The sequence below is a fragment of the Metopolophium dirhodum genome, chromosome 1 (assembly GCF_019925205.1).
Source record: "Metopolophium dirhodum isolate CAU chromosome 1, ASM1992520v1, whole genome shotgun sequence".
NCBI classification, from domain to species: Eukaryota; Metazoa; Arthropoda; class Insecta; order Hemiptera; family Aphididae; genus Metopolophium; species Metopolophium dirhodum.
The window spans coordinates 110,172,107-110,316,285 of NC_083560.1; the positions used below are offsets into that span (position 1 = coordinate 110,172,107).

The 144,179-nt window shown below is 31.9% G+C and overlaps 1 protein-coding gene across 1 annotated transcript; it reads right to left on the minus strand.

Moving 5' to 3' along the window:
• Nucleotides 1–21,778: 21,778 nt before the first annotated feature.
• Nucleotides 21,779–87,700, minus strand: LOC132935871 (T-box transcription factor TBX20-like). Its single transcript, XM_061002506.1, has 6 exons — nucleotides 86,698–87,700; nucleotides 84,259–84,535; nucleotides 65,604–65,877; nucleotides 63,434–63,601; nucleotides 24,377–24,453; nucleotides 21,779–23,615 (listed from the first exon to the last, which is right to left on the minus strand). Exons 1-6 carry the CDS (start codon nucleotides 87,029–87,031, stop codon nucleotides 22,991–22,993), a joined length of 1,755 nt encoding a protein of 584 aa, XP_060858489.1. The 5' UTR covers nucleotides 87,032–87,700; the 3' UTR covers nucleotides 21,779–22,990.
• Nucleotides 87,701–144,179: the final 56,479 nt, after the last annotated feature.

A 144,179-nucleotide genomic window follows, 5' to 3' on the forward strand; every position in this document is an offset into this window, starting at 1 on the left:
GTTGGTTTTTTATCATATGATTATGTGCATCTAAATTTAACTTTGGTATCATATTATTAAATGTGTTTGGAATTTTACTGCGTAAATGACGATTAAGTAACAACTGTGCAGGTGTATAATCCAGTTTTGCTACTTTAGAATTTCTATAATTTAATAGATAGAGTTCAAGATCCTGATTATCTTCATTACTTTTTTGTATCATTTTTTTAGCGATATCAACCCCTTTCTCAGCAAGACCATTACTTTTCGGGTAATGAGGACTCGACGTTTTTATTTCAAACTCCCATTCCTTAGCAAATCTTTGAAATTCCACACTACCACATGGCATATTGTCAGCAATTACCTCCATTGGTATACCAAATTTACTGAACAGTGGTTTTAACTTAGAGATTATAGTTATGGTGTCTTTTTGCTTGATTTGTATTATTTCTAGCCATCGAGAGTAATAATCTACTACTACTAAATAGTTTAAACCTTTAAACTCGGCTATATCCAATCCTATTTTCATAAATGGTAATTTTGGAATTTCATGATTTATTAAAGTTTGTTTGATTTGACTTCTTTTAAATTTCTGGCAAATATTACAATTTTCTACCATACCTAATATATCTGAATTAATACCAGGCCAATAAAATATTGACTTGGCTAGAAATTTTTGTTTTTGAGCACTTAAGTGTGTTTCATGAAGTAATTTAAGTATGGTTTTTCTTAATCTTTTTGGAATTACTAATTTATTATTAGAATAAACTAAATTATCTTGTACTGTTATATCTAATTTGTTATTACAATAATGTTTTATTTCTCTATTTAAATTTTTAACTACTTTTTTAGGCCATCCTTCTTTATAATATTTAATAACTTTAGACAATATTTCATCGTCTTGAGTTTCTTTTTGAAATAATTTAAGCTTTTCACCTGATATTATTAATTCTGGAGATACCTGTACAGTATGGACTATTTCGGTCAATTCAGAATCATCATTAACAGGTCTATGTACTATATTTCTAGACAATAGATCTGCAATAAATAATTTAGGTCCGGGGACATATTCTAGATTGAATGTATATGGTAAAGTTTTTATTCTTAATCTTCTCAAACGGTTATTTTTAATTTTATCTATTGGTTTTCTCATTAAGGAAACTAAAGGCAAATTATCATTATTAACAATTATTTTACTGTCATATATATAATTATGAAATTTAGAAAGGGCAAACGTCACCGACAACAGTTCTTTTTCTATTTGCGCATAGTTTGACTCAGTTGATGTTAATGATCTAGACGCAAAGGCCACAGGCTTGCTATCTTGTAGCAAACAACATCCTAGAGCATTTTGTGAACTGTCACATTGTAAAACTATTTGTTTGTTTATATCAAAATTATTCAATATTGAAGCTTCTGATATTAAATTTTTAATTTTATTTAGTAATTCTGTATTTTTATCAGTCCATTGCCATATCACACTCTTTTTTAATAATTCCCTATACGGTGAACTTATTTCAGATAAGTTTGGAATAAATTTCCTAAGGTAATTAATTATTCCTAATATTTGTTGTAATTCTTTTTTATTTTTTGGTATGCCTAATTCTTTTATTGCTGTGATGCGATCATTGTCAGGTCTCATTCCTTCCTTTGAAAACAATAATCCTAAATATTTTACTTCATTTTGATAAAATTGTACTTTATTTGAATTAAACTTTATATTATATTTTTTTGCTCTAGCTACAACCTCTTTCACTGTAGTATCCATTTCTTCAACAGTATTTGTCGCACACAGTATATCATCAAAATATACAGTTACATTGTCTATATCCCCAAAGTATTTATTAGTTAATTTTTGAAAAATTTCTGGTATAGAGGCTAATCCAAATGGAGCTCTCAAAAATTTGTAGCATCCAAAAGGACTACTAAATGTGCAATACTCACTGGATTTTTTATCCAACTTTAATTGATGAAACCCATCTTTCAAATCAAAAACACAGAAAATATTTGTATTAGTTAATTTAGGTATGATTTCTTCTAAAGTAGGAATTGGATAAAATTCTCGTACTATGTACTTATTTAATTCACTTGGATCAATACATATTCTAAGTGTTTTGTTAGATTTTTCAACTATTACAATATTATTGACCCACTCTTGAGGCTCATTTACTGGTTCTATGATTTTTTTATCCGTAAGGGTTTTTAAAGTTTGCTCTAATCTCGTCCTAATCGCTAATGGTACCCTACGAGGAGGATTCGCCTTTGGAACTACTCCATCAATTATTTTAATTTTTACTATATCTGGAAAAATACCTAAACCTTCAAACACCTCTTTATTTGAACAAATAAACTTATCAAGTTTACTTGATTTGTTAACATTTAATTGATTAATTCTTTGTACTAGATTTAAACTTATACAAGTATTTAACCCTAAAATAGGAACACAGTTTGGATGATCTACTATTATGAACTGTACATTTTTGACAATTTCTTTAATTTTACATTTTAACACCACAGTGCCTATTGTACTTAATTTATAACCACCATACGACTCTATTTTAGTCTTTGTTTGTTGTATTGGTTCTTTAGTATTAATTATTTTATACCATTTATACGGTAAAACATTAGTCTCAGCTCCTGTATCCAATTGAAAGTTAATTTGTATATTATTGACATATATTACTTGAAACCATTTTCTATCATCTGTTTCACTTATTTTAACTTGATTTATTGAAAAAATTAAATCATCATCATTAAGTTCTGTTTCAGAATCAACTGTGTTTATTAAATTTTGCTTAAAACATTTTTTATTTTCTTTTTTAAAATTGCTTTTATTATTTTTATTGAATTTTGGAACTGAGTCTAATTTAGATTTACAATAACTACTAAAATGATTTAATCGTTTACATTTGTTACATACTTTTCCATAAGCTGGACATGCATTAATTAAATGTGTATTACCACACATTTTACAGTTATTGATGGTTGCTGACTTGTTTGCTGATTTGTTTGACTTTGACGATGAAAACTTCTTGTTGACTATATGATGAACTTCCGCTGATTTCTCCAACTCTTTACAATTATTTTCTGCCGCCTCCACCGATTGACAGAATGATACCACTTTTTCTAAGGTCATATCCTCTCGTAACAACCTCTCCAGCGTATCTCTGCATTGTATACCCAATATAATTTGTGTTTTGAGTAACTTATCTTCCAGCACACCAAAATTACACGGCTTGATGAGTTCTTTCAATCTTGTTAGATATACATCAAAACTACTATCATTTTGTTTAGCCGTAAAAAATTTATAATGTGCCATAATTTCATTTGTTCTTGGTGAACAATATTTTTCCATTCTATTTAGAATTACAGAAATTTCTTTATCTTTTTCTTTTTCAGACACCAAAGTATTGTATACTTTTAATGCCTCTGTACCCATCAAGTTTAACAAACGTGCCACTTGGATCTCCTTAGACTTACCATCTGTTTCTGTGGCAGTCATATATATTTCTACTTGCTGTTTGAAAAATCTGAAATTCTGCGTCATATTCCCAGTCATTTTAAGTGGTGCTGGTTTGTTGAACTCCATTTTCGTTGAAAGATTATTTATTTATTTTAAATTTTTGTACGTAGTTTTCGTTTACGACTGCGCCATGTTTATATTATATGTCGTTTATTTTATAACATATTAAATTAAAAAGAGAACATTGTTAATTACACAGTCACACATGGTTATATTATATTTTATATAATTGTGAAGATACAGTTTTTGATATTTTAAAATAAGGTTATATTATGATTATCACTGGTAATCAATTACAGTGATACCACAATTTATTTACCTATTTACGTGGAACCTTGTTTGAAATGTTCAATCTTTAGCTATAAAAATTGAAAATCTTATAAATTTTTAACTACAAAATCATTTTAGATTCTGAGCGGAGCGAGGGATTAGTGGTTTTGGAATGGTGTTTTTTTTTTTTTAACCTGTATAGAAAATTTCTACCAGAAGGAGTGCTTGGATTTCAACATAATATAGTACCTTATTTTTTAGAAAATTTGATCAAGATGGTACTTTAGGTATGTCATTTTTCGATGTTCTCGATAGTTATTTAATGCCACGGGAAAAACCACCGTCAAATTACAAAAAAACAGCTAAAAGTGGTATTTTAATTTCTAACACTTTGTTTATCACCATAGAAACGAATAAAAATAAAAATAACGATTTAGTTATTTTGTTGTAATTTATATTATTAATTTAACTTACAGGCTATAATAAAATATAATAACAATATAAAATATCTAGTCTCCGCTCTGAATCGTTTTTCGTATACAATGATACAATATCATTGAGTTCAAATTTAATACCAATACATTATACAGTGACCCACTTGTAACCTACTGTACAGCAAAGTGATACCCACTTACCCACTTTTTTTAATTTTAAATTTAATAAATTTTGTCAAAATTCGAACTTTAAATGCTTATAACAAAAATTGTAACTGTATTTTTAATATTTTTCAACTGTCATTGTAACAATATATTAGGAGCCTTATTGTATTAAATTTTCAAGTTTTTGACTCAACGAATAGTCTTATATTGACATTTATAGAAAAAAAAAACTAAAAAAATTGGAATCTGAAAATGTCCGTAAACTGCTCAAAACAAGTCAACATATTTTGAAAATGTATGTTAAGAAAATGTTAATATAAACATTTAGTGAAAATTGCATGTATCTACGGTTATTCGTTTTAGAGTTACATCAAAAACCAAAATCGATTTTGGGTAAAAATTACCGTTTGTCTAGAACTATTGAGAATTTTAAATGTTGACCTCCCGAATGCACCAACCAGATTCACTTTCCCATCGAACAAAGTGCTGTTGAAGAAAATCGAAGCAGTTTAACTGCCCCAAACGCTGATGTCACACACACAAAAAAAAGACAAACATCATTGTAAAATCAATACATTCATCGCTCCACTCTAAAATGCGGTGTAGGTAAAATACAACTCAGAAAAACTTTTAAATAATTTCATTTTTTTGATTTTTCTTACCAAATTCTGCTAAAAATACATCGCTAGCTAGCTTTCCCACACGGCCACACATGAACACATATTATTATTATTTGCTATACAGTCTTTATAGGTATACCTACATAGCATTGTAGTATATTATTATCATGTTCGGTGTTATATACGCGTTTAACATATAATGGATCTTTCGGAGGACAGATTCCTAATCCCGCGGCGTTGTCAATATAACACAGGACGTCAGCTGGATTGATTGATCGATGTTCATTGTACATAAATATATGATATATATATATATAAATTGCCGTTTTGGAGCGATCAGGACACAGTCGCGTGCACCACACACATATATATATAATATATGAACTACCGGTTTGACCTATATATAGTCTCTGTTTGTTTCATTATGTGCTGCACGGCAAATCGAATCGTTTTTCTATAAAATGAGTTATTGACACGGGTTATCATCGGGTTATCTTTGGTAATGATTTTGATTAAAAATTACTGCAACATGCCATAAAAGAATGCCGATAAAATGAATACGGTGGTTGAAGACTTGTCGCACACTGCAGTTGCTGATCGCTTCGTGATGCAAACGAATTATTTATGTTATTAATATTATAACAACGAAGCCGTAATAAAATGCCGCATCTGAAAACGTGTCGATATATAGCATTATAATATTTTTAATATTATTTTTCAATAACGATATTATTACCTATACCTAGGTATACAACGCATACCTAGATGAGTATTTATAACTATACCTATGCTTAACTATTGTAATAAAATATCTTAAAGGAAAAAAATACGTAGCAATAACAATAATGCCTGATATTATAACAATATATATTAGGAGTGATATGTCAGTACACAACAATATTATATTGTAATACAAAAACATTTATCATCGCGAGACACACGAAGATCGATTTGTTTTTGTTTCGTGTATAGAGGTACCTACCATGCTACCTATCGGTATCTGGCGATCTCGGCATGGTATTATATTATTTTATATACATAATATTACGGCCGGGTGGTTACGAAAAAAGTAATTCGGGTGCGCCAGGATTTTCGTCAAGAGTTTTATTACCATTTATAATAATAATAATAATAATAATATAATGAATTGGTGTGTGTTATTTTATTGTTGATATTAACAAATGGTCTCGTGATATATTTCTTCAAAACGTGATATTATTTAAAATTATATTTACCCGGGCGTCCAACGCATAATATTAAACATGTATACCTACACATTACAATAATGATGCTCGAGTACCTCCATATAATGTTATGTACATACTACATAGGTAGTATAGGTATGTATACATAATATATACACACACTGCACACACCCGAGTCGTATATGTACACAGCCATCTGTAGACACGTCGTATGTATAAAGTTACATAATAAATGCCACCAAGTCCTTGAGCGCCATCCCCGGGGTGTACATCGCTGTTATATCATTCGAACAGGTACCGTGTGTATGGTATACCAGATATATATTATTATATGCATACGTATGTAGGTATAAGATGATTGCCTTTTATGCGCTGTGTACATATATGACTATATTATAATATGCGTTATAATATTATTATTGTATAAGTACCTACGCGTGCAGCCCAAAGATGGACAAGTTAATGAAAAAAAAAAATTGACGCTAGTCAGTTAACATAATTGATATTAACATTCTCTATAACGTTCAGTACGTTATGTTTTAAAAGCTAATAATTTAATAGCCAAATGTATTCAACTCTAAAAGTTCAAAGTTATAAAACTTAGAAAGATATTAACTCAACTCAGTGCCGCATTAAGCCAAATTGCCGCCCCGGGGCAATATAAAATTTGCCGCCTCTATAATATATTAAAAAAATATATCATATGATTTTCACCTCTCTTTATTCGCTATCATAAACACTGTGAGTTGATCTCGTGTTGTTACATCAGGAGTCGAGTCTACTATAAGTGAAAAATATTTAAATAATTTTTAGTTTTTTTTTCTATAAATATCTTGAAAATTTAATAGAAGGCTCCTAGGTTATTGTTTCAAAGGCAGGTGAAAAAAATTAAAAATCATTAGTCACAGTTTTTATTTATAAGCATTTAAAGTTCAAATTTTGACAAAATACGGAAAAATTAAGAAAATTAGCAAATTTTTTTGAGTTGAGAATTCATAAAAATTTTTCTTTTTAAATCTAAGATTTGAAAATGTAATATAAGATTACTCATAAGTTTGTTTAAATTAAATTTTTATGAGCGTCTGAAATTTATATTTTTACAACATTTGATAATTTCTCGATTTCTCATGTAACAATTTTCTTATTTTATTGTAATTAAAAAACGAATGACTGTAGATACTTGGAAATTTCACTAAATGTTTATATTAGCATTTTCTATACACCATAAAATTTTAAAAATATTTTGACTCTTTTTGAGCTGTTTACAGACATTGTCAGTTTTCAATTTTTTAGTTTTTTTTTCTATAAATATCAATAAAATTTTATTTGTTGGGTAAAAAAGTGTGAATATTTAATATAAAGCTCCTGATATATAATAGCAGTTGAAAAATATTAAAAATACATAGGCAACATTTTTTTTATAAGCATTTAAAGTTCAAATTTTGACAACATTTATCAAATTTATAATTTATTAACTATTTTGTAGTTAAAAATATATAAAATGTTTACCTTTTATCATTTATGGCTAAGGATTGAAAATTTAAAACAAGGCTCCACGTAAATAGGTTATATATAAATTACTTTATTCACAATAATATCATCAAATCTACTTGGTAATATCATAGGCTGACTGACCGTTTCCGCTCAGAATCGATTTTCTTATACAATGATATTATATCATTGAATTCAAATTTAACACCATCCATTACAGTGACCCACTTGTAACCTACTGTACAGTAGAGCGACTTCCACTTATCCACCTTTTTATCTTTTGCTGCTTTTTGGTAAGCTGCACCACCTAATTTAAGTCGCTTACCAGACATACTATAGTACTCAATAACATAAATTTAACAAACACAACACTGTTGTCTACCGAAATTGCATCGAGACTGTGGTAGTGTGGTCGTCAACAGACGACAGTCGATGATAAGATTACTAAAATGATCCTCAAATAGGTATTTTTGCGATTATTATTAGATCATACAGCCCGCATTGCCCGCAACTGCAAACAGGCGACAGCTCTTCGATGTGATTGAGTCACTCGCCGAAAATTAAAAGCTATAAATAACACAGACACACAACTGTGATCCATTTAGTTATTATTGAATCGTTGATAGATAAAATTATTATTGGTATTAATATTTTTAATATAATAATAATTATTTTAAAAATTTAATACGAAATTCGTAACGGAGAACGTATAATATTATAATATGATATATTTTCTAAAAATCTGCTGCCCCTCAAATCACCTTAAAATTGCCGCCCCGGGGCAATTGCCCCCCCTTGCCCCCCGTTAAATGCGGCTCTGACTCAACTCAGTGTAAAATAAGTTTGTTAATTATTTTTGATTAACGTCTATATCACACTTAGTGACAGAGCAACTTAAGTACTTGTTTTTAAATACCTCATACATTTAATTTATTTTAATTATTTTACTTGATTAAATTTTCTATGTACCTGTATGTATAAAAAATAGCAATATACAGCCAATACAGATATCATCCTTCATTCACATTTAATATAATTTTTGACTTTGATTCATGAAAAATATTTACCGAAATGCTTGATTTTCAATAACCTATCAAAATATGTACTAAAAACTATTAAAATATACTCTTAAATATGTCATCAAACCCTAAAAGTCAAAATATGCAAAATGTATGCACTAAAAACTTTGAGTATTTGTTTACAAACGTTGTGAAATGTATTGTATACTTACTAAGCATACAATATATCTAACCATAAAAATATACAAATGCATGAATACTTCTTATTGCACAGAGGTTACTATATATACATAGACTGTACGCTTAATACAACACTACCTATTAGTTTTAGGCATCACGCATTTTAACTTAAAACTTATTGTGTCAGTTAAATTGTTAAGTCAACAATTATTTATAGGCTCCTTTGCACCTAAAATCAATGTACTGGTACTGCATGTGCTGGTTAAAAAAATTATTAGTGACTTACCATACCTACTTCCAACTACCCATGAAAATAAATGAATGTATTATTTCCTAAATTAACTAGAAACATATAATGGATTCATACATTAATTTAAGTTATAATTAAGTTAATTACAAAATGGATTAACTTTTTAACTATAGTTAATACTCACCTTTCTAATATGCAGAATTAACTATAATATTTACATATTATTTTTTTGTGTGACGTGCGTGTGTACTGAAATCGATATGTACTAGATTATCATTAAACTGTGTATTATCGACGGATACGTTTATTTATTCACTTATTTAATTAATTGCATCGACTGTACAATTTTTTTTCAAATAGATTATTTAAACTGAATATTATATTATATAGGTAGGTACATGTTAGTTACAATAAAATACTACATTCAAGTGCTTAAATGTAAATGGTTTATATAAAATCTTGTGAGCTCTGCTATTTCTAAAAATTTATTGATTTTAGCGTACTGTCCGATACAGAAGGCTTCTTTGGACAAGCTTATGATGATCTTTGACGCTGCGTGGAACACATTCAAGGAAGATGAGTTTCAGAGAGATTTTTCATTGACAATAGATATGAATGAGTGAGTCTTGTATGTTAAATAATAGCGATGTTCTTCTGAGATCATGATTATGGTCTCCTCGTGTCCGTTAAGTTTAATGGGTTGATCTGATAATTTCTTGGTAGAGTTTGGTCGTTTGTTTGCTTTTCCCATTGAGTTTGGAAGTTACGTTTGGTTTTTAGAGATTACAGTTTTTATAGGTGCATTATTATGTGTTGGCGTTTACGGTATAAAATATACAACGTGCCTAATTTCTGAGTTTAACAATATTACATACCCATATGATATTATACGGTACACATAATATTATAATAGTAGGGTACTACAGGGTTTGTTATATATACATGTAGAACGTAGATTATTTTAAAACAGAACGCATGTAGTTGTCATTAAAAATCCAGATTAGGTTAGGTTAAGCAAAATTTAAAAAATCTTCATCGGTTAAATATGCATTAAAGTGCATTTAAAGTTTTTAACCTTAATTTTTTATAGTAAATTGATGCAGAGGTGACAGTAAATATCTCTGTCTTAACCAATTATTCAAGCAGTATTCTGTAATACAGTAAATAAAATGATCCAATATAACTGGTTCAAATCTCAAAATTTTAGGAAGTTGTAAAGGTTCATTTATTTCTTTTTCAATTATTTTTTGAAAAACCTCTTTCATTTCAGATGTAATGAACGTTACATCACTAATATTAAAGTTGTTACTGTTATGTAAAATGTATTTAACAGTAGACTGATACGAAAGCTCAACTGCATTTTCAAAATCAAACGTTGTAATAACTATGTTATCAATACCTACATTTGTTGTCTTTATTCTCATTCGAACAATTATTCTTATTTTCATTTGGAACTTCATTAGTATATTATATTGTTTATTATGTGATAATATTATATTGTTAGAATTTTGAGTAACATGTTTTTTTAACACACGTTTTTTGAAAGAAGACAGACAAATAAAGGATCGAGAGCAGAATGCTTCACAACAAGACGTATAGGTGCGATCCGGTTTTAATATATGAATTATCTTAAAGTGAGTTACCAAAGCGTGCAAACTATTAACCACTGCTTTACAAATAAAACAAATCATTTTATTGCTTGCCTGTTATAATAAGCGAATAGACAGGAAAACTGGAATGAAAAACTTGCTAGGTAAGACACTAGCTGCAGAAAACGATGACATGTATTAACGTTTAACGAAGAACAACACAGACAAATACGTGTAGCCGGTTGCCGGTGCTCTAAAGTAACAATATGTCTAACTTATAGGTCTGACGGTGAGTCGTGCAGTAAATTATCACATTGACAATATTTTTATCCTACTGATTACATTATTGTAGAATCAACAGTGCTAAATTATCAACTTAACAAATTGTACTGTCAATGAAATAACAGTTTATTTTTCGAAATATTATAATTAACAATACACCATATTCATATCAATAAAACAATATTATTATCCCCAACATTTAGCTTGTAGAATAAACAAAAAAGTTTCTTAGTGAAAAACTTTATATTGTTAATCATCGACAATTGTGTATTGTCAAAATACCAGTCGTACTTCTTTGAGTGATAGACGAACAAATGATTTCAGAACTGACATAATAAATTGATAATTATTGTATTGACGTTAATTGATCACAGTAGAAGATAGGCAAGTATATTTTGATGACTAAGGTATTTTGATACCTCCAAAAACTGTAAATACCTAAAACGAATTTGTTAACAATAATACATTGTTGATGTATACATTCGCACCTACTTAGCGACGACTATTGTGTAATTATTATTATTAGCTTTATAAAAAAAGCTGTATAAATAGTATAAGTATAGTAATAGTTTCATATTTTTGCTTGAAAAAAAAACAACAAAAATCAGATATTTTGAGCAGACCAATCACTCTCATGACTTGTCAAAATCTCATATAACAATTATTTACTCGGGTGGCTGAAGAAGTTATATTGCTATTCACACAATGTATATTGTTACCCAATTGTTCAAGACGTTGTTTGCCGTTGTTGGCCGAGAATAAACATATAATAATATACACCTTTAATAATAATGATGTACCTACCAAGGTACACGCGCTGCTTATACGTGTGCACAGTATGTGAATATTAAATTATTAATAATACATAAAAATGTTTACCTGTCAAAAGGAATGACTAATCGCACGATGAATTTATTTTTCATTTCACCTTCGTCCGCGGAGTATTTGCTTAAGTCTTCAACATCATCGTGATCATTCGAAATAACAAAGCGATGTGAATTGCTGACAAAAACCGATACGGCCGAATGCGCATTAATAATAATGTTTTTATCATAATGAACAAAAGACAGTGGTAAATAATATACCACATAGTCCAAACACTCAAGTCGAAATGTCTTTTTGAATAAGATTTGGTCGTCAGGGTTAGATAAAAAATCGCGTAGGTATTTAAAATAAATGATTTTTTTTGACAGTTCAATGTTGTTACAAACACTACAGGTAGGTAAAGTTATACAGATCGCTTCAGTCAAAAAAATTACGTTCGAGGGTGTAAAATATAATTGACACCTTTGAGTTTTGGGTGATGAACAAATACTTACATTGTTCTGAGCAGCATGATATATTGATCCATTCGGAGGGAAGTACCCCAGCGACTCAGTAAATTAATTCGCCTGGGTTAAGTGAAGCAGAGACGATAATCAAAAAAAAAGTTAATATGTTTAAAATATTATAAATAACAACTTACTAATAACTTTTTATATATTATATATAAATGTTGAAAAAAGTCATTTTAGATGTACCTACCTATTATACTATAATAAAAATGAGCAAATTTAAAAATTCAATTTTTGAATATGGGTGACTGTCTTGCGAATTTCCTGTGAAGAAAAACATATTTTTTAACCATTCAAAATCATTGTTTAACATATTTTTTTATAAGCCTTACTGCAGTAGAGTTAGGTTAGGTTAGGACAAGGTATACTATACCTATTACAATAATCCTCTAAGCTTAATGATGAGGTATTTTTACAGGGAAAACAGGTATATTGTATTAATGTATTATATAGTTATTATTATGTAAATGTGATTACACTATAGTTACCTGCACTTGCATGAGCTTGAAAAAACAAATGTACTTTATCACGTTATTGTACGCATACAAATATATCAAGTGGTATTTGAGACCCAATGACAGGAAATAATATTCTCCGAGTCGAGCGGTCCAAGTTCACGAGTTGATATATACGCATACAGCACGCCATAATATTATAATTTCTGCATTTTTGCTAAGTCGCTTATACTATAATATTATTGGTTATGCCTTCGAATTCCAAACGAACATATTATTATTATTATTATTGTTTTAACGCATAATATATATCACTGCAGTGACCGGATGCACCAGACATCAGCTCATTTGGACGTTTTACATCTCGGATTGAAGTAGTACGATATTAATTATTTTATTAAAGTGGAAGCATAACAAATGTACTGGATTATGCGTGGTTTCAGTGTAATTTGATACAGGGGACGCCGCTCCAATGATGTCACGATAATATATACCGGTTTGGAATTTCAACGGCAGATATAATTCCAGAGGAATTCCGTAGATTATCAATAATATTATTTTTGTCTATAAAAAAAATTATTATTTTTACCGTATAATGTTCACTAAAATACTAATAATAATATGCATTTGTCTTTAATCGAACAAGCGTGGTTTAATAATGTTAGAAACACGGTGTTAACCTATTTATTTTTTTTGATAAATTATATTTCAGCGGTAATTCATATTGTTATGAAAATAATATTACAATCGTATTTTTAAGCCGGATATGGTCATGCCCTCGGTCAACAATTATATTATTATAAAAATATCTAATCACAACGTTGATGAAACTATTTTGTTTCGATACTTTGGACATTAGACGTGATGAAACGTATTCCGTGCGTTATTTTTCCGCATGTTATTATTATCAGCTATCTGTATACTAATGAGTAATGATAAAAAACTGTAGATTATCGTATGCAAGATAAATTAAAACATGATCACGCGCCTAAATAATGGTTGGACGTATGATTTACAGAAAAGAACTTGGCCTCTTTCCACCCCTATGGGATGCACTATTAGATGAGCACCCCTAAAAGCTGATTTATAGATCAATTTAATTTAGCAGGAAGATATAACCATAGTTGTTGAAAAAAAATTGGCGATCTTTCAAACAACAAAATAGTTTTAACAGCGATAAAAATATAATAGTTGTATTCCTTATCTCCAATACATAAAAATGAATTTTTGTTCGTCCTCTATAGACTCAAAAACAAGACCATTTTTAATAAAAGTTAGATTAATGGATTTCATAAGACTCGGGGAGGGTTTGTAACTTCGTTTTTCAATTAATGTAGGTCACCCTGACTTAAGCATAAATTTTGTTTTGGGTCACAAAAATCGGATATTTTTTGCTTATATCATTATGACATATGGTTACCATTGGCAATAAATAATAAAATTTGTATTGTTGCATTACTAATGTAACAAATACTTTTGATATTAATTTTTAACTTATACTTTTTGTATTGTTTAATATTTTGTCATTAAGGTTAATATATTTATTCTATAAAAATAGATAAAATTGAGTAAATGTTATTATACTAGGTGATTTTTTTAGCACGCTCAGCCCTAATTTTTTTTCTTTAATAGAACATTTATTCAAATTATGTTTTTTTAGAATTTTTTAAGTATATCTAAAGACCATATTCTCAATTGATATTTTTTGTACTACTTAAGGAGTGTCCCATGACGATACAAACATCTACTTTTCAAATGAGAACTCCCCTTTTCACTGCAAATTATTTAGAGGATGATTTTCTAGAAAATATCGATGTATCTAAAACAAAATTCTGATGAGTAGTTTCTGAGTTATCAAAATGTTTATACTTGGGATAATATTTCTTAAAAGTTGTTTTAAAAAATATAAACTATATATTATAATTTTATATGTAGTATTTATTATAATTGGACCTTTTTTTAAATTTATTTATATTTATAGATCAAATATTAATAATATTTTCAATAGTAATTAGTAATTACAAATATTTTCAAATCACTTAATCTCCCATACCTACTTATTACCATAGACATATCCTTAGTACACTAAGTTCTATTACAAAAAAATATCTGCTGAATAATTAGAAGCAAGGCTGGGCATTAACGAGTTAAAAAGTTAAAGTTAAGTTAAAAAGTTACTTTTATTATAACTTTTCAACTTAACTAGTTACTTTTGGCTTTTCATTAACTTTACTGTTATCTTACTAAATTTATTTTTTAATTTACGTGAAACCAACGAATGAATTTTTAATTTTAAGAAGTAAATTAAGTTAATGAAGCAACTTCATATACATTGTCCGGCACAGCTGGACTGCCCATCTCGGATTCATTTATCTCCGGGCAACTCCGGGTATTACAACTAGTAAATTATAATAAATATTAATCAATAACGGTTAAAATGAAATCGAAATTGTTAACGCAATATTATTATATTATTTACACCCATATAATATCAAGTTCAAATTACTTAATACTTTGATGGGCAAGCACACTGCAGCAAAATCGTTATTTATGTACGATAATTTATCGTTGTAGCTTTTCAAATTTACGATTATAATTTATAATATTAATTCACAATTAATATTCCGCGCTGAACTAGTCGAAACAAGTTGCCGTCGTCAGGTACGCTCTTATACAATGTCCAGCGTATAAATATACGGAGCGATCTCATCGTATTTGTCTCTGTAGGAATAACTTATTTTTGTAATTATTAATATATTTTTTAAGTAGGATTTCGAAAAGCCGTCGCCGCGTTTTCACAACCACTGTCCACTGTAATTCATAATAATTTTTTGTTAACTTGGATTCTGAGAACTAAATAAAAAATATTCGTTTTCGTATTATAATGCGTTACATCAATACAATTTTCAAAATTGAATTATTATTTACGTACTGATTTCCATTAAGTTTAAGTCACAGGGTAAGTCGTACAGCATTAGCCGGTTACGTGAGTTATAATATAGTAATAAGGATAATTTGGGAAAATTTCGACCGGAAAACCGAACATAAATTATATGATATAAATGTATATATTATATTATGTATGAAAGGAGATTTCTTAGTACCTTATAGAGGTCCAAAGACACCGTGTAAACTATGTTCGCGATGCGAACTTATGACATCGGACTATGTGTGTGCGTTTTAAATAATAATAATATTATATCGAAGCGGTGGAACGATAATGTTATGTAATACCAATAATACCATTATATTACTGTATACATTTTGCTTAATCCTCGTCTCCGCGGAGTCTTTTCCTCCCCAACTTATATACATGGTCAGTGTTGTAAAAATACCGTATTTTATTTTTCAATCGAATAATACGTGTATATTGTACGTGTATAATACGGTTTTTTACAAAAATCGTATGGCGTTTGGATTAATGTTAAATATGAGTATATAGCTCCTAGAGTGCAATAATAATATTGCAGTTTATTGATGAATAATGATGCAATTTGATTATTAAATTGTGTAATGGCAGTCTGGTAATAAACTAATAACTAATAGTAAGTATATGGAAATAGATTAGTTCTAAGTTTTGAATAGGTATTGAGTTTTAATATTTTCATTAATTTTAATTAGTACCTATGTAATTATTTAATTAGTAAGTGTTTATTGTGGCTACTGGCTACACAACTAGTAAGTGTAGACCCAAAACACTAAAGTTCTAATAAAAACAAAGTTTTAACAAAAAAAGAAAGCAACTTTATTGTAAAATACAGAAACATAAATTAATAACTTTTTGAAACTATTTATCAGAAAAATATTAATAATTAAATATAAAATATACCTAATTAGTAATCACCATAATTACTCTTTTGCAATTTTAGATTGTGCTTAACATACACTAGTTTAGAAGCTATCTCTGTTGTTAATCTATTCTTTTTAGCTATATTTCACTAGTCCATAAGTTGAAAATGATCTCTCTGTCGAAGCTGAAGTAGGTGGACATTGTCAAATTTCCCATGCAACTTTTGCCAAATTTGTGGATGAAAAAATTCCATTCCACCATGTTATTATGTTCATATGATTACTATCAGTTTTAGTATTTAGACAATTCCATACAAAATCTCTGGCCCATTATGTACTGCGTATATTTTATCTTTATTATTGATCTACCATTTATCACTGATTTTTTTTATACCATTTGTATTGTATTTTTTTATACATGACGTATAATACGCTAGTATAATACAATATTATACAATTTTTACTATGCAATTTACATCACTGTACATGGTACATGGTATAAACCTAGTATTCACACGTAGATAATATTATTTATCTAAATTCACAACTACGCCATGTGTATAGTGCGCCGATATATATATCGATGCCGGTCCTACTTAATTATATATAATATTATGTTCACATTTTGTTGGAAACTCTTTGCAGGACCGAGCACGAGTCGACTTCGGTACCCGCGCGATCGGTTTACCGTAATAACATTGCACACACACACAGGTATATACCAGGGTGACCTAACGGTAATCCCGTGGACTTCCCACTGCGCTTTCCGGTCGGACGACGATTATTGTGTCCCCTTTACACTTAGGCGTATTATACAATATCATTATATATGTTCGACGTGATAAGATTTGTTATAGCTTACGCTTATTATGTGTATTGTAGTGCGTATGTAGTCGATTAGGGCGGTGTATGGACAAGCTCGACATCGTGCTTGGCGGTCAAGACTGCTGTCGAAATATTTAGGGGTGGAGGAGTCGGTTTTCAAAATAAAATACAAATGAGGGTTGAAATGATCAATACCCGCATTTGATTTATTGATGGACTAAAATACTACCTCTATACAAGTGGAAAAAAATGACTAGAAAACGCCGAAAGAACAACCTATATCTATACGGCGGCCTTAATAGTGAATTAAATAAGCAGGGGTTGGTCAATTTGATTGTGTGCCCGTGACGGGGGTGCGAAAATTCTAAAAACGTCACCACGACGGCGGCGAGGTTATATACGAGTTTATTTTTATTCGCCCACCTTGATGATAATATAATACCTACAGGACCGAACCCTGAAGTGTATTCTAACGACTAAAAAATATGTATTCTATATTATAGTAATTTTGATTTAATATGATATTTATGATTTTCCAATATAACATCAGAATATTGTTTTCACCGGAGATCAAAAACAAAATAGTATACCTTATTCTTCACATCTCCTCTATACCTACATATCGTAACCAAGTACCAACCAGGTATAACCGTTGTAACAACCAGACACGTAATATTCGTTATTGTATTACGACGTTCGAGATTCATTATCGGCGGGGTCGTTCCAAGTCCTCATCTCAGAATTTTATTGCGCGCACAAAATCATGATCCAGACGTACGTGCATTGTGCAATATGATAATAATATATATAATATTATAATATGGACGTCGCCGACTCGAATAATAATATTATTATCGCATGATGAAATCGCGGTTTTCGAATTATGACTGCCGCCGAGCGGAACGAGCAGGAATCGATGACTGCAATATAATTATTATCGCGGGTGTTATACACTGGTGCTAGGTGATTTTTTTCTCACTTATATTGTTGTACACGATAAAACAATACTATACTTACATAATATGATCATTACTTCGTTATATTATAATATCATTGTATTATTTTAAAGCCACAGCCGCGGAGTCTGCAGTGTACCTATAAATATATTTATATTGCGATCGAGTTCCTCGAGAGGTTCAGTACACCACGACCAGCTATTATCCGTATCGATTGGAAAGTGCATTAATATTAAAATTATATTATTATGCGTACCTGCTGCACGGGGCATGGATGATGGCACCTGCACTGCGCACGCAGAAAGGTCAACGAATATTATTAAAAGTAGTTTTGAGAGAACATCTAAACATATATAAGTATATTATGTATATCAATAATACGTAATATTTGGAACCAGATGTCATTGCAGATGACATTTACATATTTTTTTTTAACTTCTTAGACGACGCTGATGTCCTAGCTAAAAATGTATGTACCAATAACATACCAAACTGAAGGTAAATTAATTTTAGATTCTGTGTGGAGAAAATGTATTGATTTTACAATTACGTGTTTTTTCTCTGTCATTGCCTTTTGGGGTAGTAAAAATGCATTGATTTTCTACTTCAGGGAAGAAAGTGAATTTATATGGTACTTCGGGGGGTAAAATATAAGAGTAATCGATCGCGATTTTCAAAGCATCGGGAAAAACCAACAAAAAAATTAAGGAAAACTGGGAATTTTTACGTAAAACTTTTTCGGTGACTCAAAACTTAATAATCGTAGAATACTTTTTCATTAAATTATGTAGAACAATTTACTATACATGCTGAAGTTTAAAACTGTATTGTTATACAGAATGCCTTTACAATTGCAATTTATTGGCATAAATTAATCTAACGTCTAATAGTAAAATAAAATACTCTAACAGCAAAAATAATATAATAAAATATAGCTATACTTAGTAATCTAGGCTTATACGTATACAATTAATGACCATATGATTTTATATCATTGAATTGAATTTTAACACATCCATTACAGTTACCACTAACACGACACATAATGTACATCAATGCGGTACCCACTTGGCACTTTTTTTCGGAATGACCTTAATATTTGTATAACTCTACTGCAGGTTGGATTCAAAAGCTTAATTATTATCCTATTATTGTATTTTCTGTAATCAGTGGGGTATAAACATAGAACAGTAAATAATGAAATAACACGAAATTGGCAAGCAAATATATTGCAAAAATTCCGGGAGTAGGATACACTGCAGATGACCAGATTTATAATATGATATACACGTTACAGACTTTTTTTTCGTATTATTTTATAGTTTGAAGTTCGAATTTCGTGCGTAAGTTCTCAAAAACATAAACCTATTCTGCTTTGGATCAAATATTGAAAAATTCCATTATAAAAAGGTAAACATATTTTTAATTCTAAATCGTTGTATTGTAATGACTTGAATCATTCAAAAAAATATATATTTCCAAAAACGTTAATACTCTTCGATTAAACGAATTTGTGTGTTTGCCTCTAAAAGAATCGCTCTGTATAATAACGCAATATATTATTGTTGTCCAAATACTACATGTTATTACCATACAGGTGCACACTGTGTTATAGCCTTATATATGTTACCTATATAATATTACCACCACTACCACTACCACTACTACCACCTCCACAACAACTACTACCACCATCACTACTAACTACTACATACGTTATATATGCGTATCCTGGTATACATATGTAGGGACGTGATCCCTCGAGGCAAGTCGTAAATATCGCACACACAAGCCCAAGCCGAACCCGTCGCGTCGGTCGAGATGAGTTTGGCTTTTAAAGTGAGTGTATACCTACGCGCGCGGCGTTTTAATTTATTGATATTTTCGTATATTATGTTTAATTAACTCATGAAAGAGGAGGTGTTTCGGCGATCTCTATGTGACGGACGTGGTGTTATTTTTATTATTTTTACTATCGTATCAATATAATCAAATTGCGGCGTGTTTAATAGTGTACGATATTTTTGTAACATATTATATTTTGTTATAACCTAACACTGTGGAAATATTTTACAATGACGTTCGAGGGACCAAGGACCACAAATAGGTCATAATAACCGACAGTCATAATGTATTAGCTGTAACTAATTAACTACTGGTTCGAATTTCGATTTTTATTCATTGAAATCATCTGGGATATATTCTGCTATGGGTTGCAAAATTAAAAATGTCCGGAAAATGTAGAACGTGACTTAAAAAACAGTTAAAACGTGGATTTATAATGTCATTTCTGGTTGTCGCTGCTCCAAGTCGGGTGGTCTTTCCGCGTGGTGGTATATTTTGTACCTATACGCCATTTGTCGCATTTATAAGTAAGTGGGTGTTTCGCTGAAACAGAACCATGGTTTGGAGCCACTGGTTCGGTGTCGTGCCGTGTCATGATTTATTAATCTTCTTCAACTGCACACACACACGACGTAAAAGTCCGACCGCAGTAACGTTTCGTTTATCGCGGTGACCCGTAACACCACACGTGGTATATAGGTATACTGGTCGGCGGCATTTATTGATGAGATTGGTAATATCGTTTGCCGACCGATACAAATTGAATTGTATCTCTCCGATGCACGCACGCCGATGCGGTTCGATTCTATTAGTCGTAAGTTCCCTCCTCGCCGGGGAGGGATATAGCGCGCAAAATCTCCGACACGAATTATGGCGGCCGACGGTAATTTGATTTTTCTCCGCTCTTTCCATCACCGGAATTACTGTCACCGTCTCCTCGTGTCTCCGTAAGTCTCGCCGCGAATGACGCACGATCGAATGACAATGAAAACGAATATTAACGTCCGAAGCGAATAGTAGGTATCTATGTCTATAATATCGTGCAGGGTATACTGCAGTACGGGTAGGCGGTCAAGTATAAGTTACAACAATATTATTTACCGTCGAGTTAGTAAGCTAGTAAAGTCGAGCTTGCAACGTTCATGACGTTAAGTTATATAAGTTATCAGCTGGGAAACAATATTATATTCGACTATACATTTATAATATGGAGAAAAATACTGACTTGCTACTTTAGTTGAAAAAAGTTCATGCCTACTTTTTTTATTTTTTCATTATCTTTTATCAAAACAATCTGTCAACTAAATGTTATTAAATCGATAAATATGTTCTATTTGAAATCATTGTTTGCAATATATGTGAACGAATCGAATATATATTTAATTGTCTTTCAATATTCACCACAGATATGGATGTGTTCAACATATTGTTTTAACAGTTCATATGCATTCATATTATTATTTTGATATAATATTAGATGCCACTGTAAAAATGACCGACATATGCCGTTTATAGGTAGGTACTATAATACGAAAAATGATTATAATATTTTTTTCTATCATAATAATATAAAGTGTGCAAGTGCACAATACATCGTTTAATCATTAATACAATTGCGTCGCTTTATTTGTAAACATATTACATAAAATATATTATATGGATTTATTATACAGATAATATTATTGTAGTTATGTGTTATATAATATGACGTACTTACATGATAATAGGTATAGACAGACACAAGCACATAATATTTTAATATTCTGGCGGTGGAAACGCGAAACGCTGGTGCGAGTAAAACATAATAATAATTATAATGATGATAATAACATAGTAATAATAATAATAATAATAATAATAATAATAATAATAATATTCAATAATAATGTATAATATAGGTAGGTAAAATTGTTGAACGTTATGCGACGTACGACAATAATAATAATAATAATAATATTATCTCAAGCACGACATCACGGTATGTGTATACTGTTTAGGTCATCGTTTAAAATACCGGCGGCGGCGGCGAACATTCGAAATGTAATAATAATAATAATAATGATGATAATAATAATAATTATAATAAAACGAATAATACGCAACGACATATCGAGTCTCACACATGCGGGAAATCATCCATCGACGAGGTGATGTATATAATATATATATATATAATAGTAATAATAATAATGACGTTAAAAATGAAATTAAAAATTGAAAAGAAAAAAAGAAACTTGAAACGTTTTCCGTCATCAGCACCGGAATCGCATAATCTCGCCATACCCAAGTACCGATGTACTTACATCGGTGAAACGCCATCTGTCTTGCCATCGGTGATCGATTGACTGTTAACGACTCCACTCGACCCGTCTCCGGCGAGTTTCGGCTATGGGAAACCGGAAATCCGGGACGGCGATCGAGCGTCGTCGCAAAAACCTAATCACACGGAAAACGCTGTACACACAATATTGAATATTGCATTGTTTTATATTACACATTGCAGACACGATTCTAAGGTCCGACATTTTACATGATAAAAGGTAACAAATTCCCTGGAGAAAAAGTCCAAAAACAGAACATTGAATGAACATAATTCGAAAAAATCTTATATAATAAAATAAACGTTAAAGTCATTTTTTTATCGGACTTTTTTCCCCGGACTTTTTTACAGTTTACCATTTTACAGATACATAATCATCATAAAGGTAAATACAAATATAATACACGAATCGTTTCCGGTCTATAACGCACATATTATATAAATAGATGCTTCCGGTTGTTAATGCGGCGTCGTCCGGTGGCCGCCGCCGTGAGGTGAACGGTCCGACGAACATGCTGTGTCCGGCGAGGACGGCGACGGTGATCTGGCCGCGGCCGCTACCATTGACATCTGCGGCGGCGTCACCAAGTACGGCGAAAATCTGAATCCGTTCGCGGCAGCCGCCGCCGCCTGGTGTTGTTGGTACAAACTCTGGTGGTGTTGTTGTTGTTGTTGTTGTTGTTGGTGATGGTGGTGGTGCTGTTGTTGTTGCTGTTGATGGTGGTGGTGCTGTTGCTGCTGTTGGTGAGCTGCGGCAGCTGCAGCGGCGGCCGCCGCCATGGCCGTGGGACCTCCGCCACCGGCCGCGGCCAACTGCTGGTAAAGGCCGGCCGGGCCCTGCATCGACGCCCACTGGTTCCACAGGTGTTGGCCGCCGGCCGCAGCGGCCGCGTTGTATATGCCGCACAGCGGACCGTAAGGGCCACTTACGGCGGCCGCGGCCGCTGCCGCTCGCAGGAACAGCTGAGACCTGGCTGCCAGCACAGCCCGTTCCTCGGCCGTCAGCTGGCTGAGACCGCCGCCCGGGTCCAACAACGGTGTTCTGAGCATGTGGTGCTCGCTCAACATCGACTCCATCGTTTCCCTGCAACATTCAACGGGCGTCCCGAGGTGTAAGTCGGGAATAATCGCGATTTGGTGTGGGTGATGGGTGGATGGTTGTGGGTTAAGGGTATCCCTAACTCTATGTATCCCTCTAATAATTATTCGTTTATAAAGCGGGTGAAAAATAAATGCTTGTACAGTATGTACCATTACACCGTTATGAACAGTGCCGTCTCGAACTTATATTTTTTTATGAATATTTATTTTATATTTAAAAAAAATTATACATGAGCCGGTTTTAATTTAATGTGTGGGTACCTTGAATATTTGTCCTAGTGTGTACAATGTTCGGCAGTGCGTATGAGTGCAAGTTAAACTATTGGTGACCAAATTTTTAGTAGTGTTGTGTGAAAAAGAAATTTTGTTCGATGGCAGTTATACAATTGTCATAATATTATAATAACATTATGCGAGTGCTTCGAAGCTAGTCATCGAATTTTGTCGATTAAATTGGTTGGTTGCGAAGCTGTGAGGTAGATTCATTGGATATAATATTATATTTGAATGGACCTGCCACATTATTAATTTTTTTTTTCATTCTCGGGACACGACGATAACGGGCTTACACGATGAAAACTACGAAAGTTACAAGATCCTCTCTGATACGAAAAATATTTTATTCCTAAATTGTATTCACGAGCCTTATCGTTTACACGGTCTCACAGTACCTCGCAAATGTATTCTGTCCATTCAAATCTCTACATTATATTGGTGATTTAGTAGCATTTAAGTTCAATTTACCTTTCAAATTCGGTCAGTCTCGACGAATCCCGGAAACCTTTGGCAAACGGATTACTGTCGATTTTCAATTTAGTTATCTGTAAAACAATAAATATAAAACATTAATATATTATAATATTAGAAGATTGACGGTCACAGAACTCAGTGTTACAATAATATATTACATTGCTACTGGATAGCATTTACGTTGCACCAGACAATAATATATTTTGAATCATTAAAATGGAAAAAGTTGTCCACATTCTTTCGTATCGATACGTCATCGATATCCATTATTATAATATAAACCATCCATCATAGTATCTATATTTAACTATGTTAATACATAATTTATTCACTATAAATGCGCGATATGATAATAATTAATGTGTATAGCTAACCAATGATTGTGTTAACATTATCACTCGACAAACTTTGAAATGTCTACGAGTACTCGTTTATTTATTTGATTATAAAATTATGCCTTCTTGGTATGCTTCTACGAATACTGCTTGTCTAGTAGGGTATATATCATTGATTATAAATATATATATATATACATATAATATTATATACTTATTACATAGATTATTTATAATCAATGGTAACATGTTCCAGTGGTTATTGGCCTAATGCAATTTAGAGCCACCGCCCTATGAGAAAATCGCTACTTCTTATTATATACGATGGTATATTAAAGTTATAATATGCAGTGCACCTCCGTGGTGGCGTAGTAGCATATTTGCGGGGGCAGATGACGCCTATACATATGCCCCCATAGCCAAGGACCCTTTCTTATTTTTTCGTCTTACTTCCAGAAACACTTTTAATAATTTGTATTATATTGTTCCATTAAGTACATAAGGTGCATTGCGAATAGCGTTTGAAATTTGGATAAAAATTTAGTTCAGACCTCATAAAAGCAACAATTGCTTAAAACCAAAGACTGACAAATAACAATAAACAAAAAATGTTATCATAATATTATATAGGTAAACCGAAATACTGTATCATATTATTTTATCATTCAGTTACTCCCATCAATTTTTTTTCTAAAATATGTTTAGAGTGGATTAAAATATTAAATCAAGCCTCTAAGTTCTATACTTCTATATACCCCCTCCCTATTTTCGCTTATGGTTATATTCTGATATAACCTACCTATATGTTTCTATGACTCGATTCTTATTATAATAATCACTTTGTAATACTTTGAAATTTGTATAGATTATTCGTTTTTCAAGAATTCAAGTATTCTTCCAGACGTAATTTTAGCTCATTGAAACACGGTATTTTCGGCAACTACAGTGTTTCCTAAATCACGGTATTCCGGTATAAGTTAAAAGTACCAGATACCAGCAGTCCTATAGTTTAAACATTTTGTAACAGCGGTAGCAGGCCGACGAATATGAGCAAGGTAACCGCATAATATATAAATATTTTTTATTATTATTATCGTCGACACTGTTGTCGTTGTGGCCGGGACTTCTTATGTCAAAGGCTTCGGACGTGTGGGCCGCGCACTATGGGTAAATACCAGTATACCACATATCATCATAATATATTATACAGCACGGGATGCCCCGGCAACGGGCGTCTAGCAACTGGTGTACCCATATGTACCTGGTATTTACCACGCACCTAACAATATTATGTAATACGTACACATATATTATGCTCGCCCGACGACTACCTGTCCCGCTTATTTGTAGTTGTCACCACGGGGAAGATGCGACGGGTAATGGATATCGATTTGTTTCGGTGAGGTCTCGAACAAACGGCCGTCATTTATATACATATACATACGCATTGTTATAATAATAATAATATTATATATTATCGTGTATATATACATATATATAGGTAAGATACCCGCGGTGTGTATTTATCACGGCGCGAAAAAAAAAACACCGACCTGAACGAGACTTTGATAAGTGGCTCGACTACCCCCCCCCCTACTACTCGACGAGACTATATTATAGACGAGGAGCGGTTAAAAAATAATGGCCGCCCATAACCGCATGTATACGCGTAGGTATACCTATACACATATTATTGTATATATGCGTATAACATTAATATATATATATACATAATATACCGCGGTTACCGCACTCGGGTGACGTATGAGCGTTTCCGACGAGGTGTCGGTGCTGCGCTCAGGGTGGCCTAATTATATATGCGACGTAGACGGACGACGACGACGACGTGAGAGCCGTGGCTGTGGGTGTGGCATTTCGGCGGGCCGGTCGAGCGCGGCGGGGGAGGCTTCGCACTTCCGGTAACCGTATTACACATACCGCGCTAATGCATGTGTGTGTGTATATATATATATATGTAGGTACATAATAATATCAATATAATATATATAATGGTAAGTGTGTGTGTGTGTTTGTGGCACGTCTCAGGGTCGTCACGTACGACGGTCATCAAACCGCTTTTTTACCGCCCCTCTCCCCACCCACTCGCCCACTCAACGGCCATCGTCTCTGCTGCAGCCGGTGGTCCCCGCGTATATTATATTGTACATAATAATATTTAATAATAATAATAATAATAATAATACACATTATCACACCGTATATTATTTAAATGTATATTATAAACAAAATCATATCGCTCGTCGTTAAAATTTGGCGCGCCCCAATACGAGAATTTCGATTACGAAGGCCGCGCGCGAATAAGACGCGATGACGATTTTGGATTTTACAACGTTATTTATCATTATAATAAATTGCCATACGAATATTATTATATCTTGGACGGGTATTGAGCGACGATCATCGTAGCGAGAAAATATGATGGACGAGTGTCCGTTTGTCTGTGCTATTATGTCTATAGCAGAAAACGTTAACATTAATAACGTAAATATATTATAAATATAATACGAAAAATTCAAAAACTAAGTAACACATATCCATCGTCTAGTATAATTTAATATAATATTTACATACATACGAATTACACAAATTATACGCGTAAGTACAATCAAAACTGTTTCCTAAATGATGTGTGTACAATAATAGAATATTGTGGGGGAGTTACACTGTATAATATACGTTTGACGCCAATTAAAATGTTTCTCCAAGTGTGGATTACGTTTTATTGAATTATTGTTGTCTAAATCGTCGACGATTCTTCATCGGCGGAGTGAAAATGTCGCTGAGGAAAATATATTATCATTTCCCTTTGACAACGTGCCGCACAATACGTTTCTATTTGTACCTACGCTGAAAATAAAACTCATCTTATTTGTCGGTCTAAAAATAAGACTGAAGATGGTTAAAATACCGAAATACGAAACTGAAATATAAAATATGTTCTCGACACCACTCAGTATGTTTGCAGCAGGATGATGTGTATGTTTTTAAAATATAACAACGACATTTGAACAAAATATACTGTTGTAGAGCCTTCTTGATTTTTTTTTTTGTTCGTAACAGAATTAAAAAAGAAACTATTTTTTTGCGATTATTTTGAGTTTTTTTTATTTACAATAACGATGCCGCAATGGATCTCATTACCAAACATATTATGCTCCATTTATGTATTAAGGATGAGGACTTTGTTTTGACGAATTTTAATTTTGGAAACCAAAATCTGACAAAACATTTATAACTCAGAATGATTAAGGTAGGTATGGATTAATTAGTTTTATATATTACACATATTTACTAAAAAAAAAAAATATAAAAATGGTTTTATGACATTATGGACCAGTTCCTAAATTTCTATCAAAACAATGTAATACATATACATTACAATGCATCAGAAATAATAAACTATAAAAATGGTATTTTTAAAAATTTCACGTATTGGCGTCTATAATTTTCTGTTTAAATCATTTATAAATTGATCCAAACAGGTTCGTACATTTTGCAGCAACACATAAAAATATAGTCTAATGGGAATCTCCCAAAAATACAACTAGGAAGAGAAACCTCCCAAGGTCCAAGACCATAGATAATAATAATATACACTTAGTGTGATATTATTTCTCGCTCCTCCGTCAAAAAAAAAAAACCACGACCATAATTTTATTGTGTTGATATAGCCATGGGATAACATTAATTTTACTATCCATGATATTTTATAATTTAAGTTTTCTACAATAAATATCACATTATATTGTTTTCCAAATATATATTTAAATATTGAGATTTGACGCCACTGAATTATCACTCTGTACTGACTTAATATTTTTCGTGTTAGTTTAGGTATCTTATATTGGATAATATACATAATAATATAATTGTTTTTTTTTTTTTTTTTTAATTTCATCGTATGGCAAAAAATATAAAGTTAACAGCAATAACAACATGACTTGTACCCATTTTCCCAAAAAAAATCTGAGTGGGCTTCAGTCACCCCCTCTCCCCCCCCCTCCAACAACAACAACCACTAGTAACGCCTATGACAACGATGATAGACGTCGCTCGTGGCACGAAGCCGCACGAGAGTCCGCGCGACCGTAATTTATAACCTATAGGTATATACCAACCTACCTGTACGTAACATAGCAACATGTCTATGCACGCGCACGCCGAGCGGTATTATCGTGTCGGTACGAAAATTACAGGGCAAACGACCTATCGATAGGTCATTAATACTGTATTACAACAAATCGGAATTAAACGGCCGTATTGAATTCCTCACTCTCCCTCTCTCATCGGTGCGCGCGGTCTCTTTTTATTATTTTCTATACGCACGTATAGGTATATACATATTTTTTTCGTAATAATAATATCTTTTCATGTTTGCCGCCGCACACGTAAATTACAACGGTAATAATAATAATAATAATAATAATGTATTTTTTTTTTTATACAAATTATTATCTCTCTACATATCTCGCGCGTTCGCGCAACACCGTCGTATTGGTAAAAAGTGTGCAATAACATGGCGCGACGGGCAATATTATATTATGGGTACCATATTACAATATATAATATGAATAATGCGTTTCATTTCGTTATCGATCGCGGTCCTCGTGCGACGCAAAGATCGCGTCGGCCGACCGCGATTTATCGGCTTTTAATTATTATAATATATAGGTCCGACGGCGGTCCCGCACACCGGCAAATCGAATCCGTCGCCGCGGTAGACCCGTCGTATAATCCGCCACGTATATTTTCAAGACAACCTATGGATTCCGCCAGTACCTACCAAATTTTACACGAGGTCATCCTGCCATCCTGGTTACGCCTTAACTGTACTGATTAATTATTTGAAAAAAATTTTTTATATTTCTACTTGAATGATTTAACACGAAACATTTTCTTTTTTCAGATACGGTTAATAAGACTGTGTTATAAGTAACGCTGTTCATTCCTATACACGTTGGAGGAAAATTATAATGGAATATCAAACGTGGGTTTCAATTTTTGGTAGCTACACATAAAATAAACATAACCGAAATTACCGAAATTACCGAAATTACCATAATAAACCGGAATTACCGAAATATAATAATTATTATATTTTACACGTAAGTAAGTATATTGTATAATACTTGAAAAATAATGTATTACTAATCTACAAAATAATATTATCTGCAGGTACCGATCATTTTAATAGTAAAGTGAAATTTAATAATTAATATAACCTTATATAAAATTAAGATTTGTCATATTTGATTGAGAAGTTTATATTTTACCTATAATTTCCTGGTTCGACTATAGTTGGCAATATTTTTGAAATGAAAATGCTACTGTAGTAAGTTTACTCTCGATTTACTTAAACTTACAACTTCAAATTAGCGGAATCTATGTGTTAATTAACCATTAAACTTTGTGGCGGAATAGATATACTCTTTCCTCATAATAAGATATATTTCATGGGTTACAAAATAGCATCTCGAGGACAAACTTAATTACCTGGCCAGCGGACAAGACATTTTTTTTAAAAATCATTTTTCTGATGCTCATTAATTGTCATTAATTTTGATTTGATTTTTTGATTTTGACTTTACTTTATTTTAGTAAACATGAAAATTATATTTTTATGGCCTCCAAAAACTTTCTGAATTCCTGAAGAAGCCCTCCTAAACATTAATTGGTGATCCAATAAATTGATAAAATATAAACCAGTGCATACTACTCAAAAGTTGGTGTTCTTGCGTCCAAAATTATAATCAATAGGTAAGTTATGTCCGAAAAAAAACGGTTTGAAAAAGGACATGAAGATAATTTGCAACCCGACGTCCCAATGTGCGTTTTATATTGGGTCCCTTCATCGATATGACAATTAATCAGTTAATAATATATTTAGTATACAATAATTGTAAAATATTTTCCAAAAAGGCAAAAAAAAATTATATTTTTGAATAATATTAATCATAGCTTGCTTTTACAAAAATAACCATATATGAATGTTATGAATGTTTGGAAAAATGCATATGTCAATTACTCAATTCATAGTTATTATAGTAACATAATGCAGGTTATATATTTTAAATGTTTAAATGTATTTTTGCAGTATCCAATTAAGACATAAATATAATTATAACACGGGTTAAAATTTAAAAAAAATAATTTAGATAAAAACTAAGACTGAAATACTATTTTTACTAAAAATATGTTACATACATATTTCCATAAAATTTATTTATTTTTTTTAATGTATTTATGTTACGATTATTAAATGTATAGCCTACACAAAAATACTTTTTTTTATAGATTTTATACAGTCTTATAAGATTAATGTTTTTTGATGATAATTCAATGTCTATAATTTTTATTTAGTAAACATCTGTTTAATATTCTTTTTTTTGTGTTGACGCAAATAGTATGCAATACGAAAGAACGAACTGTGGCCTGTGGGTAGGTACCTATACATAATATTATTACGACGACAACATTTTAAAATTTGACAGTCGCTGCCACCGAGTTCCTCATCATGCTCCCAACAGTTTAAAACGTTAAATCTGCTAAAATCAAAGCGTATTATATAGGTATAAAAAAAATAATACCTACAATTCCACGCATATAATATAACATAATATTGTATTGCCACGAGACACGACGACGTCGCAGTATTAGGTAAGTACCTACAAGTTTATGTTTTTTAACGGATATAATATCATAACGTACGTCATTATAGTGTATCTGTATAACTGTATAAGGTATACACTTTTACGATGTTTTACGTTTCGAAACATTACGAAAATAACATTAGCTGATATTATAACAGTGAAGTGATTTTTTATTCTTATTCTGTTTGGCGTGGTAGGTAAAGAATTTCCAGGTGTATAAAAGTGTTAGTAACGATATTTATATTTTAATGCCAAGTACTATACTGTGCATTAAGTGCGTGTGACATTTATAAATGTTCTTTGAGTACTACAATAATTTTAAACTTTTTTTTAAAAATAAAAATAGTTATTACCTATATTGTAAGAAAACCAATATATTTTTAGAAAATTGCTCAGTATTTGTAACTAAATTACTACAGACGGTGTATTTTTTTTATGATACCAAAAGTTGGCATATGATGTGGCGATTTTCGAGAATTTATTTCGTATAAATCCCGTTCTAATCTTTCGAGCGCACCATCAATGTACAGACAGCAGCACAGTAACCAATTCGACACATCTGTCAACTGTAGCTTATGTGACACTGGAATCCGATAGAGAAGTTCAAGAATTTCATTGCGTTTAGAAATTCACTAATTGCCTATAAGATAAAAATTGCGTCTGAAATGAATTCTTTCTTAGTCGTAGTTTTCCTGCCTATTAATTCGAAATTATAATATTCTAATAGTCCTATCGCGTCATCAAAAGCATTTTAAATTAGGAGTTGCGACTGTGAAATCACCGTGTGACGTTAAGACGTTTGTCGAATGTTTAAAATTGTTGACGTGATGCCAACTGTTTGATACTCGTTTTTGTTGATCATCAGTGTCATTTAATATACGTTGCAATCATTGTATTTTCGGTGACCAAGGAATCCGTTACGGCGACCTACAACATCATCCATCATGGACTATGACTGATTAGATGAATACCTACCTGTTTTGTGTTTTGAAATTTGCACCGGAACGCACTTGCAGTAGTATTATTATCAAAGGTTTTATATAAAATAACTGCAGCCAACTCGTTCAATCTTTTTTTTATGCGATTTTAATGCATATTGCAATCTACGTGTATCAGGGACGAGCATAGTTTGACGCAATAATATGAAGCTTGGAATACCTACAAGTATTATGTGCATAACAATAGCCGAGTAAGCGATACTCGTCCGTGGGAATAATAACGAATTAACGAATTTGAAATATATTATCTCATCATAATATAAAATATCATTATTCGCGATCCTAGTATTACGACGAACTACTATACTATGAGGTGCGATCGCAAAGTGTGAGTCGATTGCAATAATAATAATAATAATATAATGACACGAACACTCGTGAAAACGACTTGGGTATCTATATATGACCTATCTATACAGGTATCCGGTAAACGCTGAATTGGATTCACGTCCGAAATTGATCGTTGGTCTACATATTATTATTACCATAATCATAAATATCAATAGTATGCGAGCAGAGAGGATTGGGCGACGATCACGGTGGTGCGCCGATGAGCGGTGTGTTACAACGAAACCGTTGCCTAAACGGCGACGAGCCAATAATGATGATAATAATATTATAAACACAGATGTACGTTATAAAATTTAATAAACACAGATGTACGTTATAAAATTTAGAACATATAGGCAGTCGCATTAGGTCGTATAGGTACGTTATTATTTTAATATACTCGACGTGTATTATAACAATATTCCAACTGCTATGCTATTATTATTACGATCGCGGCGTGTTTAATAATAATAATACGTAGGCACGTCGTCCCGAGTCTGTATATTATTATTATTATTATTATTATTATTATTAGCCATACGATTTCGGTCGATTGGGTTTGAAAAACGTATAACAGAAGCTCGCGGTGTCTGTCGAGTCGGTAGTCGTTCTCGCTGGGGCAACGGCGGCGGCGTTCATCATCACGTCGCCCAAACGGGCTGTCACTATAATAATATTATATATTATTATAGGTGTACACCGCCATATAACGTTATTATAATGCCGAAATCGATAATTAAACGGGTTCGGCACTCATTACGCTCGTAATATATATATAATATAATCATAATGTTATTATTATTATTATAATAATAAATCGGCCCGATCGACTGTAGGCTATTATAACGTTTATGTCGGAGGAGCGCGTGTAATAAATTTTGGATGTGAGAAAAAAAAATTAAAAAGAAAATTCGTAAGCTCAGACCCGAATAATGATATACGATAATAATAATTCATCATCGGTCAGCCCTACAGAGGTGTGTGTGTGTGTAATATTATTTATAATTTGGCTACTTACTACATATAATATTATAATATTATTATATTATCACGTAGGTATATATTATTATTAATATATGCAAAGATAGCCGCCTTAACGTTTTCGAACAATTATTATTTATCGTAACGATTGTATATTATATTATTATAATATTATTGCTATCGACAGATAGACTTTGGCGGTTCGGACTCATTTCGCGTAACATATTTCATTTAAACGGTTTATTTTATTATTACCTATTATAATAGTGAGAAATACGCGCGCGGACGGACGAGCGCACGTAAAATAGCTGCCGGACTGCGCGCTACAACTATTAATAATAATAAAGCCGACCTGGTGCCAATCCAAATGAAATACTGTCAAGTCCCACAATTCTACCGATAACTATTAAACACTTATGATTATCATTTGTATTGTATTGCAGTACAGTTCGTATTATATTGTATATTATAATAACTATATGTTACTATGTTAGTATTATAGTATGATACAAAGCTGGGAAAGTTAATGCATTTTTTTAACTCAGTTCAGTTAAGTTAATATGCACCAATAACAAAAAGTTAAAAATTAATTTAACTATAGGTGAACTCAGTTAAGTTAAAAGTTAATACACACTTTTTGCTAACTCAGTTAAATTAAAAGTTAATACACACTTTTTGTTAACTGTTTATTGAGTTAAAAAAAAATTAATTTGATTATACAATGCTAGCGTACTTAATTTTTTTCCAACCCAAAACTAAATTAGACTATACTGTATACTTTATACAGTATTTCCATACAAGTTATATTTGAATGGTATAGATTTTTTACTTTAAACGATTCATGGTAAATATTTTTTGAGTTAAGTGAAAAGCCAAAAGTAACTAGTTAAGTTAAAAAGTGTAAATTAAATTAACTTTTTAACTTAACTTTAACTCGTTAATGTCTAGCCTTGGTATAATATAGGTATAGAGTGATTATCTTAAAGGTAAACACTAAACACTGCTTTTTCGAAAATTATTTACTTTTTTGGAAACATTGTGTTTTTTTACAGCTTTGAGTAATTACAAGACTATACAGTTTTTTAGTATAGCTAATTAGTAGGTATAAGTTATCCAGTAGTTTATTAATTATTAGTATCTTATAGATACCTAATTGGTAGTTTGATAGTTATAACTTACAAGTATTTATAAATTTTAAATGAGCAGTAACAGCTCTTTTTGCAGTGTCAGGGGTAGACATAATAGTACTATAGTAGGTACCTACATGTGACTTTACTCCACTCGTGAAACTTAAAAGAAAAAGTAACAATTAAAAATAGTATTGTAAACAAGTAAGTTATTCAAAAACTATGCTATTTTGTTATTACTTGAAATTATGCAACGATACATAATAATATTCTTTTGTACCTACGTAAATGTTTGCGATGTAATTATATTGCGTTATAACATAATATATAAGACGAGCCGGCGTGGACGTGTTGTACCATAGTAACCGCTTTATGTTACCGAGGTGTTAATATTATTATCTGTATTCGCCAACCGACGATTTCGCACAATTCACTCAACGCGTGTATAATTGCGGGAAAAACGTTGGATTCGCTTCAACTATCACGTCGTCGTGTCCCGTTAACCTATTATTATTATCATCATCTATACTATTATTACGTCATCGTTTTAAATTTAATAATCCACCTTAGCCACCGCCAGTGGTGTTTTTTTATATTGTAATATAAATTATTGATATGCATATTTATGTCCTTTAGGTATTTTCCTTCTCGTCGCGGCCTGAACAATATCATATTACTATGTATACATTTTATAGAAACCAATAACACAACGGCCAGCTACAGACCCTTTAGTATCGTTTCGGTTAACTTAAGTTCAGATTTATGCATTACCTACCCATACAGCTATACGTATTGATCGACATGCATAAGGCGATCCATTTAAATACCTGCTGATTGGCGACCCTATTGAACGCAACATTCATTTTAAATTTCATATTCCAAAGCAGAATATTTTTTGAAATAATTCGATACGTAACAATTGAACTTCGAACGAGTAGTTCATTGATTGCTATAAATAGAGCTGAGATTTATATGTAAATATATTATAATATATACCTACTTATGTAATTAAAATTACCAAACTATGAAATAATACATTTTTAAATATGGAATAAAAAATGAAAAACTTTGAATCATTGGAAAGTTTAGCGATGGACCGTTGAATGCAATCGTCGTTGTTAAAACCATATAGCCATATAGGTAGTTAGTGTTTTAGACTTTCAAAATTAAAACCAAGACGATTTAGTCTTAAAATTGGCTTATATGACTACTAAATAAACATTCTACATCACAATATGTTATCGGTGTATATACTTTATGGTTGTATTATTCCACTAAGCGAAAATTCGATCTCCATCGTGTCTTCATTCTCATCACCACAAATCTAATCTAATAATATAATATAAACGTCGTTAAGCTAAGTTGTCGAACAGATATATAATACAGATAATCTAAAGCGTTAAGATAAATTTGTTGAATATCAATAAATACTGCTGCTAGGTACACACTTACAATTTTTTTACGAATATACTAGTATCAAAGTATAATACTACTAAACCACCAATTTATTTTGATGATATAAATTGACAAACTATTTTACTTCTCAGTATTCATTTTAAATTTTACAATATTTATGTAAAAATATGTATTTATGACGAAATATGTAAAATAAAATATGTCCTACTGTATTGTAAATCACATAAAACGAATTTATCATTTACCTTGATTAATGTATCATGCTTTAGTAAAAATATGTATTTACATATAAATTCCAGCCCTAGTTATAAATATTCAAAGCTTATTTAAGCGGAGTTAGTGGGTCAACATATTGCGGTGTACCTATACTACTGTTGTAGGTGCTCCGCTCATCTAAACTTTAAATAGGTACTTAAAACTTATCAACTAATCGTTCGAAATTCAATATTTTATATATACCTATATGTGCCAAAATGCATCGAAAAATAATCTGCTTCAGAATATGAAGTTAAAAAACAAAACTTTTTTGATACACGACAGCTACAAGTTATAAGTAGGGTTAATATTAATATATAATATAAAAAAGTGAAATATGCATTTGGATTGGCTTAAATAATAATGTGTTAAATTACACAATGCAAATATTATGAAATATACAATGAAATTATTACCAGTAATACTAATTATCCATAATATATCATCAAGTGAAAGTGAAGCATCTTCTAGTACTAAAACAGATTTGGTGAGAAAGCCGATGCTACATTTTGTATAAGCTAAATAATCCTAACTTTACTATAGTCAATCATATTATCAAATAAATCCATAGCATTTTCAATTGATTTAAAATTGTTTCGCCAATGACAAAATCAGCTATTTTATGGAATTATCAGCTTAACATTACGCACCTTTACATTACTTTACTTTAAAACATATTATAACGGAATACCTGAATACATGAATTTTTCGTTAAGATATGCACACAAAATGCATTAGTTTAATCAAAATTTGGGAAGATTTTTGCAAGTTGAAACTAACCAAATCTGTAAAAGGACGCTGCAAAGAAAACACTGGCAATATATATAAATCCTAGTCCTAAAAGACTATTGTACTTTTATGGTCTTGTGATTTACATATATAAATTGTCACTTGAACAATATTAGTGTCTCCACCTCCATATTGCCTATAGGTACTGCAAATATTATTTATTATTAATTTTACCAATGATCTATGTATATGCCAAATTTTAGTATATACAACTTTTAATTTCTTCCAATTTAAAAATGTCTAATCCCAATTTTATTGTTAGGTCATTTCATATATTATTTTATATTGTGCTTTATGGTGATTTTAGTCCAAATTTTATCTAACGTTTTTTGGATTTATTATCTTTGATTATCTAAAAACTAAAAACTATAATATAAATTGATCTGTTTTTTGCAAGATATAACAAGTTAATTTGTAATTACTTGATATCCGTGTAATTAGTTGTATTATAATATAATATATATGATTTTGACAATCTAATCACAGGGAATACAATTTACCAACACTGCAGGCACACAATTTTGTTTTTGAACGTGACATTTTTTAATTCCAACTCATATACATTCACTATAATATTATATTATACTATTTTCCCGAAACAAATACTTCTTTGAGTTCGAAAAAAAACATAAAAACCACACACACTTGAGCAAAATTGTTACTTTGCCGTCTTCGAGCAAAGATTAGTTAACTACTCTTATTATATGTGTAGGTACTATCGTATAACCCACACGGATAGCAATAAAAAGTATAATATTACAACAGTGCACGAACGAGAATTCTAAGGCGAGCGCTCTGAAATAAATGGTCCGCGACGACGGCGGAGCATATATTATATGGAGTCGGTTATTATTTTATTTATGTTATATCGTTAAATAAGGAAAAAATCGACCGTAAATTTCGTACCTACGAAAAATATATTATGTTCTATTTCCGTCCTAATATAATATCTTATTCGTTGGGTCATTATTTTTTCAAAATTTTAAATTTAAATTTAATGTTAGTCGTCTTCGCGAAATTTGAATCTAATATACCTAATATGAACCGTATACATATATTTTATACGCGTTAGGGATCGGTGGAATTGTAGGTAGGCACAACTCCGATCTATAGCGAGTCTGCCACGACGGTTCTTTTGTTAAACCGTTAAACGTATATTAACGACGGTATTTAGGGCCATTGCCAGTCTCATTTTCGTTGCAAAAATAATGAATGCACAATATATGCTATGGCGATGACCTGTGCAGTTTAAATTCGTCAAAAATCACGTGACAAGGTCGGTTTGGGCGCCGATTCAACTTAGAGTTTATGAACTTTCAAACGAACGATGATGCCATAAGTGCACATGCGTGAGCTCCTGAAGAACTGCTATAACATGTCGCATATCGGCATACAGAACAGTATCAAGTTATTTTATAAGTTCCATACATATGCCACCGAATCGCTTTATAGATACCCTTCAAATTTGTATGAACGTGTTTAAATTCGTGTGTCCTGTTAGCGAGAATTTGGGCTCAAAACATCGGTCTCTGACGGAAATCGATAGAATAATGAAAACAGCGACCGGACGCGAAGATAAAAATACGATAAAATCGGTCGATCGGCTGACGGTCGTGGTGGAGGTAAGAACCATATTATAATATATTATTCACGTGACGTGCGGAGAGCGGAAAACCGTCGAAAATCTATATACGATAATAACATAATATAATATCGTGTTTGGCGGGAGGCGGGAAATCAGCAAACGCGTTACCCCGCGAGCGCCCCGAAACAAAAACAGTCGAGGATACGATATATTATTATTATAATAATATTATGTATAGGACGGAAATTGAATTAATAAAACCATTCGGGCGGAGACCACGATACCAGATTAATAAATAATCGCTGTCGTGCAGTGCAGGGTTATATTAGTGTATTATAATAGGTACCGCGAGGGGCGGGTCGCGTGTGAGACAAAGGAAATATAGGTACTATAACTGTGAATTGAAAAATTAAAAGTCCTAATATCCAATTCAGGAACCATAATATACTTTGAGGCGGTCCGTCCAGCGATTTCTGGGCTATAAGGGTTACTCCTCTTATTAAGCCCCCGATGGCTTATAAAATCTGGAAGTGAGATATATTATACAGAATACAAATTCAGTTCACATCCTATCGGAAATTTCAGATCGAATTTTGAAGACAGCAATTTACTACAGCGTTCAACAATATTAAAATGAATAATAATAAAATCTATTAACGGCAGGTATAGGTACTATAAATTATAATATAGGTAGGTAGTTAAATTACGTTTCTGCTGCGAATGGTTTATCGTCTTTTTAACAGAAAATTTGGAAAAATAAATGATGGAAGGCATGAAATTTAAGGTACGATAACAACCAACGGTATATAAGTTACGTTTTGTAAAGTGTACATTTTGTGTTTTTCAAGTGTTGTCTTGGAAAGTGACTTAAATATAATTTTTTTTTAAAAACTAAAAACTTTTTGCTGTAATTGTAAGTGTCAATAGAATCACCCTACTTTATAAGCCATATATATACAAAATTGGTTATATTAATGGCAGTGAAGAGTTGCTTGTAAGACATCGTCACGTGTAATATAATCGAGTTATCGAAAAATAACAATTTTTATCAAACAATATAAGTTAATTTGTTGTACCTAATTGAAAGTATATCAGTAATGGATACTTCGAACTTTTCACCATCACTTATATATTATTTTAATAAACATTTTCTGGTTTATTTAGTTTTTTTTCCTTTATTATGTCTTGGAAATGTGATACAAAGTTCCTCATAAGTTGTCCCTGCAGTAATTTGTTATACATATTTTTATATCGAAAAGACAGGCACACAGTTTTATTGATTGACGTTTAAAGCTCAAATTGTCCACCCCTTTCTTAAAGAAAATTGATTTTTCGTAGGTATATAATGATTTATCATTGAATTCAAACCTTTTTATATTATGGAACAGTTTTTGCTTTCCGTTTTTTCATAAATTATATTCAAAATAATGGCAGGTGGCTACCGTTCGCACAAGCACTTCATGAAAAATAAGGAATTTTCTTTTTCCTGTCAAAATATTTAAGTACTTGCTACCTACTTTTATTGAGAAATTATTCTATAATATACTTTTCTACGGACGTTCCTTATAAAATATTAATTTATAAAGGAAAGTATTACAACCATTATTTTTCATTCGATTTTAAGGGCGAGTGAAGGGGGGGAGGGGGGTCGAAATACATTTGACTAAGCCCCCCCCCCCCCCCGTTACAGATTATCTATACCACGGCACAATCGTCCCCGCGACGACACTGTGAACGTGTTACGATTACGACAGTTGATATAATTGTTATCGTAATATTATTATTGTAGGTACGCGGATGTGTAATGTAGAGGCTTCGCGGTTTTCGCGGCGGCGGCGAGCAATAACAATAATAATCATAATAATAATCGTGGCGGAGAAGAAGGCGGCGGCGGCGTTTTAAATTACAGGGCGAGGTGCCGCACACCATTGATTGGTTATTAATAGCGACGTTGCACACAATAATAGCTACCTATAATAATATTATTCAACCCGCGCACACACTCACACACGTGTACACATTCACCGACACTCACACACGTGTACACGTACACGGACACTCACACACGTACACACAGACTTAAACGTACATAGATTATACACCATAGTACAACCGAAGGTGTTTTCCCGCGTCCACTCCCCGACCACTCTCGTGAATAATAATAATATCTTCCTGCACACACACACACACACACACACACACACACACACGATATAGCCGGTATAATAATAGTAATATTATAATGCGAGTGTTTTTTCGTCTCCTGCGGCCGTCCCGGTCGGGTCTTTTCCTTTTCAAATCTTCACGCTGCTGCACGCGGACGAGCGGGCGGGCGTGCGCGCGTAATAAATGTAAAACGAATCTGGGCGCGCGCGAGCACACACACCACGCACATGCGATGTCCGACCGGCCGCCGACAAACGCGCGAGAAATAAATATATTATTACCCAGAATGTTATTATTATTATTATTATACGCGTGTTGTAGATATTAACAACGATATTTTATATAGTGAAGAAATTTAGTGAACACGACTTTTTATCGGCTCTGTTAATCGACGCGTTATCGGCGCTGTTAAATCTTAATTATATCGTCGTCTCTATATGATGTTAGGCATAATATTATTATTATACACATTATTACGATGGTCGTCGAGTCCACCGCCGCCGCCGCCGCCTCCGTCACCGGTCCGAGAGCCGAACCGCACACAGTCTATACATATTATTTTACTATAATATCCCTATGGACCTCGAGTGTTTCCGGTGGTGTGTGTTCGCGAACACGACAAACCGTTTTGGCGAGCGCACCCATCCGCGCGATTAGGTGACGTGTATCTTAAAAAAAATTGGTGTTGGGCAAAAAAAAATTAGGTGGCCTATCCCTCATAATATTGTTAAACCGACCTATACAATTTCCCATTTTTCGTCTATCAATACCCACCCACCCATATTTAAAGTGTTGCCCGAGCGACACTCGGACCCCATGGTTACATGCAGCCACTGCATCCGCGTCTGAGTTCCGAATCGTATATGGACAAAACTCAAACGGCGATTCAGCAAACAATCGTTGTCTTCTCAAAAAGTAAATTTAATTATTAATTTAAAGATTCCTTTTTATGTTGCATAGGGCCACGGAGATAGTGTAGTCTGTAATAGATCACGAATGTGGGATAGCATTATACAAAGTATCATTATATTATAGATACTTATTTGTAATACCTACTATAAATACATAATAATTAGTAGTGCAAATATTATGAGACATACACTAATGAGTAACTAATGATAAATGATGATACTATATATAAAACTATATGTAAGAGATACGTTGATGTTAGGTACCTACTACAATAATTTAATTAAAATAAATCTTAAAAATATTGTCGACGTAAAATTAAAAAAAAAAAATTGAGATTACCCATGAAAAATTACATATAAAGTTATTGAAAAAATTAAAATTATTAAAAAGTTTTCACTTGTTTTAAGCTCTCAATATATACTATTATAATTATTACTTTTTTTTTTTAAGGCATCAACTGCGTGGTTATTAGCCGGTATTACATTATTTACATTGAAAATAGGTTGAATTTACATTTAATTTCTTTACATTAAATGAAATTACATTCAATGCAATTAAAACTCGTACGCACCATTAGACAGTTTTATACAAACAACATGGCTACTTATTTTTAAAGAAATTAAATAACAATATTATTATTTTAATTGTCGGACAACTACGTAACTAAGCTGTTACATTAACAATTTAAGCATCGCCCTTAAACGACGTTACAGTTCCGCTTGTGTAGGTATCACGCGAGACATTTCTCGTGTGTTTTAATAACTCGGCTATTAAAAATACGATTTCGTGTGTGGTGTATACATGTAAATATATAGAGAGAGAGATGAGTCTGCACGAATGAAATGAAGTTAAATAATCGGTTTCGTCGTGGTCGTTTTTCGTTTTGCCAACGTGTAAATCGTGTACTGCGCACTTCCCATACATACATGTCTGCACACGAACATATACATAACACTATATATATATATACACGGCGTGGCGGTGGTATGACGCGTTAGATGGCCTGTGAAAAGCCTTCCGAATTAGTGAACTATATTCATCGGCAGTTCTTGGCGACATCGATATAATTAGCGGGGCGATAGACGAACGCCACGGGCGGGCGCGCCCGTGATTTATCGCCCCCCGCGGGAGCGGACGGACGTGCGTTTTGGTACGTTGCCTAAAAAAATACGCCTTCGTACGCCGCCGCGCCACCGCACTTACTCCCGAAAACACTAAATTAACCGGCCGAAACAAATGTTCCGGACGACACGGCGTTATTGGACCAAAGTGTTTCTATATAATATGATCCGAAATCTCTCTTACGTAAAACGCCTGTACACGATATTATTATAATACTATATCATATATTATGCCGTCCCTCCCCATCCAATAATTATATAAATCCGTCTACCCGTGTCGGTCCTTTATACTCGGTCAACCCCCAGGCCCGAAAAAAAAATAACCCCACTGCAGCTATACAATGCGGCGTGGCTTATTAAACGGACTTTGCGTTTCGACTACTATTGCTACAGGTTCTGTGTAGGCCACGGCGGTATAACAGACACATCATTTCGTCCTAAATCGCTACTGATTTGCGTTCGAGGGACTACTATACGCCTGCAGCGTCAGATTTAGTTGGTGATGCGGTGGGTGGGGTGGGGGGGGGCGCTACAAGGCGGGTGCCTCGAATAAACGAACAGGAAATATCTATATATACATCTTTTTTTTTCTCACGAAATATTATTACTGTTGTCTTATTGCTTACCTGCCTACCTATATAACGAAAATGGCAGTATATTATCGATCATTGAAAAAAATTAATACAATTTCTAAACATATGCACTATATATGTTAAGAAAAGTAAATTTCTTACACACTTCCAATATAAAAATTAAGTTTTTGATACAACTTTGCTGTAAGAATACATTTTTATGAGATTATTTAAAAAATTATAATTTATTATTAAAATTAGATTTTTTTGATTACACAAAACCATCGATCTGCAATTAATTTTGAATCAAGTTTTCTAGAAAAATAAAACTGAACTCGTTCTTACTTTTGATTTAGTCGATTTGTTATCATATTTTAATCATAAGTCAATTACCAAGATCTATTACAAAACTAAGAAAAAAAAATCATACAGTTTTATATGATATTCTGTTAATCTATCAATCAAAATTCAACTAAGCAAAATCAAAATTGAGGTATGTAGGTAAATTATAGTATTGTAAACACATGTTATCAAAATTAAAGAAAATAATATTTTTGGGATAGTATCAAAAACTTTTTAAAAAATATTGTCCAACTGAAAAGTTACAAAAATATATTATATAAGCCATAAGGAATAATAAAAATTATTATAATATATTAGGTATAGTATAAAAAAAACGTAAAATGCTGTAACTCTTACATTATACGAGTAGACAATATAAAGGATATTAGAAAAAATTCTATTCTTAAATGTTGGTAGGTACCTACTACGTGTTTAAACTAATCTATAGTTGCAAAAATGTTTGAATATGCTTAGTACAGAATTTTGATATATTAGACGCAGACAGAGTTGAAAACATGCTTTGATAAATACTCTGAGTATACATCATCGCAACAATTATCAAGATTCCCAATTTAATTGTTTTAATTACATTTTTCGTGATTGTTTATCGTTGAATAATTACAAATTTGTGGGGGGGGGAGGCTACCATTATAAGTCCTTCCAACCTTTTTATCGCGGCCTATATTTTCTGTTATTATATGATTTATTACTTACGAGTAAGTGTGCCAAAGGCGTGTACCCTACGTTTATAATACTGCATTATAATAGTTTGTAAAACGCCCGGGAATCAGTGGCGCGCGGTGTTTATTTTTAATAGCGCACAAGTATAATTTGCTGCTGCAACGACATTGAAAAGCTCTCGCTGAGACGCGATAAATAATAAAATGAAACCTCGTCGACCGTTGTGAGTAAAATACGGCGGGTTTGCCGTGTGTGCGTTTTTCTTGGAATCTTTCCCGAGAATCGGTCGGACGCGTAATAAAATCTAAACTCTCCCGTCAATCCGTGATGATATATTATAAATTATAATAATACATAATAATAATATAAAATCGCCTCAACTAAGTATAATATATAATATTATGGTCGAACGTATCACAATGTAATATACGCGGTGTATGAAAACGACGATCTATATATGATATTATTTTGGATTCATAATAACTGCATTATTCTAAATTATGATTTAATAACTTATACGAGCAAAACCATTAACCAAGCACAATGATGATGCCCGATTATAGAGGTCAGTGTATGAATAATTTACATAATCCGTGCACAAATTAGATCGATTATTATATCAATGAACGCATATGCAAGTATCACGAAACGTCAAGATATTCTACACAAAAAAAAAACATTTTAATATATGGTTATTGTAAACAAATATTACTTAATTTCAAACCGATTAAAATTCCATATTAATAACAATTTAACACCTTTTTATTTCGACTTACACACGTGACTATTATATTGTTGTACAATAAGTCAAATTTGAGGATCTCAGCGCACTATTTATCTCTCTCTCTCTCACTATCTCTCTCTCTCTCTCTCTCTCCCTCTCTCATTCCCTCTTCAATCTTGTGCTGTTATACATGTTTAATATTAATTAAGGGTATATTATGACAATTAATATGATTATTGTAAGCGTAAAAATGATTTTATCATTCTATAGTTCGATACTTTGCGTTATAGCAGGTTCAGCGATTTCGGCGACAAACACGACGTGACTACTCGTACAGTTTATTAGTTGTAATAATTGCACAGTAAAATTCACACTTTTTCAAATGGATTTTGAGCTTGCCCGAGTTACGCGTTACACATAGAGATATTTGCGTTTTGTACGACCATTTGTATTGGCCAAATTCGAAACATTGCGCGTTGGAAACAAAACGCCGCAGCGGTTGACGATTTTGTCGGTAAATAAAAAAATGATTATACTATAAAAGTATACGGTATAATAATAATTATACTTATTATTTTAGAAGGCCCGTCGCAGAGCCGCACGAACGCGTCGTCGTGGTGGTCAGAGATAATATTATAATGATGATAATAATAATAATTTAATATAATATTTAAGAGGCGGGCCGAGGCGAGAACGCAGATTATAATAGTTTATGTACAGTAATAATATCATATAGGCGACGAAGGGGCTGGGCCTCGACGAGGTGATGGGTCATTACTATAGATAATATACTGCAGGTGTACATTGTATTCAAATTGCGTGTTCTTGTCGATCGGCGGATCACCGAAAAATACGTAATTTATCGAGCCTCGGGAATCGACCGTACAGTATTATCATAATAACATACGAATCTCATATTATAATAAATCTTATATATTATTATTATACACGTGCCAGTGGCGCGTGATGGTTGTAGTTGGAAAAGGCGGCATTTCAGCATTTGCCATTTCCCTGCTGGCATTTGACTGTGAAGGGGCAAAGTTATCATTGTCCCCCTCTCCCCATTTCAAGTCTTGGGGTGGGAAGAGGGAGGGAGCGAACTTAAATAAACCGTTAAAATGAAATGATATAATATATTTTTAAGGAATGATAATACATGATATTATTATAGCACCGTTGACACAAAAACTTTTGATGTACCTAATTTTGAGATTTTAATTTTTTTGGTGTCCTTGGATTTTGAAAAAAATAAGTTATTATTTAATAATTTTTCCTATATCATATAATATGTGCTGTCACCTATAGACTTAATGAAAAATAATAAATAAATTATATTATAATGTGTTACAAATATATCTGTTATCTATTATAAAATACCTTCTAATGTTGTGATCAAAACTTTATAATTTGACACAGTGCCTTTATCGTTAAAAAGAAAACTCTACGTTAGTTTTGATAAAACATAAACTATAAAATAAAACATTCAATGTGACAATTTATACAATATTTCCAAAATTATGAAATCTGTACTCAAATTGTTTGTAATATATGATTTGATGTAGCTTTATACAATTTTAAAATTTGTTTCTGTGAACCATTGACAATTTGTTTTTCCAAACTTTATTGTATGTCCTGAATAACCCGTTTTTAGTATATGGGAGGTTTTTTCGTATCAACTACATTAGTGTAACATGCGAAGGATCACGATATTATGAGAAAGGCCATGGTTCTTGGTGTCCGACGATCGAGAAAAAGCGTTTTGTGGTTATGTATATAAAAGCAATTACGTTTTTGTTCAAATCGTTTGTGCAGTTAATTTCACCGTTTTGGTCCACGGAAGTTATGCGTCGAAGTGATACTCTTATACACATCGCTTAAACGCGTGCGGCAGCCTGGAACGCTTTCGAGAAATTAAATTTAACGTGACGACAGCGTCACCGTAGATGAGCTAAACAAATGATATTAGTGTTAGAAGTGCAGTGGCGTATTTATGGTGGGAGGGGGAGGAGTGATATGGGTGGATGGATACCCCGTTAACCTTTTTTTATGATGCAGAAAAAACAGAGTTGGGGATATTTAGTTGACGAATATCTAATAACAATAATAATGTTTAACACTATGTTGTGATTTTGAGAAAACACAACTTTGGTATTCTAAATATTTACACTTTATATATTATAAACAATTATAGGTAAAGTATAGATGTATAATGGGCCCAACTAGCCGAACGATAAAGAAAAGTTGATATACACTAAATGGGTTTGCTTATTATATTGATATACCTATCACAGGCAAAAATCAAAATTATGCTAAATTAAGCTATTTATGAGTAAAATCCGAAAATTTGAACGTTGGATCTTGTGATATAGATGTTAATGATCATGCATAAAATCAAATAAATAATATCTAATAAAATAAAACAACAATGTTTAAGTGCGTCATATAATTGTAATAAGTAATATATTTTAGCAATATTATTTAGTAAAAAAAAATGTTAATCTTTATAATATGCAGGTTAAAAAATACGTGCGCTTATATTGTAATTTTGTTATAGCAAGTATCGTGTCTTTTTAATAAGGGGCAATATTTAGGCAATATTCAATCTCGTTGCCGCCTGTTAGTCGTAAATGATGAATAGTATTACATACTAACTGAACAGGGACGGCTTCAAAGATACGGTTGGGGGGGGGGGTCATAATTTTCAGACAATTTCGATTATATTTTTTTGTAATTTTGTTTTTAACAGTATAATGATTTTTTAAAATACAACTTGGGGGGGGGGGCGGCCCCTAGCCCCTCCCCCGAAACTGTCACTTCCACTGATGACAAAATTGTTGATGTCTTTACTTTACGTCCTATTAATTGTGAGATCAACTTGACTTAGATTAGCTAAAACGCAGTATAACTATTAATTTGACATAGTACCTATATTATTTAAATTTTATATTAGTGCCACACCAAAATTAATATTTTGAAGAGTACAAGGACGGGGGGAAAATTTTCAAGTAAAAACGAAAATTAACTTTTAGAGAACTTTGTTTTAGAACGTAAGGGGGCCCACCGTAAGGTTTAAGTAATTTTATATAGTGATGCGACACATGCAATACGAAGGAAATGACGAAAACCTATGTTTGGCAAGTATGTTTAATGTTTATATAAAAGCACCTAATATTTTAATTACAGACTTGTACTCGGTACCTCTCTACTTCCACCGCTCGCATAACCACAACGCCAACTTTTAGAAACGCGTCATGTGTTTACCTATAGGAAACATTGCATAATATTTTAATCACAATCATATTTTTATATGTCGTCGGCGAGGTAAAAGAGGGAATTGGTCATTTTTTGATCATTATACGCCATCTATAATACCAAAGAATAAAATATGTTCTATACGTAGTGTTAGTTATCAAAATATTCAATTTTTGTCAGATAATCTGTTGCAGTCTGTATATCATAGAAATGGAACGTTTTTCTCGTTTCTTGAAAAGTATTACAGTGACTTCGAATGTTTTTTCTGTGTCCCGTCCACAATGTTGTGACGCATGTGACTCCGTAAAAAAATAATAAATCATAAATCGTATATAGGCCTTCTTTTTTTCAGTTGAGGGCTAGAGTGAGGAGGGGTCGAGGACGGGATTGCTCGCGTGCGCGCTCGTTACCGGTAGCCGGACGGCGCGGCGTCGACTTGACGCGTCCGTCTTTTAACAGTTTTTAACGCTCTCTCACTCTCTCTCTCTCTCTCTCTCTCTCGCTGCATTGGCCGTCGCGTCGTCGGCGGTGGCGGTGGTGTTGGAATGTGGTGGCCCGGGGGCAATAAATTACCCCGAGTTGGCACCCCTGGCGCGGTGTGTGGCCGCTGCCGATCTCGCGCCCACCGCGAGCGCGCACGCACACACACACACAAACACCTATAATATATGATACATATAAACACTTACAAACACATACGCGCGTTATGCGAACGTCACACAAAAACGACATTATTAATATTACGTATAAGTACCCGTCCGGGGGGCCGGAAGTCAATATTCTCCGAAAAACCTCGGAAAACGCGCGTTGCATATAATGACAATTAGTTGTATATTATTATAATAATATAACGACTCGGAGACGCGCGAAAAATTCAAGAAAACCAATTTTACCCTAACGCCCCGCTGTCATATTACATTTGTACCGATAACAAATCGCCCACACTGCATATATGGGCTACGACCACTTTGCGCACATTCGCCTACCTATATATAATATATATACCTATAAAATATAATAACTCATTTGCTCCCTGCAATTTTACGACTCGTTTGTGAAAAAACCTTGTGCACAGTTGGTTTGTATATTACGAACAATAGTTACCCTTTTTTTAAAAACAGTTTGGGCACATTTCCAGGTACTTACATTAAAATATAATAACAAACAATAATAATGGTCGATAATACAGAGTGTATTTACTTTTGAGTTTCTGTACCGAATTCCAAATACTTGTACAAAAAATTGAAAATATCGATTTAGAAATTGAATGCATTAAATAAGTAAGTATTACATTTTTAATTATTAAAAAATTAATAATAATTAACTCTAATAACATATTTTCCCTTCGCCATTTATAGGACTTTTATATCGAATCACATTTTATAACATTTTCAGGCGGGTCTAGACAAATCGATCGCAATTACTGATATCAATGGGTGATACATATTTGTATTATATTATACAGTTAAGGTATAGAAAGTTCCAGACACAGATTCAAATACATGTTGTAATTGAGGCATCCAAACCCTAATTATGTCTATAATTATTAATACAGACTAGACACATTACACACGATGTAGTCACGCAAATAATATGGTGTAGGTCGATAGTAAAGTTATAGAATATTATGAAAACCTATTTGAGATTTAGATATGAGCTACTGCAGAAGTGCGTTAATCGATACGTTATTCAGCGGTGTATACCTATGATCGGCAGTTATAAATATGAATGTACATCGGAAGATTATCTGATGGCTAATACCTATTATAGCCTACCTCATTTCACATTTCCACTTGTATTATGCCACCTAGCTATCAAGCGACGAATGAGATAAGTTTCCGATCCGTTAGTTTGGGTAAAATACACTTCGCAAACAATTTTTACGGAAAACAATAAAAAAAAAATTAAATAAAACATCGCAAGTAGGTATGTTGTATGAAGCAAGCAATATGATTTCCTCGCAGAATCCGAGTACACGATCCACGCATGAACCGGTTGTGCGAGCACATATTTTATTATTTTATAAACGGCCGACGATATAAAATGAACTATTTTCACCGCGTCTCTCTCCTCCCACCGGGAGGGAATCCTTTAACGGTTTTCCCTCGCCCCCACCGATTGAGCCAACAACCACTCCACATCACGACAAGTCGTCCGGGCGCGACGAGGCGGACAAAATTTAGTTTGCCGCCGCCATACGACGATGACCGGTTTTGAGTGCATCACGCGCGACGACGACATTTTTGGACTGCATTTTATGTACAGGGTGTGTCTAGTGTAATGGATTTTACAACTGCTCATTATATTTGTTATTTACATTTTCAATGACTCCAGATGTACACGAGAGACACCCTGTATTATTGCATATAGGCGGAGATTGGCCGATCCCATTTCAAGGGGTCTCGTTTTTATTTCCTCTGAATGAAACTTATAATACATCTATATCTATGTATACATTTCGATAGTTCGCAATATTTTATTTGGGGGGTGTTTGGAAACACGCGAGGGCATGAGTCTCGACCATCACGAAAGCCTGCAACCATAATATATTGTATAATGTATATCCTGTAGGATTATTTACAATATTATGTTAGTAGGTACTTATTACTTAAATATATGTATAGGTACTCCGGTGTTTCAACCATGTTGACAAAAAATAAACATTTAATGTATTATCTTTCTGTGGAAGTACAATAGACATGATTGGTGAAAACTTCAGGGGGGGGGGGGGGGGCATACACCAAGTACAATATTATTATACAACCTAATTATCTGTATATGTTATAATTATTTATATCATAATTATTAATTACTAATTATAGTTATTATATTGGGTTACAGATGATGGATCGGCTGCAGGCGTATCGTTGGGAAATTGACCGATACGCACATGTTATTAGATGACATATGTACCCATAATGCTGTATAAAGTTGCGAATAATTGTAAAAGGTAGGTTATATATAGCCACTTAACTTCCAATGAAAGGGCCTTGTGGTAACATTTTTTTCAAGATTTCTACATAATATAATATAGACTTCTGCGTATAAGTATAATACTTTTTTGAAAGTTCAGCTCAGTGAGCAGGAATGAATATTTTTTACTAAGGCGGTGGTACTGGAAAATATTGACATATATTTAAAAACATGTTATAGAATTGCTCGTTCTTATAATCTTATCTTATGTAACTGCAAGTTATAATTATAATATTATACTATGAATTACAATTTGCAGTAATTATCGTAAAAATTATAACTATAAATGAAACTATGGCGTGTCCAAGATTATGAAATGGAGAGTTACTATCAGAACTGAACACGTCATAACTGACAATATAATATGTCTTATGACGATGTAATAGAAATACTAATGGTTTTATTACACAATGGTATCAAATAGATTAAGTTTTTGTTTTCATCAAAGTTATGTATGATTAGGATGTGCGTTTGGGCGAGTCCAATATAATTGGAAACTGCTGAATCAATTGAAACAAAATTCTGCACACATCTATTCCTTGATATTCTCATAAGGGTTTATAAGTTCATTTTTCAACACCTTTCGGTTGGCTAACACATACATTTCGTTTTGGCTCACGATAATCGAACATTTTTTTTGTGTAAATTGTATATAATAGAGATTAGACATAGTTCAGAAATACAATTTAAAAAAAAATCGTCTGGAACGATTGTAGCCTATAGATTCAAATATTATTCGATTGATTTGGCGAAAATGTCAGAGATTTTTCTTAGAGATATCAGAAAAATGTAGAGAATTACGTTCGAAAATATACCAAGTGCGATATCCAATCTGCCTTAGGCGGATAGCCTATATCTCAGTTGAATTAATTCACAAAGCAAGATAAGTCGACGCCGATTTGTTCGTAAACTGAATTGACGTGAACACTAAAACTGAAATACACCAATATAGCGCCAGGTTTTTAACTTTTTAATTTTTTTCCGGGCGAAGTCAGGTTATACAACTAGTAAAATATAAATTGTGTTTGGTTGTGAAAATAGAAAATAATAACAAAATCCTAAACACTCCGTGGTTCTTTAATAGATTATGATTGATGACAATTATTGACGACATAGGACCTATTTTTATATATCTGATGGCATTTAAAAGTCGGTTCTGAAAGTAATCGGAGCGAGAACCCTACACAGCTACCGTTTCGTTGACTAAAAAATATTAATATAATAGGTAGTGGGGAATATTTGGGGACATTACTACACGACGATATGGTGTGGGGACGACCATATTTTCGTGTTCACCCCCTCATTGACCATTTTTATTTTATGCGTTTCCCCCTGAAAATAAATTTATGGCCTGTCGCTATGGCGTCGTGTCTTCCAGACTGTTAATTATATATGAAATTTCCATAGAAATAACACCACGTTGACGGCGTGTTGTGTAACACATTTCCTCCTGTTAGTCATGTATATATATATTATATTCATATATCACGCGTCTATATTACCTATTAGGTCCAACTTATTATAGTTTTTACTTATGACAAGTAGGGCTGAACTAATTTAGTTTTTTAATATTTGTCTAGATATAGGTCGCTATACAATGTGAGTGATTTATAAATATGTTTCATAAATCATAAACGAAGAATAAGCCATCATATTTAACATTTTTACTTTACATATTTTTTCATTATAGGTACGGCATATTTTTTATTTCAAATAATCAAAATTTAATACATTTTTGAGATTTTTAAGTACTAGAAGCTCTCGACCCAAGTAGAATAACACAATCATCTATACTATGTATACCTTGTATATAATATATAGTCATTTAGTGGCAGACGTCATAATTTACGATTTTTTAACGGCCAGAGAACAATTATTAAATTCTAAAACGTTTTAGAAAGTAATAAAAAAAAATTTTAAACACTTTTTACGCGTTGAGTATAATATAGTAGTGCGCCTTTCAACGTTGTTCGTCCCATAGGTATATAATAGTCTGTAGTAGGTAGGTACTCTGTACCTACATATTATATTATACATAATATTACACATAATATTATTATGTACCTACATAATATAATCTAATATAATGATTTAATTATTATGTCGCCACTCGCCAGTATGAGCGGCCGCACACCATAATAATAAAATTATTACGTTCATCGTATATTACATATTTTATACCAGTAAATTCATTCTCGTCCTATATATTACAATATATTATGTTTGTTAGCAATTATAAAATAGATTATAATAGGTACTTCAGTGGCGGTGCAGACACGCCATAATATATTGTAATATACTTTGTACTTGTAAGAGGCATCATCTGCGGCTCCGCAGGCTTACTTAAAAATTATAATTAGGGGGAGATGCCATTTTTTTTTTCAAATGCCCTCACATGATGCAATTTTTTCAATAAATGCTTACTCTTAATTTCCATATTAAAATGTGTAGTACCCACCTGTATAAAGATTATACTTTATCATACTCAATTTGTGTGCGTGGTCGATCGTATATTATACATTTGATAGACAACGCGACGACGACCGAATAGTGATGATGTACGAGCGCCTACCTGTACATAGCACACACGAATGTTATTTATACACACGCATGTTATTTATTATTAAGTTATATAGTTAGCCTGTCGCGGTCTACAGTTGAAATTATGTAAAAATATGGTATTTTTATTTTTATTTTTTTTGTATTTTATACTATTTGATACATGATGTGAATTACACAAATTCACATCACTATTTATTTTTATATAAAAACTATATTTAACTTTATTTATAAAGCAAAACTTATTAAGTGCTTCAACTTGGGTTTACGTTGGGTTTACTCACAAACAAATAAATTGTATATATTATAATTAGTTATAATTGTCAGGAAATTAATTTGTTTGTGAGTAGAGCAAAACCCAAGTTGAAGTAATAAGTTTTGCTTCATATTTAAATAAATATAAATCTCGTCTTTCGCCAATGTGCACACTCCAGTTACATATTAATAAATTAGTGTTATAGCATTGATTAACAAAAGAATTTAATATTTATATTATAAAAAAATATTTATGTAGCTTTAGTACATTTTTCAAAATTACGCAATAACCCCAAATCTTCTGTTTTTTTTTCAAAAATCTATCAATTACTTCATCAAGTTTTTCATACACATGAATACACTAACTTTTTTATGCGCATTCTTAAAACAAAAGTCTTTTGCCTGATAATGGGCAAATTTTCGGTTTCTACTCTGATGATAATGGTATCATCGCAGTCCATCGTAGTTAGTCATTATATAATTAGGGATGTAAATAATGCACTATAAAACATTAAATATGCATTTAAAATCCACAAAAAATAACCGAAAAAATTATCTAAAACAGCAAAAATATGAGTTAAAAGAGACAAATATTTATGCAACACAAAATAAAATTTTAAAAATTGAATTTGTTCATATATGACATCAATACATTATAACCTAAACTTTCTGTGACAAGATCTTAGTTTTTAAATGGTCTAAAAATATTTATTTTGCTACAAATGTATAGTCCCATATGTAGGTATAGCAATATATATATATAAAAATATATTATATACCTAGTCGAGCCGTCAATATACTATACTCCCTGTGTATAATCAATAATCATGGTAGCTCCAAGGTAGGTAGGTTCTGTAGGTATAGTATAGGTATGTGCACGTGGTTACAGAATCATTACTTTTTATAATATATATAGATACCTACATTATACATTTATACATTATACCATGCCAAAAACCTGACTAATTTAAAGTATTTTATTTCTCAGTCAAGTGATGTGGCAATTTATTTAGATAAAAATTCAAAATGATCGTTGTCATTATGTTATATAATATGATACATCGACGATTTTATACTTCATTGTTTTACTATATAATATAGTCAATATAATTAGTCAAACACATACTCATTCAAAATAACTTAAACAATAACCGGCCACACACGCATTAATACACATAATTTTACTTTGTAATGCAACAACCTGGACTTACAACCAAAATTTAAATAATATTAAATTGTTGTTTTGTTTTGCATAAGCATTTTAATTTGTTTTAGAAAATAAAGTTTTGAAAGTAATAAATATTTTACAGCAATAATATGCTAAAATAATTTAATTAACGATTTAAAAGTTTATACCGTTTTAATTTTTTGGATACAGTTTAGGTTTGGTTTTTTTTTTTTTATTTCTTGTTAAACTTAAAATATGTATCCCTGCACTATCTAAAATATTATTCACATCTTTTACACTACCCGTTCCCCATCACCCCGATGGAAAATTAGGTATCTTATATATATATTATATATTATTATAAGTGGCTTTATTAGGTGGGTTCATAATTATAGAGTTTGGATATTAACGACAAACCATTCGTTAAAATATGCATTAAAAAATTAATTGTATATTATGGCCAAAAAAATCTCTTTAATAGTATAGTACATTTTTGTTATACAGTATTAATTATTATACTATGCAAAAAAACAAGGAAAATATATATATTTTTAATTGATTTTACCTGCTATGATAATGATATGTCTCGTGATATATTATATATATATAGATTTAGATACCTACGTAAATACAAAATTCCTCATTTTGGATGTAAAATAAATGTTGTAGATATAATGCTGTCTACCAACATAAACCAAATTAAATTAAATTCGTTTTATATAACTTCTCCGATACCATAATATAATTCCGACGAAAACAATTTGAGTTATACTATATCAAAATATTATGTAAAATCTAATCTTCTATTTTATTTACCTTTAGGTTTGTTTCTGCTGTATGTTTCAGTATTGTTTATAATACTATACACTTTTTATTTAAGCAAACAATATAAAGTTGTGATCGTCTCCGGTTTGTAACAAGTTACGCATTGTTGCAGAGCTGTAAATTGAATGCTCTAGAAATTCCAAAATTTGCGAAAATGTGCAAAATAAATTCACAATATTATAATTATATTATTATGGCTTAAAAAGTGCCAATAAACCATATGCGTAAAATAACAGAAATTAATTTGAACATATTTGTAAAATAAAAAAAATATAAATAGACAGGTTTATATTGAATTAAAAAAATTATTTTTTGAAAGAATTTATGAAAAATAATCATAATTGATAAGCATTTTATATCAGGATAACACATATTCGCTCTGCAAATATTCTTAACGTTGGTATAAAACTCCATATCCATTATTTTTTCCCAATAATACATAGTAAAAACATTTGAAAATAACGGTTATTATGGGTATGTTATTACCTATACATATATGATGTACGTTAGAAATATGCAAACTCAATTTCGTCTTGAATCAAATACGTACTTCTAAATAATCCTAAATTCTTAATCAAGGTCATCGGTTCGCGAAATCGTTGAATTCGCATAGCCCTGCAGCAGCAGGACGTGTCCAGAACGAGAGTGGGACCAGAGCGAACGCTCAGCCATCAAATGGGTAATGATCGGAAAACCGAACAGGAAATCATTTCGACGACATGATAACACAATAATGCGTTTATTTTCGCTTTTCCGCGCTCGCCCTGTATAATGACGAATACACGCGCGTTTAATACACATACCCAACGTATATATTACGAGCGCGCGTCGCGTTTTTTGACCTTTCGTCTTTTCCCTCGCACACCATTAGTCACGTCCTCGCCACGCAAATTGTCAAACGTTTTTTTCTATTTCTTTTTCTCTCTGCGCGTATACACTTCTTTCGCTCTCTCCGCGTCGGAACACACGCATAGTCGTATTACTGTACACACACATATATATATATATTTAGGTATGCCGCGCGTATATATCATACACGTACGATTGATGGGTTGGCGCGGCGTGTGCGTGTGTGCGGTTTTTTGCCCCCCCCCCCCCCCCCACTGCCATCCGCCGCCGCTCCCGCGTATATATACCTATTACGACTACATAATATTATTATATTATTATATCCTCAACGCCCGCCGCCGCCGCGCTCGAGCACATAATAATATATATAACGCTCGCAACACACACGCACACATTACACTACGTTGACGTCGGAAGTTTTGCACGTCGTCAACGCGACGAAACCGCCGAGAGACGTTTATATAAATATAATAATAATAATAATAATAATAATATAAAACGAACGGCGCGACGACTGCTGCTGCTGCTGCTGTTGCGGCGGCCTCGGTGTTGGCGAGCTCGTCCAATTAGGAGGTGTCGCGATCGCCGCCAATTATTAACGACGACGACGACGCACCGCGTGTACACACAATAATAATAATATATTATCGTCATTATGCCCGAGCCGTCTCGAGCACGGTATTTGTGTATGTTTGTGTGTGTCTGTGTGCGTGTGAGTGTGTGTGTGTGTGTGTGTGTGTGTGTGTGTGATATACGCTCGAGTTTTATTTTCACTTCGAAAGTTTTCGGTCACGAAATAATAATAGAACAATATAATTATAATATTTCATTGTACGGAGACACCGATCTACCAGACCACCGAGGTGTTTGCTGATTTTTTTTTTTTTGTTGCCATTATATATTATTACACGAGTCTAACGCGGTGGTAATAGTACATGGCGGCTCGACACACTTATTGTATGGTACCTACCGCAATGTGGGCGCGAATACGTGCTAAGCTGGGAGTGAGGGTGTCAAAAGCAGTTGTGGTTTCAATAAAACTTCGAGAGTGGAGGGAGGGAGGGAGTGAATATGATTAGCATCATGGGACGAAAAAATATGTGAACAAAATGTTCTTCATCTCTTTCTGAAGATTGTCTAGCAAGCGTATTTTTAACTACGTTTTTTTCTTGTTATATTTTAAAACTTAAATAATATTATCATACTGTTACTAATATTGTTGCCATACATAACTAATTTTAATATTAAGATATATTATACTGCAGACCCAAGTGGGCGGGGAGATCACTCTACTGGTCGAAAGGGGCAAGTTTTAAATTTTAGGGACGTTAAATTAAAAAAGATTTATAGTTTTTTTCTGGTAAAGCCGTAGAGGTTTAAATGGATGTAAAACCTTAGCCTCCCTTGTATCAGATTTCTACTCATATGTTGAATAAGGGTGCCATTGCGCTAATGATGGACAAATGCACGGCACTGTTTTGCACGGAGGTCGAATGAATACATCGAAATTATTTCTTCCTCGCAAATTTTGCTTGGTAATGTTCCAGAAATTTCACTTTTGAAATGTTGATAAGTACAATGCGTAAAGTACGATAAGAAAAAATTAACAAGCTTCTCCAAAAATCTGTCATCATAAATCGACCTCAAAATACTCATGTCAGTCAATTTATTTGTGATTCTAGAAAAACGTTTTAAAAACTCACGAAACGTCGACAATAATGAAGAAACCAAAATATAGTTGATTTTTCGACGAGACGTTTAAGAATATAATATCTAAGCCAATTTCAGTTTTTTTTAATTTACACAATATTCACGCAGGTGTTTTTAAATACAATAGTGATACCAACCGTTAAGCATTATTTTCCAAATAAATTAAAGGTACTCTAATTGTCAATTGAGTATATAAATTTAAAATTACAGCAGGCAACGAATACATTTTTGCTATTTTTAGTCGTTATACGCTTAATGACGTATATATTACTCATTGTTTTTCATTATTTGCCTTTCACCATGGTGACGATAGCAATTTAGATACTGAAATTATTACAGGTCACGTTAAATGACGAGTTATTATCTTGTGATTTGGCGACCCCCAATTTCTATTATACAGATTCGAAAATTTAAAGTAAAAAGCAACCAAAAAAATAGCACTTTGAATTTGTGCAATGCACCTGAAATTAATGGTATAGGTAACACGAATTATAATATTGGAATAAAATATTAGGGAAAAAGAAGAAAAAAACGAGCAACGAAGCCCGGAGACTAATTATAACCGTACGACGTCATTATTACGACAACGAGAGCGTTTATGTTTGGCCTGCCGGTACAACTTAAAACGCGGGAAATGGACTTGCACGACGTCGCCAGAACTTTTAATCCCGCCGCCGCAGCTGTCGGTCCGACCTTTGGCCGATCGTCACGAGGGCAGCTACGATTTTATCGAATTTTTTTTTTTATTCGCAGTCGATTTTTACATGAGCTTGACCCCGTGAACGACATTCCGTTATATACGGATAGACGTTTTCGTTTTATAGACGCTGTTCGAACGTTTTTTATGATAATTTATAGTGTCTGTTAGTCCGGTGTAAGCGTATAGTCGTCCACATTTTGCATAAAAAAAGTCGGTGGGGATTCAATCGAGTTGTTCATACGGAATACCCGTCGCATTTGCTATACGCGACATTTGGATGACCTTGAGGTACTTGTATATATACCGATGAAAATCATTCTTGAATATAATATTGTATATTACACATAGAAAACAACGGTTATGAGTTATGACTATAACGAGCCCACCTATCCCACGCAGCATTTGGGATTAATAATATTTTGTAAATATTTTGAAGTGCTTGAATAATGAATATTTGACTGATAATATTGTATTAATATTATCTTCTCATGATAACATAATATATTGTACTGTGTGATTGCGTTAAAATGTTGACTAAATATTTTTATAATAAATGAATAATAAATGAAATGTTGATGACTTACTTAACAAATTTGCAAAGTGCGTTTTCGATTAAATGGGTGTACATATCGTGGTAAGTAAAAACTGATAATTTATACCACTAGATTGTTTTTTAAAAAGTGATAGATGACTAAGTGACTAAGACAACCATTTAAAAAAAATTTCATTGATATAATATTAGATAATATAAAATTGGTAATGCACCGTCCGCTCTAAACATATCGATTTTTCTGGACATTATTATATTTTAACCCAGTATAATTAGTTTCAGGGAAGTAAGTAGGTAACTACCTAATTATAATCCAGTCGCAGTATATTAATTGCTCTACTCACTAGTTACATAATATTATATAGGTATAGTTAGTAGGTTGGTACTTTTTTTATGTAACATTCACTGCAGTAGTTAAATTTATTCAATAAAGTATTTTTATAATACAAACTATATTAAACAATTATGTTAATTGGATTTTATATAATTTTATATTATTTTTATATATTATTTTATAGAGTTCCAAACAAAAGTCAATTTTTATGAGTTGTTCTTGTGCTTTGTGGTAAAAATATTATGTTTCTATATTTTAGGAGGAACACACTCGCCCACTCAACGACGTGATACAAAAGGTATCGGGTCTACGAACGAAACGAAAATCACTGTTATTAATAATTCACATAAAAAATAAATCCAAAAAGTTTTGACGACACGCATAATAAATAGCTAATAATATTAGGTGGTATACCTACCTAGCTATTATTTAGTATAATAATAAAAAATAAATTAGCGTTCGTTGAACCGTTTCTAAAGTCATTTGCATAACATATTATAATACATCAGAACGAACTGAATGAAATGTTATAGCAATGTATTATATATTTTATATTATTTATCAATCGTGAACTTCTCGGACTTTGGCACGGTGGTAACCAAGTACTAACACGCAATTGGAAATTTAATATTTAAAACTGTCATTCGTCAGTCATTTCCACAGAGTTGTTTACCTCGTCAAAAACATTCCTCCTTCAAACGATTCACCAACTACAAAATATATGAACCACATTTCCAGGTATAATAATAATACATAGTGGCTGATGTTATTTGAAACGACATAGTTAAATTCACACGAACTGTGTTCAACACACACACGCGCGCGACTCGCATGACATTCTCAATATTTTAACTTTTTAAAAGCGTTCCAAAAACGTCAGAAAATATTTCCAATTCATGTACTATTTATGCACGATATTTTATATTTAAATATAGACGCTATTATATAGCTGATGGCTTCTTCAATACGCAATTTGCTAATTTTCGTAAAATATAAATAATTTGCACGGTAAGACTCGCGCACGCCTAAACCATATTGAATTTCAGCCAATTAATTTACTATTTGCTTTTATTTATGCTTGTATAGTTTATATGTTGTATAGGTTGAATACGTGGTGTCGATTACGAGGATGTCGCAGTGCGTGCGTTCGCCCGAGCGGAATGACTATCACACAGCACACTTTATATTATAATTGTGACGCGCCGGGCAAGACCGAATAACGTACATAATATTATAATACGTACAATAATTGACATCGTATATAGCTCACGTCCTAGAAGCGAATTAACGCCGCCGTATACCGTATTACGGGTTTTACATAATTTTTGTTTCTATGGTTTATTTTTCCACCGCGTAAACGACTCGCGTCCGTTGTTGCACACGTGAATGCACCGGCGGTCTAATTGGACTAAATCGGTCCTGACGATTTGGAAGAAGAAAAAAATGCCATTTCCCGCTAGCCCGTCGGCGTTCAAGCACACGGACGAACGCAATTATATACATACACACATTACGAGTACAACGGCTAGACTACAGCAGTGACCGGAGAAACGAAAATATAACGAACGCGATATATTATTATATACAGGGTGTCTCGACGATTTTATATCTTGCGAAGAGCCGCTCAGTGCAGTCTGTACAGTGGCTTATGATTTATATATATTATGTGCATTTTTTACATCGTGTCAAACTAACTGAAATGTTTGTTTTCTTGCGAAACTTAAAAACGGTGGTTTTCAAATAGTATAGTCTGCGCAGGCCCAGATGAGTACTCGTGGACATATATAGGGACCCTAAACATTTTAAATATTACACTTTTTTTTTTAATACGTAGGTAATACTTTTTGTACTGAGCTATAATATTATTTTGATATTTTAAAATCAATGTCTTTAATCGACTAACAGGCTATAATGATTATTTTATCGTCTCTGTATATTCATATACAATCTATGTGCCCGTGCCGGTTAAAAATAAATAATATTGACATAACATATTGATCACATTCTTAGTCAAAAACGATTTCTTTATTATGATTGTTTCATTTTGCAGATATGCGTTTACGATAATGATTGTACTGGTGGTAGGTACGGACTACGGAGGGTAATTTGTCAAGTGGGTATAATTATATTACGAGAACGAACACCCCGATACACACTATCCTCTATAATATACACAACGTATGCTGTAGGAAGACGGATACGGCAGTGAGAGCCTTCTGTTTAGAAACGGTCCGCCACCTCCGTGATAAATCGCGAACCGTTTCTCGCTCTCCCCTTGATCCAAATCAAAATCCAAAACAGAACGCACGCGAGTCGAACGGCCGTATGCGAAGTATCACTAACTATGTATACGATATACCTACATAATATACTTATATTACCCATATTATTATTAAGAATGTGATGGTGAGTTTTTGAACTCTTGGAACTGTAATAACATATATTATCTTATGTATAGCGATAACTGACATATATAACATACAAAAAAGTTAATGTCTTAACCGTTTCCAGTTTGTATAACTATGTAAGGTAGCTATAATTCTCGAACATAAATTATAGTTTAAATATGTTTTATTATACAATGAATTATAACATTGTATAGATAGTATAACACCTAGTAAATTGCAATAATTATAATAGAAATAGGTAATAATAAATAATATTCGAACTGTATAGCCTGCGAATGCGAATCAAATACGTATTATTGTCTATGTAATCGCCAAACCGTGCTGTGACGAGTATAGTGTGACGCGCGTGTACAACGTTGTATTATATTATTAACAACTAACAAGCATTATAATTTATAATATTATATGTAATTACATCTTCAACTATACGTCTTCGTTATGCCATTAAACTGTGTTTACTTACCAATTGGTTCTGGTACGCGGTGACGGCCGTGAACGTCGTTTCCGGGTACACGAACGTCTTGTACTCTTCGGCTTCCAAGTCCACAACGGAATGTCCGGCTGTCGACTCGCTGTTTCTCTTCACCAGGTGTATGCGCGGCTGATACTTGTGCATCGAATTCAACACCAACTGTGGGCCACAAATCGTTATTTATTATGATATTATAACCATCGAAATTATCGGTAATGTTCGGTTATCATTACTATGGCGGTTAGGTAGATAAAAACTATGATTATTTTCTTGGCAAGGTAGGTCGATGAGCAAGTACTCTTCCGTTAGATCCTTAGACCGAGGGTAAAAAATAAATCGAAATCGAGTTTACGACAAAGAGTTTGTGAATTTTGAGATTCAATCAATTTATTAGGTAATTTTTGGTTCCATAAATAATAATACGTAGGTATAACGTGAAGAGACTTCAGGATCAATGCCGATCAATTGTGATGATCTATTATTAATAATAATTTAGTCCCCGATATATTATCAGTAAATATAATTCGAAATAAGCAGGTAACCTTGCTGGAAAAAAATTGTGTCTGGGTTAAGTTCTTGTCCAAATGACACCGATATATTTTATAATTGGTGACTGAAGAATGTCTTGATTCGTGACGTTATAAGGTAGAATAGATTTTAGATTGACATACAGTAAATATAGAACTATAGTAAAATTTATAAATTTAGTGTATATTGTGTATATATCTATGTTTCAACGTCACTGCAGAGACTTAAGAGTATATATAATATCATGTATATAACACTGTCATAGACATATAGGTATTTTAGTGCTATGTGAGTGGACGATTCTTGGATTTTCTCAATCACCCTCGACAGAACATGACCAAAAAACTGCGTACCAATGGACAAGGACCGTTTTCGACGATCAGTCAATCTACTCCGCCATATATGCAATATATTTTGGATTTATAACCGCGGTAATCGCATACAGAAGAAACGATAAACGGAAAACTCGTACCCCCGCGGATAAGGGTAAGTATACCTAATAAGAGCCATCAATTAGAACCGGAACTGCTGCAGAAGCACCGTCCGTATTATATAATGTAATATGCAGTTATAATCGACGCACGCGCGTTTTACAAAAAACACGATTAGAGTCGTTATTGGGACATTAATAAATAACATCATATTGTGACTCGAAAAAATAAAAACACTGCGCTTCTGTTACGCACACACGCCTCTGTTGTACACATTGTAATAATATTGTATTATTATATTATGTGCGGCGGTAGCAGCGATGTTTGTTTAACGCAACGGAGGGCGTCCGCGCGGATTAAAACCTCCCTCCGCGGCTAATTTCACGGGCTCGGTGACTAACTGCAGCTCTCCTGCTCACTTAATGGCATATGCGATTTCGTTTAGACGTCGCGGTCGTACGGATACGACAACAATAAACAATAAAATAACAATATGTCACACTAAAAACGGTCGGATTGAATAATATTAATAATAACAATAAAATAATAAAATATTATAAAGTGATATTTTAATCGCTCGGGCGAGCCGTTTATAATCGTATTATGCATAATATTAAAATATGATATATCGATGTAAATATACAAACACCGTCGAGAGGGGAACGGCGCATTATTGTTTTTGTATTGACGGCCGAGAATTGGTTTTGTCGGACCACCGCGAAACCGATATATTATATATATAATAATTGTGAATAATTAATATGGACGGGAAAAACAGGCTTACACAGCCTATAATATTGCGTTAGTGTTACTAGGTAATTACTTAAAGTTTTTTGCAATCCGTATTGTTGCGGTAGTTGGCAAATGAATCGATACGAAAATAATTGTTTTTAGTAGGTATACCTATTATTTTTACAAAGTTTATAAAAGGTATAAATAAATATAAGAATAAAATATGTAGAATATGATATCGACCTTCTAGTTTGAACCGTATATGGAAAATATGGGTTGGTATCAAAATCACCTGCATTGTTATTAATTTTTTTTTACACTTCTCTCGGCTGGATTCGAAAAATTTACACATGCACGTCAAACCATTACATTTTGACATTGACGGTTTTATAATATCATAATTAGCAATAGGTAATAATAATAATTATTATTAAATTGCTATTGTATATGTATAGGTAATAGGTACTCACATGTCCGTGCTTGTCCATCTCGTTATTGGTGAGCTTGACCTTCTCGAAGGACACGACCTGCTTGCGCAGCTGATCGCCCGTGAACGGTGAGTCGGGGTGCGTGTACAGCCTGTGTGGGGCAGGCGGGTCCGCCTTGCCGGCCACCAGCCACGAAGACCGGTGGTACGCGTAACGGTACCGCTTGTTGTCCACCGGCACGATGTCCATGAGCACCGCGTACCGCTGGTCCGTCCGCAACCCCGTGAACGACACCCGGACGGTAGGGAACATCCTCCTGTGCGACAAATTGTAACTTAATTATTATGTGCCCATGGGTATGAACACAGATTTCGTAAAAAAAAGTTGAGAAGCAAGTATACAGTATGATTCACCAGACATGATCTTTACCCGCCGTGTTTTTCCTCCGAGGAGATTCAAATTCTGATTTATTGGCATTTTTAAATGTATTCATAGGTTAGGTTAGGTAACAACGAACATATTTTTAATTACTTAGGTTTAAAAAATAATACGTTAAGTGAAAATCGTTAAAGGTATTTATGCATACCATATCTACAATTAAGACTAAAGATTTATAATTTTTTTGTTAAATCACGTCCTATAATTTAAGTACAATTATTTAACAAAACATTTGAAAGTTACGCAGCAATCATTATATGTGGCAATTCAAAATTAATAAGATTTTTTTTAACTAAGTACTTAAATTTTATATTTCTTTCAATATTTTAACTTAAAACTTTTTGAGTTGAATATATATACTGACCGTTAATATTAAATTAAAACTTTACGTTTTTAAATGCTGACTTGCACATCGTATATATTTTAAAACATTTTATAATAATTTGTTATGTTTTAGTAAACAGTCACGGCCCACGGGTTATATTATATGTATAACGTAAATAGTAAATGATGGGTTAAACAAACAGTGAACATTTTTGAATATAAGTATTCTACATTGAATTCCTAATCATTATAATAATATAATCATGAATAATTTAGCGATGTGGAAAATAGAAAAATCTAGTAGCTATACCAGCTATGCGATCATTTAAATCCGTTCTAAATTTGTCAATTTCTAAGCGTTCTATAGGCACTATAGAGAGGTACTCTATAAATAAGATCTGTACAGAAATTATTTACCGAAAACCGTTGTACTTATATATTATATAGGTTTATAGTTACAACGAGGGACGTAGGTATATAATATACCGCGCACACGGCAGTTGCGGCATAACAATAGATCGTGCGGTTCGAGAGCAATGACGGAGCCACGATGAGGGGGGGGGGGGTGAGGTGAGATGGATTGGCGTGAAATGGAATGGAGTTGTCCGCACAAAGCCCGTGGTGACGAAACAGGGGACGACGATGGAAAAAGGGCGTACCTATATATAAGTCCCACAGCCAGCGTGTGTGATATATGTTGTAAGTGCGTGCGTGCGATACGTAAAATATATTATATTCGCTTACCTAGCCGAGTATACAATATAATATAACAACATATTACAACATATACAATATGTGTGTACAGAAAACCGCGAGTGGGTTGGATCGGACGAAGCAAACTACACATTATATATATATATATATATATATAACACGATATTATAATGTTATGTGTGTGTGTGATGCGACCGCAGCAGAAGTTAAATTGAATTCCAGGCCGCCCACGTTTCGTTTCCAAAACGCTGACAGGCCCCAAAGCCGGGCGCGTATAATTTGTGCGAAATCCCTAGTCTTATAATATCGTCGTATGGTATATAATAATATTATTATTATATGTAGACACGTATTGCACGCCAAGCGCCTCCGAGGACATATATAATATATATAATATTAAATAATTTCCACGAAAAACCGCTTACACAGACGAGCACGGCGGATAAAAAACGACGTATTTCCCACCCCGAATCGGACGTCGGTCCGGCGCTCATAATAATAATATTATAATATTATGTGTACGATATATTATTATGTTTTTGTATATTATTATGTAATATTATAATAGTAACAATATCATAACCGTCGCGGCCCGTTATTGTATTGTCCCTCGCCGAGAAGATGACTCCGTTTTACAGTCGTCTCCGGCACGATTCTCATAATATTGCTTAGGTACCTATATAATGTCCTCTGTGGACAATAAGAAGCCGCCGTTTGAGGCCGATGCGCATTTCAATAATAAAGGCTGTCATGCTATCTGCACGGTGCTCTGGTCTTGTTTACGGTACCGGAACGCGTGGCAGACGATTGTCCGTTATATATTTTTGTATATAATAACCTATATATTATTATTAAATCGATTACCTATAAAGAGGTACTATCGGCAGCCACGGGGACGTGTCATCGGCGTTTTTATAACTGGAAATTTCAATGAAATTTTTATGAAATTTGAGATAGGTCTGCTAACATACTGTGGTCCCTTGTACATCACGTGTGTTATTGGAGGTTTTTGAGTGAATTATTTTGGAAAGATCGTATTAGAGACGTAGATGCAGATTGACTATAATTTGTATATTAAGTTACGCTGTGCTTTTAGAGCTAACCTATTTTGTAATCAAAGATAACAACTTTTTTTAGCGCATCTCATATAGGTTTTTGCTAAGTCCATTGGTACATTTCTGCGATGTTTGGTTTATTACTAATAATTATCATTAGTTTTCTTTTAAATGATTATAACTTTTAAAATAATATTTCAAAAAAAATCACACGATAATTTATCTTTTTCAAAATGTTGTTGTCTTTCATCTTCATACCTAGTAGGTGTTTGATAAAATGTCAAAGATTTTAATTTAAAATCTTGGTGTAAGATCAAACTCAGCTAAGCCGTCAGAAAGTCTTCAAAAATATTGCGTTATTTATATATATTATATCCTGGACGTTTAACGACCAGAAAAAACACACAATGACATCGTATTACCGTATAGTATATGGTGATCGTAATTAATATTGTCTGGTTTTCATTACATTTTTTTTTCGGATTTTTATTTGTTGGACCTGTATCGGTTGGCATTAACATAATGATGACATTAAATAAATTACAGTGTCTTTAAAACAAACTACCAAACACCAAAAACTACCCAAAACGATGTTGTTGTTTTTTTTTAATCTAATTTTTTATCTGGACAAAATGTTTCTTATCTTCACCCAGTAAAAATATAATGTAATCGTCTTTATCCAAACACATTCTGGTTTCGTTATCTTAATGCTTATTCGGGGAAAAAAAAACACTTATCCGCAGTAGGGCTGAACACCGCATTAATGAGTTATGTATTTAATATTTCATCTGATGGACATCTGCAACCGAATTTCACAGACCCTCCAGAGTTTAGTACCGGTATAATACTTTTACAAAGGCCGGGCATTGACAATGTATAATGACCTAATTTTAAGTAGGCGCCGTGAATAACTTTTATATTTTTTTTAGTTTCACTTATAATCTTATCAATAATTATAACACAACAAATACAGCGAACTCTTAATAAATTATGAATATAACACTGCGGGTAACTTCTGTGCATTTTATAAAGTTAATAAAAAAATTAAATTTAGAAAAAATAACAAAAAAAAATTGTATTCCCAAAGTTATTTGTATATACTCAAAAAGCCCGGTTTTTTTTATTCAAAATCGAACATAATATAGTCCCTCTTGTACGAAAAGTGTTTAAGCTGAACGGGGTGTTCATCAACATATGATATTATGTATGAAACACATGTTAATCCCTCATATATTATCGTATAGGACATCTACAGGATATATTATAGACGTATAATAACGGAAAAGTGTGCGCTCATAAGTCGTCATTTCAAAATCCTTGGTCGGTGCCTTCCACATATAATATAAGCACGCATGTAACAATAATTATAATTATTAGTTAGCTTGCGATACGGTATAAGTATGGAATTTCGCGAGTAAAAAATAATTCCTATTTTGCACGACGCTTGAACCGCGCAACAACAAAGCAATAATAATAATGATAATATAATAACGACGAATGAAATTCTGTAATTCCGCATAGTTTTTATCGTTTATATATAGGTACTACCTATACATATTTTTGTACTATTATAATAAGCATGTGCGTGAAATGTGAATTATAAGAGGGCTTTGCGTCATCCGCATTGTACGAATCGTGAGGTGGTATCCTTTTGAAAATAAGCTCCGAGTCCAAAAGTGAATTAACTATTGGTCTGCAGTAACTCGATATTATAGGGGCTTGCACGAACTACATAGGTTAGGTACAAACAAATTAGACTGATAAATTAATCACTACCGTCCCCCAACTTTCTAACTTCTTACCATCGTGGTATAAGATAATATGAATACCTACGTGCCTACCTATTGAATAGTTACGAGACTCAACATCGGTTAATTAGACCACGTCGATTATTATTTTATTAATTTCAACTCGACAATATATATGCTAGTATGTTACAATACATAGTAAACTACTCTATATAGTATTTCGCTAAGTTCTGAAATTATGATTATCAACATAGGATAATAATGATGTAGGATATAATATTTATAAAAGTTAACTACACCTACACAATATAAAACATCATACAGTGTTTTTTTTTTGTCAATTTTGGTAAGCAAACAATTTATAAATGAAAATAATAAATCGTTAACATGAGAGAAATTCTGTCGATATTTTCAACTGAACTGACAATAAACTTCTAAATTTTAATCTAATGTGTGTTAGATGTGGAATTATGGTTACTAAAAGTAATGAAACGAATGAATTGGCTTTTTTGAGGAGTATTATTTTGAGCTTATATAATCAAGTTATTGATTTTTTATTGATTTGGATTCTTAATGAATTATAATTTATTTCGAGCAAAAGTAAAATCAAGTTGTTATAACTTTATTTTTCATCATATGACTTTCCTGGCACTCGTATAACACAATAATAACATATTATAACCATCAGGAAAAATAAGACATATGATATCCGTGGTCGGGTCGGCCAACGGCTGAGTATGACGGTCAGAAAAAATTGACTGAAACATCATTGAACGTAAGGCCAAAGTACAATCCAGAAATTTGTAGGTTCCCCGAGACAGACCCCGTCCGTTCCTTCGCCCGTTTGCGACTTGGACTATAATAATAATATATTATAATCGGTCTGACCGATTCTCGGCCGATGTTAATTTTATTTTTTCGCTCGAGTCTATCCACCGCATAATTTATGTACCTGTAGGTGGTGGTGGCGTACAGGTTATGTATACATATGGTATTAAATATATACGTGTCACACGCGGAGGAACTCTCGCGCGCGTATATTATAATAATAATATTACACATAATATGTGTATATATAGGTACAACATATTTACGTTGTTCGACGACCCACCTCGTTCCCACCCGCTGATTTTGAAAACCGAATCCACGTAAGAAATATTATGACCGTGTGGTTTGTTGTGGTTGTTATAATATTATTATTATTTCGAGTGATTCCGGACGGAACGCGACGAGGGAGCTCGCAGGAGGCGTTATTCGTGTGGCGTGTCGTAATCATAAAAACGACCGCTCCGGTTATGAATCAAACGCACCACACACGAGGTGGCTAAAAACCTGTTCTAACACATTTTTGTTTGTATCCCTCGTCTCTCTCGCCACAAATTTAGCAAACGCTCATTTACATGTTTATACACTGCACCGCGTGCGACAAAACGAAAATAATAATAATAATAATAATAATAATACGATATCCTTTCGAGCGAGATCACTATCGAATCTGATAAGAATAAATAATTGGGTAAGCACTTATAATGACCGAGATTTTGTGACCATAACGACTGATGCCGAAATAATAATAATAATTTCCGGATTCATAGCATAATTTATAGACACGAGGGGCACACGACGACGTACCGACAGATATCGTCGTCGTCGTAATATAATAACATGATAACACACAGGGCTGCTGTGGTATTCCATTGTCACTCGTAAGTTCGTACTTACGCACATTGGCCGAACGTATATATTACTCGTTATAGTCGAGTTAATACAGTTTATCACAAATTCCAATGCACGTGCGCCCAACAGGAAGCAATCAGATGTACTGTCTTGGACGGAAATCGCATTCATCTGCAGGTCGGTCAAAACATTTCCCGAAGAAGAAACCGTCACGTGGACATAGTTCCCATTTTCTGCTCAATTTCCCTAATAGACATTATAGGACCCGAGAAAGTTTGAGAAAATAATAAATAGGCATCCATTGTACATTGATCGTATATAATAGGCACGGTAGACGGCGTTGATCGTTACTTCTGACACGTCTTACAGCGAAGAGGTGCAAAGCAAAATAAGCACTTACGTTTCGTCTGCTTGCGAACACACAAAAAATATTGCGACCAAATAAGTTAATGACCCATTAATTTATAATAGAATTAAAATAGTGTTTTACGTTCTTAAATCAACGGTTTATTTACGTAGGTACGGCTATTTTTTCGGCTCCGGGCCAGCAGACAACAGCGATTATTCGACACACGAATAAGCGAGACGATAGATATCAAATCATTATGATGGGTATGTATATATTATGCTTTACATAATACATAATATTATATAATCGTTATATACGTCTACCTACGTCTCTGCTAGTCACTATATAGTCGCTGTCAAAATACGGTATAATGTTTTCCCATTTGATCGATCTACCGCCGCGCCACGACCACTTTGCGCAGGGCGTACGTCAAAATATACGCAGATGTTATGACGTCGGGTTACCGGATGGATCTCGATTATCGGGCAATCGGTGGGAACAAACTGCAGGGGTGGGAGCTAGGCCACTACGTATATTTATTACTTTTTTTTTAACGTGACTGTATTATGCAGCTATATCTTATACTTACAAAAAATGTAAACGTTGGAAATGACTATACGTTATTACAAGAGATCTCTGCATATTTTTGATCAAAAGTCGACCTGCAGTTGTACCTACGTACATATTATTTCGCCTATAATTTTAACGGTGAATGGTATTTAATGTACCTACATAATGTATTACGCCTTTCGCCTTCCACCTAATGAATTTGCAGGGGTCGTCGATATAAACTACCTATATTACCAATAATTACATAAAAACTAATGAATGCTACTATAGTCGAGTGGGCCTGGGATTCGATTCGAAATATAAACTAGGCGCAGTTTATATACGTTTTTATACGTCGATTTGTATATTATATTGAGACATTGAATTGTTAGGAGCGAATCAACTCGTCGAGGTCTGGTCGTAAAGGCGAAATCTGCTAAACCCTAACTCACCAACGCGTTAACGTCCTGCAGCTGCAGCCTTGGATATTATAAATTTTTTTCATCATGTACGATTATATAATATAGTACAGATGATGTATTATTGATATCGTTGATACTAAAAATTGTAATCCAGACGAAAATGTCAACCATCGAAAGACGGGAGGCGCATTCGTCGGTTAAACACTTTCCATGACGATATATTATTATGATAAAATATGTAAATTATATTTAAGGCACGTTAATAATAATACAATTTAGTGCGATGTAATTCTGTTCCGTACACTTTTATTACTCGTCACCACAGTTCGATTGACGAAAAAATACGTTCCCGCGACAATTATTAAATGTCTAGCGAAATAATAGTATTGGACATAATATCGTTATTATTTATTTATCATTACTATATAATAATTGTTTGGTTTGTTTCATTAGCCCTCACGTAGGACGTACCTGTTCAACTCGCCGTCCGGAAATGTAAATTATTAAAATATGTTTGAATGCGCACACCGGCGATATAAATAAATATCAAACATTTAATATTATACGAAGATCTTTAAACACCTATTGCCATTAGTTTTTTCCGCCGATTCATTGACAACATCCATAACCGGTTTTTCTCACTATTTAAGCACAGATTATCACTTCCAATATAATAATAATTGTCGGTTACGCGTGTAGACATATCGTAATGGATTTTTTTATTTTTGTTTTTTTTTCTCGGCTCTATCTCGCACGTGAAAATTCCGTCCGTTCGTTTAACTATTTTATTATTTTAACGGACCCGCGCCAATCACATCACGCCATTCGTATTAACACAATACAATTTAAATCGTGTTGTTACTACGCTAAGTGGTTTTTATTTTCTATATTTTTTTATTCTCGTAAGTTCACAGTTTGTTATGTATTTTTTTTTATACAGGTATCAAAGTAACGCGTACATCGTTATAAATCACTCGTAATATATACAATATGCGTTTATATACTTTAAAAAATTTTGCTCTGGCGGTATATGGAACGGAAACCGATGAAAACCGTAGAAAAGTAATATATAATTTATTATTAATATGATAAATAGTTGAACATTTTACTGCAATGTGTGTTTGATGTCTATTTATTATCAGGTTAAGATGATCTAGTACTGAAAGTAAAAGCTCATTGCGTAAAATTATTGAATGCACATAAAATAGACGTGGTAGATAAGTCTGTGGATAAATGTATATTTCCTACAGGGACGTCTCACGTCTGCATTATAAGGGGTTTGGTATAGGCAATTTTAATGGCATAGAATTCTAATTTTAAATATATTAAAATACTAATCCAAAATAACTTGCAATTCAACCGTCAAAAATATTGTAGACTGTTGCGTTATAACGAAATTAGATAAATTAATAATAAAGCTATAAATAAGAAATAAAAATGTCCGCACCTATAAAGTTTAGAATTTGAACTGCAGTAAACTACCTACCGTTTTTAATTTTCAAATATTATCGCACCCAGCTTTATAATTTAATAAAAACAACATATGATTATTTTATTTGTTTATTAATCAATTATATAGACATTCTTATCAATTAAACTTCAGACTTTTAGAGTGCAATAGAAAATAAAATGATACTTTCTTAAATTATTTACATTTACAAAATGCATTTGTATCGTAGGTACTATATCGTACCGTGACAACGCGAATCAATCTTTGACATGAAAAACTGTAAAATGATTACAAAAAAGTGTTTTCTGTCAGCATATGGAATAAAATATTACATTATTATTTATATGCACAGTAAAGCTTTAGGTACCCTTCTGGTATGCGGTTTTTTTAAAAATGTTCTTACATAGTTTACTGCAGACGTCGGAAACTTTGAACTCAGAATATTTGAGGACGTGATATGTGGAAAGCTACCATGAGCGAACAGTGATTGCTTTTACAAATTAAAACGATCTAGTGCAATAGGTACTAATAGTGCAAACATAATAATAAATATACGCCACCAACAATGATTTACATAATTACATGTCATTTCTACAACAGGTTTCGTCGTCAATACGTCGGCAGTAAAAGAGGACTGTTTGAAAATGAAATGATATCATGAAAATTCGATATAATATTAAAATTTTTATTACTCTTATAATCATATAATATAATCATATATCATATAAACCACACACGTGGCAGTCGATAGTTGAGCATACCAGTGGGTATACCTACCTAGTATTAGAACGAAACATAATTATTATACGCGTAGGTATCCCTATAAAACCTATATTTTATTCATTGATTTACTGATAATTATAATTGTAAATGTCATAAAGTATGTAAATTGGCACAAATCGGTCAAACTTGGATGGTGGCTTAGCCCCCCCCCCCTCAAAAGTCACTCAAGTCCACCTAAAAACGAATGAAAAATAATCTCAATATTTCTCTTGATATATATAATGATTCAAAACGTTCATAGAAAGTACTTAACGGAATATTATGTTCTTAGGTTGGTAATGAAAGTAAAAAAATTTAAATTACAACCTACTGTAACTTTTTTAAAAATAAACTTTAATAAAACTAGAGAGGTCCTGTTTCGTAGTAAGTTTGAGTTTAATAAATCCAATAAATCATTGCGTACATATTTTACGAAAAAACTATTCTGAGCGAAGAACACAGACAAACAATTTTAACTTTATACGGTTATAAAATAAAACGATGCACATGGTTTTTTCATTTTTTATTGTTGTACGAACGACTCACAAGGGTCTACATTTATCAATTTTTTAAGTCTTCGATATTTAAATTGGAAATGTTATGAACTTTCAAGTATAAAGTAATTTGAAAACTTTCGAGATTTCAAATTTTGTAATTTTGAAATATTATGTATAGTGAAATGATATTTTGAGCTCTGCGAGACAACATTTTTACTGTATTTAGGCATTTTAAATCGTTATTCTCTTACCCCCAATAGGTTAGTTAAATAGGTTACCATAACCAAGAAGTAATAACGTCATATTTCCGAACTTCCGAAGTAGATATTTATTGAAATCTTGAATTAAAAATATTTGTCAAGTTGTACTTATATTACTAACACATTTAATATTTTACTTATATTACCTATAAATCTTCTTAACCGATAAAAAGTATCAATTTTTTCATTTCGTATTCTTCCCAAAGCTGTCCCCCCCCCCCTCCGTGACACAGCCTATATACACGTTGTTTTTTTTATTCTATCGAAAACCTTACTAACGCGCACACGCCCCCGAAAGCGTAAAATGTTTAAAATTCCGTCCTCTGTGTTATGTATATGCATATAATATACATAAGCCGATACCCACCCGCACCTGCTGCACAGCCCGAGGCGGAGAGCTTTGCAGCGCGCGCGACGTGAGTTATTGTGGTAATATTCAAATTACCCCCGAGGCACAATAAAGTGGAAAAAGAAAAACTTCAACTGCCCCACCCCAACACCACCCCTCTTCTACCGGTTCCACATAATACCTCGCCCTCCCGGCCCTCGGCCATTTTTCTTTCTTTTCACTCGCCTCCTCCCCCCCTCCCACCACTCATCCGGGGGCAATAAATGTATATACACTGCTGCTGCTACTAGTCTGCTCTTGCGGCGGAGGGTTTTCGGTTACTTAGCAACGGGCCTGGTTTTTGCTGCGGTTCTCTCCTGATGGATATGACCCTAATATATATATATATATTCTCCCCTCATTCACCCATCATCCCCCCTCCGACTAGGTCCTCTTTCGCGAAGGCTGCAAACTCGCGCTCGCACTCGAACGGTCTTTTCACCACCACCGCACTACCACCCTGCAGCAATTCCTTTTCGGCCCTGAATTATTAACCTGCGGGGCGATGGTGGGCCGTTATACCAACACGCACACGGACGTACTCACGTATATGTATATTAAGCCAAGTTTGGCGGCGTGCGTGTATATATTATGGTGCCATGGCGTTGAACGGCGGATGTAGAAGAGGGGACGACGGAAGACGACGAGGCGATATATGCGTACGCGTGTGTGTACAAGGGGAGAGAAAGAATATTGCAGGGTACGGCATAAATATATATATTTAGAGGGACGAAACGGGCTGCGGGAGGAATGGCGTTCACGTGATGCCAATGCAAAACGGCATTATTATAATATATATCCCCTGCCGGACGAGCGTATGTATACACTCACGAATCGTCGTCGTCGTCCTCGTCGAATACACGACTTGAGTAAATATTTGACGACGACGACATTGCGGTCGAGGGAGACGCGCCGTTATGCAAACACACACACACACATATTTCAATATATATTATTATGTATATACAAATGATATGTAAAAATAACGCGCGTGCACGCATTGTGTTTGTGCCGCGGACGAGGGGGACGCGAAAGTATATAGGTACCTATCGATAGGGGGAGGTGGTAAAGGGTGGAAAAGCTAAAAAAAAAGTAAATAGTCGTAGCTGGCTATTTAAATAAACGGTACAGACACACACACACACACACACACACACACACACACACACATACGTGGCGAATAGTAATACGACGGGGCTGTAGCAGAGGGACGTATATACGTGCGACATATATGTATACCTATATTATAATATCTATATATATATATATGTACAAAACGTATAATACTCTATGCATATATATTATAATATACCCATGTACCTATATATGCATAGTAGGGCGAACCCTTTTGCGGCGCCACGGTCGTTATTCAAATATCGTATATTGCGCGCGTATACCTACATCTACATAATATATATAGGTATATACATACCGTTATATGTTCGCGTTCAATATGTCGCGACGTTTTTATTCATTTCGCAAATGAAAACGTTATGGACGTATTACATAATATTATACGGGGTGTCTGGCCGTGTTTGTCCTCGCGAAACACACGTACCTACCCTAAAGTGTACCGCATACCCCCCCCCCCCCCCACAGCCCGCCATGGCCCTTAAGACACGCCCAATTGCTATTTGTGAATATATAATATTATTATATTTTATATTAATTGTATAATATATATATATATTGTACAGTACCTATCTAATTCAACTTTTTTTAAATATTCACTCGAATTAGAACTTCATGTTGACCATCACGGATAATGAAAACGAATAACACATTTTTTTTTCGATTTAAGACTGCACTAGTTATATAATAAACATTGAAAGCACATTAGGATTTTAATTAGATATATCAAACTCAAATATATATAGGTAAGTACCAAATGAGATTTCACTAAATTGACGTAATAAACAAATTCGAAATAATTATGTTCGAACATTATGTGAATATCACGGACCGCAGTAAATGTATAACAATACTTACAATTCGTTAAGAGATTTGAAAAAGGTTACACCTGTTACATAAAATATTAGTACATATCGTACGAGTAGTGTTGACGTTTGGAGAGATAATTAATTAACCTTGATTTTAGTAAACACAAAATAATTGACATTTTTTTCTCGCAGGCGTTATAACGTGTTGTTGATGTGTCTACAAGTAAGACGGCAAATTACTGTATTTGACTCGTTTTGTTTTGGGACATCAGGTACAAATTACAATAATTATATTTTATAAGTATCTATGTCGATATGGGTAGGTACATTGTATATTATTATAATCAAATATCAAAACTGCAGTAGGTACGCATTACGCACAGATTTATTCGGCAAATGAGTGAAACTTGCCTACTATGTTAAAGTATAATATAATATAGAGATGTTGGCAAAAAATCTGTTTGAGTAAAACAAAAAAAATACGTTTCTAATCTCTAATTGACAGATGTTTGCGTGCAACAGCGTGTTATCGAATTTACTAAAAGCATGCTTTTCGAAATTCAATCGAATCAAGATGGATAATGATAATTGATATTATATGGCTTGCGTGGTAAAATACTATAAAAAAATAATAATAATAACACTAATATACTTTGTAAATGTCGCAATGGATTTTATGTATATATAGCAATAAATAATAGACAGTATAATATTATAATAACAATATTGAGTCTTTATGACGTTGTGTAATATTTCTCAAAGCCATAAAAAATAATAAAATTAATGCGTTTAGTAATATTCGTCTCCTGTCGACCCGTCGTCAATCTGTAGTTGAAAAATTTTAATTTAAATCGTCACAAACTTTGAGAAACACCATTTTCACAAATGCATAGAATATAAGGATCGGATTTCTTGGGTTCTTATAGGATGTCATAATGTTACCTATATTCATGAGAAACGATGTTACACGAAGTACTCACACATCGTACAAACATAATGTTGCACCGAGCATGCTTATAAAAAATAAAATGTAATTTTCACACTGTTATTCCCTTTCAGAGTTTCAACTATATAAAATATATTATTATAAAAAACAAAGTCTAAATGTTTGTATTGTTAGAAATTATAGAAAACGTCATAATCTTTCGATATTAAACTGAACAACTTTGTATGCACCTTATTAAGATGATAATAATCTGATTTATTGCGAATAATCACGCTAAATATACTATTCAGACCTTTTTAACTCCGGTAAAATGAACTTGGGAAAAAAATTCGGTGTAACTAAAATGTGTTGAGTGGACCGTTGTTGTGAACAATATACGAAACCTACGGATCCGTAGTACCTACCTACAGCACGTGTAAAGTCGCGTATCGGTCGACGTTATAAGCCGATTGGGATGTAAAAAAAAAGAAAAGACTTCCCGTCGACGAAACGTCGCACGATTGCCACGCGTGCGTGCACATAATACTGCACCTATATTATACTTACATAGGTAACGGTTAGGTTAATAATGATACCATAACACTATATATAATACCATTGCCACCTATACAACCTGTGCAATCGTTGCAGATCAGTTGAATGCACTCGCAGTGCAATTGCGTGATGCACTTTACCGAATCGTCACGTCGTCGGAAGAGCATGCGATAATTGAACAATCGTTTTACGTCGTCGTTGCAGCGTGTAATCAAACGCGCGCAACAATAATCGCTGTAAATCACAGGCGACGAGCCCAATTAAGCACTCGGCCTGAATATAATACGTTATACTTAGATGTACTCGTGCACACATGCATTATGTAGCTACCTGCAATGTATGTGTGTGCTCGGAAATCCACGGAAATCATTCGTTCCTGGTCCCAAGCGATTCTATGATTACTGCAGGACGGTATAACCTGTGTGTAAACACAATACGTCGTAACCCATATATCTAACCTGACCATAGCCGGACCACACACCGTACTCGATTGAGACGGAAAATTTCTCGACCGTATCGCGTATTATACGGGCAATGTTTAATCAGTGTAAAATGGAAATTATTTAATCGGTTTTAAGGGTGTCGGGCTGATATTTATTAAGGGGCAAAATGCACGCAATTTCTAGTTACGTAGCACGGTGGCCACATACAGACGAATCAAATTAAACCTTTTCAACGATCAATAACCGCGAATTTACAAGAAAAACGAATATGCCTCGTAGAAAAGAGAGATTTTGATTATCATTTTTTATTTGCATCATGAGGTTAATATTATTCAAGTCATATTGGACTCCAATTTTTTAATTAACTTAAAGTAGCTCTAGATAATAAAATGTGATATAATATAGACGTTTATCACAACTTCTGAATTTAAGTCCAAGTCAATCTGTTTAATAGAGTCTTCAACTTTCAACCAAAAAATAATTATTGAAACCTGCTTATTTTGCAGGACATGGAAGTTTTTCTTGTGAGGAAAGTTTTTGTACTAAGATTACGTCGACTCCGACCCCTTTAACTCAATTTAGTCGAAACAATCAAAATATGAAGACACAGCCTCTGTAGTTTTATAATATTTACCTATCGATTATTACAAAATCATAAACTATTATTGGTTTTCACAAACATTAATATGTTATTGGTTATTACCTGCCTTGGTAATGGCTGCCTTAACTTAAAACTTTTTTCTTTTAGTTATCCATTTATGTTTTTACTCCACATAGGTATAGGTAGTGTTTATTACTTATAGTTAGCGACACATATTTTATCTATTGTTTAATAACTATTAGGTAACTGTAAATAATAAATTATGCCAAAATGTAAATTGACCATCTGCGTAAACATATATAATGCAAACATACTAGTAAAAATTGTATTTAACTCAGTGATGTCTATGATCGTAGGTAATATGAAAAATATTTGATTTCAAAAATATTGTATTGATTTTAAAATATTTCGATTTTTAATTTAATGGATTGTCTAAGAAAGATAATATTATGAAATTACTCGGAGGTGTAAAAATGTAATTAAATAATTCTTTAATGCCCAGGTGTTATATTTATAAACATATTGCTGCCGACATAATATATTATAATATATTATCATGTGTTTCTGTATTGTATACCAGCAAACGGAGGTCATAGATCCGATCTATAAACATGCGTGAGAGCCGGCGAACAATAGAAGATTATACATATTATATAATATACGACACGGTTCAGTTGAATACAATAAGATATAACAATAATAACATGCATGGGCACCGAAATCATTATTACTTATAAGTTGTAATTATTAAATGGTATAAATGTGCATTTGGCACGTTGTCGAAAAACTTTTGCGTGAACACAAAGTTTTCGACGACACCGCTGTGATATGATCTCGCAATACTTTGGAATCAACAATAAACGGATATTGGACCGATAATTTTAATAGTTATGATGGCTTCTTTTTTTTTTAATTGTATTTGATTTTATATCAAAAAAGTTACAACGATGTACTGAACTAGTTGCATGCCTAATAATAACGGCGTCTGATCGTTTTTTGTTTTGTTTATTTAGCGTACACGACCGCACGATAATGATTTTAATGTCGAGACATAATCAATATTGCTACAAGAACATAAATAATGAGGAAAGGAGATCACGTGTTCAAATAATTAGAGATAATACGTATTATTATATTATACTAATTTATGCGATTTTTCCGAAAATATTATTACGCCAACACTTTATTGCCATCACATCATCATAAATTTAATATTCATATTATTTTATCACAGAATAATATTGTTTATTCAATCTATGATATTATTATTATTATGACTTTTCGTAGTATGACATTACATCGATAATAATTATTTTTACGGATATTGAGGTCGTAAAAGATAACCAAAAATTGCGCGCGTTATCTATATTATACTTTATTGATTTTATGTGAAATGTCCTCGATGGTCGTTTATGCGGTTAATTTTCATTTCATCTCGATAATAATTGATTCGGAGTATGAAGAATATTATAATATAAAACAAAACAAAATGAAATGAAATGTTCCTACGATAAAGAAACTATGGTAATTAAAAATATATTGTATTCAATTTGTATAGTATAATTGTTGAACGATTATACTATTGAATTGCGTATTCGATTTAGTTCGATATTAGTCAATTGATTTTTATCTTGTGCCTATCTAGTTTAGACTTAATTTCGGTTAACTTTTATATTTAATTGTAATTTTTGTTATTTAATATTTTATTCGGCACTTCAAATGTTTACTATCGAAAATCAAAATGTTGATATTATAATAGGTACACCAACTACAAGGCTAATATGTATTGTGTTTATTTATACAAAATATATGAATTTCTTGGTTGTTAAAAAAAAATCATGATTATATTAATATATTAATATATGATATATAATAATTAAAACAAACCACAGACATTTTAACCCTTGACAGACATATCTGTATCTGTATATGTGTATCACGTATTGGTCATACTCATACACTTGTATAAAATGAATTTGTCGTATATAGTCTATACACTTGCAAGATCAGCTACTTTACCTTTGATTTTTTTGATTTTACTCTTCAAAACATTTTAATATGACGATTTTTAATTTTTAGGTATTTTAATAAGCTTTTTTTCGGATTTAGGGTTGTAAAATCGATCTTATGTAGGTAGTTAGGTAAATTCAAATTTTTTTCTCAAAATGCTTATTTTTCACTAAATCAAAATTGAAAATAGAATACATCTACCTACATTTTATATGTTGCGCGGGATAGACAAATACATAAAATCACAGCTCCCAATCCCCTTAATCTTTGTGTCATCTATTATACCTACCTAATATATTGTATAATATTATAATAGAAATATGTATTCTATCAATACTCAATACTCACAGTTAATGGGTCATACACGCATATTTACACGAATGGTTATTAAATCCATTTGTTTTTTAAGTAAGGTAAAAATAATCGTTTCAAGCTTATTAATGAGTTAATGAAATAAAAAATAAACTTTATTGCACCTGAAAACACGAATGGTATTATAGGAACATTTCAGCGTGACAAAGCCGTTTTTAACGACTTTGAAAATTGAATACTGTAAATCTGTTTACCTATCACTCGAATAGCTAAAATAGCAATTTAGGTATATATCGATTATAAATATTTTATTTTATGGTGTATTAAAAATTATAAGACAGTTTTAACAACTATTGCGAGATGTAACGAAATTATACTAAAAAGTATACCTACAACTTATTGAATGAATAATTTTCGTTTGAATATTGTTTATTAACTTACAATTGTTATATTGTATTTAAATAATAAATATTTTTTTATAAAATATTTCAATTTTAAGGCAAAGTGCTTCAAATGTATAGGCAAACATATAAAATGGTTTTACACTTTTAAAAGCTTCAATAATTTCATAATAAATACCGTTAAAAATCAAATGAAAATCCAACTCGTGTTGTCAAATTAAAGTGTCATTAGCATTCAACTTGTGTGGTAAAACGTTTAGGATAATTCAATTCTATCTACAGAAATATTTAATGATGTTGGTACTCGTCGGACGTAATGTTTATCTCATATTTTCCCACTAGAAATAAAAAAATAAAAATGTTTTTTTGTCAAATATTTAATGTACCTAATATTTTATGTGAATTATATTATAATATATATTGATGTATACAATACGAGAATAAGACGTTTGTAATTGAATTGAATTTAAATAAATATGTTCCGATTCTAAGTAAACTCGTTTATATAGGTAGATACATTTTAAGATTTTTTACTTTTTTAAAACCGAACCACAAGAACTGCTGGGAAGTACTTAACATATAACTTATTTTTATCCGCTGCAGGCGTTGAGGTCGCTTTTATGTGAAATATACACTTTATGCCTATGTGGGTTTTCCGAGGCCCTTTACGCGTATGATTTTAATCATTAATGTTTCACCAGTAGAATGATAATCAAAAATAATAAATACAATAATTATACGCTAAATGTTTAGGTGACGTGTATGCAGCCAAGTGGTATAATACAATAATATTTATGCCTATAATATTATACTCGTTTACTGACCTGCCCGTTTGATATTATGATGTCTATAACACTATAATATATTGTTTACTGACCTGCCCGTTTTCGTGATGATCATCTCAGTACCCAGCTCGTTGAACTTGTCCCACAGGTCTTTGGTCTCCAGCCGACAGCTGACGTGCTGCAGCTCTTCCGAGTTGCACCGTTCCTCGAGTACCGGATCCGACGACGCGGTGGTCGCCGCAATCGACGGCGGCGGCGGACTGGACGTAGACGACGATATGACAATCTCGTCGGCCGGCGAGGCCCGGGACGACCGGACTGTGACCATCGTGTCGCTGCTCAGGCGCCTTTTCCTCAGCGGTTTTCCGTCTGCAAAAGCCGGCACGAGAAATGAAACAAAAAAATTAATCATTTTCATTTTCTCGTTTACCGCATACTAAGCGTACCTACACGCGTATATTATTTTATATTATATCGGTGCCCCGCCCCCCCCGGGTCCAGACCTTCCTAACCCCTAACCCCCCCCCCCCACCACCGCCTTCGTGATCGAGTAAATAGGAGTACCGAATTTACATGCAGCGATAGACGAAAAATATCGATTTAGCTGAACACAAAACGACTTGTATTAAGATCTTTTCTTATTTGAGTCCATTCAAGAAAATATTATTAGGTAGGTACATACCAATAATTAGTTAGTACTGTGACAATATTTAACTAATTATTCAACGGCTATAGCTCTATAGATAGTAAAGTAAAATATTTTCGAGTTTAAGATCGAAATTTTCAGATTGACCGATATAACAGGATTTCAAATGTTGGTTCATCGTTTAATGAAGAAAAACTTTTACAATTCTATGATAGTTCTATCTATTGACACGATTACTTTTATGAAATCATTATTTTAATGCTATCAAAAAGTGCTATTGAAGTTTGAAATACCTAATAAATGTAGTCTTACATTTTTTATATGATTGCAATTATTAGTCCACTCATCCCCTATTACATCGTGATATGTGTAGATATTCTACCGATTAAACGAATAAAAAGTTATTAACTTTATAGAACAGACTGTACCTAATTCAAAATCAATAATAATTGCTCTTCATGACTCAATATTTAGTCAATAAACTGTTATTAATAGATAGTCAGTGTAAATGTGAACGTAGACCCAGAAGAAGTAGTAACTTGTAAATATATTGGGTACTTCAAAATAGATATTTTTATTTTTCAATTGAAAACCAAGCGTGATAACTTTTATTGTTGATTTGATTAAAATTAATTTTATACAAATATAATATAATGATTATTGTACTTAATACATGGTAGTTATAATATTATATAAACTTAGTATGTTTATTATACATTAACGAGCGTGTTGGCCATTGGTTCTTTTTTTTTTTTATCAAATTGTTCAACACGTTTTCGTCAAAAATGTCAAATTATTCATACAAGCTACAGAAATAGAATAATATAAAATGCAAACTGAATATTATAATATATTAATATAATATTATGTGGTATGTACTTGTATATTAATTTGTATTTCAAACAATAGGTAGGTATGCGGTAAGGTTAGGTCGGTTGTGTGAGAGGTGTATAATTTGTGTAAATTTAAACAAAACCCATATAACATAATGTTATATTGTACGAATTGTATAAATATTTTCTTTTTTAAGTTGTTCATTATTTTTATTGATCATATTATTAATCTATATCTACAAATTTTGACGGGTTACAGTAATATATTATTCGGTTATGAAAGTGAATCGATAAAAATAATATCATACAATCGATGAGTAGTCTAAAGTCTATTGAAATATCATAAAAATCGTCATGGGTACCTCCTAATCGTTATGACACATAGTAAACAAATCAGTCAGTTAAATCATCGTCTTTATATAGCATAATATCAATAACATAAATAATGGTTTAATTACGATAGTCAATTACACTATATTATATCATACCTATGGCAAGTACCTATAAACAATATTGTTTAACTAGTACATAATATGTACTATACATAATTGATATCAAAACCAAACATAGGTACTTATATGCGTCATGACATTCGAATCAATACTGAAACTTTTTTTATCTATAACATAAGTACGAGTGGACAGCACGTAGAAATATTATAATGAAATGTTATCGACTTTGAGGAGTCATCGAGTGTATTGAGCTTTGTACTATTTGTACTATTCAAAATAGCATTTGTAAATGCAAACATGACAAGAAAAAAAACTAAAATTTAAATTTCCCGCGCTAGACTTCCTGGACGACGACCATGGTGTACGCGTGAAGCCGGCTTACCGCGACTCGTGTACTTGACGATTATTCGCCATGTAAAGTTGTACTTGTAAGTTATAGGTACGACAAATAATAATGATAAAATACGCCTATTGTTCGAATACAGCATTAATAATAATATACAATATTTACACATTAAAATATACAATATAAGACACTTTTTAGGTATATTATGTACATTATAATATTGTATTTTATACAACCGTCCGACATTTCCTCACCTTCGTCGTCGTCAGTGGCGGCGGCGGCAACGGTTTGATGGTGACGGCGGCGGTGGTGGTTGTGATGGTGGTGATGCATGTGGTGACGGCGCTGGTCCCGGTCGTCACCGTCATCCGGCGGCGATGGTGTGGACAACGAGGACGAGGACGACTGTTCGTCTGCCGTGGCCGTCGCAGTTGCTGCGGTAGGCCGTTTTCCCGCCATCGCAGCGGCCGCCGCTACGGCAGCAGCCGCGGCCACAGCACCCTGGTCGCGTCGCGCCAGAATGGCGGCCACCGAAAAGTCCGTGGCGCACGGCCGCATAGTAAAGTTCTGTTCCATTGCAGGCACCATATACCTATGCGCCCAACTCCGCGGCCGTATCGCAATGTCTGAAACGGTCCTTCCGCCTCCTACTATTATACTGTGGTTGCGGTAGTCACAAGGGGATACCGAACCGATCTGGTACGTGGTAAACGGTTTGAACACGACGATGACGACGACAACAGTGTAATATCGAATGAGTTTATCGCGTACAACGATCGAAAGCCGCGACAATGGAATAATAGAATTATTATCGTCTATGCAAAAATGACAACAACAACAACAACAACACTATTGTCTCGCGTGTGTATCATATTATTATTATTACAATAATTATTTTGTGTTGATCAATGTTAAAATAATTATTATGACGTTATCGTTTTCGCAATATCACACATAATATTACCATAGATAATGTTAAATAACATTGACGATGATGAGATGTCTACTGACTTTTGTCGCAGGCGCTTACCAACACACAATGTAAACGCATATTATAATGTTCAATAGGAATTATAATATTATTGTGTGTGCGCGCGCGGAATTTGGTGAAACGCGTGTTAATGCGGCCGACGGACGATAAAAACGGACGCACACGCGCCGCGGGTGACAATCGACGAACCGGCGACCGGTCTCGTGTATGAGTGAGCCGGCCGTCGCCGTCGTCGCAGTCGCAGTTGCAATCGTCGTCGTGGTCGGCGGCGGCGGCGGCGGCGGCGTGCGTCGTACGTTACGCTCGGTGCGTGTTCGTAAATGCGCTCGTGTGCGAGCGTGTGTGTGTGTGTGTTTGCTCGTGTCTGTGCGTATGTGTGCACTCGTATGTTTGTGTTTGTGTGCTTGTATTTGTGTGTATGTGCTTGTTTATGTGTGCGCGTGTGTGTGTGTGTGTGGTTCCCCACTCCGCCGCCGGTCGGCACAATGGGTTTTTCTGTTACGCCCCGGACCACTCCTCCGGGGACCATAGACCGCGGTGAATGGGCGGCGCGAAAACTCCACCACCTCCTCATCCTCCTCCACCTCCTCCTCCTCACACCGTACGCCGACACCTCATCCACTACCGGCGGGACGTAGTCATCCACGGAACCCGCCGACCGTTCGACACTAGCACGCCGCGCACGCCGTCGCCGCTAATAACATCGATCAAACGATTATCAAACCGCAATGAAAGCGATTATATTACTATTATTATTATTATTATTGTGTGCACCGTGTACGGGGACGCGTAGCAGTGACGATAAAAAAATAACACATCGCCGCCACTAAACACACTACCGTTTAATAGATAGGTAAACGCTGCGCGCGTATAAAATATTTTATAGGCGCTTTTCGTGAGCGCCGGCTGTGTCTACTTGACACCCACATGACGAGAGGGGGGGGGGCACCTCCAATGTCACCTTCTTGAAAATTGTTTTAAAATGTATCTTTAAATATTATAATAAAGACCGCATATAGTAATAATCGCTTAGCACCCCCGAATTTTTATTGATTATAATATTATATGTCATAGGCTTATGGTATTTGGATACATTGATTTCTAAGACTTTATCATCTCCATTATAATAATAATATATTATAGTATGGATAATTTTTTATATTAAGATTAATATGCTAGACCCTGCAGTATTACCCTGTCCGATACTAAAATTTTGTACATTTTTACAAACATTAGATATCACTTAAGACTGTGAGAAATACCAAATAGTGATTCCATAAGTGAAGAAAAGGAAAGTTTATTAAAAATGTGTTACCATTCCAGTAGTTACCTATTAGTTGAACGTTTTAAAAATTGAGTTTAATCAAAACAAAGTTACATAGTACAATGCAACAAGTAGAAGACAGATGAACCATACACAAATTTTCATTCAACACAATTTAGCTATAACAATATATAAATATTGATGATATGATTCAACAATTTAAAATATTATAACTCCCTACAAGATAAGAATGATAGGTACTATAGAATCTAGATAATAAGAATATAATACGTATATTATAATGTATGACTTTTTGTTTTTATAGTATTGACAATGTGATTAATTTTACATGTACCTATGATGTGTTAACTTTAATGATTAACAATGAGAATATAAGTACTTATAGGTAAAGCTTAAGTGTGATATTTTTATACTTATTACATTTTCTATAAGATTGTTTGATAAATATTATATAAATGACGTTAACTTATACTTGGTTCCTACTTAACACTTCTCCTAAAAAATATTTCCACAGGCACCGGTGATGTTGATAAAATAAAATTCTTGCCCTCGCTCCAGGCATTAAGATCTGTGCACACCTATGGATGTTTGGATGCATAAACAAAAGATTGCATTGGTTGGAATACTTTTTCAATTTAGCAAATTCTTGACAGAAGTAAACTGTTAAAAATATTAGATTTATGCTCCGACCAATGCAAAGTAAACTTCTTTACCAAATCAAGAATCTTCACATTATTAAAATCGAACCTATATAGAAGTACTTTTTGTCAGTTTCTAAGATCGTTTTGATAAAAAATTGATAGAGATTGCATGGATTTTAATAAGTTAGTCTAATGAAGGTGTATGATTAGAGGGAATTATGGGGGGCAAAGCCCCCATGGATCACTTTAGTCGACTTAAATCTAGCTAGCACTCCCCATAAATTTAACCCAAATTACGCCTATATGAGCCCAATAGTTATAATAATTTACTCTTCAGGGGTAAATATCTAGCTTTGCCTTTTTACACTTATATGGCTATACTCTATAGCTAACCTAGGTACCTATGTATATATAGTTATATTATATTATAATCCCAGTACATAGCTATAACAACTCATCTCTCCATTTTCAAAATGTTCAATAACTTTTCAAATAAAGAGTGCCAAATATCAAATACTCTAAATGGCATTCATACAGTTCAGATGTAGTTTTTTGTATTTTAATATGATATGAATATATGATACAGTAGCGGTATTAACTATAATATAGTTACTATATCATTGAAACCTAATATTTATCTAACATAAAATATACCATTAAAAAAAAAATATCTAATTTAAATTTGAAGTATTAAACTTATCGTTTCTGAGTATATTATCATACTTAAATAATTATATTAGGTACTTAAATTTAAGTCTAATAAAATCGAAATAATATTTATTATTCTAAGAAGAATAACTATTCTAATCACTAGAGTTTTGCCTATATTGAGATTCTGTTATCAGTTATCTCAATTATTTTTATGTATCGATCGATGCAACCTAAAACAATTCTAAAAAAACATATTATATTTCTTTATAGGTTTAGTGTATAATATTATTTCATAATAATTGGCATAACAGCTATAATAATTATAATAATTATTGATTTCTATGAATGCGTGTACTCAATTTTTTTTTTTGTCAGAAATAATTGATAAAAAAAACATATTCATAAAATTATAGAGTAAATATAGTATTGTATGTATCATCGTTCACAGTCCTTGGGCCTCTCATAACTTCCCTGAATGATGGTATAAACATACTTATTCTTATAAATTTAGGTATTTTGCCAAAATGTAGGTACCGCCTATCCATAATGTACCACGAAATACGGAATTCCGAAATAGCTGCAAGCTATATTATACGCTGGCACTCGACTATATAATATTTATAAAATCACTTTCCACTATATAGTGGGTAGTTCCTCGAGAGTGATCACCAGCACATTTAGAAATATATTGTGTAAAGTGTGAACTGTGTGTCAAACTCCAAATTCAATAATTTGAACTCATGCCAGTAATTTGGAACAATTTTTCGGAGGAAATGCATTTTGACAACATAAATCCGCATGAATCCATACTGACTTTTTTAAAAACATATAGGTACCTACCTACTTGAACCAAAGGAAACCCTAGGAATCAAGCGACCACTTGATTATTTCTAATAAGTTATACAAGTTTCGGAGTAGGTATGACAGTCGACCGTGAAATAGATGACAAAAATAATAATAGTTTTGATGTCAAAAAAATAAATAGGTACACCCACCTACGTATTAAGTAAATAAAAAAAATGATTTTATATTTATTTTATGTTATCAGCAGCGTAGACTTAATTTTTCATCAGAAAATCATTATAACCCACTAAAAATAGTTGTAAACAAAATCCAAATAAGAAAATAGAAATTACGAGATCATATTATGACCTACCTACTGAATATTTTACAAACACATACAGTCAGTATCACATACAGGGGTCAGTGCGCCTAAAACTGATTACCAATATGAACGCAACATGTTAATTAAATAATTTTTCATCATATTTGAAGTATATAGGTATAAATTATATAGGTATGAATAATTAGACAATTTATTTATTTAAAGCATCCCCTGACTTAAATACTTAAATGCCATACAAGTCTGGAAATCCTTCCCAACTATAAAAAAAAAATTTAAAAAAACGCCTCTGACCCCGTCATATACCTAAAACATATGTGTTTAGAGTTGAAAAAAACTATAATGAAAATAAAAATTGAACGTTTGCTTTATATATTTAATGAATTAATAGTGGGCCAATGTGGTCCCCTATATATAAACACGTTTTAGTGTCCGGTGGTAATTTGTTTATTTCAGTTTAATAAACCATCAAATTGATGTTTACAATTCATACATCAAATGTATGTATAAAATATATAATATAAATAACAAATAATAGGTACTGTATTTTATAATGTATGATGTAACATCTACATCTATACTTAAATGGCCAACGTTTGCTAATACTAATAGCTATAAGTTATAATACGAATTGGAGAACTTTTGAATTTTGAGTAGATTGCACAACAATAACACACAAAAGTATAGTTATTACCTAATGTATATTATTATGGATATGAGATTATACTATATATATTATCCCGTCAAAAAATGCATACATATAATATTAAACAGCATATTCAGATAATAACACATGCAGGTAGGTTGGTTTACTACTGTTTGCAATAGGTATACTCGAATTGTAAGTACTTATATTAAATAGTAAATATATTATATAATATTACATAGGTAAACATAATATATAAATAGTAAATAATGAGAAACAAATAATATCTAAACACTAAACAAAAACCGTTTTTTATAGTTAACATAATTACTATGATTTCTCACATTTGATGTTCAAATGAACAAGTGGGGAGGAAGAGCTTCATGTATTTATTTTTTGTTCTTGTTAAATTACTCGCAAAAATAATCGTTATAGCGCCAGTGACATAATGTTTTAGCCGGGGGAGTTTTAGGGTTGCTAAAACTTTTACTGCTTGTGAAATTTATTCGGTTGTGCAGTATTATACTATTGCCCATCATTAGTATATACGATACATTAAAAAATATTATAAGAAACTTAACCCATTAAAATCAAAGAACTGCATGAACGAGTCCATTTAATTATTTATTTAAAAATTAATTACTATCTACAGTGTACAGAATACAGAAATGAGACACCACACAGTGTAAAGCTACTATTATATAGTCTACAGCAAATATTATAAAAAACAACATAATAAAAAAGTATACCTATTCAAATTTTTTTTAGTTTTTAATTTGTATGTAGGTGCAAAACTACGATGTATCTACTAATGTACAATTCACTAGACAAATATGAATTTCGTTCACGTCCACACTCCATTTATAAAAAAATGAGGGTCGTTCACTGAACGTGAACGCAATGAACCGGGCGTTCACGGACCCATTTTTTCAAACACTTTTGTGTCTACATTTAATTATTTAACAACTTTAGAAATCACAATATGCAAATACGAAATATGCAATACTTAAAATTTTCGAAATTGTAATATTAAGGAAGAAAATCAATCTTGAGATACCTGGTACCTAAATAAAAATCTTTCTGATTTTAAAACAGCATTCGTAGTTGACCTAACTTATTTGGCTACGACAAATTATAGGAATTCTAAACTCCTTTATTTATGCAGTTTTAATATTTTAGAAAATGCTAGCTTTCAGTACGAGTAATCAATATGACACGTATATAAAGAATTTTCATTGAGGGTCTGTGGAAAGATTGTTGTATGGTAACCTATGCCTTCCTAATAATTTTACAAAAAATATTTATTAAATTCAAAATGTTATTGGTTAGCTATACCTAATAGGTGCCGACTCACTATAATTATAATATTATAAATTTCAGTTTTTGAATTTTCTGTAAATTCAAATAAAACAAATACCTACAATACCCCTAAAGGTACTATCATACACTTAGCTTTATTTATTAAATAGTGAAAATAAGACTATTGTTATTTGTAAATTTTAATACTAATTCCTAATATTTACTTGGTTACTTGCTATATTCCTATCATTGTTATTCGATTTACATCGGTCACACCCTTACACTAACAGAAGCTTGTAGGACTATCTAATTCTGTCATTCCAAGCGAAATTCATACAAATATTATGGATTCTTGACACTCTTCTCCAGGTTTTCGACTTGAGTGTTTCGTAACAATAAAATCCGAGGTTGGTCGTAAGAGAAATACGCTCTCATGGTATATAATGTGTATTATTATAATAATATTATATCGCCACTCGAACGAGAATCACCAAACGTAGGTACAGCCGGCACGCGTTCCTGCGGAGCTCACCCCAGCGAATATAATATAATATATAATAACACTATATAATATAATATTATTATTATACAGTTCAATATATTTCAATATAACAATGTACGTACCCTCCTATATGAGATCGCGGTGTTTTTCAGCGGGGGTGGTTTGTTGTCGTTTGTCCGGACAGCTCGCCACTTGGCCAAGTGATACACGATCTCTTTCCGCGAAAAACCGAGTCGTACGCAAACGCGTTATTGTGGATATTATAATATTATACAATAACGCACGTGTGTTGGATTATAAGTTGTCGTCGTAAAATCGCAATGGGCAAAATAAATGAACGATCGTTTTCTGGTCGACCACCACGCGGACACGGGTTAGAGAATAATAATATTCGCGTTACGTTAAAAAAAAACATATTATTATTATAATAATAATATCATATTGTATATTATATTTATAAGCTATTATAAAGGTAATGTGTCGCGTGCGTATTCATCAGTCTTGACAATAATATAGTCATAATCTTGGGGGAGGGGTAGTAGTCCCCTGACACTTTATAGTTTGAGCAAACATATTGTTTTGCTAACCTAACCTAACCTAACCTCCCCATATTTCATACTCTAATTCATTGAATATTACAACGAAATTTCTTGAGCTTGAATATAATTTGTGCAATTGATTACTACAATATTTACATTGTTATAAAAGGAAACTATTATTTACCGTGGTCGATGGGACGAAGATACCATCTTAAATAATTACGGTATAAGAGCCACTATCGTCTGACGAACACACACGCACATATATATTATATAGAATGGATAGGGGCATTGCATTATTTTAGAACGTTACGTTATGTCAGTGTCACTGACATTTTTACGCGTTTACTCCCATGATTCAAGCGCAGAGCAGAGCTTTCCAAGAGAAGTTTTCGCTTCAAAAATAATATTAATTTTTTATTGTTTGAATAAAAATATATACTAATATTATACTACTAAGTATTATGTTGTGAAAGCAATATAGCATTACATATTATTACTCGTGATATCGTTTATTATTTTCAAGTATAACAAATGATGTATATATATTATAGATAACGTTTGATAATAATATCTTAATACTATCTTAATACTACACTTCGTTGGCCGTAAAAATTACAGCTTTAAAAAAAATTGTGATTGTTCAACTTCTTTTGGGTGCAACTCAGCTGACTCCCTAGTAGGCAATCCGACTAATATCTACTAATTATTTCTCCTATATACCTATAAGTTATAACCAATAGCAGCCATTTATAAACAAAAATATCCACCGTAAATATCCAAATCCCCGTTTGAGCATCTCCGTGGGTTGGACCTAGGAGGGTGAAAAGTACTTTACGACCTATTCTCATACCTACCAAATATACAAAAAAAGTCATTAAAATCGGTTGAGCCGTTTCGGAGGAGTGCGACCATAACACCATGACACAAGAGTTTGATATATTAGAAGATATATCAAGTATATCTTATATGTAGATATAAGATTAGCACATGTATTATTTTTATTCAAGCCTGGGCATAAACGAGTTAGTAAGTTAAATTTTAGTTAATTTTAACCTTTTAAATTTAAATTTTCGTTAACTTAATTTTTATCTTAACAGATTTTTATTGATATACACTTAATAAATAACTATGTTACTTTTAATCAAATTCAAATCACGATAATTTATAAATAATTGAATAATAAATATATTACAATTATTATTGATGATACATTATGTTGCATACAAATTTACTTTATTTACTATTTTAAACCATATTACCGGCTATTTATAAATTCAAAAATAAATAAATAAATAACTTTACTTAAATTAGTAAGTTGATTGTAAGTTCCCATGTAACTTTTAATTTAACTGAGTTAAAAGACTTAACTATTAACTATACATGTTTTTAAACATTTTCTATCAACTTGACTTAACTCAATTAAAAATCATCATTAATTTGCCCAGGCTTGTTTTTATTGCTGTAATAGTGTATATTATAGAAACGATTACCTATAAGGCTTTAATAATACATACAATAATTATAAGCTACCTAGGTAATTTAACCGATATGAATTTATAATTCATCGTATATACTGTTAATAACATAATTACAAAATTATAACTTTATTCTATGGTTCTCGAATATGTGTACAGTGTGAACCTATGCTACATACCTACAATAATAGTAATTATCATACTACGTTATAGGTAGATACGCGCGTTAAATGATTTGTTTTGACGGTTAACGTAAATCGTCGGTTACAGTAAGGTCGTGATGATTTTCATAATATAAAATTCTTATGTGATATTTAGTACCTATATGTTTTTACACGTTTCTACAGTTTTATTTATAATATTATGTCATAATTCACTTTCTTCTCATTTTTATAAAATGTATTTTTTTTTATATATATAATATACCTTGGTACATACACCGCATTATATAAAAATTACAAAGTATAAAACAATATTAATTAGTAATTACTAACTAGTATGCCAATGATTACATTTTAGGCAAGAAGGGAAGTTAATGTTTTTAAAATATTTAAATTACGTTTTTTTTTTTAGAACATTTTTTTGAAAACTCTTATGAAACCTATAGTGCAGTTCGACCATTACCTGCTCTTTGTTAAGTGTTCGACTATTACTTTTTTATAACCCAAGTGCAATTCGACAATTTAAATTAGGTAAAAAGTGCAATTCGACTATTTATATTTTATATATAAAAGAAGTATTAAAGACTACTATGGATATCGTAATAATTATGACATAAAGTTTAATAACTCAAAAACCTCCATAGGTAAAATTTAAATTCAGAGTTACCTGAAATAGAGTACCTATCGTTAGTATCTAACTATAATTTAAAATGTTCATGAAAATCATATGATCAATAATATAAGTACCTATAATAAAAAAGCTAGCTTTTCATTTGAAAAAAAGAAGTTTGTTTCCTTAAATGGTATAAAAAAAATCTATTGTACGGTCACGAGACTAACGGGCCTAAGTATTTGAAAAATATGTTCCTATAAATATTAAGTATTCTTAAAAATGCCAAGAATCAGAATTTCAATAAATAAATTATTACTAGCTGATCCCGCTGGCACTTCGTTGCCCGTTAAATGTACCAATTCTATATAACTCAAACTTTGTTCAATTCGTTATTTAATATTCGGTGTATGGTGTATGGTGTTCAAAATTTATCTTAACTTTTCTGTTTCCCGGAATAAAAATTCTGATTCGCAGCAGTATTATTAGGTAGGCAATCTACTTGCGGTAGATCGCGGACCCCGTGCTGTTTGTACGTAAGTGTATGATTTAACTCTAAAGTATCAAAATTGTACCAAGTTTGTCATTTTTACTTGATTCCACCTACGGAGGATTAATATAATCAATTAATACAAAAGCCTAACGCAACCGTACTAAAATCCGATGAATAAAAAAAAAACAAATTTAACACTTTTAAACAAAAGCATACTTCTTCCCAGAAGTCTAATCTACACACAAACATTCATTTTTATCTATACTAATATATAAAATGATAGCGTTTGTTTGTATGTTGGGGATAAACTCTGAAACTATTGAACCGATTTCGAAAATTCTTTCACCAATACAAAGTCACATTCTTTGTGAGTGTCATAGGCTAATTTAAAAAGGGAAGTGATCACAATCAATATTTTTGTTTTTTAATGGTTGCTATGGGTTATATATATAGATAAAAATAATTGTATAGACGTTGTTGTTTTTGGCCATGTCGCCAGGTGTGCACTTAAGAGACCATAACTCCGGAACCACTTATCCCACAGCGTACAAACTTCACAGAAACCATCTACATATCAATTTTAATATGTCCTGAAATTTTTATCGAAATCGGTTTGGTGGATCTTGAGTTATAAAATGTATTCAAAATGTACACTTATTTTTATATATATATAGATAAAAGATAAAAGGCCGCATGCTTGTTCATTCACCTTGAATAATACTATACATAAATGAAGGTTCGCACTTATTTTGGTAACTACTACCGTTTTTTTCCTGTACCTTTCAAGTACATCATGCCTTTTTCAAAAGTGATCCGTACACCGAAAATTCCCATTACTGACTTTTTGGACACGCAATCCTGCATTTATAAATAATAAATATTATATTATATTGTATAGACACTTAGACACGGCGATTGAATAAATAATCTGCCGATTCGTATTGGCTACATTATTTTATTTTTATTAAACATTTGAATATATCATATTTATTTCCGCAAAGTAACAACATAAATAACATAATAAGATGTCCGCAATTTTGAATTTAACATTTGTCGGTATAAATCGTCTATCCGAACGACATACGCATTAACTTTTATTTGCTATTCGAATTGTTTTTATTTGCATCAGCAGCAAATCACAATACATATAAAACCATAACATTTGGTTCTCATCAATAACTAGTTTATCCAGTTTGCATAATAACTCTATGTAAATTCGTTTTACCCTATCTTTACGTCGGTCGTTCTACAATTGATTAAAAAAGAGGGGGCAAATATAAAATACACAAAACGCATATATATATTATTAAAAATATATTATGGTACATGTTCGTTTTGTCCAATCCAAAACGGAATAATCATATCGTATTAATCTTAAATACAATAAATTTTACCACGCATAATATTTATTTTCAGATTAAACTATAATATTTCCACTATGTATTATATATTTATAAATGTAGGTTATAATATAATAACCTATAATATATATATATATATATATATATATGCCTGTACAAGTTTAGGGTATGTTTGAGCAAAATGAGACTGAATGTCCGTGCACGTTCGTAAATAATAATACAATATTGTAAAAAGGTTTAAATGGCTATATATAGATACATAATAATATTAAATCAATTACGGTTTTCGTAAATTGTAATCTTTTGTAGCTCATAATATAATTTTATGTTCAATGTTCATTATTTTGATCACGACAAAATCAGTAAATTCGACCACAATCGGTTTTATTAAATGCTGTGATCTTTAGACAAAAATATTTTGACATACAAACGAGCAAGGCTGGGCATTAACGAGTTAAAAGTTAAAATTAAGTTAATTAACTCGTTACTTTTTTTCAAATTTACTTTTAACTTAATAAGTTACTTTTTTTAGAACTAACGTGTTAACTTTAAGTTAATTTTATTCAAAATTATCTACATTTTATTAAGTTAATTTTCATCTAGAGAATAATGCAAATTTTTTAATAAGGTTTTTACTTTGATGTATACTTTTAAATTTCTCCAGTTATTTTCTTGAGTGTAAAGAATAACTATCTAATAAACCATATTATGTGCAAATTATAAAATTTAAATTTTATGCTATAATATTATGTTAAGTAAATTTTTTTTAAAGTTAACTTTTAACTTAACGACTTAACGAAAAAAGTATGAGTAACTTTTAACTTAACTTTATTATTTTAAAATAACTTAGCTTAACGGGTTAAAAAAAATCGTTAACTAGCCCAGTCTAAAAAATTCTGAGGTTCTGTTAATGAACGTTAATCTGTTAATCCTCTTCACGCGATCCATGTTTGTGTATACTTTTCTATATGTTATCCTTATTACTTATTATTTTTATTTTGTAAACAGATTGAATACATTAAAAAAAAACACGCCAAGCCTTGCAAACGAGTGTGAAAAGACGGACCAAACATAATACTAAGTGAATGTGCATAGGTATCAGAAACGACACGTTCAGGAAGTGTTGTTTGAAACTGTTAAAAAAAAAATAGTTTTAAACACTTTATTAGATAATGGACATAAAATTATTATACCATTATGGCATTATGATTATCGTCACAGATCGGTAGTTGTTACTAACGAATAACGTCACGGCGATAACCGGATAACTAGTATAAAATATTTATTATAATAGATCCATTATAGAAATCGAGATAGGTAATAATACAAACATGTGTGAGAGTGTAGTAGTTGTCCTATGGGTGGTCATGATGGATTGACAACACGTGAACTTCGATAGTCGAGATAACAATAAAAGTACCCAATTTTACGATACAACGTTTTGTTTTTTACACACCGCTAAACAAATTAATCATTATTATTACGTTGAACGTAATATTATCAAATAACGTAAATTATTTTTGAAAATATTGTAGACGAGACCGCAAACGTCACGAGGACAAAAACATAATAGGTACTTTACAAATAACCGAGTTCTTATAATATTATATTATATTCGACAATAATTTACATATTTTACTGTATCCAGTATCCCTTTATAGCTTATTATATACCTACATCTTAATATTTATTATAACTACCAGTGGCGTGGCGAACGTCATTAACTTATGAGGCACAATAATTTATATTAGTAATTATAAATACTTATATATAAATAATTACTTATTTACGTAAATGGTAACTGAGAACGATTGGCTCAGTCTCACTGTCTTAGTTTGTACTTAATAAATTATTTACTATATTTGAAATGCTCCTAGTCTCCAGGACTACCCTTAAAGCTGAGGCACGTGCCTCAAATAAAATCCTTTGTCACACCACTACTGCAGCTTATACCTAATAAACATTATTGAAATATGGTAATTGGTAAAAATAGGTCCTTATAATGTATTATGTCCTTGTGTATTTTTTTTATTAATATACATCATTATACTGCATCAGTACAGAAGAGTGATTTACCAAGCATGCTATTCCCATTTATCATTTAATAATTTATTAATTCAAGTTTTATTTTTTGGAATTTTTAAGCATACTTTTGGGCTAATGTTAAATTACTCATATTGTGTATACCATTTAAGGACTAATATCTTTTGGGCTGCGGCAATACAAACTTTTTAGCCACGCTTTTTATTGTAAATTGTTAATCTGACGCATTTTTTTTTAAATGCTTACATATCTGGTAGAATAATTGATACATTTTGTGTACATTGTTTTATTTAACAATTTACAATTTACAATTTTTACATTGTGTGCATTGTAATCCTTAAAATGGTTTTACATAAAAGTCATAAAATGTAACATAATATGTATCATGTATGTAATATTTAATATAGTACTTATTACACTCAAATTAACCAACAACTTGTCAGTTACGAGAATTCCGAATCACTATACCTATTAAATAATTAAATATTATACTAAAAACATTGACGGACATCAACCATTTTTGTAAATTTCTATAACCACCTTTAGGTACGCACTTTTCTATTACTGCCATACCAATCATGAAATTATATAATATAATATATTACTACATTAGTTACTCGTGTACCTAATTTTTTATATTTGTATATTATGATCTATGCTTCATATTAGTGGTATAAGTTACCCAAATAGGTACTAAAAATATGCCAACGTAAACTTAATTGGTATTTTTTCTAGTGAAATAATATGTCAGTACTCAGTGCCCAATTAATGTCTAAAGCCAATCTAAAATACTATTGTGGCAGTCTACTTACATAATATTATTTTGATACAATTAAAACTTGAAAGAAATAATGTTATAGCTGTAATTCCAGAATATTAAAATGTCACATTACTACTATTAGCATAATATGTATGAATTATTAAGATAGTATTTAATATAATAAGAATTAAAACATTAATTTCTTTCAAATATTATTATTACACTGCCTATATTAATTATATTGCCCATACAGGCGCGCACCTAAGAGTTTTGTTTGTGTGGGGGGGGGGGGGGCTTAAAAATGTTCTTACATTCCTCACAATATTAAACAATATTTTGTATTTATTGTTTTCTGCCGAGGAGAACTGATCATATCCATCGGACGCACTAGGTACCAGGGTCGCATGAAGATTCTATTAGTCGCTTTTCCTTGTTCGGTTCGGCGGCGATGCGGTCCGAACCCTTGGACCCCCACCCACGGATACTGATGGAAACATTCCACTTTTTTTCCGCGTCGATATCCATAGGAGGACTGATCATATCCATCGGACGCACTAGATACCAGGGTCGCAGGACGGTGCTAGTCGCTTCTCCTTGTTCGGTTTTGGCGGCGACGGTACAGTGCCAGTGGTGTCGACGGTTCTCTCGGCGCTGGCAGTAGCTGCTCGTTCTATGGTCATCATTTTTTTGTCATCACGTTCACAGCATACGCTCCTAATACATTATTATCATAGTTAGCCATCAATATTTTTTACAGTGTTTGAAAAACATCGCGCGCATATTTTTCCAGAAAATTGCATTATTCATATTATATTATAGACTATTTTATTAACCACCCGTTTTAGGTACTAATAGAGATCCTAAATTACCAATTTAAATATGGCTACAATATAATTTCATCCTAAAATTCGAAACTTTTGGGCACTATTATAGTTAATATTAAATGTATATTATGTAGGATTTATATGTACATTAAGTATACTCTTTTTATTAAATTTAGAACTTTTAATATAGGCATCACTATAATACAAAATTATAAGTCATATTATATTATATTAAGAATTGAAATAAATGAATTAAAATTGAAAACTATAAAACCGTAATAATAAGTCATAATTGCGTCATTCCAAAAAAAAAATAATGGTAATTTTATATTAAGGAAATTAAATTTGATTTTACATTTTAGATTATCTGCAGAAGCGAAAAAATTAATTGATTTTACACTAATGTGTGGTATTTAGTGTGTGGCTGTACAGTACACGATGAGTATCAAAATAATTCTTCGATCTTCGACATCACTAAGTTATCTGGTGAAAAAGTTAATTTAGTAAGTGCGTCTGAAAGGCAAAAATTGAAAATGTCCATTAGTTGTCAAAAGCGTCGAGAAAAACAAAAAGTATGTCCATGCAAAACCAGTTTTTGACATAATTGATATTGTTTTTTTGGTGTAACTCAAAAACAAATAATCGAAGATACTTGACATTTTCACCAAATGTTTATTTTAGGATTTTCGGTAGGTACATGATAAAATTATGAAAAATATTTTGATTATTGTTAAACTATTTATAGGAATAAGAAATTTTCAATTTTTATTAGTTTTTTTTAAAAAAAATTACTGTCGATAAAAAATTGTACTCTTGGTAAAAAAAAATGAAAATGTAATGTAACGCTTCTCATAAGTTGTTATTAATGTAATTTTATAAAAAGAAAAACGTGTATTCACAATAATTTATATTAGCACTCGAAATTAGCATTTTAATTAATTCATCAAAATCACGAAAATTCGCAAATTATTTTGAGTTACCTACAAAAATTCATAAAAAAATTTCATTCTATATTTATAATTTGAAAATATAAACATGATTCATCAAATTTTTTTCTACCATTAACAAAAAACCATGTTACCCGGAAAATGAAATAAAAATGTTATGAACGTTTGTATTTCAAATTTTTTTGACATTGGAAATTCACTCGTAAACTAACGATTTCTCATGGAAAAATTTTTTTGTTATTAAAAAATGAATAACCGGACGGTCTCTGTGAAAAAGGGCATAAGTCAGTTTTTAAAAATTAAATATCATACTTTTGTTTTGAAAATAATTTTACACCGGATTGACTAGTGGCACTGATATTTGGTGCTATCTTACTCTCACTAATATTATCTATCGAGATAGCCAAATTTCAGTGCCACCAGTAAATCCGGCATAAAATTATTTTCAAAACAAAAGTATGATATTTAATTTTTAAAAATTGACTTGAGCCTTTTTCACAGAGACCGTCCCATAGATGGTTTCAATTTTCACAAAATATTTATTTAAAATTTCTATTTAAAATAGAATTCACCGTACAATTTTCATAATATTTTCACCCTATTTGAGCTATTTAAATGCAATTTAAAAATTCGATTTTTTTTTTTAGCTTTTTTTATAAAAACATTCTTCGCGATGTCAAACATGAACATTTAATACAGGGTTCCTCATAAGTTGTTATAAAATCAGTAAAAAATATAAAAGATACACGGTGGCCGTAAAATAAAAAAAAGGTGGATAAGAGGATGTCGCTCTGCTGTACAGAAGGTTACAAGTGGGTCACTGTAATGGATGGTGTTAAATTTGAATTTAATGATATAATATCATTGTATAAGAAAAACGATTCTGAGCGAAAACGGTCAGTCAGCCTATGGTATTACTAATATATTTGAAGATATTATTGTGAATAAAGTAATTTATATATAACCTATTTACGTGGAGCCTTGTTTTAAATGTTCAATCCTGAGCCATAAAAGATAAACATTTTATACATTTTTAACTACAAAATAATTAATAAATTATAAATTTGATAAATGTTGTCAACATTTGAACTTTAAATGCTTATAAAAAAATATTGTGCCTATGTATTTTTAATATTTTTCAACTGCTATTAGAACGATATATCAGGAGCCTTATATTTAATTTTCACGCTTTTTTACTCAACAAAAAAATTTTTATTGATATTTATAGAAAAAAAAAACTAAAAAAATTGAAAACTGACAATGTCCGTAAACAGCTCAAAAAGAGTCAAAATATTTTCAAAATTGTATGGTGTATATAAAATGCTAATATAAACATTCAGTTAAAATTTCATGTCCCTACGGTCATTTGTTTTAGAGTTACACCAAAACCAAAAACGTATTTTGCGTAAAAATTCCCGTTTTTCCTTAATTTTTCTTTTGTTTTTCGCGTCGCTTTTGAAAACTACTGGGAAATTTTTACTTTTGACCCTCAAAAGTTCCAACTAGATTCACTTTCCTATCAGAAAAGTTACTTTTGAAGAAAATCCAAGCACTTCTACTGTCCTAAAAGGTGATGACAGACACAAAAAAAAAAAAAATAAAAAAAAAAACACACATCATTGTAAAATCAATACATTCATCGCTTCGCTCAGAATCTAAAACTAGTTACTATTTTTTAAATATTCGGAAAAAAGAAGGAAAATTAAACTTTTTCCTAAAACCAGTTTTTGACAACAATAGATTATATGTTTTTATTGTAATTTAAAAATGAATAAAGTTGTATATACTATATTATATCAAAATTCGAACCAGCTAGTGGTTTCTGTATTATTTTACGTAATGTATAATACAACTTAAAAGGTATAAAATTTAAAAATACGAGGGCTCTGATGATTTGAAAACTGTAGTTGTTAATAATAATATTTGGACTATTATAATATTTATAATAAATTGTGAAAACTGACTGATAATAATAAATAATAGATTATAAATATCTATCACATCTTTTTTATATTTGATATAAAACCATTGTCCATTATTAAGGACTATATTATCCATTAACCATTGTCTATTATACATAATATGTTGGTATTATATAGCTACATAAAGTTTAAGACTCAGGAACTTCTCGTTCAAATTTTGATTCAGGTGCATCAATGTTTTCGAAAAAATCTACTGCATAGCATTTTAGAGTGAAAAACGGTGAAGTTTCTTATTAGAAACAAATAAGTTTGTATCACCACAGCTGCAGGATACTCCTTATGCGATATAAGAATCTGAATATTTGAAAATATAATGGTTCTTAAATAAAAATTCAAAAATATTAGAATTTTGAATAAAAAATGGATTAATTATGCATTAATAATGAATAAAATGGGGATGAAAAATGAACATGTTTGATGAATCACCCTGTATATATAAACAGCGTGGCGTCGACCCGGAAGACTGCAGCTCATTGGCGGCTGCAGCATATTATTAAGTCTGCGCTTTGCCATTATTTTTATCGTGTTAATTTACTGTTCATTTTAAACTTTTGCAAAGCCATTGTTTGAGGAATAATATCGCCGACAGCTGTGGTTCATATACTGTATAATTTAATAATGCAGTTGGCCGCGGAGGCGATCTTTAGAACGGCTGCAGTAGGTATCTATAATAATATATTATATTCTATTAAACTATGTCCCATGCGTGTAAAAGTAAATGAAAAGTCGAGGAGTCTGTTTATCGATGATCAAAAGACAAAAAATTTAAGTGTCACAGACAACATATTTTTCAGAACAGCTGTTATAATAGTTTTCAAATCTAAAAAAAATAAATTTTCTAAACTTGTTTTATCATAAAATATTATAGGTACGTATGTAAGATACAACAAATAATAATTTAAATGTATAGTATAGTAATGGGTACATTCAAGGCCATATTTGGGGGGAGGTTTGAGGCCTTCCCCCGAAACTTTTCTTGTACAGTTAATGAATTTAATTTATAAAACTAAATGAATTATAATAATTTACCAACACTGACCTAAAATTGTAGAAATATTTTCAACAGTATTTTATGATAATTATGCAGAATGTTGATTTATTAATAAATACTATTAGTTATACTTTTACCACAGTACACTAACAAGTTTAATTGCACACTAATGGCTGTCAAAAAAAAGTTTAGGCATAACATGTAAGTATAAATAACTATACTATTATATATTTATTATTTATTAATAATATCGCATACCATTTAAATTTTATTTTACCTTGTATGTAGTTCCATAAAATATGATCCAATTACTACAATATTAGTTTACTGTTTGATGTGTCACAACATACATGAAACATTAACTAGTGAAAGTTATTTGGATTTTTCCAAATTTTTATAATTGTGAAAACAAAATCAAATAGAAAGTCTTATACCACAAATTACGAAATGTAAATATAACTGGATAAGTATATTATAAATTACGAAAATATTATCAATCAATATTTATTAATTTTATTTTATCTGTTCAATAAAAATAGCTTTTGAAATGGATGTCATAATTAAAAAATGTATACTTACATTGAGGATCACACAATATCTCGACTGTTCAAATATTAACATAGATATAGTTAACAATTTAACATACACTACACTATCTATACTTTCCTATACAGTTTGATATGTTGGAAAATTATTGACTATTTAATATTTATGTACCAATGGATAAATTATGTATGATTCAATGAATTAAATTATTTTTAATAAAAATGTTATAGGTGTTATAATTTGAATATTAGGAATACTGAGAAAAATCAATAACCTTACCAAGTGCTTAGCAAAGACAACTTTTTCTGAATTCGACAAAATGTGAGACAAAGGTCTTAAACTTCTGGTTTATAGAGATCTTCTACTTGGTTCTGAAATCAACTTTGATTAATATTCAATAATTTTAAATTGTTTTAAATTTATCTCTATGTTCGTTACTACTGAGGTGGTTATAAGCAGGATTTTTTTTTTTGGGTGTAATGACTGAATTTGCTTAATCAATAAGAGATTTTAGATTTTACACAAATACTCTGCTTATGAAATCCGTTAAGTAAATTCTAATATTTTTTGGTTCATTAAGTGAATTTTGTCAGTATTTCAGCAAAAAAATTATTTTGCTAAATGTGTATCTTATAACAGCAAACATTGGCATGCGCAGCTGCATACCCTGAACATAAGTTTCCTTCAATATTAAAAAGATAAATAGTGACTTGGTGTGGCACACTGGCACGGTGGTTGCATTCAGTCACGAGACGTGTTCTGAGTGCAAGTACCGGATGTTTTCATTAGTTCCCGAGCTTTTAGTGACAAATCCTTGCCACAAATACGCACACGTGTTCCAATCCAACCGTACCTCCCCCTACAAACACCTAATGGCCATAGTTACCGTTCCGTGTGTGACCATCTTAAAGATCAAAAAATAAATAAATACTATAATGCTACTACTATACTTATCATATTACTAGGTATATTAAGCAAATATTCAAATACAGTTATTCCATATTTGTTGGAGAGTGTCTGGTAGGGAAAGTACGTTTGGACCAATCATAATAAATATCGAGTGATTAAAACAGAAGTTATAAGTTACAACTTATTTGGATCAAATTAGTGGAATACATTTGGATTATAAAATTATAAACACCAGGCGTTATTAACACCTAAATATATATATATATACTATATAGTCATATAGACAATAACTAATAAATTATAACCACGAACGACAGACTACCTATTGCTCAGTTTTCATTTTTACACATTTTAACATATTGCCAATTATTGCTCTCGTCCATGTAGGTGCAATGTGTATCTATATATCTGTAGATTCCTAAAAACTCCCACGATCATGGTACTATAATTTTTTACAGAAAATCAAAATCAAAATAATAATTTCTAGTAAAACAATAAAATTAACAAGTTTTAAAAATGAAGACTTTTTTATACTTGGAAGTTGGAACCCTCTCTATGCTTAAGACAAAAATACATATAAACAACTTTATAGCAAAAAACTCTGATTTTGCATGTGTATAATATTGTAATGATTAACACATTATGCTAGTAAAATTAAACCTCACCTACGGACACCTTCAAATAGCAAACGTTTTTTTTCGGGAGCTAAGTCTCGAAACCATCTACATGGCGGACACAATTCCAGCAACCGAGAGTGTCCGGCATCAAGAGGTTTCACTGCAGTAAGACTTGCGAGTTTGCTACAATTTTGTTTCCTTATCCACGCGTACTCGTAATCCTCGGCAGTCTCGGCGCCACGCCGTCACCGCGGAATCGCATTCGATGGGTTTTATTCGCACGGAGTGCGTCGATCCTTATCGTCCTTAATATTTTTATTATACCGTACACGGAACGCGAGTGCTATTCGCCGCCTCCGATTGGCGGCGTCGGTGGCGGATCGATTTGCTGTGGAACGGATGGATTATTCGATATGATATTACGTACAAAATAATATAATAATATGGTATACTGTGTGCGTGCCGTGACGATGCGCTCTCGCTGGCGATGGCGGCGGCGGTCGGGTACACCTTATAGTGTCGAGATGATGATGATGATAATAATAATAATAATAATGCGGATCGGACGGATTTCGCATCGCGTATAAAGTGAAATAATACCATAATATTATAATATCAGGGGCGGACTGCGCTCCGGAGATAATAATCGCTGCCGCTGCAGTGTGTGGCGGCGGCCGGCCGGACACACGTCGTCGTAATACGCGTGTAATAATCGTAAATTCGAAATCATAATAATAAATGGTAAATGGCAATAATGACTGCGGATGCGAGTCGTACACGATATAATATAAACCTATATACATAATCGGTGTTACATTAGATATAGTGTTAGCTAGTACAGTACTATATACTATATTTTATGGCGAGATTTTTCCGACGAAACTCCCCCCTCCACCCCCCTACCCCGTATATAGCCCCAGAACCAACACAATAGAACAATGCAACGCGATCCTACGGAATGATTATACACACAATACTATGCGCATACGTCATACACACGGATTTTTCCGATGAAAATCGGTTAGTTTCCGATTCACTTTTTTTTTTCGATTTTCGACGAGGCGGAGACGTAAAATATATATCATTACAACATAATATATATTAATATTAATATATAAACCCGTCCACGCCGTCGTAGTCACTCACGCACACAAGTCACCGGGCGGACAGAAATCAGAATTCCACGAGAGAATATAACGTAGGCGGTTATGTATAGGTAGGTACCTACTATAATCATAATAATATTTCGTCGTTGGCGATATTTTATTGTACGTCTATCACGCGCATGTGCACCTATATAATTATATTATTACGATAATATTATATAAATTATCTTTTCGTCCGCGGCTGCTGCATCGACCATGCAGGTTACCCGGTTATACCTACTACAGACGTAGTTGGTATACATATAGGGACTTCAATAATATTATAATATATAGTCGTGTATCGCACAGCACGTGTGTCCTATATACATATTATGCATGATGATCCACCGAGCACGCGTTGTACCTACCCTTTTTTCTTAATAAACTAATGTACCTATTTCAAATTCCGATTTTTTTAAAGTCCTTATTTTCAAAAGAAATGTTAAGCAATTTATGAAGAATCCTGAAGGGATATCAAAACTTCTCTTTTTAAATTAAAAACAAGATATTATTTTTATTCTAAATAATGATTGTGAAAAAGATGATTTTAACAACAATTTTAAATATATAAATCGGGAAACTATTAATTTATTATTTTTATTTATATTATTGTCCTTATTAGTACATAAAGGCTTAATCATTCAGAAACTACTTGTTCGAAATTCGATTTAGATGCGTATAGGGTGGGTGAGCATGCTCGGTGAAGTACCATGCATTCAATATTATGTCTATAACACGAAGTTACACGACACTTATACCTGTAATAGTCATTATACGCGTGTTATATTAACCCGAACCACGCGAATAGACTTGCCGCCGCGGTGTCCCCCTTTACGGGCAACTATATAGACATAATATAGTTATAACTTATAGTTGGTCATCGACATTTCGGTGAAATGTTGATAAAATATATTTATATGCGCAATATGCGCGTAGAACAATGGAAAACGTGATCGTAATACTATATTATTATTACATCCGTTTTCGCCGACAGCACGGCGGCCATCGCGATTTGACCGATTTATATAATTTCAGTCATCAACATTCACCGTTGTCGTGCGGATATATTATATGTACGGATTATTATAGCCTATAGGTTATAGTATGAGACATAAGACGTATTTGTACGCGTTTGGCCGCAAGAGTCTGCACCGCCCATCGTCTGCAGCCGCCCACCTCAAGTGAGTGATATTATTAAACCTAATTTTTAAATCCAATCCAAGTCGACCGCTATTGGATATCGGATATACGACCTATAAAAAACTATATTATGATATTTAGAAATCAACAATATCTAACGCGAAACTGAGCTGTGGTACCTATAATATATAAATAACATATTTATTATTTGTGCACTCCGCCGTTCCAAGGTATACAATATTATATATCCGTATAAAATATTGAAATCTAAACATGGCCAGTTTCGAGGACTGTGAAATGCCAATAATTATTATACTGTGTAAGTGATTTCAGATTTACAAGCCTATATTTTAAAATTCTCTTATTATGAAGTACACCTCAACAAAGATTTTGACAAACATTAAGAACAAAGAACAGTGACACTAAATACCACCTTTAAATTTGTAATTAATTATAAAAACTTCAAGTTTTCGAATAATAATATTTCCACTTATTCTCTAATTCTCTATACACAAATAAACAGCGTAGGCGTAACTAGGCCATTAAGTTAGGGGAAGGGGCTAGAGTTCTGATATTTTTGTAATTGCAAAGAAACTACGTGGTATGGTCGTCCGCTCAAACAAGTTATAATACTATTAAAATATAGTTTTTGTAATAGTTCATTGCATATGACATGTATTTTAGATTCTGAGCGGAGCGAGGAAGCTAGTGGTTTTACAATGGTGTTTATTTTTTTTTTTACCTTGTATACAAAATTTATACCAGAAGGTGTGTTTTGATTTCAACATATACTTATATTTTAGAAAATTGGATCAAGATGGTACTTTAGGGAGGCCATTTTTCGATTTTCTCAATAGTTGTTTAATACCACAAGAAAAACCACCGACAGATTACGAAAAACCACTAAAAATGGGATTTTAATTTCTAATGCTTTGTATATCACTATAGAAACGAATAAAAAATAATAATATTTTAATATTAATTCAACTTACAGGTTATAATGAATAATAACAATATAAAAAATATCCAGACTGACAAACCGTCTCCGCTAGCTCAGAATCGTTTTTCTTATACAACGATATTATATGTACAAACACACACATATATATAAATTATATTCACACGGTTTCTGGTATACGGAGCCGGTCGACACGACCGCGAAAGAGTGTCTGCCAGCGAGCGCGCCCGTTTTATCTAAATACCCTATACATGCATCGGCGGACGTAGAGATAACGGCTGTATGGCGGTGGATGCTGCGCCGTCCGTACGACCGTACCAAACGGTTATGTTCCTCGACACATCAGCGTAGAGCGTATAACTTTTATCTTAGTCTCTCTCTCCCTCTCTCTCTCACCCACTCCTTATTCTCCACCCCGTACACCCTGCCTCCCCTATACCTCTCCACCCCTCGGCGTGCACTCGATCCAATGGCGTTCGCGAAACGCATCGCCGCCGATCTCCTTCGGCCGCTGTGGTGTCCTGCATATTGCCCGACTGGGAGCAATAACCCTATTCGTTTTTACGAGTCTCTCGTCCTACATCGGCTCTCCGGGTCCTTTCAGTATCGTCTTATCGCAATCTCCCACGACCCCCTACCCCCTCCGCACCAGACACACACACACACGTCTCTCTCGCTAGCCGCCCACCCGCGTTCCCTTCGTCGGGGTTGTTTCACTCCATATCACGTCGTCTTCTCCGTATATATGCCAGTGTATGCTGCATAATGTATATAATATATACACCAACGATCATATTATTATTATTATTATTATTATTATGTATACGCCGTTGCAGCCACTGCGACGGATATTATATTGTTATATATAATATTTTGTAGTCCACATATCTCGCGTAACTCGGTAACTATATATATATATATATACACGAGAATTCGCCATTTAGAAAAATAAAAAAACATTCTCAGACAACGGTGGTGGTGAAAACACGATGCATCATAATATTACATACGTATATTGCGTAATGTGCTGTGCAATATTTTACGTAAGTATTTTGTTTTTTTTTTTTTTTTGGAATTTTACCGAATAACGAAAATGTCACAAAGAATTTATTTTTGATAAGTATGGGTAATGTAATTTCTAATTTAATTATTATAATGCGTTATTGTTTTGACTATCGAGAATTAAATAAATAAATATTTTTAATTAATAGGAAAAAAATACTGTAAATATCTATAATGAGCATACTTAGTGGTCTTATAGCTACTAGTATAAGTAAGTACTAAACCACTTTAAATGATAACTTGTCACAGTAATTTAGTTTTTAATGTTTTTAACAACATGTTTAGTGGCACAACAACACCTACTTTATGATGTTTATTAAATTAACTTTTCTCAAAATGTATGTTTTTTTTTTATATCGCATGCTTTAAATATACCTCAATACACATTATTTCAACTTACGTTGATTGTCAATTGACGATTGGTAAGAAGTTAGAAAACCACGCATCGTGCAACTAATGTTTTTCTTGTTAAGTGAAAGTAACTAACTTACTTCTCCTATTGAAGAGTAAAGTAATTTCATTTCAATTTAATTTGATTAACGAATAAATTAAATTAACATCAATACTTTTATCTGTAAGTAACGAATAACATAGGTACGCAGAACATTTATACTATGTATATTGTATATATTATATAGGTACTCAGTTTCCAATTATAATTTTTCCTTAAGGACGATAATAATAGATTCATCTTTAAATGCTTAAGAACGTGTACACTTGTAGTTTTGTTTACAAATATAGATGGGAATTGAATAGTATATTACTATAATAATAATATATAACTTTCATGATGCAAGTAAACGCTCAGTGCTAAAAAGATAACATGGTTATTTAAACATTTAGTTCGTTGTATGATTATCAAGCTTGAACTTTGAATCCACCATTTTTATTCAACCATATAGATAATAAATACTACACATTTCTAAAAATTTTTCCAAGTATTGGCACTTACTTTTTTCGATTAATTATTGGTCACAGTCCGCAGGACGGGATTTCTTTCGTATTACTTCCCTCGATCCCAAATATTTACTAATCAAATCGAACTTAACCTGTCTACAAAATATATTGAATGATTCTAATATTCTATACAAGTATCTTTTTCAGTTGAAGGTACACACGGTTTTTATTATTAACATTTAATACGGCATATTGTATAATAATATAATAAATATATAGGACACATAATAGTCTACAGGTACAATTAGTATTTATAGTATTTACCGAAGTCATTCGATCGTATATAGGTACTTTTTAATTATAATATACGATGATAAAAAAACGTATTTATTTGTATTCAATCGATTTCCGGAACGATGTACAACTATCGATTAAGAGGCGTATTGCAGCAGGTGTACAGGTAGGTATATAACATATGTACATATGCTATTATTGTGTGTTGGCTATATATTGTACGTGCAATGCGTAATTATTTATTACATTATAGAATATTATTATAATACATGCGTCATGTGTGTATTATCAGCTTGCTGATATATTTTAATATTAGTATTGGATGCGAAAACTGTTGATAATAAAGAATGGATATCACACCTTATCATACGTTTTAGAAGAATGAGTACCTACAACTGCAGTATAATGAGTGCTTTTCTCCCGAAAACATATGTACGTACAACGTACACGTAATGAGATAAGGATAACAGCGGCACTTATTATTAGTAAGACACAATAGATACTGCCATGTAGGATCACAAAACTTGAGGTTTACGACACTATATAGTCGATGGGCAATGGCTGACTCCGATGGCCTTACAGGATAGAACCATTATTCCCGTAGAGTGTATTTTGTGGATAAAACTACATTGGCACTGGGCGATTTTACTTTACGAATTTTGTCTGACAAATATGACAAACAATTTTTAGGGCAAAAAAACTCTAGGATTAGTTGCACATATCAATACTTTGCACAAAATATCTTTAAAAAAATAAAATGTCTATGTTAACCATAAATTATAAATGAGAAAAAGAACCTACATAGTTAAAAAACAACAAATGATTTTTAGAATTTCAGAATTTTTTAGGAAAAGTTAAAGTTATAGGTATGCATACAAATATTAAAAAATTAAGAAATATGTATTTAAAATGTTCGGTTTTAAGCTCATCATTGTATAGAATAAATTTTAGGCTTGGTCTAGTATAAATTGAGAACGGACAACAATTTGCAACCAATAAATGTTATATTTGAACCTGATTGCTGCGTAGCATACCTATATAATATTATATCGTATATATGAATAGATAACTAAAAATGTTGAAGAAAAATTTAAGATAATAAGTGAATAGGTAAAAATTTGACGTGCAGCAGGAACATATTCCTTAGACGTGTTTGCAGAATATACCGACGATATGATTGGTTTTTATTATTATTATGTTTTGACTTTTGAAGGTTAAAGGCATATACTTTATGCGTGCGGTAGTATTATTATTATTTATTTAATGAATTTCGCAAAATAATGTGGGTATAGTTTACAAAGATCTGCGGACCATGTAACAAAATACTAAACTTGTACGAAATACGAATGCGTTCCTATACCTATTTTTAGGTAGTCATGATGGCGATCGTGATTATGTATAGCTATTATATTATTGTTGTAATATTATTATGTTATTGCTCTATAATAATGTTTTAGTATATAATAATATAATAGCAGCTGTGAAAGCATTATTGCTGCATAATAAAAATACCCGGGTTGGTAATATACGCGTATAAAACGTTTTATACGTTACACGTATAATACTCTACGTATAAAACGTATGAACTGACTAAAACGTATATGTTTTGTTTTTGAAATTAACTCTTAAACAATTAAAAGTAACCTTACTCTGCCTATTTTAGATATTAAGTTAGGTTTTTAATTTTTATAATTTGTAAAAAATAAAAATATAAAATATATTAGGTAGGTAAAAATGGTAATATAAAAATACAAATTATAAAATAATTAATAAATATTATAATATATTATTACATTCATATTACAAAATAGTAAAATACAAAGTAAACTTTGAAATTTAAATGTTGCCAATATAGAATATTTGTATTTTGTATTTTGTATACATATAAAATAAAAGTTTTTTTTATTTACTTTGATATTTCTATTCTTTATTAAATAAAACATATTAAGTAAAAACAAAACTAACTGTGTACAATGACTTAAAACTTAAACTGAAATATTAATATTATGAACTATTAAATTCATTTGATGAACTTTGATTTTTTTCGTTAAATTTAAGTGAGTAGTAAGTACTCAATAGTTTTCTGGAACGTTCTGAATTCAAACGGTTCCGGAGAGAATTGTGGATGTATGACCAGTTAGAAAACACTCTTTCTAACTGGGCAGTTGACGCTGGTAAATTCAGTAACTTATACGCCAACCCTTGTAATTCTGGATGCTTATTTTTTGCAAAAGACCAAAATGCAGTTGTTGATAATGTTTGCTTTTCAAATAATATTTTAAAAAGTCCAGTTTTTTCTTTATACTCGATAAAACTGTTTAAGCCTTCAGGACCAATTTCAGCAAAATTTAAAATAAAATCTTCAATAATATCTTTATGTTCAGGTGTCATTATTTTTCCTTGATATTTTGGATGAAGAAAATTTGCTGTTAATAAATATTTATTCTTGCATAATTTTGTCGTTTTTTATTTTTGATTCAAATCCTTCATTGTCTCGTAGAATTTTATTCGGTAAATCCAACCATGCTTCAGCTGCATCGGCGATTGATGAAGTGGATTTTTGACTGCCATTAATAAGTTCACACATAGGGTTAAATAACTCAATTGAATCAACTATTTGTTTTAAAAAAATTGTGTGAAATAAATATTTATGAACTATTTCGTTAAAAATAATAGTGCTTGTTGCTAGTACTTTCTTCATTGGTGTAACATTATTTAATACATTTTTAAATGAATCCTTTTATGTACACCATCTAGTATCGCAGGGCATTTTAATACGTCGACCTCCTTTATTTAATAACTCTTTTTCAGCATCTGGTCCATGAAATGCTATTAATAAAACTTTTGCTTTATCTATTAATGGTTTTGATACAAGATCCTTCGCAAGCAAATTGGCAGTATGACTATTGCAGGTCAAATGCGAAATTGTAGTAAGTTTGCCCATTTTTATCATATTTGCCGCATTACCACTAATTACTGCATAAATATTGGTGTTGTGTTTCTCTAAGGCTAAAGATATACATCTGTCCACTATATTACAAAGTTCTAATGCAGTTTCTTTAGTACCTGTCAAATCAAATGATTCTAAGAAAAGTGCTTCACCATTAGAACTGAGCAGTAAACAAGCAACATTTTTTGTATTAGCTGCCTCATTTTTCTAACCATCTATTAGTAAAGCTGAATTTGAATGAAACTTTATAGCAGCACAAAAACTATCGCGTACTTTATTTAAAACGCTTGTTGATAGAGTAGTTCTAGATGGTGGCTTATATGCGGGTCTTAATGATTGGCAAAACTCTTTAAAATGTACAGATTTGACTACAGAAAATTGAATATTGCATCCAAAAAACATTTTTTCCAATTTAAAGTTAACTAAATCAATTTCAGCATTTGTAATTTTATCATGGTAACGTTGAATAGTACCCTGTTCCTTATTTTTATTTTTTACCGTGACGAATGTATCAGAATTTGTTGAAGTAAAACTATCATTATAATCAGACATTTGTAATTGTTTTTCACTTGAAGAACTTGCAAGAACAATAGAATCGTCAGTTTCTAATGGAAGTGGTGAGCATACAATGGATGTATTTAAACTTAAATTTGGCATAGTTATAGATGAATTTGAATTATAAAATGGATCATCTGGATCTGTATCCGATTCAAATATATTTACATGTTTACGTTTACCTTGATTTTAAGTTTCAGATGTTGAACTTGACGCTATTGGTGAGATAGGTGAAGATGCTCTTCCCATTACTTCTAACACTGGTGGTTCTGCATTATGGTTATTTTGAGTGGGGGTAGATTTATTAATTTCTGTTGTTACTGCGTTTTATATAACTTCGAAGTATTGCAAGTATTGCGATGCATCAATAAGCGAGATTTACTAGTATTAGACAATATTTTTGAACAAAGCAAGCATTTTGCTAATTGTTTAACTAAGAATTACGTACGTATTTAATATTTATTTTAATACAAATTAAGTAATTACTAGGTACACTAATTCACGTTTTTTACCTTTGGCTTGGTCCATGTGCCGCATATAATTCACATCCCAACCACTGTGTGTTGGACGACCAGTCATTTTTGTTTGTTAAGTTAAAAATTAAAATTGTTCGTAACAAATTAAATTTTGAAATATTGTGTCTGTGTATTTCGTACGAACGCGATGAGAACAAGGCACACACTAATGAACTATACCAATTACTTAATGTCTTGTGATAAATTTAAACAATTAATGGTACACAAATAATAAATATTAAGTGTTATAAATATCACAGGTAGGTACAAGGAATTTAATATTAGTTAATTTATTTATTAATTGTATTATAAATATTAAATATTACGTAAATACGTTCTCGATAAGATAATGATAATCGTTAATAAATAATAATAGATTAAATAGATTAATATTTAATAGTACCACAATTGTCTATTTATAATTTATATTTCCTTATTTTATTGTTAGTTTGAATTTAAAGTTTAAACTTTAAATTACAAATGTATATTAAATATTAATTATTTATTACTTGTTTATTAAGGATTTTATTTTTATACGGTATAAAACGTTTATAATCATGTGTATTATACTATACAATTTATACGTTTTTACGTACGTATAATACGTGTTTTATACTATACCGTATTATACGTTTCAACCCTGAAAAATACTCAAGTAGTCAAGTGACATTACAATAGTATATATTAAAGTGTGCACGTTTACTTGAAAATGTGTATTATAAATAAACATCAATTTAATATTATAGCTACCTATGCAGATATTCTGAGAATGTTTTCCGTACGAATTTTTCACGATCAAAATAAGATTGAGGGCGTGTGCAGCAGTGATGTATTTTGAAATAATGCATTTAGAGCCATATTATTCAAAAAAGAAAACGAATTTACATAAAAGTACAGTAGATGGATATATGGATTCGAAATTAGCATTATTATATATACATGTAGGGATAACTGGGATATATACACACAAACGTAGACGGTTGCATTAGCATGTCTATGGATAATATTATGCATCCTGATACAAATCACTTAATTCAATAAAAGCTTATATTATAAAACACGTTTTTTTTTTATTTTAAAACAATTTTTTTTTCTTCTGCGGATAACCACTATCTATATATTATTTTATATTAAACGTGCTTATAATTTAGCATATAATTTATCTGTTATTATTATGATACAATTAAAATTTAAAAAAATGGGCAAATAAATGTTTAGAAATTTAAAAAAAAAATGTGACAGTATATAATTTATTAATTAAGATCTTAATTATTATTAACCATTTTTCGATATTTAGGCTGATGATGTATAAAATGATCGGATTATTTAAAACAGATAATTATGTTTTTTTGAGAACAATACCTGTTGTAGTAATATTCAGCAATCACATGCAATGTCAAATGAGTAAATAATAAATAATTATTGGTAAAATGATCCCACATTATCGTATTTTATAATATGCTCTAAAGTCTAAACTAAGCACATCTGTACTACTGCAGCAGTTTTTTATATATGACACAGAATTTTCCTTTTTTTAAAATTTGAATTTAAAATTGAAATATATTATACATATATATTTTGAAATATGACGGGAAAAATAATTAATGTGATAGCGGCTCATTGGTGCTCGACGAACTCAAAAATATTTTACTTTTAGCCCATTTATATTATGTATCCTGCAAGGATTACTGATATAGTTGACCTCCGTACAGTATAGTAAATATGTTATCTCTAATCTACACACATGGATACCTCATAGAAAAGGAGAAAAACACGGTGCATTCCTTGTGGAACTGAATTCTTAGTCAATCACTTTGAATCGCCGAATGCCGTAAATTCAACATACCCAACACCTTAGACTCAGCACTCGGACCATACACAGACACCATCACACAAACACTTAAATTCTTAAACAAAACTAAACTGTACGATAAAATTTAAAAAAAAAATTACTAATAGGTATTTATACAATAGGTTTCAATAGATAGACGGTGTACCAAAATCAAAATTAACTGCATAGAGTGTTCCCGTATATTGCATCTATATTTTTAAGTATCTAATAAAACTATTAGACTGATTTAAATTTTTTTCTCGCTTAATATATAATATAAATCCGTCGATTTCAATTAAATATCTAGATTCTAGGAGGTTTCTACTTGCGGAGATCAAAGAACCATAATAATACACCTATATAATTCGTTACACATTGTTTTTCAGATTTCGATATACGCGCGATTGACCGCGTTTTCGAAACTATAAAACTATAATCTACCTACATGTATAATATAAATATATGAGCGTGTACACGTGTATAATATATATATAATATTATGATCGAAAACATGCCGCGGTGTGTTCTTCATTAGATCCATTATATTAAATTATTATAGATTGTCCAAACCAACTACAAAGTAAAAAACGCCGATTTGACCGATAACTCCGATTCGAGCAGCAGTTTCATGTCGCCCTGATGATATATTATAATTTATAGTGTTATAATATAGGCGGCTTAAACGGATGAAGGAGCGGTGTGGGGTGGTCTGGAGGGCTGGAGAGGAAAGGGTGGGCGCAACAATTTAAAGAAATATTCTAATCTGCCGCGCATTGATGGATTTTCGTTAGAGCCCCAAGCACGTTTTATACTATTAGGTAGGTACTATTATATAATATTATTATCATCGGAATTACCACACTGCCACTATACATAATATTATTATACGTATAACGTACGCGCCATATTATATATTATTATGTTAAATGATAATTTACGGCGCACTCGGAGATGTGTTCAAGTGAATAATAAAAGCGAAACATAATATATATATATATACGATATTATAATATAGACGAGCGTCAAGTAGGCTATATCTGTTTTGTTTATAAAAAATACCATACATTATTTTCCTATTATTATTTATAGCGCAGCCGACACGTGAAACTACGCATCTACGGCCACTGTAATAATGACGATGATGATAATAATAATAATAATAATAATAATAATATTAATAGTAGTTGTAGTAGTAGTGATAATACTGTAGCCACCGCCACACACACACGTGTGTGATGCGTTAATTTACATGTCATCCATAACTTAACGCCAAGCCTGTTCAGTCTCCGTCGGTAGCGCACTCGAGTGTTTTCATCAATTAGTATATTATGTGAACCCCGCGGAATCTTGTGCTCCTGCAACCGTGTGCCCCCGCAGAGTCCTAATGGTCCTGACGGCTGTTTCATATTGTTTCCGTGTCCTTGATCTATAGATATAATATATATAGGTACTGCGATAAAGCTCACGCCACTTGTCTGGCGTCATCGCGTGAGACCTGCAGTGGCGTGGACAAGATGATTTTTTAATGTCGAGAAGACGAGGAGGATCGTGACGAGGAGGGGGGGGGCATAGACAACATTAATATAATATATCATTGATTATTATACGAGTATTACAACAATGAATGTCAGTGTGGTGGTGAAATTGCAGAATTTTATTTTAACTTCGATAGAAAGTTATTACTGCAATAACTGAGCACGACTACGACCAAGGGTGGACTGGCTAGAGAGGCTAGGGAGGCGGATGAGTGATCTCCGCCTAGGCCTGATGAAAATTTGGGCTGCTTGGATAAATTTGAACCGATAACTTATAATTATTTTATTATTAGCCCGAAATCGGGCTGAATTTTCTGTTTGCCTATTTTTTACTCCCAGACTGCCCCTGACTACGACTCATTTACAGGCAATAAATGCGATTGATGAGCGAAGTAGAACCGCAATAGATAAGTAGTCACACGTGTTTTTAATTTTCAACATTTTCTCTTTTAAAACGGAGAGTTTAAACTTTGTTATACTTTTTCAAAATACTCCAGTCTCTTATATTATAATATTAAATCAACTTTGGTTGGTATAGGCGTCCGCACAACCACACTTAGTAAAGATCTGCATGGTTCGTATTTTTTTTTTCAAGTCCAACCCGTTTAGGCCCGTTCGTAATTTAAAAAAACTATTTTAACATAATTATAAAACCATTATAAAATCCGTTGGACAAGTCAATAACCGTGTATGGATATTGTATACCTATGGTATAATATTATGTTAGTATACCGTTTCGAATTCTCGACGGTCGTCGACGATAACCGTTTCTTGGGGAAAAACATAGAAACATTTTTTTAAATTTATGAAAATTGTATATTTAATTATTTATTATTACTATAAAAGATTCTAGTTTTGGGTATAGCTGACAATGAATATTTTTTTTAGATTTTCCTCTTAAAAAAAGACTACATGTGCACACCTGCATTTTTATACGTTTATATGCCTTTATTACAATTAATACATTATATATATACATATCTATATATAACAACCGTTTAATATAAACCGGATTATAAGAGCATAATATAACACTATTGTGGTATTTTAGTAAACATATATGAAACCAAACCTATAGGTTTCTGGTATCTTGAATCGACAATACGAACAATATTATATCGATGCGTAGATAATGTGAAATTTTATTTTATTGTATTTCGTCTGCAGAAGTTGAATTACTATTTTATAATATTGGAACTTTAAAATTAATTTTTTTTTAATATTAAACCATATTTAATATATTAATTACTGCAGAGAATTTATTTTAAATATTGCTCCTGAAAAATGAATAAATGTGTAGGTACTCAACTATGCCAAACCGCCAATATTTTTTATTCCATATGACAATATATGATGGACGCGTGCATAGAAAAATTTTTTTTTTTTTTAAGAAGATACTGAATCATTTTATAGTATTTTTTTATTAAAAATCAAACAACAAAAGACAATATAATATTTTTTTATAGAGATAATTTATGAAAGATGTGTCGATACCCAACGCTGAAAACACCCCATGCATTACATGCCTTGTGCTAAGTTTAATAGCTTATTTCATTGTAGTAGGTATTTAAAATTTTATATTTAGTTGTAAATATATAATTAATGTATCTATGTTCAGAAAAATATCTAAAATGTGAATTATTTAAGTGTTATTTTAAATCCTTACTCAATCACGCCCTTTAGTATTCTCAAAAGTATCTATAACTGATTGAACCTGTTTTAATTTCCAAATATTACGCAATAAATAATATTTTATTATAATTTTAACGAATCTGTAAGTTTTTTTCGAAGATTTTTTTCGTATTGAAACTTAAACCACACATTTGTGACTGAAGTATGTTAATATATAATGCATGAACTTTCATTCGACTGATTCAACTAGAAGAGGATGATACAAGGGGCTGCTATTTAGGGCTGAAGCTATCTGTTTCAAAAGTTTTTTTCTCGTTTACATTAGTAAATTAAAAATTTACATAAAGCCATAAAAGTGTAATAGTTTATCGTCTTCATAACATTTACAGTAGGTAGTAGTGTAGCACCCATCTAAAAAATGTTATATATTATTATTATGTTTATGGTTTATCACGTATTAAAGCTATACGAGTATTTAATTTATACTTTATACTTTATACTTTATTTGTATGATATAATATTATCACTTAAAATGTATGTTATACATGCTTGCATGGTATGTTTCATGTCCTCAAATACTTTTTTCATTCTTATTTCCCCTCCCCTTCCCTTATCTGGACGCCACTTATACTTATTAAATGCGATCGTTAGAAATTCTTCATTAACTTACAATATATTATTATGCACAGTATAATAGTATATAATATATTTAAAAAAAAAATACATTTGTGTAAAGCCGATCGTTATTTGTTGCTCTTTTGAGAATAATTTAATAGTACATAATTAGAAAATATTCGATTACAAGAAAGGCAACAAAAAAAAATTAATAACTTCAATTCGAATCAAAACAATAATAATAATATTTACAATGATTATACGTTTGGTATATTTGTTACCATTCTGACCGCAATATGTTCTGAGAATTTTGTTAATTTTTCGTTAATTCATAATTTGTTCCTTTCTCTCTGTACACATATATACGTGACTTTCAAACTATATTATACCTACGTCTATACGTACTAAATACATCTATTGTGCGTTACATTGTTCAAAATGCATAAGTCAGTCACGATTTTGTAACGGGGAACAATGTTGAAGATAATTTATTTTAGAGAAGTATTGTTGCAAATAATAATTATTGAGTAACAATAAAAATATATTTACGCAGTGTGTAGAGCGGCGTATCTGATCCTTTGCGATAATTTTTACACTGCAGCAGTGAAAAAATTACGTATTTTTTTTTGTTCATTATAATATATAACGTTCATATATACTTGATATTACCCTAAAAACATCAAGGGTTGTACTTAAAAAGAATAAGGCGAATTCAATTGTTTTGAGAGTTTTAACAGTAAGTTATTTTATTAATTTGTTTGGAATTGTAAATATTATTCTTTTGATTGATAATAGCAAACTGTAAGTTCAGATGGTTAGACGGATATATATTATATTATTATTCATTATAATAATTAGTCCTTGGCATCTATGACCATTGGACGTAACAATACAATCCGTAATTAATATTTTTATGCAGCATGAGTAGGATTTATATTATATAGTTTCTAATATAATAACAGGTACATAAATAGGTAACTAATATGTAACATTAAGAGAACGCTACACATTTATTTGTCGTCTCCGTCTTACAAGTGCATAACATGGCAAATTTACGATCGGAAAATCACGTTTAACTCTGTTAGTTTACAAACTAGAGTGAATCGACCTATTATGAAATTGAATGATAAGAACATTATTTGTGTTTGTACGCCGTTTTTTTTTTAAGATAATTTAGTTTTTAAGTGAGTATGGGCTATATGGTACACGCATATCTTGCTAAAAAAAATTGAACTATCGTAAAAACCCACATATGAATACAGATAATATTCTTACAATCAAGGTTGATTCACTCCAATTTTTAAACTAACGGAGCTAAACGTGATCTGCTGAGCGTAAATTAAGCAGAAACAACAAATAGCTGTATAGAGTTCTCTTAATTGAATGACATAATAGATAATAAAATGTAAAATGAACACCAAGCATTATACGTAATAATTAAAAGTTTTTGTATCGTGTTGATTTATGTGTTTGCGTTACATTTTGGTGTGTTTCCGATACAAATTTTATGAGTTTGGAGATATTGTTTAATGTTTCAGTTTGATTTTTAGAAATTCTGAATGTTCAGCTCCTCACCTATACGGTTAGGTATATTATTAATGTGATAAACGTGAATAAGTAATACTAATACTAATTATGATTTTTGGAGAGATTTTTCTTCAACGATATTGATACCTAATTCATTATTAAATCCTTGGAAGGTATGGAAATAATAAACTAAAAGCTCAAATGCATTGATTGATTTGATTCCATACACGATTTAACAGTTTTTTCTTTTTAATCATGTTGCTAAATGTGTATATTAATATTATATTACATTATGCATTATGCTTAAAGGGGGAGTTACAACATGTATCTCGAATATTTGTATTTATCAGTGTGTAATTGTGTATTGTTTTGCTAAATAAATTATTTATATTATTATTACAAGCTCGTTAAATGTTTATTGGTAGTTTATTTACAATTTATCGACATGTGATTCATCGTATTACATTTATTTTTTGTAATCATACGCAGATAATCGAGAAGAGATGTGCCCAATCCCAATATTGCACCATCTGTTGTCGGAAATATAAGACGTACAAACTGCAGGAAGAGAATCCAGGAATATTATTGTTTCCTGGTGAGGTGTCTGATCGGCCAGTGGCATAATATTTATTTAGCGTTCATAACTGTAGCTATACGACTCGAGCATCATAATAATATGAACATTTTTTTCCGAAATTTAGGCGCGGGGGGAGACCTCCATCCACTCAGTCCCTTCTTGATACGCCATAATGAAAGAAAATAATGTCCAGAACGTCTTGCCGCGACGACCAGTCGAAAATACGATACCATGTAATAGGTATACCTATAGGTACATAATATCGCGTGCCATATAGCTGCAGCTATGAACGCAGAATAAATATTATGCCACAGACCGACTAATCCCGTCACCAGGAAACAATAATATTCCTAGATCCTCTCCCTGCATTTTCCACACACATTTTAGATTTAGGTACAGTAATTGTAGACTCGAGCATCATATATAATGTAAATTTTTTTCCGGAGTTTAGGCGCGAGGGGGACAGTTGCATCTGCTCAGTCCCTTCTTGATACGTCATAATGAAAGAGAATAATGTCCAGAACGTCTTACCGCGACGACCAGTCGAAAATACTATACCATGTGATAGGTATACCTATAGGTACATAATAGCGCGTGCCTACAATTACTGTACCCAAATCTAAAATGTGTGTGGAAAATATACGTCAATCGACGCAACCACGGTATAATGCATAATGATATAGCCCGATTCGTCAAACGGACGAGGCGTTACCGTGTCGTATCGCTGTAACGTCGCATCAAACGTTTTCGGGTGACGTAGGTATATACCCCTGCTTAGGTATATATCACTATACGGGTAATAATGGTTATCTCCATACCTGCAGTATACCTCTATAAGCATGTAATATTCTGTCGTTGCACGATACGTTATGTTGTTTGCGTACATAACGCGACGGACGTATCGGAATGTCGGATGTAAACCGACGACGACAACGACGCGCCGCGGGTATATCACAACTGCGGTTCCGTCGCTTCCCCGGGGGTCTTTCGCAAATGCGGTAACCTGTCAAAATATAAACCGCGGTAATTCGTAATCGTATTTAATAATAATGGTAATAAAATAATAATAGGTCGTCCGTCACACACACAGACGCACGTGACACAGCTACGTATTGTATTATATTATTATAATTTGACGACTGTGTGTGTGTGTGTGTGTGTGTGTGTGTGCAGTTGTATGTGTCGTGCGTTGAGTTATTGTAAACGACCGACAAATTAAATTGGTTTTCCATTCGACACGAGCCAACGATTTCTATAGCATATATAGGTATTACAATACACGCATCACCTATGCAGACGTCGCCATCACGACTGATGTTTGACAGGTGTTTACCGGCACACGTTTTATTTCGCATGCGAAATATTTCTGGGAGAAATCGAAAATGTTTTCTCTCGCAGCCTTTAACGTTCGGTTGAGAATCCGTCATACGTCCTGCATGGTCCGGCCTTCAGTGGCGTTATTATGCCGTGCCGTTTGTGGGTGGGAGAAAGATATTATAGAGTATAATTTTCCTTCTTCCGCAACACCGCGCCTGACCTGCAGGGGTGGCAAATTTATCCGTCCTCTATATAATACAGTCGCCATGGAATAATTTCAAGTTGAAGAAAATTGTTACCTACACATACTATTATCATAAACCGTTTTTATTTGCTACGTTGGAGCCCGGAAGCCGTCGTTATATAAAGATGTAAATAGTTTTCCTTCGCGGGCTCATTGACATCCGTCGCAGAGGCGTACACTGTCTGCGGTGTCCATCCATCTCGTTTGCGATACATAAATAATATGATATATTATAATATTACCTAATAGAGTAACCTAAGCCAACTGGAAAACCGGAAAGATATTCCTACAATGCATGGCGACCAACCACCCCTTCCGGATCTTCGCGGCGGTCAAGATCAAAAAACAACGCCGCCGTCGCCTCAGATACACATGCACACGTGTGGGAGGCGCGCGCGTACACACACGTGTGAGGAGACAGGTGCCGGTGCAGCGCCCGCGTATATTATAGTATACGTCGCGGTCGTATACACGCGCGTATCCCCCGAAAACGTCCGTCATTAGTGCATTTTAATTTGCCGTCCGCAACGTATAATAAACGCGCTGTATACACGGTAATGTAGGTACGGGTGCCCGAGTATAGTAATAGCAATAATAATATTATCCTACGTACACCCAAACGCGTATAGATTGAGGTGTGAGCGTGGCAGCAGTGTTTATATCAGCACACCTCTTCTATGAAATTATTATCTCTCTCTCTCTCTCTGTCGCTGTGTAATAATAATATAATAATATTACACGCCGACCCATGTTCGTACCTGCCTCCGACACACGACCTGCCTACCTACCGACTCGTCTCTCCGACATCGTGTAAAACGCGCGCACACCGCGGACACGGTATGTATACGTAATGGTTGTAATAGTCATCATCTCCGGGCGGCGGCGGCGGCGGCGTCGTTTGTGTCGGCGGCGGCGCGTTTGTGAGCGACCTGGCGCGCGCGTGTAAGACTGAGAGGAGACGACGACGACGACGACGGTAATTAGGGAGGTAATTGAAATCAACGCCTGCCTTGTAATCGAAACCGCCGCCGCCGCCGCCGCCGACACATCGCCCCCGGCGGCCGATACGATATTCACGTGCGTGCGTGTAGGCACATCATGACGTACCTGACTGTATATCGTGTGCGTTCGCGGCGGTGGTGGCTCGACAGCAGGTACGAAGACGACTACACGACGACGCGTATCTACCTATACATTATAATATTATATATTTTTAACGCCAGCCACGATTTATTATATACAACAGATCGTATACAGGGCATTTGTATAATATAACTGCGGTAAATTTTCAAAGACGTTGTGTGTGTGTGTGTGTGTGTTTTTTTGTTGGAAAAGTGTATCACCCACATAAATCCTATATGCGTAGCCGGAAATCTATTAAAATATCAGGTGGGGCCAACATATTTTTTACAACAATGTGAGCCATGAGGGATTTGCCCCTATGTATATACAACTAGAAACCAATCTGTTTTGCTCCCCTCCCATTCCCGCCTTATGTGATCCCATATATTTTTAATTTCCAGAAGCACAATATTTTTCTTAAAATCGGATATTCCTTTCAAAGCCACCCGAGTAAAATATGGTTAGAACTCCGGTCATACTTTGTATAATATATTATAACTACTATGATATACAATCGTATATTATAATAGTTTGCATTTTTTTTTTCATAATATGTAAACGCCAAACGGCAGTTGCAAAGAGTCAAGAGGTACAACTATCAAACCGTAACTTGTAACCAGTGACTCTGTATACGTGTAATTATATATCTTAAATTCAATTAACTTGTATCCACTTGTATAGTTGTATCTAGTTACATGGAGTACTACCCAATCTATAGAGTGCGACGAATGTGGCATATGTGATATACGTCACTTTCAATGACGGATTCGTAAACTGATGATTAGTGCTCGCCCGTATGCGATCACAAACCTACAAACCCACATACCTACCTAACAAAATAGTTATAAAAAATGAAATAAAAAATAAAAATGATATGGATCGCCATAGTCAAGGAGTTATATTTTTAACGAATTAAAAATATTTAACATAACGTTTATACATAAATAAATTGATATTGTATTATAGAATATATGAATATATATCTAGGTACCTCAAGGCTATAGCAAATCGAGCTCCTGCAATATAACGACTTGTTTTAATACGATTACAGCATTTTTTTTTAACTGTTTATTAATATTTGAAAGTGCAGCAAGAATAACATTGTCATAATAATAACGCATGCACCTTTATTTAGGCTAATCGATTTCAGTACCAAATTGCATACAGTTACTTTGGTACGTGAGGGTAAGTTTGTTGCGAGAGTAGTGAAAATAATTACAATTTCAGGCTCCTCCATACAGCCGGCCGCTACATTATGTGTATCGTATAATGTTTATATATTATTAATTTATTATCGGGTACTTTGTGTATCAATATCATATAAACACAATAATATATATATACTAAAAATAAATGTATAATGTATAATTGACTACAGCGCGAGTGTAATAAATCATGATCAGATGCGAGTAAACCTATAGCTATACACTTGCAGCGACTCTCGCCAATCGTAAAACGTATGCAATGAAATGTGAGACGTGCAAAACTGTTTTGAATAATTGCAATTCCAAATTAATCCACACATAATATATCGATATAATAATATACGATAAAAATATTAAACAAATTTATATACATAATAAAATACCTACGTGTTCGAAATACGTGCGATGAATTAAAGTTCTGTTTTATATCGCGTAAATGCAAACATGATGTAAATATATTATAATAATATTATATTGGTACCTACGCCTCGTATAATTAATTAGTTGAAACGTTTACATGTTTTTTATGCAACAAATAGGTTCTATAATATTATTATGTCGTATAATACGTACAATCACACACACACAGGTGCAAGCGAAAAATATCGTGCTTACGCACAAACACATATACTTACAGATAATACGTTGCTTGAAATAAATGTATAAATAAATTCCGGAAAAAGCCACATTAGTCTAAGGATATTAAACGATCAACACTTTTTGGTGGCTTTAAAATAATATTATATTAATTTTAAACTCATTAAAATCGTTTGTTAGATGGGTATAGCCATTTAGTTACATACTTACTATACATTAACATTCATAATTAAATAGTAAAATTAAAAGTATTAAAAGTACTAAAAGTAATTTTGAAATGAGTTTGTGTTTAAGGCTATGTAGACAACTTGGTTTTGTGTTAAAACTTAAAACAATTAGATGTTGAATAATTTCCAAAACAATATAAAATTACTACCTTTAAAATAACTTATTTTGACTATAAGTCTTATGGGTATTAACACCAAGTTTGTATTAAGTGAAAATCAATACGCCATCTTAATAATTTTAACATCAATTCTTGCGAAATCAACTACCTACATTTTTCTATCTGCTTCAATATATTATATGCACTAAAATATTAAAATGTAGGTATTCAATTTTATTTTTATAATAATACAAACTTTATTAATCGAAAGATGTTTTTATTTTAATCTGAATTACATATTCTTAAATACTTAATACATTCCAAGTGGCCTGGTTGGCCTCAGTCACTAACGTGTTCTGAGGTCAGGCATCAGCCGGTGTCACCCGGATGGGTGATCACCGGGTTTTTTAGTGACAAATCCTCACTACATAATACACGTTTTCCAACCTCCATCCCTCCCCCACGGTAAAAAACCGACTAAAATTACCTTCAAAGCTCAGGCTTATATATGACCTCAAATGTCGAAACCTTAACTCAATAAAAAAAAAAAAAAAAATACACTCCAAATCATAAATCCATATATTTTTATGTAATTTAATAAAAACGTTTACATATTTACACATAATAGGCGTGCGCAAACTTCAATTGCAGATACAGCTGCAAAGGCCAGAATAAAGTGGCTTATTAAGTTAAAATTGGCCAAATCATTTTTGAACATCCAAAATTATTAATTGTATGATATACATATAGGCTTCAATGTTATTGTTACTACAGTGACTATAATAAAATAATTCATAATTTTGATATAGGTACCTTTTTGTTGTAAGCTAGGTACAATTTTAAAAGCTGTCGACGAGTCCTGCAGTGTCCGTGATGTTCAAGAGACACAGCGAGAGGTGCTTGATGATGGGGCACTGTGCAGCCACCAAAACGCAGTACCCACTCCATAATATTTTTTAGTCGTTTTATTTACCTTAAATGTGTATTATCACGACAACCGCTATTTCGCGATGATTTAAAAGAAATATTAGCAAATTTTAACAGTTAGATATTTATTAATTTTTTTTTATTGTTTTGCAATAAATACAACTTTTTTGTTAATATATACAGTCAACTCGCGATATAATGAGTTTCAAAAAAGTTCAGTACTTATACCGAAAGTTCATTTGACAAAAGTCGCTACCTTTATCAAGAAGCCAACAAAATTCTTTATACCTACCGAGATTTATTAAAATTTAAATTGATACACTATATATTATAGTCACACATATTTTAATGATTTGTTAGTGTTATATAAGTTCAGCACCCTTGGCCACTAATATATTATTGTTTGTGAGCATCACTGTATGCCGTTCAATAACAATTTAATATGGGTACATTTCTACAAAGTATTTCTGTATATTATATAAAGGCGGCCACCGTTTCTTAGAGCAATTTTTTATATCTGTTTTTTTTCTTTTTGGTAGAAATTCTATTATCTCGCCGAAAACACAGAAACACGAATAGCGTGAGACACCTGTACAATGTAGGTAGATGCACACGTCGCGTTCAATAGTAGGTACCTATATTACTATTATTACTATTTTTTTCTTATATTCTATTGAACCACGCAATAAATTGGTCGTATTAGTATAATGTATATATAAACATAATAATTATATTGTGTTTTATTAAAAGGTTAAAAGAGTGTTGTAGAAAACTGTATATCGTTAAAAGAGAAACACGTTTCACGGAAGATGTTAAAAAAAAAACCTATTACATAATATTATATTGTATACTATACTGTATAATATTATACACCTATATGTATCATAATTTTAATTTTTTTGATTATATCCTTTTGGTGGATTTACACCTGACGTTCCGGGACAAATATTTTGTAGAAATAATTACACCGTACATAACACCGCATTGTCGTGTTGTGGGTTCTTTTAATCCTAGATCCTCCGGGACCTAAAATTGTTTGTACAGTGTACTACAAAATACTTTATGTTGTAAGAAATTTCAAAATGTCTATAGTATGTACTTTATTACCTGTAATTAAAAAAAAATCATTAATTGATTAATATGTTTGATTTTTATCCATTCAAACTGTAAAATATAGGTAAATATTGAATTGTGATAAGGAAAATAATCATTGAATATCGACCGTGGTTTAGCATAATATAGTTTAGTGGTTGTAAAATTAATAATATGTACAGTACAGTTTTCAATTTTGACCCTTGAAGTATAGAATGCCGGATTTTTGAATATTTGTAAAAAGTCAAATATTATGTTGATGCGTTAAAGAATAAGCATTAAAAAGTCACTCTACTGCTGGTAGTATAGGTTTTGAGTGTACCAATAGTATAGATCGTCAATGTAATGAATGTGTTTAATTAGGACTAAATAATAAATCATTGCATAGGTACGAAAAGTAATTTTTAGCGGAGACGTCTCCGGAAACTGTGTGTCAGTCTCTACTTCTAAAATAGGTGTATACTATATATTATGTTATATAGAATACACAAAATACTGGTAAATGGGTAATCGGATACATTAAATTATTGTAATATTCTATATTACTAACTATTATTAAGTCAATATAGATGATAACGTCCCATAAAACGGTGTCAATAGGTTTGTGGTATAAATATCTTAAAATTAATCGAAATATTTTGAAAATCTTTTTGAGTATATTAAATAATAATATACGAAGTGATAAAACGTTTCAAGTCCTGGTGAATTATATTTTATTAATTACAAACTACAACAGTATAACTAAAAGTCAATAAATTTCGTTTAAAATGTTAAATATACAATTGTCAACATTTGAATTAGATTTCTCAAATCAAGGTTTTTATAAAAAATAATTTGTACATTTTTGAGATTTTGACAAAATTTGAACTTAAAATCCATATACAAAAAATGTTTAAAACACTTGACCTAATTATTGTCTAAAGTTTTTGATTGTTCAATCAGAAAAAAATATAATATGAGATGTTGTATAACATAAATTGCAAACTTTTTGGCCATCACCTTAAAATGTTTTATCCACATGGTGATCTGTGAAATTATTCTATGGTATATAGGAGCTAGTATGGTTAAAATTGTTGAAGAGGTTTTTATTAGTTCTCATCTCTATTCAAACCCTAGTGCATGAACCTCGTATATGCTTACTTCACTCACATCTAGAATCCAACTCTGGGGATCCACCAAGCCATTTGACTTACACGTACCTAAAAATAATATACATTCAAACATTTCAATTCAAAATTCCTCCATTAAATTACCAACACGCTTCATGTATATACGTATCAAATCATATTAACAAAGACATATCTGTTTCATTAGTTCAAAATGTCGCCAAAACCTTTTATAAACGGTTTATGCTGCCACCGTAATCCTCTTATGACTGTAAGTGTTGTCTATGTACTAACCTGGCAGGCGACCCCCGCAAACAGACGACGTATAAGAGTACAAGATACACCTAAATGTGGTCGTGACCTACAATTATGTATCTATATAGTTGAATGATAAATCGTAACTAATTCACTTCACGAAAGTCAATGGGTGGTTTATTCAGTCAAGACAAGATAATATAACCATCACAACTTGAATGTACTTGTACAAACTACAAAAGTACAAACACAAAATGTCCACTTATAGTAGCCACGGGTATTGTAAAAAACATGTTTTAATTGTACATTTTTTTTTTTATTGAACAATAAACGCTTCAACAGCAACGATTATTACTTATATAGTGTACCTACGCAGTATGTGATTATATTTTTTTTTTTTCAAAACAATATTATTTTTTTTTTCAATATTTTGCTAAATTAAATTAAATGTATATAATTCTGACATTTTCGGAAAAATGTATTACTTGTTGTTCACTTCTTCGCCGGGTCCCAGGATTTCGGATAGTTGCTCAAGTAAACCATTTTATTTTCTGAGGTCTTCGTATTTTAAACATTCTGTCAGTATATGTTTGATTGTTGTATGTGTTATACCGGAGGGAGTTGTAGGTTGTGTGATAAAATAAGTCGGTACCAGCTATACTAATAAAAAACGAAATTGTAATTATTAATTTCGATTTAAACATTAAATGTCCGGAATGTGAGAATGTGCCGGTGAGTAAGTGTGCAGTCTATATAGTTAAATGTTATGAAATACTTTATAATATCCTATAATGGCATAATAATACTATAATAAATACAATTTCACTTAATTTTAAAAATCCATAGTACCTATAACAGTCAGTATTTTGTAGAGTGTACTAAAAAATTAAAATTTAAATACTTTTATAATTAATTCATGAATCATCTAAAATGGTCATAATTACAATACCTGTATTTAGTTTGAAATGTAGTAAATGATATTATATATTTTGAAAAGAATATATAAATGTAAAACTATGTTTCTTAGATTGTGATCAAGAAAATCATTACAATGGTTAAAGCCCAGTTTTTGAAAATTGATAATGGTAAAAGTATTCAATAAAATCTTAGTTTTTTCAAAATTAATAACCATATCATTAAGTCCGCTTATTTTTGAATGACTTATCGACTAGCAATGTATTTAATTATGTACTTTTATTGTTACTAAAGAATACATATAGATACTACTATTTAATATTATTCATTTTTGTTTTTAAGTACTGTGTAAACTTATGAAAATTCATAATACTTTATATCAAACATTTTTTATTCTGTTTTAAAAACAAATCATCATTTTAAAATCATTACATTCTTCACTAGAATCTAAAACAAATTTTGTACTTTAGAGATAATATTAAATATATTTTTCAAGTTATGGAATTGGGCCATTATTGTTTTTATAAGTTTTTCAATTCTGAACAGTTCTCTCCAATATCTAAACTCTGTCGTTCGGTTTTAAATAAACTTGCAGCACTCTTCATCCTACAATTTAACGACACAGTTGCATGGACATCCAACGACAACAGGACAAATGACGAGCGATTGTTCTATACAACTATTATACTGAACGACTTGGACTTGGAATGTGAACACATACAATATAACCGTATTTATTTCGTGAGTCGTTTAAAATGTTCAATGCACTGGTCTAGATATCCGATCAGTAGTTTGAGTGGAACGAGTTTCGAAAATATAGTCAACACAGACTCACGCTATATCCAAGATAGGACCACAAATTCCAAAAACAGTTAACCGATTTTTGATATATTTCTTTAAATTTAAAATGATTCTTAAAGTTTCTTGGAGATTTTATCCAAATATTTACCGATCAGAAATACGCATGTATAAACTTAATTAATTAGTATTAATATTATTTCTAAAATACCTATTAACGTTTATTTTTTGTTATTTAAAATTAAATATTGTTGTAACCCAATATGGTACATACTGAGTAATAGTATGATAAAATATTTTAGAGGATAGTAACAGTAGAGTAATATAATAATTAAATAATATATAACACTGACATCCGTTCTCGGGAGAATACTTTGAGATTTCCACCGCCACCACACGTCAATTATTATTGTCGTTGCGAAATTCGACAGACGTTACAGACGATTGGCCTGGAACGGGACCATACGTCTTCCGCTGCCACCGTAATCGTATTATTATGTACATGTTATCGTTGTATACAGACGATACATCGCGTGTGTCTCTCAAAGAAAGTTTCAAAGCTTTATTATATAAGTATATAAAATATATAATGTACCTACTCGCAAGTCCTGCATATACCGCGACCGTGGTCGGTGCGACCGATGTTCAATGGTACTGCAAGGGTGGTCAACCGTATAATATATATATTTATGTGCTACGCGATGGTGTGAGGGCAGTGTGTAATCGAATCGTCGCGATGACCATCCAACAACATAACAATATAACATAGGTACCAAACTTATACTGACTTACCCATCACGTTCCCCCGATATTTAGAAGTGTCTGACTTAGTAAAACGTCACGTGCTTGTTTGTCGGGGCCGTCGTTATTGTTTTAACTTGAAACTGGTATTCCCCCCTCCCTAAACAAAAAAAAAGAACAATTTTCATCAAATTTCGTTTCGATGACTATTGCACTATTTTGTCTTCCTTTCGTTTTGGCTAACGAAAATCGAATAATATTTTGCTTATAATATAATATGGTTTCCATTATTTATAGAAATAAAATTTAAATTAAACATAGAAAAAAGTTGGTATGGACTAGACGACCCATCGTGCATATAACGATGAATTTTTTTTTAAATAAAAGAAAATAATAGGTGTTTAATTTACTGTTTATTATTCAAATGCGTACAACAAAATGCAATGTAATTTATGTTTGTGACTTATACACTAAAAAACTACTGGACCGATTTTGACGAATGTTTTAGAGATTATTATTAGAGATATCATAAACGTTTACCACTTCCAAAAATATAACAACTCAGACAGCACTCTGTTATGATATTATAATATTATTAAAATAACTTTATACTAATATTATTTGTGATTATAATGTTATAATAATATTTTTAAACAAAAAATTGCTGTCTGGGAAGTACCGTCTTGTAACCTACTGTACTTCAGTGCGGCACCCACTTACCCACCTTTTTAATTTTTAACATAATATTATATAGGCAGAACCTGTCTATATTGTCATTTATAAGCTATTTAACTCAAAAATTACATACATATTAATATCAAATATGATAAAAAAATTCAATTCCTGTTTAAATTCTCACCGATTTAAATATAATTATTATGTATATGAAATATGATTTTTTTTTTCATAAAATTACGGGTTTTCGAAAAGTGATTTACTGCGCCGCCGCCGATATGAGACCAGATGAATATCCGCTGTAAGCCTGTAAAGTACTATAATGTTATACGCGTATTATTCCGTGCTAAAAAACACAAGATGGCCGATTTAGATTACTTTTGTAGATATGAAAAATAAAAGGTAATTAAATGGTTTATTTCATTTGCCGTCAGTATATTAAAGCACGATTAAATGTTTTTTTTTATGAAATATAAATATGGCCAATGGGCATATTATGTTGTATAAATGTGTGTGTGTGTGTGTGTGTGTATGTGTTAGCATTTGTAAAGCCGGGAAGACTTAAAGTGCAGGAGATTTATTCATATATTAATTTATGTAAAACGCGCGTAAAAATATGTTCATTTAAGAAACAAAACCGATTACTACGTTAATATTGTAGTAATTATTATTACGCCTTATCGTGGTGGTTTACATGCATCTAAAATAGTAGAATTAAAAGTGATTTAAAACCAAAGCTAAGTCAAAAGATTTTTATTCCATTTTTTTTTTATAATAGAATCTGAAAAAGATTGTAACACATAGGTACTTTAGTTTAATTTTTTTTTGTATGAGTTTACCTCCCACTTTGAACAATTTTGCTTGTGTGAAATATTTAATTTGCAATAAATCGTCACCTGTGGTAAAATATTTATTCTAATCCTCCTTTTGGTGACCATGATAACGAGTGCTGTACAAAAGGATAATTTAAGGTCTCACAGGATTTATAGTCTACCTCTCCAAGGTTGCTTTACTCTCGAACAACTGACCGTTCGAGGGTGAGATCTCTCTAACCTAGACAAAGTTTTACTCTTTCTCGACTGACCACTATAACGAGTACTGGAAGAGAAAGTAAGTGTCTTGCTACCTTTTCCAAAAGTGTTATTCACGACAAAAACCTGAAATAAAACTGGAACACAATTTTTGGTCAGTAACACTTGTATTGATGCAAGTATAAAGCAATCGTAAAATAAAACACTCAGCTGTCCCTTATCCGCGAACAATCGTCGCGCCTACGCTCTCGCCGAGTTCCACGACGACAGTGGACTGCCTCGTAACGGTGTTATGTACACAAATATTTGTGTGCCGCACATTTTAGCTTCATTGGATTGAGTAATTATTATTTACTTATTCGCTAAAATATATTTCAACATTAATTCTACATCTATTTTATAATTTACAATTTTATGGTTGTCTAAGGTAGAATACAACAATGGTCAACACGACGTACATATTGCGTGTACATAGTACATACACTGTACTACAAGTATTTAATATATATACAAGAAAGTAATAAAAAAGATTTCCGTGCACCGGTGCACATACGAATAAAATAAACAATGATTGTAAGCAGAGTATAACTTTCTATTCCACCTTTCCGTTGTCTAAAAAATAATGCATACCTATATACACCTGCAGAGGACGTGCTATCGTGTTATTGTCTGAATATGTAAATTTTAATTATTGATTTAATGCCCAACGCGTTGCGAGACTCGAACGAGACGCGTATTGTACTTGTGTATTAAGAAATATGTTATGGACAGCCATCATGTTCTATGATAATATTATAATCGCACCGGCCCCGCCACATATTTTGGTTTTGTACTGTGAAATCGCCAAATAAGTCCTCAAGAATCCAACCCGTACATAATAATTATTATTATTATTGTGTTTACCTGCGGTTCGGCGGGGTTCTTGAAACCTTTATTGTTACAGCGACGCCCTTCGTCTCTTAAACACCGCATTATTATTCTATTAGACATACATTAGTCTTCTTCCCCCCCACCCACCAAGATGGTATCTTTTCTCGAGATAAAATAATAATAATATTATATAACGTGGGTACCTGAGCGGTGTAGGTACCTAATAATATATGTATGTTATGATTAAAACAGTAACCCCCACGTGGGATATATGTCCATGTAGGTACCTAATATTACGGTTATTATATGTATTACAGGTGTGTATAATAATAACAAGTCACCACCTCCAACGATATATATTATTTTACCTTTTCTTGATTACTATTTTGGGGTTATTATGTTATATCACACCGTAGCGGCCACCGGAAAATTGGGCGGAATAAATAATTGAGATAAAAAAATATAAGTCACATCAGCTATAGCGTATAATATATACAATAAATTGTGATCACAATATATAATACGCCTATACAATATATATAAGCTACTGAGCTATTGAATTTAACAACAGAAGCCACCCTCAATGTTAAAGATAGGAAAACATTTTTTGAAAATAAACCTCACATAACTTTAAAACCAAAATCATTGCTCATCCACTCTGATTCTAAAATTGATTTTATATCTACGATTAATGATTAGTTCGACAATTGATTTTTATTATGCTTGACTATGTTATAGACTCTGAGCGGAGCGAGGAAGCTAGTAGTTAACATTTTTAAATTGTAGCCATAATTTGTAAGATAATTATAATATATATATAATCGAGGTCTTAAAAATATAGATTTTGTACGATTATAAGTTCAAAATACAGATTTAATTTAAATATTTAATATGAAAAATAACAGTTATATTTTGAATACTGATCATTGTTTAAGATAATATTGACAATCGAAATATCTTTTTTACATGTTGTTTTCGTGATAGTGATACTTTACAATCGCCCTTTTATTGTAAGTAATTTAAAAATGAATTACTGTAAGGACATATATATTTCACAAATTATTAGTTACCTCTATATAAATTTTATATAAAAGATATAAATTCCAAAACATTTTCGCTCTTTTTGTGCTATTTTTAGCACAACATTGTCTATGTTTGTTAGTTTTTTGTTTGATTTATCGTTATACGTCAGCATTTTTCTTTGATTTAATAATTCTTGAAAACTTAATACATGGTACTCACAAGTTTTAGTTACATAATATAAATCTAAAAAAATAAAGACATAAAATATAAAATAGTACAATAGCAACTTAAGAGGAAAATTGCAATGACAAAATTAACTAAATACATCATTAATAAAATATGATAAAGAATTTAAAAATATATCAGCATATTGCATAGTATTATAGTATTATAGTATTATACGAAATGTACCTACGATCTAGGGGGTCCATAGTAAGTACTATGGAAGTTGCTTTTAAATGTTAAGCGATGTCTTGAGTTAAAAGAAAGAACAACGACGGAGAGATAAGATATCAAGGGAATCAATTAAACCTTAAATAGCTTAAAAACATCTAGGTAGCTACATTATTTTTACGAAGTCTATTGTAAGAATAATGTATGTAAGAAAATGTTCAATATAATTATTTATACCTATTTACAATGATCCTACAATAAAGACTAAAGAGCATAGGTAGCATAGGTACAATCGTTGTCCGTTTATATAATAGGTTGACTTTCTATTGTCATTTTTTGAACACGGTTATAAATTTATTCTTAAAAAGATCATTTAATAGGCACAATAATAAATTATGACAAAATATGTAGTTTTAAAAACCTTTGTTAGTTATCAGTTATCACAATAAAATACATTCATATGGATTAGTAGGTAGATAACCATAAGTAAACATCTTCTAAAGCTAAGCAGTTAAAAAAATATATTAATAACATAATGATTTAACATAAAAAAACTCTTTCATACAAATCATATTATTTCGTAAGTACCTACAGTGTGGTAATTGTAAGCTTATAATATTGTACAATAATAATGATAATATATAGATAATTCATGTTTCTTAAGACTTTTGTTAGTTGTATATGGTATTATAATAAATAAAAACAATGTGGTGTTTTTAACTATTACCATATCTTACATTTATCATTCTTTGGATGCATTCCTGGCCTTTTTTCACATTTCCATACTTGGCTAAATTCATCTGAATTGGTCAGTCCTGCAATTAAATACAATCCAACTCGTATATTATTTGGACTGTGCTCGTCTAATATGCTTTTCGATAACGATTCACGCGTTGTTGCTTCACACCAATACTAATAAAAATGATATGCAATTAGTGATGAATAAACAAGCACGATAAAAATATATTTTTTCTGTTTTATAAATAGGCACCTATCTACTTACATTTGCAAAAGCTAAATAATACATTTGTTCATTACTGTACTGTTCAAATCCAGGTAGTTTAGGTTCTTCACCGAATTCTTTAACAAATTGTTCTAAAATCTTATTCCATAGTAAAACCATTTATCATTTTATTTAATTTATATTCTAACTATTAATATTTAACTATATTATATTTAGGTACTTAAATAGCTAAATTTAATTATAATATAATATAAAACATTAAAACTAAAAAAAAGGTTGACAAGTGGGTGTTTCTCTGCTGTACAGTAGGTTACAAGTGGATCACTGTAATGGATGGTGTCAAATTTGAATTCAATGATATAATATCATTGTATAAGAAAAACGATTCTGAGCGAAGACTGTCAGTCAGCCTATGATATTACTAGTATATATTTTGATGATATTGTTGTGAATAAAGTAATTTATATATACCTAAACTATTTACGCGGAACCTTGTTTTCAATTTCCAATCCTTAGATATAAAAATTGAACATTTTATACTTCTTTAACTACAAAATAATTATTAAATTTTAAATTCGATAAATTTTGTCAAAATTCAAACTTTAAATGCTTAAAAAAAAAAATTGTGATTATGGATTTTGAACAATATACTAGGAGCCTTCTATTCAATTTTCAAGCTTTTTTAACTAATAAATAAAATTTTATTGGTATTTTAGAAAAAAAAACTAAAAAAAATTAAAACTGAAAATTTCCGTAAATAGCTCAAAAAAAAGTCAAATATTTGGAAAATGCTAATACAAACATTCAGTGTACGGTGATTTATTTTAGAGTTTCACCAAAAACCAAAATCGATTTTCTCAAAAACAAATTTTGCGTAAAAATTCCTGTTTTTCTTTAATTTTTCTTTAGTTTTTCACGGCGCTTTTAAAAACTACTGGGAAATTTTTACTTTTAACCCCCCCTCCCCACCCCCAATTAAGTACCAACTAGATTCACTTTTCTATTAGAAAAGATACTGTTAAAGAACATCTAAGCATTTTTACTGTCCTAAAAGGTTACGAGAGACACAAAAATAAAAATAAAACATACATCATTGTAAATTAAATACATTCATCGCTCCGCTCAGAACCTAAAAAAGTTTAGCATAAAGACATTTATATTTTTTTAAGCATTTGAATTTTTGTGACATTGGTTATTTTCACGTAAAATAATGATTTCTCTTCAAACGAATATTTTGCTGTAACCCAAAAATTGCAGAAACTTTAAACTATACCATTAATTAAATTATAATTTTCTATGGTACACAATGACATTTTCAAAATATTTAGACCAATATTAAACTATGTATATGACGAACCTTTATTAACATCGTGTAATATAATTAGATATAACAAACTATTTTATTTTATAACATAGCGGAACACGGTCCAAATAACAGACAAATTTATAGTAATAACTAAATATAAAATATATAAAATAAGGTTGAACTGAAAATTATAAATTAATAAAATAATATTTATCAGACAATAGCGATGGGTTTCCATTAGTAATGTTTGTCATCCTAAATATTGGTTGATTACAGGAATAATATTGGCAAAGAGGTATGCAGAAAGGAAAAACTGATCGATACAACAGGTAGGTACTAAATCAATAAGTTTGTGTAGGAAAACTTAGATATGAACATCAAACCTATCAGTCGGGGACAATAGTCCTAATTTTCTTAGAATCGATCTGTAGTTATGTGGCCCATGGTCAATTTGAAACTTAAAAATGGACGTTGCCCTCTTTCGATTTGGTGATTGCTCTGTGTGATATTGGATTCCAAAAACCAATGGCATACCTACTCCAGAGAATCGATCCAACAAAAATTAAGTTAGGTATTTAAATAGCTCTTTACATTTATGTTGAATGTTGACAGAAAGTTCCCTATGGATATTTATGTCTGTGTTTACTCAAATAGTAGGTACCTACATACTGTGGTATCAATTTTTATAAATATCGGCAAACACCATCGAATTTATAAAACTGTACGTAAGACTAAACATTTCATATCGTTGTGCAATGGTTATGTGTATATTTGTATTTTTTTTTTTTTATATTATTACTTGCGTTTATGGGTTATTCATTTAATTGGTGTTTAAAATGGATCTGTAGTTATCTAAAATACAGGTAATAAATAGTTCAAATAAATGAAATATAAGGCAAAAAAAGAACAATTATTTGTTGAGTATGGTACTCTGAATACCACAAGGTAGTGTGCTTGGTCCGTCTAACGTTTATACTTTAACCTAACCAACTGAAGAAAAAACTAAAACAGAATAAATGTTATTGTCTCTTAATTATTATTTTTAGATGTATGATAATGACGATTGACAAATGTTACATATCTAAATAAATAAAATACATTAATACACATTTGCCGTTATCTAGCCAATATTTACCTGCTATATATATAATAATAAGTAATATTTTAGTTTTTATGCTACAATAAATTTCGTAGAATAATTTACATTATATACCTACATAGCAATGGTTGAAAAAATATACTCTGAAACTTGAAAACAAAAAAGTAAAATGTAGTCAACTTGTATTAAATTTTTTAAGAATGTAAAATATAATGGCATTAAAATGAACATTGTCACTTATAACACATTTTCCATTTACATCGCTGAATCACCGGGAAAAATTGACATTGCATCAAAATTGCAAATCAAAAATTGCAAAGGTAGGTCGCATAAACAATAATACTTTATATGAAGTCAACATATTATGTTGCAACCGCTAATCGAACTTGATTGCGTCGATATGATGTATAGTAAATTTAGTAGGTATATATTTTTTTAGATATTTACTATTTACTGCGATACATACTATAGGTAACGGAAAACGGAATGACATCTCTACGAAATTTGAATAGTTGAAATAAATTGCGTGTCTAATCTTATGTAGACTGCGTGACGTGTTAATATTATAATGTCAAAAATGTTATTTTTATGTTTAATCCAGCCCAATCATTATTAAAAAAATTATTAATTTAAAAAAAAAAACATTTAATACAACGCGGCGTGTTGTTATTACAACCTAGCTGGCTCGCACGTGTCCATCAACAATCATCATAATTTTTATAAATTATAAATATAATAATATATATTATTATAATATTATAATGTTATTCATGTTGCTGTAAATATTAATTATTATAATTATTATTAAACTGTTAATTTATCTTCGACGATAAACGCATAGGTATAACAGCGTATATACCTACATAATAATATATACTTACGAGGTTGGTGGTTTCCAGAAATATGCGCATATTATACAACTTTTTACTCACATTTTATATTGTTAAACTTCAACCACGAGGGACGGTTTACATGTTTATTAACACGATCGTATACGCGTGAACACATGTTTTTTATGCATATTTGCTTGCCTCAAGGAAGACGACGATGATCAGCATATATATTTATTATTATATTATGGTGTTTGACATGATATTTC

Bases quoted from the DNA above. Each gene is read 5' to 3' on its own strand.
- LOC132935871 (XM_061002506.1), bottom strand. From the start codon at position 87,031: ATGGTGCCTGCAATGGAACAGAACTTTACTATGCGGCCGTGCGCCACG. The intron at 84,536-86,697 runs GTGAGGAAATGT...CGGCTTTTGCAG, and splicing joins CGCCACTGACGACGACGAAG to ACGGAAAACCGCTGAGGAAA. The intron at 63,602-65,603 runs GTGAGTACCTAT...TGTGGCCCACAG, and splicing joins AGATGGACAAGCACGGACAT to TTGGTGTTGAATTCGATGCA.